At 40.4% G+C, this 118,454-nt stretch overlaps 2 protein-coding genes and 1 non-coding gene across 4 annotated transcripts; 2 read left to right on the forward strand and 1 right to left on the reverse strand.

Moving 5' to 3' along the window:
• Positions 1-26,962: 26,962 nt before the first annotated feature.
• LOC124622449 lies at positions 26,963-61,809 on the reverse strand. 2 transcript variants are annotated; one of them, XM_047148151.1, is made up of 6 exons: positions 61,698-61,806; positions 35,703-35,810; positions 28,050-28,183; positions 27,725-27,970; positions 27,416-27,641; positions 26,963-27,308 (listed from the first exon to the last, which is right to left on the reverse strand). In XM_047148151.1, the coding sequence occupies exons 3-6, from the start codon at positions 28,118-28,120 to the stop codon at positions 27,174-27,176; spliced, it is 678 nt and encodes a 225-aa protein (XP_047004107.1). In that variant the 5' UTR covers positions 28,121-28,183; positions 35,703-35,810; positions 61,698-61,806; the 3' UTR covers positions 26,963-27,173. The 2 variants fall into 2 exon arrangements, with proteins under 2 accessions (XP_047004107.1, XP_047004106.1); XM_047148150.1 differs by lacking the exon at positions 35,703-35,810 and having other exon boundaries at positions 61,698-61,809.
• A 355-nt stretch (positions 61,810-62,164) lies between these two features.
• On the forward strand, positions 62,165-96,487 carry LOC124622451 (proteasome maturation protein). Its single transcript, XM_047148152.1, has 4 exons — positions 62,165-62,325; positions 62,498-62,595; positions 95,984-96,044; positions 96,137-96,487. Exons 1-4 carry the CDS (start codon positions 62,323-62,325, stop codon positions 96,395-96,397), a joined length of 423 nt encoding a protein of 140 aa, XP_047004108.1. The 5' UTR covers positions 62,165-62,322; the 3' UTR covers positions 96,398-96,487.
• Trnal-caa lies at positions 71,285-71,359 on the forward strand. Its single transcript has one exon. It is a non-coding gene; the product is annotated as a tRNA-Leu (tRNA).
• Positions 96,488-118,454: the final 21,967 nt, after the last annotated feature.

Here is a 118,454-nt window from a genome sequence, read left to right on the forward strand (position 1 = left end):
ACCTTGGCAGCTCCACTATTTTACTCTGTAGGGTTGAAAATACTGGTGATACTACAAAAGAATCTAAGATAGTGTACCTCCTATACAAGTGATGTAGCTCACGAAAAACTTTGCATAATCATTCCAAAACACTGCTTACCTGTCTCTAAATTGCATTACAAAGTTGACTAATGAAACTGAAAAAACAGAGCCTCATGTTTTGACCAGTGTAGTCAAGACACTGGACTAGTTTTTTGGGAGGAGTGGAATTTAATCCCTGTCCAGCTATATTTATTTAGGTTCTGCTTACACAACTTGAGATCAGAAGTTCCCTAAACTATTTCCTTCACCATTTTTCTCTATTTGTAGCTTCTAGTCCATCTCTAATGACTTTGACACTGGTCAGATGCTGGATTTTAACCTGCATTCCTTCGCAATTATTACACTTTTTAAACTCTTTTATGCACTATCCATGCCAACATTGTTGACGGGATATTAAACGCTAGCCTTCCTTTATAAACATTAATACGCCATAAACACTGTATGTCCTGAGATGTCGAGTGTTCTGGTGGATATCAGCCTCATTCATCCACAATATTTTAACAATGTGATTTCTTGTCTCGATCAGGTGCTACCTGATACTGCTGGTTGAATGGAACGGGTCCAATATTTATGCCCACTGCCTCCCCCTTCACGGTCCGTTTTGGGTGTTCTGCTGCGGTCCGTTCTCACTACAAGTGTCCTGAGACGTTTTGAAGGCAACAGGCATGATTGACAAGGTCATCAAACAACTATGATCTAGAGCAACAATTTCAACTACACTCTGGGTACTGCCAAAAGTACACAAAGATGTTGTGCCACTAAGTCCGAATGTCAGCAGTGTTGGCACATCAGTGTACCCAGTAGCTGAGTATTTGAAGAAACTGCTGTGTCCATATGTGGTGAAGTGTATTCACCACATCCACAACTTGGAGGACTTCTTGCAACGTACCAAGCAACTATGTATCATGGAATCTGATATAATAGTCAATTTTTATGTGGTCCTCGTGTTTACCAAGGTACCACTGACAAATTCCTGCAACTGATTGCAGAGAAATTTGATGATCCTCTGCTGGACCTTCTCTGATGTCAACATATTTCCTGTACAGGGGCCAATATTATGAGCAGACAGAAGGAGTGGCCATGGGCAGTGCTGTCTCCAGTGACTGCTAATTTCTTCATGGAGAACTTTGAAGAGGATACATTAGGGATGGCTAGATACAAAACCACATGCTTCTTCAGGTATGTGTGGTGATATCTTTGTGATCTGTACTCATGGTAGGGAGAGGCTCTTGAGTTTCTGGAACATCTAAACTCATCACCCAAATACAAGGATCACTATCGAACTGGAGAAGAATGGTTAGCTGCCATTTCTGGGTGTAATTGTCAGAAGGAGAGCAGATGAGTCATTTTGCCACAGTGCATGTCAAACAACCAACACACAGTGATTCACACCTACAAGCTAGCAGCTGTCATCACTCAATGGGTACACACCTTGTCAGATGAAGATAGTTTGACATCAGAAACGAGCATCTACACTTTGTCTTCTGCAAAAATGGATTCACAGTGAGGAGATTCAGATGGCCTTTCAACCAGCCGCTCTGCCACATGATAGAGAAGGAAAGCACAATGAAGCAAAGACTGCACCTTACCTGCCCTATTCGGGATATATTTCTGCCAGGATCAACAGGATTCTCATGAAGCTTAACATCATGTTTGTGTTCTGTGTGCCTACCAAAATAAGAGGACTACTGGGAAAAGTGAAAGATGATCTGGGACTACAAAACCAGGAATTTATAATATACCTTGCCAATATGGCATGACGTGGCTGAACTACTAGCACATTGGACATCAGATGCCAAGAACATTGGAGGCAAACCCGGCTGGGACAGGCAACTACGTAAATCAGCCATCACTATCTGAAACTTAATCATTCCATGAACTTTGAAAAAATGACATTTCTGGTAGATACCCCCAGATACTGGGACAGTGTTATAAGAGAGTTAATAGAGATAAAGGAGGCAGAAAACATCACGATTCTTCACACTGGGTATCAACTCAGCAAAGTCTGGGATCTGGCACCGCAGTTGCAAACGATGCAATGGTGGTAGCAGCAGAACTCAACAAAAAGAAGAACTGAGAATGTGGACAACAAACCCAAGACACAGCACCAGGTGCACTGTATCAAGAACAGAACCCCAAACTGCTGTCAGATGCACTGGACCAAAAATGGAACACCAGCTCATGGCCAGGTGCACAGGACACTTCTAGTGGGAACAGACCACAGACAGAACACCCAGAACTGACCATGGAGGGAGCAGGCAGTAAGCATAAATATTGGACCCGTTCTACTTGACAAGCAGTCTCAGGTAGCACCTGACGAAGACGACAAGTCATATTGTTGAAATACTGTGCCTGAATGAAGCTGATATTCGGCAGAACACCAAACTCCTCAAGTGGGAAAGCCTGAGGAATTCATTAAACATCAAGTTGAGGTTATCAAAATATACAGAAAATTTTCAGACGTTGTTCAAGGATGTTTTCTGAGAATCTTGGTATAAGGTACCATCGATTTCTTGTGGCACATTACAGAGTTAGAAAGTAATTCAGTTTATTACTCCAATTCCTTTGTTTATAGGAAAATTGCTTCAAAACAGTGAAGAAGGCTGTAATATGCCATCACCTAATTAAACAATACAAAAACAGAGCAACTTAACAGCTGGGCTAGTTGGGAGTTACACAGTTTGGTGGTTCAGGGCAGGTGAGGTATGCTGTGGACTGCCTCCTCTGGTGTGCACTGACTGAGGTGAGACACACAGCCACAGGCAAGGCATACGGCCAGCACATTGTGTCGTCTGTGCAGCCCAAGATAGCTATATCAGCTTCGGAAGTGGACGACCAGGGCACAGATGACCACACTGTAGATTGCACACATAGATTGCAGCCACAAGCAGCAGGGTCTGCTCTCAGGAGCAGGAGGTGGGCAGCTGAGGCTGTATGCCTCCATGATGACAGTAGAGCAGTTGCACGTTCCCAGATGGGAACCAGACACCCTCAGGATAGAAGGTGGCAGCAGGTGTAGTAGGGCCCTTTAGTGACCCAATGGTTGCAGATGCCTAAGTTCCTCTCATTGGACTCACCATAGATGGCAGTGCTGTGACTGATAGCGTTGAAATCTCCCACAGGAACTTGCTGTTCCATAGAAGCAGGTGGTAGGCCGACATAGGTGCCTCCTCCAGGCTGGTTGGCTGCGGACTAGAATACTTCTGCTGGAAATGAGCAGTATTTATATGGGCCTGTCCCACGTTTGTTACATTATTGTAAGGCAGCAATGGCATCACTTGGGCCACTTTTCCCATCTGGTCAGCTTTCCTGAACGCCCTGTGATGTCCCAACTTTACACTTCAGGCTAGTTTATTTTGCAGCATCAGTGTAGGGAGTAGTTACTCTTGCATCTGACGTATGCTTTCTCACTTAAACATGAGTGGGCAGCATAATAACAGACCCTTTTTCCCTCTATCATTGTGCTGGTGCATTGGAATCTCAGACCGCTCAGCTCATTGTGCTGTGTAGCCATTGGCTCGGCGGTGCGGCCATAATATCAGTGCTACCAGCAGGTTCACCATGTTGAAGCTCCACCCAGCTTTCGTGGCTTGACCTGTTTCTTGCGCTTCTTACACTGGCGGGGAAGGTGTATGATTTTTTACTTGGGAGCACCAATGCATTATTTCACAGTGTGATGCTCCTGTCTTGAAAAAATCTGTCTTGTATTTTGTTCGAGTTATCTCCAGAGAAGTCTGAGCATAACTACATAACTCAACTATTATATACAACGTTCTTGGTTTCTTTCTTACTGCAACTCAACTTGACCCATATGGTTCACCAGTTATGCTCTTAAATCCTAAAAAAATTATTCCTCCATTTTGCCTACTGAAGTTGTATTCCTACAGAAACATATTTCTTCTAAGTCATCGCTTACAAACTAGTAGAATAATTTTTCCCCATTGTAATGAATAAACATTCCAAAATTTACAATTTCACTCATTTCTTACTTATCAGGTTGTTTATTATATTAATTCTCACTTAACTAATCCTTATTGCTATTTATTATCCAGTCAACTGGTACCTGATGTACCAGTACTTCTTTGGGAGGTCTGAGCTTCCATTTAAGATAGAAGTAGGTTGTACAAAACACAGTCAGAAACAACGGAGCATTAAAAACTGACATAGTTATAGCATAGTGGTATTGCTTATCATAATTGCGCCATATATGCTGGAACATTTTCAGTGGCTATCCATCCCTTTTGTAATGCTATCAGTTGGGGTGAGTTTGTCATTCAGAAAGGTTCGATTCTGGGTAGGCAACAGTCTAGCAGCTTCTTCAGATAGTACAACAAAGGCCGGCCAGTGTGGCCGTGCGATTCTAGGCACTTCAGTCTGGAACCGTGTGACCACTACGGTTGCAGGTTTGAATCCTGCCTCGGGCATGGATGTGTGTGATGTCCTTAGGTTAGTTAGGTTTAAGTAGTTCTAAGTTTGATGACCACAGATGTTAAGTCGCATAGTGCTCAGAGCCATTTTTTTTTAGTACAACAAAGGCTGCATTCAGGTTCATCGTTGCTGTTCCAATGACATTGGCAGAAATATGAAATGTTGCTCCCACTATGTCACCTGTTGTATTGTGGATTAGCATCCTGCTAATCTGTAACTCCAACTCTATCATTCCTCCAGCCTTCCTTGCTCATAGCAGTTCACTATTATCACTTGTGGAGAAAATACAGAGTAAACCCACTGCATGTCTACCTTTAGACAATATGGCTGTGGTATCTGTATGCCTCTCTCACATGCAGCTGCTCCTGAATTTCCTAAGAAAAATTGTACTTCACATGCCTGCACACTAGTTTGAACCATCCTAGTCAGACACATTTGCCACAAGTGCAATTCCTCCACTGGCATCAATACATAGGTTTCCTACTATTCTGAGACTAGAAGCACTTCTTTTGTCCTTACATCTGCAAATTTAACCATGGCTTTCTATTCCTCTGAGTGGGAATGAATTGTGAAGCATTGGCACTGTGCATCCCTGCTTGTCACTGGGTATTGCACTGACACATGAAGTTGTGCTCTGTATGTGTGAACCCCACTGTTGACATGTGGTATAACAATGGTAAACTTCAGTCCATTGGCCCCGTTATGTGCTGCAACTCTAACATCAATTCCTGCTGTACCTGTAGTCCACCTAAAAACTGTTGTGGCCGTAATAACATAGGACTCAATTTTTTACAAACTGTGTGAGGAACCGCTTCCTGCAACATTGCCAGTAGTACCCTTGCATAACTCAAACTCTCCACCAGTGATCACTCAAGTTGTCCACTTGTGATCATAGTAACCTTGCCACAGGCATTCTCTCCTTCAACAGATTCAGTTGTGTTTGCACTTCATCGAGGTATTTATTAATTGTTCCAACAGCTGTCCTCACATAGCTTGTCAGCTTCATGGTCAGTTATCGCACCATCTTGGTGTTATTTAGCACCTCAGATCCTAAGTCCATTGCCTGACATTCTTTCAGTCTCTTGTACAACAGACCCCTCTGTTTCTGTTAACATTCCTCCTCCTTCTTCCTGAAGCAATTCCACAAATGTTTCCTGCAACTTTCTTATTTCATTTCTCTCTTCCCATGTGTTATATATCAACAGTGATGTCCACAGCTGACTTGCTAGTATGAAGTCTGCTACATTAGCAAATAACGCTCCTGCTTCAAGTTGTTGGTTCTGTAATGTTTCCACTACTCCTCCCCTGGAAAGCTGTAGAATCATCACAATTTTCACACTCATTCTGGACGTTCTTGGTGGTACTGCCACCTAGGAGAAAGGAATTCACATAATTCTCCCTTCCCCTTAAAACAGAAATGTGCTTACATGTACATTGGCCCCACTACCCTATACTATAAAGCAAAACCCCCAAGAGACAGCACCCTAACATCAAATAAAATCATAACATAAGCCCAATATTTTACAACATGTACAAACCTATTTCATCGATTATTTATAAAATAAATTATACCCCACACATCACAATGTTATTCATTGATGTGATCTAAGTGCACAAGGCTTTCCGTGTACACTGTGCTCGTCCTTCCTTACTTCTTTCCTGGTTTTAATGCCCTCTGTTGGAAATGATGCTGGCTCTTGTGGTAGAGCATCCACAGCTGCCTTAAACAGCTTAACGTATCTGATATGTAAAATGGAAGTCTTTATTGCAAACTGCAACTCAACACTGAGTGTAGAATGTAGTTTATTTGTCTCATAACGTAGTTACAAATCGAAGGTTTTTGTACTGGAGACACATCAAATCACTTTAAAAAAATTAGGTTACAATAATTAATGTATTTAAGCAGGCATTTCTGAATTTTTAGACATGGAACATTTAACAAGAATATATATAAGACTTATCGTTATTTTGCAGCTTGCAATACAATTTATACACTATATTAACAATTTATTATACAGTACCTAATCTTTATTGTTTCTTTTCTTTTCAAATTGCCAAACTGCCCTGCATGAATTCTTCAATTGAATAATATCACTTTTCCACTAGTGTATTAAATAACAATCTTTTTAGTGGGTCAAACTTCATATTTAACAGATTTGTGTTATAGCAATTTTCTGTTTTTCCCAAGTGTAGGCTTAATCACCTCAAAAGGAGAAGTCCTCTTTCTACTGCATGTTACTTTGTATAATGAAACATCAACACCACTGTGTACTTTAGAACTGAACACTGACACTACAGATGAAAGGTAAACACCTCGAAAATTGTGATGGCTGTTTATAAAATAACTCAGCCTCTTATCAACCATACACTTGGCACATTCTGCTCTTCCATTTGACTGATGACTGGAAGGGCTAGTCCTGATCTTCTGAATGCATTGTAAATGCCATTACTTCTTAATCAGACCAGACATAAAATTAGTAACCTGATCTGTAATTATGATCTCAGGACTCCCAAAGTTCAGTAACCAGTTGTTCACCATGGTCTGTGCTACCACACTTGCTTGTTGATCAGGTGTTTGCAATGATTGTGACATTACGTGAGAAACAGTCTATAATGGTTACCATATGAGGATTACACACCAGTGTTCAGCTGAATGGTGCTAGGATGTCCATTACCACCATTTCAAATTGTTTAAATGCCTCTGGTAACCTTCGTAATGATGCTTATTGTTCACTGAGGTTGCCACATGGTGCCTGTGGTACACAATTTCTGACACTATTCAAACTTTGCATTTCCTTGTCCTCCCCCAGAATTTCTTGGCTATGCGATGATCAGTTGTTCTTGACACCTCATGGCTTGCTGATCTAGAGTCATGTGCTTGCCATAACAGTTCATCTTCTAAAGTCACAGGTACTGCCACTTGTGGTCCAGACTACTTCACCCTACGCAACAGGCCCTTATGCATTGTATACTGCAGCTGTGTCCTAAATACTTTGCACTCAGTATCAGCAGTCGGGCATCTTGCCAATCAGCAAAGCTCCTAACCTATACTCACATGACCAAAACCTTCCTACTCAAGTCGTCAGCATTTTACATGACCTCATAGTCAAATTCACTCAATTTCAGACCCCAACATGTTAACCAACTTGAGGATTCCTTCAGTCCTAAAAGCCACTTCAACACAACATGGTCTGTCTTGTTATTACTTTATATTTTTTCCTATACAAATAATGATGGAAATGTGTGATTCCACAAATAATAGCCAACATTTCTGCATCTATGGTTCGACTTTATTCAACAGTCTTGATGCATATCCCATCAGGTATTCCTTGCCTCCTACACCCTGACCGAGAAAACATCCAATCACCCCATTTCTCAAGTCACAGAGGATTGTACATTGCATCTAGCATTCTTAGCCATGGCAACAGTAACTTCATCAACAATTTGTGGTGCAACTGGCCATTGGCCTCTCCCAGAAGCAATTCCCAAATCACCAGTTAATGCAAACTTCTGAATCATGTTCCTCAACACTTGTGTAGAAATAGGACCTCTCCTATTCCTCTGATGCATTGATAATCACAAAAAGCAGCAGCACCATTGCTGTTGTTTTGATAAAACAGCTTTACGAGTCAAGTGCTGCTCACCTTGTCCAAACCCATGATGAGTGACTGCAACTATAATGCACACTGATATTTGTGTTTCAACCCAAAGTTGGCGTACCAGTACCGGCGCTTAGTGCCAAATCTCTACTAACAACATAAATCCTGCAGTGCACAGTCTGAACATCATTTGCTTCAAGTTGGGTGCCCAGACAATAAAAAGTTTTCGGTCTACACTGCCTCAAGTAGCAAAAGATTAATTATAAACTCCCTAAACAATTACATCATCGAGATAAAGCATACACTGTCTTGATTTTAATCCCATAAGCACGCTATCCAGTAGCCTCCGAAAGGTAACTGGTGCATATTTAAGGCCAAATGGCAATTGACGATATTGACAGTGATCCCACGCGCCAGTAAATGTGATCTTTGGCCAGTCTTCTGAAAATGCTTCCAACTGATGATAACCACTTCTTAAATCCATTGTAGAAAAGTATTTACACTGAGTCAAGTTGTCAGAGTCTCTGTTATATCTGGTATACAATATACATTAGTAACAACAGTTCGTGCATTTAGATATCCGTAGTTGCAGCAAAACCTATACTTTCTTGACCATCCAATGACGTTTTGGGAACAATTACAAATGGCAGCACCCCATGGCCTATCACTGTGCTCAGTAATGCTATCAACCAACAACTGTTCATTAAATTCTCCCATTGTAGGCTGCATGTGCCTCAAGATTCTGTGCACAGGGGCACTATTACCTGTTGGTATCTTATGCTGAGTTACTGGTGTTGCCGACCCAATGAACAAATTGTATTAATAAAGCTACCACAACTGACTCATTTCCATTTTTCAGATGCTTCATCTTCTCACATTATGCATGTGAATTGACAGTATACTCGTGTCAGACGTCTTCACTCAACCTATCCACATAGTCAAAGTCCAGGATGTCTAAGTTTGCAATTGATAAACCTTTTGACAGGTTCACCTAGTCAGAGCCTGAATTAGCCACACTTAACAGAACCATACAATCACCACCTATTTCCTTCATGTGCATCATTTATTCATCTCTTCATTGCATTCAAACAGATCTACAACATACTTTTCATTCAGCAGGTACTACTCACACTTACCCAGACTATCTTTCCTGTAACTCCTGGCACTGTCTCCTTTGAATTGAGCTGTAGTGCAAGTGTCTGCATTTTATTTGGTACCATCTTCATGAATGGTGAGCCTTGCAACGATGTAACACTTGCAGTGGTCATTCCCAGTTGGAATAATGTCCCACTGAGTTCGATTGTATACTGCGGAAGATCAATTTCTGTGTGATGCGTATCCAGAAAATCTAGTCCCAGGGTTGCACAACACCTCTCACCAATATGTGGCAATACCTTCATATATTCCTGGAAGTTCCTTGCTCAGCAACATTGACTCCAATGATGCCACATCACTGTCCTACTCCATATAATCTGTACCTTAGCAGCTTTGGTCTAATCACAGCTAGGAGGTCTAGACTAGCTACCAGCACTTGACCTGTGTCTCCACCAAAAACCTATGTTCCATTCCGTTTATTATGCCCAGCAAGCAACACTCCATCCCTGCAGGCACTTTTACAGTACTGCTTTTTATCGGGGATGCTGACCGGAAAATGAGGAATTCCCCTTGACGTTTAAGAAGTGCCTCACATGATGTTGTCTAGTCTGCCTCTTATCCTAGGTTGGAATAACAGCAATATAAGGAAAAGGATAGCCTGCAGCTCAGTCAGAGCTGCCAGTCGCCTGTGGGTGAGCTGTGTCTGCTTGTGTGAATGAATGTGTGTGCATTTTCTTTTCCGAAGAATGCTTTGGCCAAAAGCTAAATGTGTAAAAGCCTATTTGTTGTTCCGGTCTGCAACTCAATCTTTACAGTGAGTTGGAATCTATCCTTTTCCTCATACTGCAGCCTCTTACTCTGGCAGTCTTGAACCCAGTGTCCCACAACCCTGCATTTATAACACTTAGGTTCACAGCAATGGTCCATACAACCTTTTACCTCTGAGGCAATCACACTATGCTTATCTTGTCCTCGGGTCACAATGTCTCCCTCCTCCAGTTGTGTAGCAAATGTAAAAGAACTGATTAAATTCTTTGGTTTTTCATTCTTACTCTCTTTGACATGTCTCCTGAAAGTTCTCTTAAAAACACATCTAGAGCACTGATCTACGCTTCTTGTCAAATAATTCTATCCACTGCCATGTTTCATGTAAGCTCTCAGATGTGAGCATTGATTTTCTTAATTCTGCCCACAATTGCCACTTCTGACTTGCTTTGTTTCTGAAACAAACCATTAAGCTATCCTCTGAAAAAGCTTGTGCTATTTGGCTTGTGGTAATGTTGAAAGAGCCTCATCTTAACTGCTCAAGTGTCTGCACTTTATTTAGTCCTTCATGGTACATGACGTACATTTTCGCATCACCAACCAAATGTTACTTAGCCTTGTCCAAGTATGTCTCCTCTGATATATACACAATCTAGCTGCAGCTTCCAGGTCATCAATTAACATTGACACATCCTCAGTTGACATACCCCACAAAGGAGCCACTTGATCAGCTGCTACAAGAGCCACAGAAGGGATACTTGCACTAACCAAAGCTTTTGCTTTCACTCCTTCCACTTCTATAAGCCCATTCACAGTCTTTAAAATGTCTACCTCTTCTTGCAGTGCTTCATTTCTTGCCTTTACCTGAGCAAACTGCCTCATCAAAATTTTAATCGATTCCTACATCATCGTCCCACGTGTTTACAGCATCTGTGCAACCTCTAACACACAATACAAATGAAAACATCAACTATAGCACACAGACGTAAATACAAGAACAAACTATGCTAATCCTAACAATGGATTGTAACTCCATGTGATTCAGAGCACTGATGTGCTTTACGGCCAACCTTCTGCAAATGCTAAATATAGCCGACACTGGTTTCTCACACAATGCAACTCGTGCACAGCTAAATTACAGTATGGGCATCTCACCAATCACAAATACCACTCCCTAAAATTACGCCTGAATTGAGAGAGATCTGCAGGTTCTTGCCACTTCACAAGAGTTACTCTCAGGCTGTGATGGATGTCCTGCTTACTGCTCATGGTCGAAATATAGAAAATAAAAACACGAAAACAAGAGAGTCACTCACCAATCTAGAGTGCACAATTGCAAGCTACACTCGAAGTTGTGATGCTGCAACTAGCTACACTCCTGACGCCAGATATAACGACCGATGTAACGTTGGATGATGGTTGATGGTTGATGCCTTGGACCACCTACTCAGGATGTGAGTGAATAGCCACTTGATGAGTGGGTGCCTGTGTGACACCTGGTAGCCATTAGTAAAACATGATTAAAGAATCAAACATTTATTCTTCAGCAGTACACAAATGATGCAACAATGTTCTTCTAGGCAGACAGCACTGGTGGGTACCAGCAGCAGGCTTTATGCGCTGACCGAGGTGAGGCTTCCATCCACAGGTGGTAGCATCAGCTCCAGTGACAGCACGAGGCCACCACCCCTGCAAAGCTGGCAAGAGGTGCTGTAAGTGCTGCCCAAGGCAGTTATCAGCTTCGGAAGTGGATGACCGGATTGCACATAACCACACTTCAGACTACCCACAAGGAAGGTACCCAATGGCAGCAGAGATTGCCCTCTGTAGCGGGAGATGGGCAGTTGAGACTGCGAAACCCCACAATGACAGCAGAGCAGTTGCTGAATTCCCAGATGGGAACCAGAGACCTTCACAGTGGAAGGGAGCAGCAGTCATAGAGAGCCTCAAGAGGCTCACCAGTTGAACACATGTGAATCGTTCTCTTCAGAGTCAGCACAGATGGTGGAACTGCGTCTGACAATGTCGAAGTCATCGGGTTGTCACTTGCTGCTCCATAGAAGCTTGTAGACAGATGTGCTGGACTGTTGTTCAAATCACTCGCAAATATTTTGTAAAATTTTGGACTTCAGATACTTATTTTAAAGGTTATTGATGTTAATATTTGCTGTAAAAGTAATTTATTAGTGGATTTTCATTCTTATCAGTCTTTCTTTTTGTGTTATTGATTTGAGTGGTCTGTTGTTTATGAGTAAGCTTATGTCATTCATCAAAGTCTCAGCAATCTGATTAAATTTTGCAGTTGCAGCTGTAGCAGTTTAAAGTTAAGTATTTGCAAAGTTGTTTCTGCACTGTATTCAAATATTAAATTTAGTAGTTGTCAATCGTTCATCCAAATATTAGCAGTGTGTTTACATTTTGCAGCATGCAGTTGCAACTCTAGCAGTTTTTAAGCTAAGTAGTGACAAAGTTCTTTGTGCACTGTTATTCGGTTATTAAATTTAGTAGTTTTCAATGGTGTCCTGTGCTGTTACTGGTGAAATAACAGGTTAATAAACTTTCCCTCACTGTGTTTTAGGAAGTTGTTTGTGCATTGTATTCATTTATTAAATTTAGTATGGTAGTTTTCAGCTGGCGTTTCTTACTGTTTTTAGAGAAATATTTCAGTAAAACCTTCATTCACTGTGTTAAATTTTGTTGAGTGTTCCAGTGGACACTTGAATTTTTGGTTTTAGATAAGAAATTGTATGAATCTCTTGTCATATTAGTATTAGTTGTGTTTAGTAGAGAGTGAAAATTGAGATCACTATTGTTAGCTCTTTAAATCATTCTACTGTAGTAACTGAACTTGGGTAATGTAGATGTTTAGTTTTTTCAGTAATTGTTAACATTTTACCATGAGTGAGAAGTGTGGGGTTTGTCATAGGTTTGTGAGTAGTGGGTTATAGTGTGAGATTTGTTCGAAGTATTTTCATTGTAGGGAATGTGGTGGGGAAGTCAGTGGAAACACAGAATTTGTAGCAGAAATAAGTTGATAGAGGAACAGGAGTGTAAGATCTGTGCCCTTCAGGTGCAGTTACAAAATGCAGAGGAGGAACTAGACAGCATGAGGAGTGAGGATGCTGGGGAATGGGAACTGGCAGTTGGTAAAAAGGCAGCTAGGAGGAGGAGGTATTCAGACAGTCATAATTTGCATATCACCAACAGATCTGACCAACTGTCTAAGTTTAGTTGAGAGAATCCTCTTGTAGCTGTAAGTGTAGGAAACATGCAGCATACCTCAGCAGTTAGGGAGCCTAAGTCAGTTGCAAATTGTAATAGAAAGAAGAGTTTTCTGCTGCTAGGTGTTTAGCATGGCAGAGGTGTAGGCTGGTAGTCGCAGGAAGTGTTGGGGAGTGAGTATCAGATCACCAGCATTGTGAAGCCCAGTGCAGGGTTGGCTCATGTGACTGTTAAAATAGAGTAGTTTAGGAATTTTACGAAACAGGGTCAGGCAGTGAGTGTTGGTGGAGCTATAGGGACAGGGGGTATGATGTAGGTTGTGACCTGGAAAAGATAGCTACTCAAACTGGTGGCACAAATGTGCACTTTGTGCAACAGTTTCAGTGTCATGGTTGGCCTCATCTCAGTGCTGCTGTTAGACATGTTAACATGGGGCTTGAGAAGGCACTGATGGTGGAGGGCATGGCTCACATTACAGCGGTGCCAGTTGAGTCTATCAATAGATCAGGTTTAACTTGGGTGACCTGCACCTCAGTAAGGTGTGGGAATGGGAGGTTGGCAAAGCTCATAGGTGACAGTGTAGTGGCCAGTGGTGGGATCACTAATGGGAAAATTCCTGTAGTAGTTGGCGTTTGAACTGCACCTTTTTTAAATTGAAGTCAGCTGTTAGGTAACCCTGCTTAAAGGAAGTCAGTCTAACAAAGGTACCACCTTCAAAGGAGGTCAGATATCCAAGTAGTGCAGGAATTAGCATATTCCATCAACGTATAAGCGGTATTAGAGAGAAAGTTAGTGAACCACTTATAGATGTTGACTCTGACATTATGGTGTATCGGAGCATCATTTACATAACTTGACAGTTCAAAGGCTTCCTTTACCAGGATACAGTTTTAAGTAGTTCTTTGCAGAATGGGAGAGTGGCCATGTACATAAAAAATATTCCATTTGAGTCCACGGACGTATCAAAGCACTGCACTGAACAGGTATTTGAATGTTGTTCAGGGACAGTTGAATTTAGTGAAACTAAACTTCTAAATGTGGTTTTTTGTAGGGCCCCTAATTCTGACTTCAGCGCATTTCTGCTCCAGCTAGAGAGGGTTCTTGGTTCACTTTGTAGGAAGTACCAAAAATTTGTTGTACATGATGACTTCACTATTAATTTCGTATGTGATCATGAAGAAAAAGTATGTTGGAAGATCTCCTAAACTCATATGATGTGATGCAGACTGTACTTTTTCCAATCAGGGTGCAGGGGAACAGTAGCACAGCCACAGACAATATTTTTATTCATTCTTTATTACTAGATGGGGATTCTGTTAGTAAAAGGGTGAATGGCCTTCCAGACCATCATGCACAATTTAACACTAAAAGGTTTTTGTTATCAAACAAATATAATATATAATTATAAACTATGTAGAAAAGCTAATCCAATGGCAATAGAGTGTTTTTTTAAATCTCATTAAGGAACAAGACTGGCATGATGTCTACAGTGCCGGTAACATAGATGACAAGTATAATCCTTTTGTCGCATTTCTCATGCTCTTTTGAAAGCTGCTTTCCATTAGAACATTCTAAACTGGGTACTAGCAGTAAAAGGCAACTTGGGTGGCTGAATAGTGGGATAAGGATATCATATAGAACAAAGTGGGAATTATATCAAAGTTTTAGAAGTAGTCACAATTGAGGTACAGTACCCCAGTACTGTAAGATGCTTAAAAATGTTATTAGGGAACCAAAGAGTATGTGGTATGCAAATAGAATTGCTAATTCAGAGGATAAACTTAAAACCACATGGTCAGTCGTGAAGGAAGTGTCTGGTCAGCAAGAACAAGTTCGACAATATAAAGTCAATACGTAGTAAAATTGTTTCTGCTATTGATAAAACACTCTTTGAAAATGCCTTTCCGAGACTGGTATCCGAAATACTCCTCTGTGATACTGACAAGGGGGAGATTGTGTCAGTAATTAAACCACTGAAGATTACAGACTCTCATGGACATGATGGAGTAGCTAGCAGAATAATAAAGTACTGTGCTGCATATGTTAGCCCTGTAATTAGCCATATTTTTAATTTGTTCTTTAGGAATGGTCAGTTACCTGAATGATTAAAGTACTCCGTAATAAAGCCGCTTCATAAAAAGGGAGAAAAGGATAATGTAGACAATTTTAGACCTGCTTCTATGCCACGAGTGTTTGCTTAAATTATTGAAAGGGCTGCGAATGTAAGGATAATTTCACTTCATATAATTTGCGATCAAATGTACAGTTTGATTTTAAAAGTGGTTTAACAACTAAAAATGCTATAGTCTCTCTTTTACTACAAGGTACTGGATAGATTAAACAAAAGGTTTCAAATGTCACACATCTTTTTTTATTTAACTAAGGTGTTTGATTGTGTTGATCACAAAATATTGGTCCAGTAGTTGGACCATTAAGGAATACAGGCAGTAGCTCACAATTGGTTCACCTCTTTACTCTAATAACAAACAGCGAAATGTCACTGTCCACAGTGCTGAGGATGGCTATGATGTGTGGTCCATGTGGGGCTTGGTTAAATAGCGGGTTCCCCATGGATCAGTGCTGGGGCCACTCCTGTTCTTTATTTATATAAATGATACGCCCTCTAGTATTACAAGTGATTCTCATATATTTCTGTTTGCTGATGACACTAGCTTGGTAGTAACAGATGTTGGGTGCAATGTTGACACAGATTCAAATAGTGCAGTTCAAGACATACATTCACGGCTGTAGAAAATAAACTAAGGCTAAATCACAGTAAGACTCAGCTTTTACAGTTTCTAACACACAATTCAACAAAAACTGATTTTTTAATTTCACAGCATATGCATACGACTAGTGAAACTGAACAGTTCAGATTTCTAGGTGTATAGATAGACAGTAAATTGTCATAGAAAGCCCATGTTCAGGATCCCATTCAAAGACTTAATGCTGCCATTTTTACTATTAGAATGGCATATGAAATAAGTGATAGTTCAACATGAAAAGTAGTTTACTTATGCTTATCTTCATTCGCTTATGACATATGCAATTATATTTTGGGGTAACTCTTTCCATTCTCAAAGGATATTTTTGGCTCAGAAACAGGCAGACCGAACAATAAGTGGTGTAAGTTGGCAAACCTCTTGTCATTCATTAGTGTGCGTATTATTCTTTACTGTCATTACTTACTAACAATATCAGCTTATTCCTAAGAATGAGCAGCTTTCACTCAGTTAATACAAGGCATAAATCCAATCTGCATTTGGATCACACTTCTTGACTCTTGTGCAGAAAGGTGTGTAGTACACTGTTGCATATATTTTCAATAAGCTATCACAAGAATTAAAAAATCTTAGCAGTAATTCATGCACTTTAATACCTAAGTTCCTCATGGGTCACTCCTATTCTGTCGAAGAGTTCACTGAAAAACTGAACTGATTCCTGCGTTATATTGTTGACTGCATTTACATAGACTTACTGTTTGTCATGCTACAGTGAGGCAGCACTGACATTGTTTGGGCTGCTTTTCCCGTCTAGTCAGCTTTCCTGAATGTCCTAATTTTTCAAATCACACTGGTGTATTTTGCAGCACCAGTGTAGCGAATAGCTACTCTTGCATTTGACTTATGCATTCTTTCTTAATAATGCATGGTCACCATAACAGTGGAACCTCTCTCCCTATTATGTCGTTTTGCTGCATTGGCGTCTTGGGCCACCCAACTCTTGCAGTGTACAGCAATAGGCTCTGTAGTGCAGCTGCAATACTAGCATATTCTCCATGTTGAAACTCAACCCGACTGTTACGGCTACACCCACTTTCTTCTGCTTTTTGCATTGGCTGGGAAGGTGTGTGAAATTTTATTCAGGGGCACCAATGTATTATATTGCTATGCGACACAACTATCAGTTGAAAAATTAATGTGATGTGGTTGCTGTTGTCACAGAAGTAGTTCAGCACAGTACTGTTGTGCCGCTACTGTCTTGTATTCTTCATCAGTAAATCTATCCATATTGTTGTTAAAAAAAAAAAAAAAAAAAAAAAAACCACACACAGTACAAACTTGAGGGCAAAGAGTGAAATTGGCATTAGTGCTGTCAACACCAAGTTCTGTAATTTAATGGAACAAGTATGTTTCCAAACAAAATACAGAGCACATGCTATTGACATTAGCACTGTTGTGCTGGTATTTTCAGTGCAATACAGATACAAAAATAAATGGCAGTAAGAAATCAAACAAAATGCAAATATTTTGTAATAAGTCACCAAACACTATATGAGGGGGGACCCAAAAATAGCCGGAATTTCTTTCTAGGAAGCATACACTTTATTGTTTCCAAATACAACCTTAATCTCCTTCGGAGTACTCTCCATTAGCATTAATACACTTGTCCAAACGTTCATTCCAGTGTTCGAAGCACCTTTTAAATTTGTCCCCATTGATACCTGCTAGCACTTTCATGACATTGCGTTTTACGTCTTCCACATCCGCAAAATGCTTCCCTCTCAAGTCTCTTTTCATCCTCGGGAATAGGAAGAAGTCTGAGGTTGCTAAATCCTGCGAATAGCGCACGTGGGTCAAGGTATTCGTCTTCATTGAGGCCAAAAACTGGCGAACGGTGAGAGCCGTGTGCGCGGGAGCGTTGTCGTGATGCAGGAACCACATGCCAGAATCCCACAAAGCCGGATGTTTTCGCTACAAGCTTCTGCGAAGCCGTTTCATAACCTCCAAATAGAATTGTTGGTTTACTGTCTGGTTTTCAGGGACAAATTCAGAGTGTATGATCCCTTTGATGTCAAAAAAACAGATCAACATCGTTTTCACATTTGATTTCACTTGTCAATCTTTTTTTGGTCGAGGTGAGCCAGGTGACTTCCATTGCAATGACTGTTGTTTACTTTCTGGATCGTACCCATAGCACCATGACTCTTAATGATTTTGTTGGAGAAATGTGGATCATCTTTGAACGCGTCCTTCATTTCGAGACAGGCTTGAATGCGATGATCCCTTTGATCTCCGGTAAGAAGTTTCGGCACGAATTTTGCTGCCATTCTTCGCAGCCCCAAATCGATGGTCAAGATGCACTGAATTGAGCTCCAGACAACCCGGACAAGTTCTTGAGTTGGTCGATTGTCCTGCGTCAATCTTCACTGATGAGATCAAGGATTTTGTTGATGTTGTCTTCACTTTGAGCAGTTGAAGGTTGGCTGGAATGGGGCTGATCTTCAATCACCTTTTCTCCCTTTTTAAACTGAGAAAACCATTTGTACACTTGTTTTTTACTAAGAGCATGGTCTTTGTAGGCTGTCTAAATCATTGCAACAGCTTCTGCTGCGTTCTTGCCGAGCAAGAAACAAAACTTCAGTGCCGCACGTTGTTCGTAAGAACTAGCCATTTCCTTGTGTCACGTCTGCATTGTACGCACACTGAAAGAACTGCCAAAGAAACCACACTTCTCACTGTTGGGTGGCGCCGCGCTGCAGAATGTCCCAGCAGAGCTCCTACTACAACCCTCTGGCGGCGCACCCTGCTGCTACAAGTACATGATGTGCAGCATTACGATTCCGGTTACTTTTGGGTTCCCCCTCATACGTCCCTTGTACCAAAATACTCAAAATATCCCTGAACAACATACGAAATTTTATCGATGCAGCTCTTGCTCACCCAGTATAGTGTGCTTCATTGGTGTCTATAGCAAAACCTATTCTATATTTGTTACAAATTATTGCACCACATGAGTATGACAGATGGCACCTAACTATGACAATCACTGTATTACATTAAAGATTCTCTTTGACATAAGACAAAAATGTACAAGAAAATTACAAATCTACACTCAAATGTATGAACACAAAATAAAATTCATCCGAGGAAAGTGTAAAAACACAAGGATACAGATCTGACACCTCACGTCTCAGGCTGCCCCTCCTTTCTGACCCTTCCCTCTTTCCTCCCTTGGTTAGGAACCACCAGTCCTGAGGTGCAGTTCTTTATATTTTCAAAGAATCTGTCACCCATCTCTTTGTAATTTTACAATATATGTTTACATAATGTCCCACCACTCTTCAGTTTAATTATAAACCATAGCATTACTGCCCTCCAGTTCTGTGCCTGTTTTAAAAAAATAGCTCAAAGGCTTTGTAGGGGAAGGATTTTACCCACCATATTTCATACTGGTTGCAAACTGTTTTTTGTTGTTATATGCAGTTCATTGGTGCAGTTGAAGTGAAGACTGTTAAAAATTAATGTTCCTTGACTTACAATGAGAATATATTTCTAATCCTTGAAACATGTACTTGGTATAAAGTTTTTAGCAATGGCTGAGAGCTCAGGACACCTTGTTTTAAATAGTGTGGTATTTGCTTCAGCTCATGTTAACATCTGTGATGCTGTTGTAGGTTGTCGTACCAATTCTGTGGAATGGTGTAGGTATCTGACGACACGGTTCATCTACTCACACTAAAGCATGTGTCTTGTCACACCATTTTAAATAACTTAACATTGACAAACATTCTTATTGTAACCTAGGTCTGTTGGTGACTAAGGTTTTAATCGCTGTTTTTGTATGCTAAATTTTTGCATACGTTAATTTACTTATTACAAAAATGTCTTACTGGGGGGAAGCATGTATGGTCTTCCCTATGGTAATCTCTGATATTCATACAGCACTCTGTATTTTTTGTGCACTATCAGAGGGTTTGATTATGAGAGCAGGGGTTCCCTAATCCTATTTGTGCCTAGTGCAACACAATATCGCCATGTACTATTATTTGACATTTATTGTATCATCAAGTCATGGCAGATTAAGAGTAATGTTTGACTAAATTTCAGGACAGTGAAGCAAGGACTTTTAGAAGATGATATATGCTGATGAAAAATTCAGGTTCCTAGCCGAGTAGCTCTGGTAAGACACGACATCCTCAATGAGTGTCGTACATGTCATCTTCTGGCGGTGTTTCTCATCATCAGTAGTGTACACTGGGAAACTCTGCATTCACGCATACTTATTACGTGTTTTTTGATGTTTTTTAAAGGCTGGCAGTAAACTGAGACAGAAAGTTCTAAGTAGGTAAAAACATGTAATCTGTACAAGACACATTCAGCAGGTTTTAGTCTTCTCAGTACATAATTTTAAATGAGTAAATTCAGTAAAAACTAGTGATACACACAGGTTGGTAAAATTTGTGTAGAGTAACTAGCTTTTGATTTGAAGGATTTGAAGATGCAACTTTGAAATTTTAATATGTTTTAAAGACAAGAACTTAACAATGCAGTGCAGCTGTTGACTATTGTGACTTAAATATTTTAGTATCAATCTACATCTGAAGTGATCTCTCAAGAGCATGCAGGGATTCACATCATGTCTTTAAAAAAATCATTAGGTTTACCTTTTTCAGTACTTTGATACTTTTTACTGGGCTATACTCACAAGGGAACCTCCCCATCGCACCGCCCTCAGATATAGTTATAAGTTGGCACAGAGGATAGGCCTTGAAAAACTGAACACAGATCAATCGAAAAAACAGGAAGAAGTTGTGTGGAACTATGAAAAAAATTAGTAAAATGTGGCTCAAATTCAAAGATATAGTAGCAACAGCCATTGAAAGATTCATACCTCATAAATTGGTAAGAGATAGAACTGATCCCCCGTGGTACACAAAACAGGTTCAAACGCTGTTGCAGAGGCAACGGAAAAAGCATGCGAAGTTCAGAAGAACGCAAAATCCCGAAGATTGGCTAAAATTTACAGACGCGCGAAATTTGGCGCGGACTTCAATGCGAGATGCCTTTAATAGGTTCCACAACGAAACATTGTCTCGAAATTTGGTAGAAAATCCGAAGAAATTCTGGTCATATGTAAAGTACACAAGCGGCAAGACGCATTCAATACCTTTGCTGCGCAGTGCCAATGGTACTGTTACCGACGACTGTGCCGCTAAAGTGGAGTTATTGAACGCAGTTTTCCGAAATTCCTTCACCAGGGAAGACGAATGGAATATTCCAGAATTTGAAACACCAACAGCTCCTAGCATGAGTTTCTTAGAAGTAGATACCTTAGGGGTTGCGAAGCAACTCAAATCGCTTGATACGGGCAAGTCTTCAGGTCCAGATTGTAGACCGATTAGGTTCCTTTCAGATTACGCTGATACAATAGCTCCCTTCTTAGCAATCATATACAACCGCTCGCTCACCGATAGATCTGTACCTACAGATTGGAAAATTGCACAGGTCGCACCAGTGTTTAAGAAGGGTATTAGGAGTAATCCATCGAACTACAGACCTATATCATTGACGTCGGTTTGCAGTAGGGTTTTGGAGCATATACTGTGTTCAAACATTATGAATCACCTCGAAGGGAACGATCTATTGATACGTAACGAGCATGGTTTCAGAAAACATCATTCTTGTGCAACGCAGCTAGCTCTTTATTCGCACGAAGTAGTGGCCGCTATTGACAGGGGATCTCAAGTTGATTCTGTATTTCTAGATTTCCGGAAAGCTTTTGACACTGTTCCTCACAAGCAACTTCTAATCAAGCTGTGGGCCTACGGGGTATCGTCTCAGTTGTGCGACTGGATTCGTGATTTACTGTCAGGAAGGTCGCAGTTCGTAGTAATAAACGGCAAGTCATCGAGTAAAACTGAAGTGATATCAGGTGTTCCCCAGGGAAGTGCCCTGGGACCTCTGCTGTTCCTGATCTATATAAATGACCTGGTTGAGAATCTGAGCAGTTCTCTTAGGTTGTTCGCAGATGATGCTGTAATTTACCGTCTAGTAAGGTCATCCGAAGACCAGTATCAATTGCAAAGCGATTTAGAAAAGATTGCTGTATGGTGTGGCAGGTGACAGTTGACGCTAAATAACGAAAAGTGTGAGGTGATCCACATGAGTTCCAAAAGAAATCTGTTGGAATTCGATTACTCGATAAATAGTACAATTCTCAAGGCTGTCAATTCAACTAAGTACCTGGGTGTTAAAATTATGAACAACTTCAGTTGGAAAGACCACATAAATAATATTGTGGGGAAGGCAAGCCAAAGGTTGCGTTTCATTGGCAGGACACTTAGAAGATGCAACAAGTCCACTAAAGAGACAGCTTACACTACACTCGTTCGTCCTCTGTTAGAATATTGCTGCGCGGTGTGGGATCCTTACCAGGTGGGACTGACGGAGGACATCGAAAGGGTGCAAAAAAGGGCAGCTCGTTTTGTATTATCACGTAATAGGGGAGAGAGTGTGGCAGATATGATACGCGAGTTGGGATGGAAATCATTAAAGCAAAGACATTTTTCTTCGTGGCGAGATCTATTTACGAAATTTCAGTCACCAACTTTCTCTTCCGAATGCGAAAATATTTTGTTGAGCCCAACCTACATAGGTAGGAATGATCATCAAAATAAAATAAGAGAAATCAGAGCTCGAACAGAAAGGTTTAGGTGTTCGTTTTTCCCGCGCGCTGTTCGGGAGTGGAATGGTACAGAGATAGTATGATTGTGGTTCGATAAACCCTCTGCCAAGCACTTAAATGTGAATTGCAGAGTAGTCATGTAGATGTAGATGAAACGGAGTAGTCCATGCGAAGATATGCAACATCAAGGACAATGGGAGTCAAGGAGAGCCGTGGTCCCGTGGTTAGCGAGGGAAGCTACGGAACGATAGGTCCTAGGTTCAAGTCTTCCCTCGAGTGAAGAGTTTAATTTTTTATTTTCAGTTTATGCGACAAACTCTTATGTTTTCATCACTTTTTTGGGAGTGATTATCACATCCACAAGAAAACCTAAATCGGGCAAGGTAGAAGAATCTTTTCACCCTTTCGCTAAGTGTACAAGTTAGGTGGGCTGACAACATATTCCTGTCATGTGACGCACATGCCGTCACCAGTGTCGTATAGAATATATCAGACGTGTTTTCCTGTGGAGGAATCGGTTGACCTATGACCTTGCGATCAAAAGTTTTCGGTTCCCATTGGAGAGGCACGTCCTTTCGTCTACTAATCGCACGGTTTTGCGGTGCGGTCGCAAAACGCAGACACTAAACTTATTACAGTGAACAGAGACGTCAATAAACGAACGGACAGAACATAACTTTGCGAAAATAAAGAAAGTAAAATTTTCAGTCGTGGGAAGACTTGAACCAAGGACCTCTCCTTCCGCAGCTACTCACACTAACCACAGGACCACGGCGCTCCTGAGCTCACATGCTCCTTGATGTTGCCTATGTTGCGCATGGACTACTCAGTTTGTAAATTTTACTAATTTTTTTTCATAGTTCCACACAACTTCTTCCTGTTTTCTTGATTGATCTGTGTTCAATTTTTCAAGGCCTATCCACTGTGCCAACTTATAACTAAATCTGAGGGGGGTGTGATGGGGAGGTTCCCTTGTCAGGAAAAAATCCTTTTTCAGTAAAAAATCATCCATCACTGGAAAGCCCCAATTTGGAATGCAAGGATGAGTTATAATAATCAGAAAGGGTACAATCAGTAGGGGCACTGCAGTCACAAGCTGTGCAGAGCTCGGTGATCTAAATGCTATTCTCATTGGTGCAAGAAATCTGCCACTGTGGAGCACCAAACAAGGAAATGTCTCTCCATCACTCTACCTTGGATGTGTTATACTTAGATGAATTTTCAGATTAATCTGTGTAGAATTTTGACATTAGAGCATTTAATACAGTATGGCATGTGGAGTATTCTGCATGGGATGAAATGAATTACACTATGGTAGTTGATTGATGATCTCCACTTAGGATGAGTAACTTCATTGATGGAAACTACCAGGAAACTTTCTCTTGTTACATAAAAAGTAATGTTTGAGAAATCTGAAAGGCTATTGGCACATAATAACATTTCTATTATTCCAATTTTAAAACAATCAGAGAGTGCAGAGGACTTGGTCATATTAAATGTGGAATAACTCCAGTATTTTACAGGCTTCATTTATAACTGTGTGTGCTGCCACTTTAGAATGGGAAGCAAAGGTAACGTCATAGCTGGATACTTAGAAATCTATGATCATCATTATGCAAGAGAAGAAATGAACCAAAAACAATTTCATAAACCAAAAGTACACTTAGTATACCACAAAATACGTAATTATTAAAGTGAGTTGTGCTAGGTTCTTACACTATTGGCCAAAAAATTACAAATGAAGATTACTTCATGATGCTTGTGTTTCCAGCAAATAAAGACACGAATGGTGCACAATGGTATGGAAATGGTAGAACTACCTTGTAGAAAATAAAATAATTTCTTTGTGTATGAAGTAACGATTTTTCCTTGTTACACTGCCTGCAGCAGAAATGTTCAACTAATAATATTTTGTAACAATCTGTTCAAGAACTTATTGGAGCTACAGTGTGCAATTAATTACATTGCTAACACAAGAAATTCCATATTTGTATACACAAACAGTAGTCATATGGTAATCTTAGCATAACTAAGATCAATAATATTGTTACTGATTTACTGACGCTGCAGTTTATAGACAAATAATGATCTGCTGCAGAATAATGTCTTGCCAAACTACTTTGTGACCTTTCTGAGTGTTTCTGCAAAAAGTATAAATAAATTTACAAAAATAATCAATTTTTGACAATGTAATGTAAGTTGATAGACAAAAAATCTAGTCACCAAGTGGCAGCAGAAAAACACATATTGTATACAAGGTACTAAAGTTTGCAAGCTTTCGCAGCCTGTGGCTCCTCCTTCTAGCAAAAAAGTTGAGGGGGAAGGAAGAGCGGTTAAGGAAAAGGACTGGCGAGCTTTAGAAAAACAGTTAGAGTTCAGGAAAGTCACCCACAACTCCAGTTTACCAGACAGGATGAGAAGGAAAGACTTTCTTGTCTTTTTCAAGCTATAACTGTTTTCCTAAATCTCATCAGCCCTTTTCCTTCACCCTTCTTTCTTCCCCCTCAACTCTTCCGCCGTAAGAAGGAGCCACCGGCTCTGAAAGCTTGCAAACTTTAATACTTTTTATATGTGTGTTCTCCTGCCGCCACTAGGTGAGTAGATTTTTTATCTATCCACTTACATTATTACTAATTTTGTAACTCATATATATTTCTGTCCCCCCCCCCTTTTTTTTTTGCTGCAACTGTATAACTTGTACAGAAGAACATCTTCCAGCTTCCTTCGGGACACAAAAAGTTATTACAGTTCCCTTCCAAGAAGTAATTCTAGTGGAGGAAATCAGTATCTACTGCCACATCGGTAGTTATAGCATCTTCTTAAATTAAATGTTTTGGGAAGGAGGAATACTCAGCAATTGTCAGTCAGCTCTGTATCTGCAAGACTGTAAGCTACTTACAATTCAAATTTAAGATATATTTATTATAACACATTTTTGAATGGTAAAAGGAGCTGATTAATTAGATTTTTTTTTGCAGATATTCATAAAGCCTCTACTTGAGGAATTTTTACTATTCACCTCAAGACCTAGGGGACTAGAGAAGTGGTGAAAAGAATGACTTCTTTACTCAAAACATTAATAGAGAGGAAAAGAATGCATGAATTAATAGTAGCTAGTTAAACAGGATGCACAGCACACTTAGGGAGAAATGAGAACGACTGACCACTAAGGTCTGTAATGCGTTTGTATCTCACATTTTGACACATGTGAGCAAACATTCAATAATGAGCATTTCAACCAGAAAGTTTAGCAGATACCTGTATTATTGTTTTCAAATGATGGTGTGTGTAAATAGACAAGAATTCCACATTATATTTACAAAAAGGATTACTAGTGACATTCTGCCAACTAACTTTGCCTGAACATCAGGAAAATAGAGTATATTCTATTTTGTATTTCATCCTCAAGAAACACAATATCTCAAAAGAAATTACCATATGTACAAATTAATTTGCAAGGTGAATGTAAAATGATTCATTCCACATCATTATCACGTATTGTGCAAAATGCTCTATTGAACATGAAACTGATGAATAAACTAGCTCTAAATTTATGAATTTGCAAAAAATATATTCAATATTAGAGTAAATACTGCTGTTCCTTCATAAAGCATAGTTATTCTGTACCTTGACCAAAATAACAAAGCAATTGACAGTCGAGCACGAGAGTGGGTGGTGGTGACGACTGACATTTGTCTGGGCACACATAATGGCTGTAGCTGCAAACAGCTGGGCATTCCCACTTTGGATGCATTCATACCCTGCCCATTAACATGCAGTTTTGGATTTGCTTGGTATAGTGGTAATAATCTGATCACTTTTCTGCATACTTTAGCAAATAGTTTAAGACATTCTGTCAAGTAAAATAAATATGCCACACACAGAAACAATGCAAACAATAAAAATGTATAACTGTTACATTACCAGCTGCGAGTGTTGCCTGTAACTGGCACCTGCAGCAGCAAAGTGGTATTGCAACAGCAGACACAACAGGAGGCCTGACCACGCTGATTCTCTGAATGGCTCTTGCCCTGGCAGCTACCCTCTAAACAGCTAGCTGTCAATCTCTCTGTCATTCTGACCCAGATATACTAAGATACAAAATCTGGTAGACCTCCTTTAGTTTATAAATTACAGCAACTAGCATTCTTGAAATATATAGTCGTTACTGAAGTTCATCGGTAAGCGCATAAAACGGAAACTATCATTTTTCCAATATCCATCCGGCGACTACACACATCGGCTGTTCTCTTCCTACGTATTACTGAGGGCATGGTTTAGTATACATTGAAGATGAATCTGTTTTACTTAAAAGGGAGAGGATAGTGGGTACACATGAGTGGCATTAAATAATTGAAACAACATAATTTGATGTGCTGTGCATTTTCTTCCTCTGGATTTGAGATCAATGGAAATGAAAACAATATACTGCTGTGTGTTGTAATGAAATTATCTGCAATTATGTCTGTATTACGGTAAGCCAGTAATAAATAATGTCTTATCTTACAACACAAATAATAATTTAAAGACATAAGCAGTCTTATGTTCTCAATGGGCATACTTTTTAAAAATGTTTCACACAATATGTGAGAATAAATGTTTTTTCATTTTCCAAAACGCTATCACTGCCACTGCTGTGGCAGGCACCAAAAGCCCCACGACTTTCCAGGAGAAATATTTCGCCCTCCGACTGTCGGACTGCTTTCTCATCTGGTAAAAAGAAATTGTACAGAGTATGAAAATTGAACCTGTCAAAACCATATACACAAATTTTCATAATAATAATAATAAAACATATTTAATGATAGTCTTTTGACCTGAGACAATTCTCCAGGCAGTTTTTGAAGCTGGTTATGGAGACAATATGCTTGCTCCATCGCCAATTGCAATACCACAAGCAAGACGGCTTTAGAGGAGTACTGTTCATCCACAAAAGCGTCGTCATAATTTTGGGCGACTGCCTTTAACAGGGTGTCCAGTACCAAATCCAGCTCTTCTAAATGTGTTGCAGTCAAAGATACAATTTGCTGCCCTTCTTGTACACTAAAAAACAACAGCATACTTGATAAAGTATAATAAATAAATAAAGAACAATTTATTCCACTGAGAAACAATCTTTTACTCACCTAATTGCGGAATTGGATTTCATATGTGCCTTATTTTCCTGAGGCTGTTGTTTTGACGAGAGATTTTGCATGTCTTCAATTAGCTTACGTCTTCGTTCCTCATCCTCAATTCCAATAATTTTTAAGTCAGTGTCTTTTAATGCTAGAAATGTCTCTATGTCGATATTGCGTTGTTTTACAAGTCTGATTTCATCCACAGTGAGTCCTAGGCCACAGAGAAGTACTGCAAATTCTCTGAATCCATCCCTAGAACGACACACCATTAGCAATATCGTCAATTATCCTGCTTATAAAAAAAGTAATACTGAAAGAGCAAATTACATACTCCATTCCACCAGAAGACTCGGGGGATATATCTGTCAAAATATCATCAAAATTGTAGGTCTTCTGGTGCATCTCACTTTCCCCCGGTACAGTGACATTATCTTCTCCTTCTGTCACTTTAATGATGGCATTATTCTACAAAAATGAAAACAACAGGGATTAGCAATGAATATAGCAGGAATAAATATGGTTACTCATATTAGTTCCAGTGATAGAGCCTAATATTTAAACACCACTGTATTTTATATGCTACGTTAGTAAATATTAGCACATTTGCTCTATGATGAATCTGATGTTCAAGATCACACTGTCCGCAACAAAATAAAAATGCTGTATCATATACTTCTCTTTTGATTACATGTAAACAAGCAAAAGCCCCCATTACAAAACTTTAAAAAATTATTAGTTTTCCCAAAAACTACAAGACAACATTTTTCTCTCAGGATATATCAATTTTCAGACACATTCAGTGGGCCATTCTACTTGATGTCTTACATATGTATCAGAAACACTATCAATATCAGAATTAAATTTTATCCACATGCAGTTCATAGCCACATAACATAAGACAATTAAAATATTCGCATTTATACAAAACACAAACACACTTAAAACTTCACAGTTTCGAGAGATAAGTATGTCAGCTCATGCTTATAATACTACGTTGCAATGTCCTCTATCCAACCATCACCATTATCCTCTTAAATACAGCGTTAGGCATCTGCCATGATAATTTCATTTGTGATCACAGCAATATTAAAAATGGAGACTGTTTATTTTCCACCATTTGTTTTCAATAAAACATCCTTCATCAGAAGAAGATATGAAGTTCAGATACAGTAGCTAGTTGTTAAAAAAGCTGCTTCTGTGTTAACGTATAGCTTCACTCAGTCTCAAGACTTGTGCAAGTTGTCTACTTACAACACCCAAGCAATATATGACAATAGTGCAGCACAGGTTTTCTTCTTTCAGATGGTTTCTAATAAACTATGAGATTTCTAAATTGGAAAGTGTTAAGGAAGCTGAGCAATAATGTGCTAGACAGGATATATTGAACCTGCTGACATGAGCTGCTCACTTTGACCTCACAATGTCATTAACAAGGTGAATATAAAACTTTCATAAAAGCCCAAAATGCATGTAATACACACACAATTAAAAAAAAAAGTAGCTGCACGCCAACCTGTTGCTGCTTGGCAAGTATACTTTCTTATCCATCCAATTATATTATTGCATGGCAAGTATATTTTCTTATCCAACCAATTATATTATATTTTCAAAAAATTATTAGTTCTTTTGATAAATCTTAACGATGTAGAACGAGTCATTTTAAATTCACAATACACACTAGTATGTAAATATGGCTACATGCTGACCATTTTTTATTTTTTTTAAATATACATGTTTGAGTTAGTAATTCCTACCCATCACCTTTGCACATTTAAATAATATAAATTCTTCTACGAAACAGGAGTTGCCAATGATAAACTTTTTCAGGTTGTTTCTAAATTTTACTTTGCTGCCTGTCAGACATTTTATATCACTGGGTAAGTGATCACAAATTTAGGTTGTGCATTGTGACCCCTTTTTATGCTAAAGGTGACCTGAATGTGGAATAATGAATGTCATTTTTTCTTCTCATATTGAAATTATGTACATCATTGTTCCTTTTGAACTGTAGTGGAGTACTTACAATATGCTTCATGGGGGATAAATATACTGTGAGACAATAGTCAGAATGCCCAACTCCTTATATAGATGTCTACAAGAAGATCAAGGGTGAGCATCACATATTATTCTTACAGCACATTTTGAGCTATAGAGACTTTCTTTCTTAAAGATGAATTACCCCCAGAACATTATATCATATGGTATTATAGAATGAAAAAATGCAGAACATGTCACCTTACTCATTTCTCTCCCCCTAAGATTTGCAATAACTAAGTGCAAATGCGGACAAACTGTATTTCCTCACCATATGTTACACTTATCATCGGTGCAATACCTCTATGTATGCAGAACTGAATATGCTGTGTCTTTTTGAAATTGAGAGTGAGATCATTCAGAGAAAATCAGTCAATGATACTTTGAAGAAGACTGTTTATCATTTCTTCTGGAGTTGTATGTACGCTCAGACTGATTATAATGATAGTGTTATCTGTAAAAAGAGCTACTTCTGCTTTTTCTATCTTGCACAGAAGATTGTTTACATACATGGGGAACAAAAGTAGACGTACGATTGAGACTTGAGAAACGCAGACACGATTTCTACCCAGTCCGTAGAATCTGCCCTGACTACATTGGTTGAATTGCAGAGTACAATTTTCTGCAGTCCTATGGTTGGACATGATATTATCAACAGATTGGCTATACCATCAACCAAGGATGTAGCTGGAATTTTGTCAAAAAGGGGGGGGGGGGGGTCTAATCTGCTAAAGCGGACTAAAGAGGTCATTCAGGTTTTTCATTTATTTTGAAGATTTCCATGAAGAATGCAAAACCATTGAATTTGACAATTATCTTGGAGTTTATGACAAGCGTAGATATTCTCATTATTTAGGAGTGCTGTATTTTGACAAACTACTAAGAAGCAGTCATGCTCCAGTCTTCCTTTGCCCTCCATGGTCATTTTACACTCTTCTCCTTTCAGCTTGGATTTACACCGAGGAAATGATCAGAAACGGACAAGTGCTAATTATTAGCAACAGGGCTTTAGAAATAGAGATCTCTGTTTGACAGAGAAGCTAGAACAATTTCAGGTGGCAAAAACGCAAATGAGTATGCATCTGTCCCTTCTTGCAGTGTAAGAAAGATCATTTTCTGCATTAAAAAAATGTCCAGGCAGACAAATGTATGAGCCTAAATGAGGAATATTTGGATTACTGTTTATTTATCATATGGCTTTTAGTGCTGGGAGTCTCCAAAAAGATGCTCAGCTTGCCTTTGATGCAGCTCTTTTCATTTAAGTAGGGGAGCCACCTCTTTAAGAGAACTGGAATCTGTCATGAAAGAAAGGTATTTGGAAGGAAATGACTGTGGAATATAGTAAGGGACCAACCCCAGCATTTGCCTAAATTGAAAATGGGAAACCAGAGAAAACAATTTTCAAGATGACTGGTGGATGGATTTAAACCACCTCGTCTCTTGAATCTCGAGATTGCTATCTCAGTGTCTCAACACACAGAGCTACCACAAGTTGATGAAGAATTTTGGGCAGGGGGGGGGGGGGGAGGGGGGAACTAATACTGGTTGTTATATATTGTTTTAAAATAAAATAAAATGCATTGCAACAAAAGATTGATTTTTGACACTGCATGTTTTATCTTCAATAATGTTTGTTTAGTCATTTGGTAGTGCATGAATGCATGCATATTTTAAGATTTAATTGTGCACAGACTTACTTGTTATTATAATATTACAAGAGCATAAATAGATTTTAGATAAAAGGGGAGGGAGGGATGCAGAGCGCAGTTGGCTCAGATGAATTCAAGCAGCCCACTGAACAAAATCTTTTAGAAATGAACGAACTACAGAATGTGCTGTCATCACATACCCCTCCATTCTCCACAAACTGCTCCCCACCGTTCAGTTTCGAAACTGATTTTCATAACTGAGTACCACCCACATGATCAGACTGGTCGATATTTTGTCATTTAGGCTACTAATCATAGAAAATTCAGCAAATTTTTTAAAGAAATGCAACCATCGCTGTTTGGGTGATATTTTTGTTCATCAACGCAATTTTTGGATGACAGACAAATTAAAGTGTTTATGCACTGCTTTTAACTTGATGTTATTTGTCATTATATTTACTGCTCCGCTGTCTTGTGTAGTACTGAAATATTGCAACACCAAAGTTCTACCAGCATCCAAATAACAACTCAAGTGCTAACATTAAACAGTTATAGACAGGTAATTAAACTATTATAGTAGTGCATACTTATTTTTAACTTTTCATAAAGCTAGCGGAAGAAACAATTTTTTTTCTTGTTACAAACTTATCCATAATTAGAAACTATCGCAACACCACACAGAGAAAAAAATGATAAACGGTAGCACTTACATTAAATTCAACTGCAAATAAGAACTGAACTGGTTATCGAAACAATTAAGCTCAAGCAAGGCCAATAATTGCTCTTGGCTAAATAGGGATGGGCGATAGCCAATAGTGTTATAGATATATAGATAGCTTAAATCTATCATTCACCTTGCTGTCTAATGAAAGTGCATATTCCTTGTATGATTGAAAATCAAAATATCTTTCATACAATGTAAGCTTTCATGGCTGATACTGACGCTACTTATACTTCCATTTTTTTGAATTTCACTACATGGCAACTAGGTCGTGTGTAATTTCATTTAGGTGATGGGGGGCTCCAGACCCCTGGAACTCCCCTTTGACTATGTCCCTGCATGAACTGCACAAAACCTTTATTTATCAGGGAGAATACTGTGATTCATAAAGTCAAATACCTTAGACAGTTCAGTTCATAGAAAATAGCAACCAACACTATTTTGTTATTTACTGCTTGTAAAATTTGCTGAGGGAACGTGTAAATGGCATTCTAAGTTGAGCAACTCATTTGTGATCCAATCTGTGATTTACTGAAGATATTATTGTTGGTCAGGTGGAATACTATTCTACAATACATCACCATCTCAAAATTTTTTGAAGATAATGGGTGAAACATGTTCGTAATTTTTGACATCTCCTTATCACATTTCTTATAGAAGGGTTTAACAACAGCAAATTTCAATATCTCTAGAAAAATACCTTGAGTTAGTGATGCATTATATATTTCAGATAATATAGGGCTTATTATATCAGAACAAATCTGTAGTATTCTGTTGGAAACGCCATAAAATCCAGATAAGTTTTTAATTTTGAGAGAATTTTGTTGTTATTGTTGATGATGTCGCCGTCATGGTTTCGAGTCCGAAGACTGGTTTGCTGCAGCTCTCATGCAACTCTATCCTGTGCAAGCCTCTTCAACACTGAGTAACTACTGCAACCTACAACCTTCTGAATCTGCTTTGCTGTATTCATCTCTTGCTCTCCCTCTATGGTTTTTACTCCCACACTTACCTCCAGTACTAAATTGGTGATCCCTGGATGTCTCAGAATATGTCCTACCAACCAACCCTCCTCCTAGACAGGTTGTGCCACAAATTTCTTTGCTCCTCCATTATATTCAGTACCTCCTCATTAGTCATGTGATCCACCCAAATAATCTTCAGCATTCTTCTGTAGAACCACATTTCAAAAGCTTCTATTCTCTTCTTGTCTAAACTTTGTCAATAACTTTCAGAAAATACTTCCTAACATTTAAATCTATACTTGATGTTACCAAATTTCTCTTATGGGGAAACACTTTTCTTGCCATTGCCAGTCTATATTTTATATCCTTTAAGAGTATAAATCTCTTAAATTCAGAAGGAGATGTTGGGGATACTTTAATATGGCTGTATTTTATGAGAGTTGCTTTTTCAACATACTGCAGTGATTTTTATCCTCAACTGTTTGTTGCTTTATTTTCGACTGCATTTAAGAAGTGATTACTAAACATATCTGCTACTCTTCCATTTAATTCAACAGTGATGTTATCCTGTTCTGTGACCTGTTGCCCTTTCTCATTTCACTACATTCCATATAGCCTTATTGTCGGTTTTATTGATTTCTAAAATAATGTGCATGACCCCAGATATTTTTAATAACTTTGCTTAGCAATGAGCAACTACCACTGGATCTTTGTTCTTGCCAGCAGATACATTTCCCCTTCCTTTCACTTGATACTTTAATCCTCATAGTGATGTATGATTTTTACATTGCTGTTCAAAGTCCTTTCTGATTAGCTTACAAGGAAAACTATTTTCTGTTACGTACAATGCTCATAGCTTTTCACCCTTATTAATTTGTGCACAATGTTTTAGCAGTAATCTCTCTCTTGCATGTTACCCTGTCTTCCACCTTTAAGCTCTCAGGTTTTCAAAGGTTGTCTGGTGCAGTCCCCAACAATCAGGTTTTCCTTCTCATCCTGTCCAGTAAGTCTCCTCTGACCCATGATTCTGGGTGACTTTTCCAAAATCTACCCCTTTTCCTAAATCTCTCCAGTCCTTTTTCTTCACCCCTCTTCTTTTCCCTTCTGCCTGAAGGAGGCCACTGGCTCTGAAAGCTTGCGTAAATATAACCTTCTCTTATGTGCTTGTTCTGCCGTTGCTTGGTGAGTAGATTGTTTTATCTATCCAATTACACTACATTGTCAAAACTATTTTCAAATAATGATATGAATTTATCATGAAATAGATTAAATTTTATGTTACTATTTGAACCATCATAAATTTCATCTAAGGTTATCTCTTGTAAACGGTTTTTAGAAACATTCTACATTTACATCTGTACTCTGTGAACCACTGTGAAATACATGGCAGAGTGTACGCCCCACTGTACTAGTTATTAGGGCTTTTCCCCATTCCATTCAAGTACGGAGCACAGGAAAAAATGATTGTTTAAATGTGTCGGTGCATGCTGTAATTAATCTTTATCCTAACAATCCCTATGGGAGCTATATGTAGGGGGCTGTAAAATATTCTTATAGTTATCATTTAAAGCGTTGTTGAAACTTTGTTAGAAGACTTTCTTGAGATAGGTGTGCTGTTCAGTTCTTTCAACATCTCAGTGAGACCCTCCCATGTGTCAAACAAACTTGTGACCATTCGTGCTGTCCTTCTCTGGATACACTCAATATTGCACACACTTAGCAGTATTCTAGGATGGGTCACACGAATGAATTGTAAGCAATCTCCTTTGCAGACTGATTGATTTCCCCAGTAGTCTACAAATAAACCAAATGGTGCTATAGTTCGTGCAGGATAAGGTGCCCGATGCACAGTGACCAATTTTCACTCGAAGTGCTAGGCGAGTTTATTCATTTGTTCAGATGGGGAGTGTTTGCCACCTTTTGGCCGGTTGGCGATAACAGAATCGAGGCGCACACCCTGCAATCTTTCTCAAATGATTTTGCAGACACTATTTGGTAAAAAAATAAGATTTTTGTGTTACTTACAGCTTTATGTGTAAGGTTCATGATGATGTGCCCATCATTTCGTTAGTGGTCATATTTATTGTGATGTTTACATGGGAGTAACATACTGTGCAAAAATCAAAAAAGCTTGCAATGAAAAATGGGGATCCGATAAGTGCAAATTACGTGATATGTTGCTGCGTATAAAATTTACTAACATAATGAATTTTTCTTTAGATTTGGGTGGAGATCTCCATGTGTTACCAATCTCAAGAAAACTGATCTGAAGTGGCACATTTATTTTCTATCTCTCAGTGGCGGTGATGAATCCAGAATGAAATACGCACATTACTCATATTTCAGAAACGGTTTGAGATATCGAAATGAAATTTTGACAATTGATAGCACACAAAAAAGAGAGTATATTACTACATGGTTCTTATGCAAAACTTCATTATCTAACATGTTAATCCGCTAACTACAGACTTATCTGATGAAAGAATGTAATTTTTAGTGGCCATCAATAGCTGGTGAAATGAGAAATGTTATGGGTTTTGGAACAACATAAGAGAAGACAATATACATTTATTTTGTACCGAGGATGTGCTTTTTTAATAAGCTAATGATCTTACTTTTCCTCAGTTCCTCAATAAACTTAATAAACCACTGTTTCAGAATTCTCTAACAATTGCATCTGCACAATAGGTTGGGGAGGTGCCACTGTTATACTCCACTGCGTTCTGTGAAAAGAAGCAAACTATTAACATGGCAACCAGAGAAATGTGCTGGTTTTACTCAAAATTCACCACTCGTGACACTTCTTTGAATGTTACAAATGGTTAACAGCCAAGTGAAAATAAAACGCTGCATTTTCTGCAGAATTCTTCTTAGATATTAATCAAAGTAGAGGTGACAGATTTTTTTGAATGGCCACCATGCAAGTGTTAATATCTACAAAAAATGTGAGTGTAGGCTTCAGTTTAGAGCAGCATTTCCCCTAAAGCACAAGTCCCAGCCCCACCACTACTGTTCTCCCTACGCGTGCCCTGCCAACTGTTCATCTACCGGCCACGGCATTTTGTGGGGACTATACATGTTTTACCCATGACTGAGCCTATGGTATTGTTCCACTTCATTACCCTACTAAGTGTTACACCCAAGTATTTGTGTGAGTCTACAGATTCCAACTGTGACTCACTAATAACATTCATAGGATACTTTTTTTTTCATTGTGTGAAGTGCACAATTTTACATTTTTGTGCATTTAAAGCACGCTGCCAGTCATTGCAGGATTTGAGATCTTATCAAGGTCTGACTGAATTTTGTACAGCTTCTTTCAGACTGTACTTCATTGTAGATAACTGCATCATCTGTGAAAATCTACTATTAATATTGTCCACAAGATCGCTGGTATATATAGCATGAATAGTAAGGGAAGCAACACACTTCACTGGCGTACACTCGAAGTACTTTTACAGCTTACTAATTGGTACACTGCGTATAGCAGAACTGCTGGAGCACAGTGAGGTACTGGATGCAGCATGTAGTTCATTAAAACAAAGTATTGTACGTGTACAGGAAGGAGATGGAGTCAAGGTAATATCTGTGAATGTAGATAATTTTGGCACTGAGGAGCTTAAGTTGGTGAAGGAAACATTAGAGGCAACATTAGAAGTTACAGACGAGGAAGATGGCTGCATGGAAAGTATAGGCTGTAAAAGAGCACAGGATGCCACTAAGACTGCATTGTGGGAGAAGTTAAGCATGAGGGGAGCAGGGAGGGCACAGATGGAAGACCTGTTGCTAGAATTTCAAGACTTGATCTCCTCACAAGAACCACTGCCTGCAATGCAACACAGGATTCCTATGGGGAATGAAGTGCTGGTGTACCAGAGGCTGTACAGAATACCACAATCTCTGCAGCCGATTTTGGAGTAGTTTACCAATCAACAGTTGGCCTGCAGCAAAATAGAAGAGAGTAGTAGCCCTTGATGATGCAAGAACTGTAATTGTATTGAATATGTTACAGATGGTTTGGAGGAAATATCGATTCTGCCGTAACTACCGCCATTTGAAGAGTTAGACAACAACAGATGCTTACCCCGTTCCAAATATCATGGGAACCATTGATAATATTGGGCAGTGCTGGTATTCCTCAAAGATGAAACTGAGGAGTTGGTAATGTCAATTAGAAGTGGTTCCAGAGGATAGAGAGAAGACGGCGTTTTCAGCACTATGGAGATATTACCAGTATAGATGGATACTGCTTGGTTTAAGGAATGCACCCGCAGGATTCCAGCATTTGATGACCAGAGTGTTGAAAGAATTGAAGCATCATCAACGTTCAGTGTATCTAGATGCCTTCATCATTTTTTTCAAGAAATATGCGGCAACATAGACAATGACAAAGGGATGTATTCTAGAGGTTACGGGCAGCTCACTTACTACTGAGTACTAAAGACTGTCACTCTGCAATGGAAGAAGTAAATTACTTATGTCATCTGATTAGTAATGATAGTGTGACGACTAACCGAAGATTGATACAAGTGGAGTCAGATTTTCCAGTACCAGGAACAAGCAAGAGTTAAAGCCTTTCCTGGGCTTTGCAAATTATTATAGAAAATTCGTGAGGGTGTTTGCAAATCATCCTATTGCTTTGGTGTTGAGATAACTGAATGGAGCCAGGAGAAATGATTCTACCACGACAGAGAGATGCTTAGTGTGGTGTACAAATTAACATGCTTCCAGTGTTACCTGTAGGGGAGGAAGTTTGAAGTAGTGACTGAATATGCTACTTTGAAGCAGTTATTATGTTTGAACTACCCATCCAGTAGACTGGCCAGATGGGTCTTGAAACTCAATGAATTTGAGTAAGAACTACTTCACAAATCAGTGAGGAAACATGGAAATGCAGACACACTAACCAGGAAGGTAGCAGTGATACAAGCACTTGATGAAGATGTTGCTGAGTGGCAAGTAGTACAGAGCACTGACAGAGAATGTAAGCATTACAGAAAGCAGTAGGAGCTCAGTGTGTGACACATTGTTTTTTAGGGAGACAAGATGAGGACCACGAGTGGTTGTACTACTGAAGTTAAGGAAAGAGGTGCTGAGAGAGAAATGCACGATCATGTTTTATCTGGCCACGAAGGGTGCAGGGCGACAAATTCAGAGGGTGGGGGAGAAGTAGTGGCAGAGAAGAAGAAAAAATGATCAATACATCAGGAATTGTGTACAGTGTGCACAGCATGCAGGTTTGAGTCAGAAACAAGTATTATAACAGAGATTGCCAGAAGTGACGGAACCGTTTTGTTTTACTGGGGTGGATGTGTTATGGCCATTCAACCGAAACCCAGCAGGGAATTGTTTTGTGGCTATATTGGACCATTTTTCACATTACACTGTGATGGTGCCGATGCCAGATCAGCAGTATGGATGGTGAAGTTTCAGGTGCCAGAGACAATAATTATGGACCAGGAGACAAACTTCATGTCAGAGCTGATGAAGGAACAGTGTTGGTTGCTGAAAGTGAAAAAATTAAGAAATAGTCCACTTCATCTCAATCAAACGGAAAGAGGGAGCAGGTTCATCAGATGATTGGGAGGGTACTTAGTTATTATGTGAATTCCCACCACAGGGATGGTGGTCATGTTTTTATCTTTTGAGGTGAGTGCATATAATTCAAAGATACACTGAGTTGTCGGCATTTGAGGTGGTGTATGATAAGAAGATGCTGTCACCACTTAATATGATTAAGCAGAAAGGGAGCAGGAACAGAGGGTCAGTCCAAGAGCTTGTGAGAATGGCACGAGATGTTTGAAAGAAGGTCCAGAAAGCAAACCCCAAGGCACTGGAAAGGCAAGAGGCAGCAGTGAAGTGTACAGGAATTTTACCTCAATACAAGATAGGGCAACAGGTAGTAACATTGAGTCTGTGTACTCTAAAAAGGAATACAAAGAAGATCACGATGCAGCACCAGGACTTGTAACAAGTGGTTGAAACCACATCACCTGTGAATGTGAAGATACAGTTGCCAACGAGATTAACGATTGTACACGCTAAACATTTATGACCCTGCAAGAGCACATCAGAACCAATACCAGGGGGAATATTAGTTGAACCAAGGAAGAAAGGAAAAAGTAAGAAGCTGAGGAACATGCAGCAGAATATACTGTGTATTAAAGTAATTTTGGGTAGGATTGTGTGTGCGTCTGTAGGGTAAGGATTACCTTTAGTTATTTGGTAAGAGGTGCTGTTTGGTGTCAGCAAATTTCTGGGGGGAGGAGGGGAGGGGGGGGGGGGAGGGAAGGTGATATTAACCCCTGACCTCAGGCTGCCATTCACAGGTGGCGAGGAAAGAAGAATGCTAGTTTTAGCAGACCTGTACCTCTTTGCCTGAGGCTTCAAGATCATCGCCTGGATGGAGTTTTGTTATCCAGGCAGCAGGATGTGGTATTATCTAGTCACAAATAATCATTAAGTTTCGTATTCAGTACTGCAGAACAAGACAAGGAGACTAAAAAGGTATTTTCATGTTTGCAACAATTAGCAAGTATTATTTTATTCAGCAACTGCAGCACCTATTTTTCAGAAAAAAAATATATATTTGCAACTGATAACTGAATTTTATTCTGAAAAATTAGGAAGTAGAAACAGAGTACTAACGCAGGTCTTGGAAGAACACAAGAAGTAGCTCGTGGCGCATATGCACTGTAGTGCTGCTACCTAGTGTTTGAGTAAAAATTATGTCTTTAGCAAAAGTGATAAGAGGTAGTGTGAAAGCCACCAAGAGGTGCCGGATTAATGGCCACGAGGCAGCAGCCACCAGAGTGGCGACATGGGGGTCCAGTAACAGGCACACAAGTGAATTGTGAAGCCAGGATAGCTGAGTGCAGCCGTAAACTGTACCACACAGTGACAATTGTGTAGCCACCAGGGCAATGACGCCAAACCAGGGCTGGTCTCTTGTTATGGGTGGTACGACTAAGTGACATGTTTAGTGAAATATTCATGGCAGAATCATGTAAACGAATCTGGATTTTGAGGCAGAGGATCACATGTCATCACCAGAAACTAGCAACGCGACCACAATGATATCGACATGCCAGACAGTGAGGCAACTGGGCACCGCCCACAATAGCTGTGGGTTTGGGACTGGGCTGCACTTGGCGTCAGGACTAAGTCCATCATGGGACTTGGCACCACAGCACCACCAACCTGCCGTCCGAGCCTGTTGCCGCATCAGACACAGAGTTCCTAGACGGACTTGGCTCCACAGCCCCAGCCGTCATCCTATTTCTTTCAGAGAGCAACGAGATGCACCCCGCACACAACCTCCTTTATGAGGCATCGTGGTGACACAAGCAAAGAGACAGGTTGTGCAAACTCCACGACCCTGAGGGAAATAGCGTGCCACTGACACCAATGGCCATGGGACTCTAAAGGTTGCTGGCCTTCCACATTGCTGTCAACAGTGTTTCCAATGGAGCTTTGGCCCCACCACTCACCCCGCAGCCTTCAGAGTGGTGCCAGGTGTGCTGACATTGCCATAATCACCAGTGGAGGGTGTGCCCTCCTCACAGTGTGATGCCTGTGGAGTGAGTCAGACATTTTTTGTTCTTGTGTGGTGGTAGTTATGGGATCGAACTTGAGGGGGTGTGGTTATACAAAGGTAGCTTTATGAAAATGGAGAAACCAGTGGACATATAACAGTTTAAGGGGAATTCTAGGAATGAGTGGTTAGTAACTGTGTGTTCAGGCAGTGCAATTTGCTTGGGCATTCTGTCTCTTGTGCTAAGTCTGTAGAGCTGTTACGTGTAATCGTTTTGGTGACATGGCCAGGCAATGTAGAGTGTCCAGGTGGCTCAAGATTAGGCATAGAAAGTGGGTTGGTAGAGTGTTCTGTGACTACCAATTCTTTCTGGGTTATTAGTGGATTAACTATGTAGGAAAAGACAGATTGCTACTTACCGCAAAGAAGGCATGTTAAGTAGTAGACAGGCACAATTAAAATACACTTACATATGCTATCAGCCGGAGCCTTCATCAGTAAGTATGTAAGTGTCTTTAATTGTGCCTGTCTGAAACTTAAAGTGTCTTCTTTGTGATAAGCAGCAATCTGTCTTTTCCTACACTATCAATAATCCTACCTGGAGTTTCCATTGTTTTATTAGAAGATTATTTTTTGTGATGTTCTGAGGTATTATTTTTTAATCATAAAGATGAGTAAGGAGGATGTAGTGGCAAAATCAGAACACAAGGTGTCATCAATGAGGAGGCTATACAGTCGTCTGTGAATCAGATGGCTCAATTAAGGGCAGATTAAGTGGTCGCAGACAATAAACTGGCAGAGAAAGATCACGAAATAGAGATGTTCAGGTCACAGGCTCCAGTAGTGGATCCGGCAGTTGTTAATCTTGTTTCTCCCTTCTTTGGTGGGACATCTCAAGGCAAGTTGGCATTTGTGGAGGATCTTAAGTCATTGGATAACATAGGGAATTAATCTGACAGACAGTTGTTACACGTACTAAAGTTACATTTAATAGGGGAAATGGTGTTGCTTGTTCATTACACAGAGGCGCTACACAGTGCACAAACTTTTGACCAACTCAGGCAGGGACCATAGCAAAGGTATAGGAAGCAGAGCAGTGCACGGTTTTTTCATGAGCAGTTGAGTACAGTTTCCATGAGGCATAACAAAGTGGCCGAGGAGTTTGCAGATAGGATTAGGAAACAAAATGTGCATACTTATGAGTTAACACAGAGTGAGAGGGTGAACAAAATATTGTTGCAAGAAGCCAATTCTCGTTTCCACGGAAGTAAGAGATTGGAGGACCATGCATGCATTGAATATACGATATTTAATTGTGGCCTTGTGGGGCACTTGCGAAAATAATGCTACCAGCCAAAGAGGGATAAGATAGATGGCAAGGATTCCAGGTGGTTTAATTGAAACAATAGTAGGAATGATACAGACCAGTGGTAGTGATACAGGGAGAATGGAAGAGCTTGTCTGGGTGGTAAGAAGTGCCCATTAATCTCAAGAGGGAACCCCACAGCCATCGAAAGGAGTTCCCAGTAAAGACTAATGCAGAGGTGGAATGTACCATAAGGGGTGTGATAGATGGTAGGGAACATAAAGTTTCATTGGACACTCAGGTGCATGTGTCAGTGGCCTCAAAAGAGTTAGTAGACAAGAGAAGGTGGAATCCACAACATTTCAAATTGCGTGAGGTAGGGGATAGTGATATGCACCCATTGGGGTCAGTAGTGATGAAATTTTCATTGGAGGCAACCAAGTTTAGGCAATGTGGGGAGGCGGTGTCTCATGTAATCTAGGACTACAGTAAGACTTTTGCATCATGCCATAATTGTCCTTCGACGACAACATACACTGGAACTTAGTGGCAAGATATTCCGGCTTGGGAAAACTGTTGGCAGTGTTCACCTGCTGCGGGGCATGTCTAGTATATGAGACAACCTAGTTAAACTGCAAGTAATGACATTAAAGCCTGATTCACATGATTGTGTGTTGGGAGGCACATGACAGACAATATGGGTAAATGTGGAGCCTGACTTCCAGTTGATATATGTAGGAGAACACTGGAAGGTAATGAGGTAGTGAATATAGTGTGTTGTTTGGTGAAATGTAGCATTGTAGTTGTACAACAGGGGAACTGAGCCAAAGTAGTACCCATCAATGTGGATAATTTTGGCACCAAGGAAGTTAAGTTGCCAAAGGGAATGTCATTAGCTACACTACAGACTCCAGATGAGGAGGATTGCCACAGATATGGTGTAGGCTATGAAAGGGCACAGGATGCTACCAGAAAAGCATTTTGTAAGAAATTGAAGTATTTAAAGTGGACAGACTGGACACAGATGGAGGGGCTATGGCTAGAATTTTGGGATTATTGTTTTCTGCAAGGGCTGCTGCCTGCTACGAAAATAGCACAACACAGTATTCCGATAGAGAGCGAAGCACTGGTGTATAGAAAGCCATACGGGAATACACGATCTCTGCAGCCAGTTGGTTGATGAGGTATTGGAAGAGAGCAGTAGTGCCGGAAGGGGAGTGGGGATGGTGATCACCCCCAACAAGTCTACGGATGCTTTAAAGAAGTATTGCTGTTATTGTGATTACTGTCACTTGAATAGTAAGACTGCAATGGATGTGTACTCAATTCTGAACATCTCAGAGACAATAAATAGTATTGGACAAAGCCAGTACTTATCAGCAATGGACTTGAGGAGTGGGTACCATCAGTTGGAAATGGCTCTGGAAGACAGCCGAAAACAATGTTTTCTGCACCCTCAGGACACTACCAACATCGAATGATGCCTTCTGGGTTGAAGACTGCTCTGACGACATTCCGACAGGTGCCACATGAAGTGCTGAGAAGATTGAAACTGCATCAGTGTTTAGTGTATATTGATGACGTAATTGTCTTTTCAAGGGATATGCAAGATCACATACATCATCTGAGGGTGGTGTCCAAGCGATTATGAGCAGCCTGTTTGACACTCGGCACAGAAAACTGTCACTTTGTAGTGAAGAAAGATAACTATTTGGGCCATATCATTAGTAAAGATGATGTGACCCCAGCTTAGTAAAAGCAGTGCAAGATTTTCCAGTACCAGGAATAATAAAAGCACTGCAGTTCTTTCTACGTCTCGCAAATTGTTATAATGAAGATCATGTAGTTTGCGCATATTGCAAAGCCACTTACCCAATTGCTGAAAATGGGTGTTTAGTTGGTATGGTCAGAGGAATGTCAGGGAGTATTTGCTGAATTAAAAAAGGTGTTAATGTTGAGCCCAGTGTTGGTGTTTCCAGACTTTCAAAAGGAGTTCATATTATTGTGTGATGTGCCAAATCACACTCTTGGGTGTGTTTTAAGTAAGGAAGTGGGGGATTAGGAGCATCCTATAGCCTTTGCTCCAAGACAGTTGAATTCATCAGAAAGGAATTGCTTAAAAATTGAGAGAGAGAGATGGTTAGCATAGTAACATACTTCTGGCGTATGGAGGAACATACTTGTGGTGTTACTAGCATGGTAGAAAATTCAAGGTAGTGACTGACCACACTGTTTTGAAGTAGTTACTAGCTTCGAAGGATCCACACAGTAGATTGACGAGGTAGATGTTGAATCTCACTGAACTGTAGTACAAAGTAATCCACAAACCTGTGAAGAAACATGGAAATGCATACGGATTGAACACCAAGACAGCAGTAGTACAAGCACTAGGTCAGGACTGTGGAGAATGGCAACCAGGACAGAGCGCCGACGAGGACTCTACACAGTATGGCAAGCAACAGCAGTTTAGTATGTGTATGCAGAGAAACAAAATTAGGACACAAGTGGTGGTGCCAGCCAAGCTGGAGCTACAAGTATTATGTGAAATGCATGACAGCATTTATAGGGCCATGGGGTATGAAGGGTGACAAATCAGAGAGTGGCAGGAAAGTACTGGTGGAAGGGAAAGAAGAATGATGTTGATCAGTATGTCAGAAATTGTGTGTACTGTGCACAATGGGCGGATTTAAATCTGAAGCAGGTACTGCTGCAGAGACTGCCAGAAGCAACAGAACTGTTCAATTTCATTGGGGTGGACAGTTGGGCCCAATCAATCAAACACCAGCAGGTAATCATTTTGTGCTGACCATAATAAATAATTTTTTCATCACATATTGCCATTATTCCATCCTGGATCTCCTACTGCTTAATTTTTCTTGTTACATGATGGCAGATAAGCAGGCAATCATAGATGCACAGGTGTTGGTTAATAGGTGGCTATTGAAGTTCAAGGTGCCAGAGACAATAATTATAGACCAAGGGATGAACTTGATGTTAGATCTGATGAAAGCATTGTGTTGGTTACTAAAAGTAAAAAAGCTGAGAACCAGTCCACTTTATCCACAAGCTAATGGAGTGATGCAACAAGTTCATCGGACTATTGGGAATATGCTTAGTTATTATGTGAATCCTAACCATTCAGATTGGGACACACATCTATCCTTCACAGCGAGTACATATAGCTCCAAAGTACACACTAGTACAGGGTTGTCACCATTCAAGGTGCTGTACAGAGAAAAAGGTGCCCTTAGAATAGCGTAGACCAGTGGGTGATTTTGTCTAGCCCTTAAGCTCTGAAGGGAAAGATAAGAAGTTTTTAAGAATGTACCAGGGCCCGTACCACGTAACTGAAATTATATCGCTGTTAAATGTGAAGCTGCAGCTGCTGACAAGGACAATGACAGTGCATGCTGGACATCTATGACCATTCGAGGGTGCAGCACACAACTCTTCAGGGTTTGCGAGAACCCAATCCAAGTTCCCGTAGACTGGACACCCCGAGTGAGGGGTCAGAGATTGATAGAGTAATTTATGTAGTAATTATGAGTAACTGCCTTAGTATTATGTATTTGTTTTACAGATTAAAAGATAGATAGCATTACAATAGAGAACTGGGCCAGAACAAGACTCGAGGGACCGGGTCTCCTCTGTGGATGGGTGCATTGTAGTACCGCTACTATTCTCTGAGTAAAAATTATAAGTCTTAGTAAAAGTAATGAGAAGTAATGTGGAACCCGCTGTGGAATGTTGCATTAATGCTGCGAGCTGGCAGCCACAAGTATGGTGACATGCGGGTCACAGTAACATACACTGGAGTGGATTGTGAGGCCAGGATAACCAAGCACAGCAGTAAACTGCAGTGCATAGCAGTAACCGTGTATGTCATCAAACCAGAGCAGGTCTCTTGTTATGGGGGACATGAAGAGGTGCTGGGCTTTAGTGAAACAAATGCATGGCAGAGGCAGATAAATAAGTCTGGATGTTGAGGCAGAGGCTGAAACCTTGACACCGGGAACCAGCAGCATGACAGTACTGTTGCAAAGCCAAACAGTGAAGTGACTGGACACTGCCAGCAGCAGCCAAGGGTTCGAGACTGCGCTGCACCTGCCACCAGTACTGAGTCTGTCATGGGACTTGCTGCCACAGTCCCACTGACCTGCTGTTCTGAGCTTGCTGCCACTTCTGACACTGAAATCCTAATGAGACATAGCACCACAGTGCCAGCTGACTCCCGTTGGAGGCCAAAAAGTTACAAACTGCACACAGCGTCCTTATACGCCGTTGTGTTGGTGCAAGCAGAGTAAGCAGCCGTGTGGACTCCACAACACCAAGGGAAGTAGTGCGCTGCTGATGACAATGAGTAGATCACTGAGCCACGAAAAGTAAAAATGAGGATTGATACAAGCTGGAGGTGAGATACACAAAAACAGTATCTGGGACAGTGGATGCAAACAACGTGAATAAACTGAATACGACAGAAGAAGACACAATGGAATTGGTGGAAAGGAATAGGGCGATTGTAGAGTGGCATTCCATGAGAACTCCAAGATCAGAGAATGGTGTGTCGAACAAAACATGCATGCTTCAACAGATAACTAGAGAACTAATGGATTATGCCGCAGCATTATTCAGCAGTCTAAACCAGGATCTAGAGGCAATTCAGGCACAGATGCAAGTATTAGATGCAAGACTATAGAAATCACTGGGTTTAGTCATCTTCAACTTTTGTGGTCCTGTCCTCCTCAGTTGCGCGTAATACTACGGTACATTGATAATTTTCACTTATGGACCATCTGACAGCAACTGAATAAAACACAATTTTAGTGCCATACGCGTTTAGCCTTTATTTTCTGCAAGGCATCATCAGTGGCAGGTTGCGTAGACAGTTTCTTACATATTACGCTCCTGTTGCATTTTTGGCGTTGTTCTTCTTCCTATGAGCGCCAATTTGCTGTTTTTTCCACATTCCACAGCACTATGTACTGAACGCTTGTTTTAATGCAATGTTTTGGTTTCTGTTGCCGACTGTCCAAATTATAAGATCAGACTCAATGGCAAATGTAGTGCCTGATGAACGGCTTCCTGCAAGCTCGTCAACTCCACTCTTGTGTCCCAGACACTAAACCCAGTCGGCAACAGAAACCACAACATTGCATTAAAACAAGCGTTCAGTGCATAGTGCTGTGGAATGTGGAGAAAACAGCAAATTGGCGCTCATAGGAAGAAGAACAACACCAAAAATGCAACAGGAGCGTAATATGTAAGAAACTGTCTACGCAACCTGCCACTGATGATGCCTTGCAGAAAATAAAGGCTAAACGCGTATGGCACTAAAATTGTGTTTTATTCAGTTGCTGTCAGATGGTCCATAAGTGAAAATTATCAATATACTGGGTTTAGTGTCTGGGACACAAGAGTGGAGTTGACGAGCTTGCAGGAAGCTGTTCATCAGGCACTACATTTGCCATTGAGTCTGATCTTATTGTCATTCAAGCAATATCTGAAGGGGCTGATGAAGGTGTGGAGAGAATTACTGCGAGAGCTATGGTTACATCTACATCTATACTCCACGAGCCACCTTGCGGTGTGTGGCGGAGGGTACTTATTGTACCACTATCTGATCCCCCCTTCCCTGTTCCATTCACGAATTGTGCGTGGGAAGAACGACTGCTTGTAAGTCTCCGTATTTGCTCTAATTTCTCGGATCTTTTCGTTGTGATCATTACGCGAGATATATGTGGGCGGTAGTAATATGTTGCCCATCTCTTCCCGGAATGTGCTCTCTCGTAATTTCGATAATAAACCTCTCCGTATTGCGTAACGCCTTTCTTGAAGTGTCCGCCACTGGAGCTTGTTCAGCATCTCCGTAACGCTCTCGCGCTGACTAAATGTCCCCATGACGAATCGCGCTGCTTTTCGCTGGATCATGTCTATCTCTTCTATTAATCCAACCTGGTAAGGGTCCCATACTGATGAGCAATACTCAAGAATCGGACGAACAAGCGTTTTGTAAGCTACTTCTTTCGTCGATGAGTCACATTTTCTTAGAATTCTTCCTATGAATCTCAACCTGGCGCCTGCTTTTCCCACTATTTGTTTTATGTGATCATTCCACTTCAGATCGCTCCGGATAGTAACTCCTAAGTATTTTACGGTCGTTACCGCTTCCAATGATTTACCACCTATGGCATAATCGTACTGGAATGGATTTCTGCCCCTATGTATGCGCATTATATTACATTTATCTACGTTTAGGGAAAGCTGCCAGCTGTCGCACCATGCATTAATCCTCTGCAGGTCCTCCTGGAGTACGTACGAGTCTTCTGATGTTGCTACTTTCTTGTAGACAACCGTGTCATCTGCAAATAGCCTCACGGAGCTACCGATGTTGTCAACTAAGTCATTTATGTATATTGTAAACAATAAAGGTCCTATCACGCTTCCCTGCGGTACTCCCGAAATTACCTCTACATCTGCAGATTTTGAACCGTTAAGAATGACATGTTGTGTTCTTTCTTCTAGGAAATCCTGAATCCAATCACAAACCTGGTCCGATATTCCGTAAGCTCGTATTTTTTTCACTAAACGTAAGTGCAGAACCGTATCAAATGCCTTCCTGAAGTCCAGGAATACGGCATCAATCTGCTCGCCAGTGTCTACGGCACTGTGAATTTTTTAATGGCAGAGCCCTGTAGCCACAACCTATCTTTCTACTAACATGGAGCAGTTGTAGATGTAAAAACAGATAGCACACAGCTGTATGTGTAAGTGAAGGTATTGGTGGCAGACAAGCATGTGATGTTTAAATTTTACACGGTGCACACCTGTCCAGTAAAGCTAGAACCGGTGGGGATGTTCATGCAAATAAAAGAGGATGACGTGTTACTCCGAATGGAAGTTGGTGAGCAGAATGTGATAATAACTCAACGTGAGCTACAGCAGTGCCAAAATGGGACGGTCATCCATAGCCCTACATGCAAGGTCCAAATGCGAGGAAGCACGTGCATCATGCAACTGTCCAGAGGCAAGGCAGAGGGTCCCATACCAAAAGGAAGTGATGGAACCAAAGCTGTACTTCCATTGTCCATTGAGTGGGTCTAGAATGACATAATAATGGTTACGAGTTGCTATGAGCAATGGAGGCTCATGGGAGCAAGACACAATTGGAAGCAGTGGGTTATTTGGCGGGACAAAGATTTTATTCAGACGAGGAGGTGATTGCAGCAATTAATAGCTGTTTTGCAGACTTGGATAATTCCTATTATTCAGAAGGGATCAACAAATTAGAACAGCGTTGGGCGAAGTGTATAAGTCTAGGAGGAGATGATGTCAAAAAATAAAAAAAGGTTTACCCCAAACACGTAAGCAGTTTTTATTTTTGCACGGACTTTTCAAACGCCCCTCGTAGCAGCCTCTAATGCACACCCGAGCCTTTTAAAGAGAGCCTACATTTCCCATCCTTATGGCACAAGTGGAGGAAGTTCCAGTCTAACTTGTCACTGAACCTTTGAAGTCTCTGGTTCATGCTTTCCACTCAAATTCAGAATCAGTGGTCCATTATCAGTTTTGAGAACAGTGGTGAAAATTGTGAGATTCACTGGAACTCCATGGGCAAGGCTGGTCTTCTCAACCTTCTCTGCCAGTCACTGGAATGAGCCAAATCTGACCTCAGAAGATGGCATGCATTTGTTCCAACATGTACCACAATCTGCAGTTGGTTGCGCCCTGTTCCCTCAATGACTGCCAGAATACCATTTAACATTCAGAAAGAATGTCCCCAGGCATACACACTGAGTGAGCCTGGTGTTCCTTACCATCCTTTGCTGTCATTTCCCTACATTGTACCATTGTTCGCTGTACATTTGAACTGTCGACTATTAATAGATCTCAACTCTTTTGCAAATTGTCTTTTCTTGACACAGTATGTTTCCCAACAGGTGAAGTGAGTCCGACTGGATCAGTTTCTGTTTCAGTGGAAGACAGTGCCTTGAACTTGGGAGAATGAGTGCAACACCCCTAGCAGAGGACAGTACTTCAAGCACTTTCAGTATCTCTGGTACACAACTCTCGGGAGCTCTCCCATCACGCATCCATTCACAGCAGCTTCCAATCTCCTGCACTAATGATGTATTTGATTATTATATTGTAGTAATTAACTGAAGTGTTGCACATTTAGAAATTTTCTGTTTTACTAAGGCATCCAGGTAAGATCTGTGGCAGAAGTGATCAGTAGTGCTGCTGCACTTGCATATCGTGTTATGTAAATCCCATCATGAAGGAGAGACTTCAAGGAGGTGGAACAAGCCAAGTTAATAAATTGATATGTAGATAAAGCAAGTGCAGGCTACTTCTATAAAGTGTACTAATAATCAATTCCAGCTTGTGCTAATATTGATAATTAAGGGAGTAAATTCTGGATTCCTTTCCACCCCTAATTAGCTAGGAAGGTTAGAGAAATTAAAAAGAGAAATGGGTAAGTTAAAGTTAGAATTAGTGAAGAACAGGACTTCCAGTCAGTTGAGTGAAGTATAAGAACTCAGTTTCAAAAAGGGATAATGCAGGAGTAGGTCTGATAATGAATAAGCAAAGAGGAATGTGGGAGGAGGAGGAGGAGGAGGAGGAGGAGGAGGAGGAGGTCATTAGAGACGGAGCACAAGCTCGGATTAGGGAAGGATGGAGAAGGAAATCAGCCATGCCCTTTCAAAGGAAACATCCCAGCATCTGCCTGAACACAGGTTTGAGCTGAATTCTGCCAAATGCAAGTCCAGTGTGCTAGGAATGTGCATAAGCTACCATAAACAGCATAGCAAACACTTTGTGAAAGATAATATAGTCACAAAACAAACACCCACCACAGCAATGCCAAGTAGCTCAACAGATAATGAAGAGACTGAAAGAAAGCACAATAAGATAAAAGATGTTATTCAGATTTTTAAGGGAGATGACAATTTAATTGTGATCAGAAACTATTGCCAATTTAATTGTGATAAGAAACTAGAATTCAATGGCAGAAAAAGGACAAGAAGAAACAATAATAGGAAAGTAAGGACTGGGGGAAAGGAATGAAAGAGGAAGACATCTGGTTGAATTTTGCACAGAGCACAATTTAATCACTGCTAATGTTAGGTTCAAAAATTGTGAAAGAAGACTGTACATGTGGAAGGGACCTAGACACACTAAAATGCTTCAGGCTGATGATGTAATGAACGGTAAGACAGAAAATTTGAAACAAGATTTTAAACTGTAATGCATTTCCAGAACCAGATGTTGACTCTGACCATAATTTGTTTGTTATAAAGCAAAGAATAAAATACAATAGCAGAAAGGTAGTACATTAAGGAGCAGGGGCCTGGATAAACTGTATGAACTAGATGTTGTTGAGTTTCAAAGGGAACATTAAACAACAATTGACTGAAATAGGGGAAAGGAATACAGTAGAAGACAAATAAGTACCTCTGAAAGATGAAACCAGAGTATCAGATAGGCAAAAAGAGAAGGCCTAGTAGAAATCTTTGGATAACATGAGATGTTTAAACTAATTAGTGGGGGAAAAATCAGCAGTGAAGCATGTAAAAAGAGAATACAGCTGTCTAAAAAAATGATATTAATGGAACTTGTAAAATGTCAAGCAGGAATGGTTGGAGGACAAATGCAAGTTTGCAGAAGCACACATGACAATGGGAAAGGTGGAGGAGTGTATAGAAAAATTACAGAGACTTTTAGGAAAAAGACAAAAGGCTGTATGAATATTAAAGGTTCAAATGGTGAGCCAATACTTAGCAAATAAGGAAAGGCTGAAAGTGGAATAAGTCTACAGAAGGATTATAAAAAAGCAAACAAACTTGAAAAGAATGTTATAGACAAGGAAGGAGACACAGGCAAAGATGCGATGGGAGATACGATACAGCAAGAAGAATTCCAAAGAGCACTGTAAGACTTAAACTGAAACAATGCACTTTTTCCTGAGTGTGGCATTGCATCTTTTACATGGGGAATAATGGTTTTATGATAATAATGTACTGCAGCTGTTGAGTGAATGAGACAGTCACTTATTGTGCACATTGTCTGTACAGTTGATGACCCTGACCCTGATTTCGGTGATAAACTACAAAAGGACGCACTGTGGTCCCGGATTGCTGCCAATGAAATCCTTGTCCTGCATCTTTTGCAATAAACGAGTAATTCCCAGAAAAATTACCCCAATCACAATACACTCTGTTGGGCCAAGTGTTTCTTTCAGTGAAGCTAGATAATGTGATTGCTGTTTTGTTATAAAATGATGACTTTTCAGCAATTCCAGTTTGTTGCAAAAACTGTGTATGAAACCATCAACTGTTTCCACCACTGATATCAATGTACACCAATCTGTTAGTTTCCACTGCCATATACTGGACATCTTCAGTCAAACACAGTGCTTCTGATTCTGCAATAAGAGATGAAATACAATGTACTCCAGGGCACTTATGACACTTATAAAACATACAGTCCTAGCTTTCTGTAGAGCACACAATATTTTCAAGTAAGTCTGTAGTAGTCTTATTAAGCTTGGCGACACCTAACATTAGCTCCAAATTCTGGTGATGAATACAAACACACACAGCATGGGTTCCATGAGCACCCACGAGTACACACCATTTGCGACGCAACTGTGCAAATTTTGAGAAACCAGTTTTATAAGTGGGGAAACGTCTCTTTGAAAGCTGCATACAGCTTCTTCAAATTCACTAAAACAAGACATTTCAGCTTGTGTTCTTTAACACCACATTCCGATCGGACAGATACAAAATCTTTCATCCCTGGACACAAATGACTGTACTCATCATCTTCATAAAATGTACAAACAGCACGTTGTACATTATCACATAAAGACTCACGTCCACACTGTGTCACATCAGGCAAGGTTCCTTGCTTTTCCTTCAGTGCCCTGGCCTTCCGAACCAAATATTCTGACACCCCAAATTTCCTAGTACAATATGCAGTTGCCCACTTCGAAGGAAGGAGACTGATAATCTTGATTTTTATTTCATAGGTAACCATTTTATATTTTTGTTTTAGCTGTTCAATAAGACCAGCAAAGCCTGTCTCGAGGGAAGTTGAAGGGATATGATCCTCATCATAAGATATTGTAACTTTGAGACTGTTTTCAAAGTGCTTATGAACAGCAGAACAGATTTTCTTGTACTTCTTTTTGCCATATGAGACTCTTTTACTACTACTCAGATGCCGTTTCTTAAGTGGTGACACAACGAGAGGACTACAGGCCGTATTCACTGCAGCTACAAATTCTTCAATAGGTTGAAAACTGTCACTTGTATTTATTGAACATTCATTCTCTTGGTTGCCTCTTATAATGGTGTTAATCATCCAATAACACTTTGAGCACAGAGATTTGCCAGGTGTAAAATTAACATTACCAGAAATCTGCCTACACAGTTCTGTGGAAAAAACTCTCAGAAACTTTTTTACCACAGTCTTGTGACGAGAGAAAAGGTCACAACATACATGACCAAAAATGTGTGTTTATTTATTTATATTTTATTTATTTATTTATCTCTTGTTCTGGTGATCCTTGTTGTGACACTATCACAGGATATGGAATCTGTCAATTTTACATGCTTTTGGCCAGAATTTAAGGTAATATATAAAACAAAACAAAAACAGTAACTTAGGTCCCACTACAAAAAATACATTTTAGAGATAGATAGAGATTACAAAACAAAAAACAGTACACAGTAACTTGGGCCCCATTACAAAAAATACATTTTAGAGATAGATAAAGATTGCAAAATAATAAGTGTTACAGAGAAATAAATATTGCAAAATATATGTTTACAATAAAAATATTTGGTATTACAAACACAAATTTGGTAATACATTTGCAATTTACAATACAAGAAATGTTAAACACTGTAGTACAGGAACTCTTCTATTGTATAAACTGATCCTTGCAATAGGAACTGCCTTAAGGTTTTTTTAAACAAGAGATCATCATCTACCAAACACTTAATTCTTGAAGGGAGGGCATTAAAAATCTTACAGCCACTGAAATGGACTCCTTTCTGCACCATACTTAGATTTGGCTCTTCATAGTGGATATCATGTTTCCTTCTAGTATTGTGACTGATATGCACTAGTCAGCTTAAAGATGGATTTTTCTTTCCTTATGAAGCACATCAATGAGAATATATATTGAGCAGTAGATGTAAGTATTTCAAGCTTCTTAAAAAGATTCCTGCATGTGGCTCTAGGATGGACTTCACACATGATCCTTATGTCTTTTTTTTGTACACACAGTACTTTTTTAGCCAGTGGCTGATTTCCCCAAAATATAATTCCAAATGCCATAATTGCATGAAAGTAACCATAATACGCTGACTTCATGGTTTCCCTATTTCTATAAGAAGAAACAATGCGCAATGCGTATGTTGCTGAACTTAGTCTTTTGGATAGATCCACGATGTGGTTTGACCAATTCAGTTTGCTATCAATATGCAAGCCTAGGTATTTTGAGGAATCTACCCTGGTTATTGTCTGATCACCTATTTTTATTACTATTTCCGGGTCGACAGAAGCGTCCGATCCAACGCGTCGGCTTTGACCAGTGACGTAAGGGAGTTGTCGTGTGTGACGTCATGACGGCGCGGAGTTTGGTTTGAGTGTGGCTGTCTCCAGTTCCGTTTTATCTTATTTTATTTACTTTTCTGATCTGTTCATTCTATCTCGTGAGATTTTTTTTTTTATTTTTTTATTTAAAAACACTTATTACTTATTTTAATTATCTGTTTCCTCGAATTTCTGTTTTAGTTTATTATATTTATCTTTCTGATCTGTTCGTTCTATCCCGTCAGATTTTTTTTTTTAAAAAAAGACAAAAAACACTAATCAGCTACTGAAGCATCTTTATCTTCTATGGGTTGCAGGGGTTACGACCCCTGGGGAGGTGGGTGGGTATTCATGCATGGCTGTCTTCACTTACACGTTGTAGCCACGCAAGGCGTCTAAATTTGTTTATATTTAGTTTGCCCCCCACCCAAAACACCCCATTTCCCGCGCTTGTCCCGTTAGTGTCATTAGGCTTCTTGTGGAAAGTGTGTGTGTTTGTTTTTGTTTCCGCCATATTTGTGACGTCATGGGTCAAAGCAGACGGGTGGGATCGGACGCTTCCGTATTTCCCTATTTCCTCATCTTTGGATGTTTTGTGGAACTGAATGTAGTTTGTTTTACAGTAATTTAAAGAAAGACCATTAATGTTGAACCAGTTCACTGTTTCATTTAAAACCTTATTTGATGTTACCTCAAGTTTATCTACTGAATTATCAATAAGTAGTGTAGTGTCATCAGTGAAAATGGTGAATCTACAATATTCCGTAGAGAAAGGGAGATCATTTATAAATATAATAAAAAGTAGGGGACCCAGAACTGAGCACTGCGGCACTCCACATGTGATGGTACCCCATCTTGACTATCTACTACAACTTTTTGTTTCCTGTTTGACAGATACGAGTCACGCCATTTCCCTGCTGCACCACTTATACCGAGATGTGCAGCTTTTTGTAAAAGAATTTGGTGATTTACACAGTCAAATGCTTTTGTTAGGTCACAAAATATGCCAATCACTTTCAGTTTTTTGTTGACAGATTCCAAGAGTTTGCCAGTAAATGCAGATATTGCATCTTCTGTTGACAAACCTTTCTGAAATCCAAACTGACTTTTGCTGAAGCTATTGTGTTCACTGAGATGCTTAACAATCCTGGCATGCATTAGTTTCTCTAAAATCTTTGAAAAGCTTGTCAGTAGTGATATTGGCCTATAGTTAGCAGTATCCGTCTTATCCCCCTTCTTATACAGCGGTTTTACAACTGCATACTTAAGCCTCTCAGGAACTATTCCTTGCTTAAGTGACGCATCAAAAATGTGGCAAAGGACTTAACTTACATGGCTGGAGCGTTATTTTAATAATTTGTTGGAAATGTTGTCAATTCCAGCAGAGTTTTTACTTTTCAGGAATTTAATAACTCTTTCAATTTCTTGAATAGTGACTGTTTTTACCTTAATGTGTTATACTGAACCAGGTACTCTAGCTTTCAAAAGATTGATGGCTTGCTTCATGGACCCTTGTAAACCTATTTTTTCTGTTACTGTTAAAAAATTGTTGTTGAATGTGTCTGCAACTGTTTTTGGATCGCTAACAAGATTACCCTCACTTTTGATTTGGATATTTTCACTACAAGCTGCATTTTTCCCCGTTTCCTTCTTTACAAATTTCCAGATAGTTTTTACTTTATTGCTCGAGTTGTCAATTTCTGCCTTCAAGCACATGTTCTTTGCTGCCTGAATGGTCTTATTCAGAACTTTGTTGTAGATTTTATAGAGTGTAATCCTACCGTTATCATTTGAACTACTGGCTGCAGCATATAGTTCTCTGTAAAATTGTCCAGGTATACTTTCTCATGATAGTGACACAAAGTTTCCTTATCATCAATTTGTAATCCTGTACGAACAGCAGAAGGTGTTTTGTCTCATCACTATAATCACACATCTGTTTGAGTCCTGATTGTCTACAGTAAGAGTTTATGACACTCCTGTTCTAATGCTGTACCAAGAAAACATTTCTCTCTGCCATCCATACACTGACCATGCACTTCACGACTCACTTCCATATTGAATTGTAGTGTATGCACACTCCTAATAAGATGATTCAATACTGTGCACCATGACAGCTCAGCTGTGATTCGATGATGGTGGTGGACCCATTAGGATTCCTGGGCTGGCAGAACTGTATTACATGTGGTATGTTAAGTTGCTGTCTGTATATAAAAACAATAAATTATTATTACATGTAAAGGGCTTTCCACAAGTGATAGATGGGATATTTGGAGTTAAGGAAATGAATATAAAATGTTTAATTTAAATCCTTGATATCTTTAGCTGGAACTCAAATATTTATTATTTGATAGGCAAGATTAATGGGCAATTTCGGTAATTCACCATTATTTTTGTCTGCAGTTTTGACTAATAATTCTGGATTAACACCATAAAAATAAAACAGAGTGAAAATTTAAAAATTTAATGTTGAAATCAGCTTAATGCGCTTTGGACACTTCAGAAAACATCTCTGAAAGATAGCAGTGTCATAGTTTGATGCTTTAGGGGATAGGTTTTAACTTAATTATCTCATATAAATCGTCCCATCCATCATGAGTAGCATGTGCTATCCATCTCCGTGTTTATGTAGGAAAAATCAATTTGAATGAAAATATAACTAACAGAATTCAGTAGATCTTGAGCAAGACTCAATGAAATTAAAGTCTTTCTTTACTATCAAAAACCAATGCATGACTTTAGTGCCAGATGGGAGAGCTTTCATTGTAAAAAAGAAATCATTGCAAAAGAACTTGGTGGTGCCAACTACACTTACGCTCATAAATTAAGGATAATGCTGATACGTGGTGAAACAACACTCTGGTGGGCGGTTTGCGGCTTTAAATCACCTTGGAGTATGACCATGCGGTGTATTTGACCTGCGGTCGTCGCATGGTGGCGCTGGCAGCAGTCCACATATGCAGAGGTGTGTTGGTGCATGTCAGAGTACGGTGCAGCAAGTAAGTGTGCAGACGTTTTCAGAGATGCTAATGGTGACTGTGTGTTGAAAATGGCTCAAAGAACACATATTGATGACGTTATGAGGGGTAGAATACTAGGGCGACTGGAGGCTGGTCAAACACAGCAGGTCATAGCACGGGCCCTCCGCATGCCACAAAGTGTGATCTCAAGATTATGGCAATGATTCCAGCAGACAGGAAACGTGTTCAGGCACTACAGAACGGGACATCCACAGAGTACAACACCACAAAAAGACCAATATCTCACCATCAGTGCCCGCAGAAGTTGACGGAGTACTGCAGGTAGCCTTGCTTGGGACCTTACCGCAGCCACTGGAACAGTTGTCTCCAGACACACAGTCTACAGACGACTGAACAGACATGGTTTATTCACTGGGAGACCTGGAAGGTGTATTCCACTGACCCCTGATCACAGGAGAGCCCGTAAAGCCTGGCGTAAGAACACTGTACATTGTCATTGGAACAGTGGTCCCAGGTTATGTTCACGGATGAGTTCAAGTATAGTCTGAACAGTGATTCTCGCTGGGTTTTCATCTGGCGTGAATCAGGAACCAGATACCAACACCTTAATGTCCTTGAAAGGGACCTGTACAGAGGTTGCGGTTTGAGTGTGTGGGGTAGGATTATGATTAGTGCACGTACACCCCTGCATGTCTTTGACAGAGGAACTGTAACGGTTCAGGTGTATTGGGATGTCATTTTCCACCAGTATGTCCACCTTTTCAGGGGTGCAGTGGGTCCCACCTTATTCCTGATGGATGATAATGCATGGCTCCACCGAGCTGCCATCGTGGAGGAGTACCTTAAAACAGAAGATATCAGGCGAATGGAATGGCCTGCCTGTTCTCCGGACCTAAACCCCATCGAGCACGTCTGGAATGCTCTCAGTCGACATAATTGCTGCAGGTCTTCAAACCCATATGACACTTCAGGAGCTCCAACAGGCACTGGTGCAAGAATGGGAGGCTATACCCAAGCAGCTGCTCAACCACCTGATCCAGAGTATGCCAACCCATTGTGCAGCCTGTGTACATGTGCATGAGGATCGTATTCCATACTGATGTCAGGGTACATGCACAGGAAACAGCGGCATTTTGTACCACTTGTTTCGGAACGGTTTTCTCAACTTATCACCAATACTGTGGACTTGCAGATCTGTGTCGTGTGTGCTCCCTATGTGCCTTTGCTATTAGCGTCAGTTTTGCGTAGTGCCACGTTGTGTGGCACCAGATTTTGCAATTATCCTTAATTTGTTAGCATGAGTGTAATTTCCAGACTTTCTGGCTATGCTACTGAAAACGAGTTTAATAATGAACTGTTTGTCAATAATGGTGGGCAATCATTGCAACAATGAACTGTTTGTCAATAATGGTGTGAAATCATTGCACACATGACAACCTGATGTTTACCACTACCACTAATTTCTCTCTGGTGATAAACGAAAGGGGGAAATGTTGCTATTCTCTACATGTAATTTCAGTGCCTTGGGATTCCATTGAAACTATTCACTGTCATGACCTTCACATTTTTCACTTCCATCCTAGGTCATTCACTCATAGAAGGCCTGGTATAATACGTTCATCAGTATTAGAACATTCTTAAATGACTTACAATAAATGGGAGAAACACAAAGATATTTTGGCTGTAATTAGACTTAGATACAAGCTACATAATGAACCAATTTGCAGCACACTTTGACCTTGCACACATTGCATTTGGGGAGGTCCCTAATAATGATTTTTGACAATTTCAGGATTTTCCAAATCCAAAAACTCAATGTGTGCATGCAACTAACACAACTAAATTTGTTGCATGAATTCAGCCTTATCACCTCTCTATATACACCAAATATTGTTTCAGTACAATTATTCACACGAGATAAAAAATATTGGAAACGTCCAAAAATGTGATAACTTGTGTAGCTGTTTGCCTATGTCTTACTTCTGAACCATGAATCATTGCAACACATCCTTGCTTTCTCCTACAAGGGAGAGGTGTTACCTTTCAAATGAGACCCACCTTTTGTTTTTATCTGATTTAGTACAGGAGCTAGGAGGTCACGCATGGTGGCATGTTTTTTGAAGAAAAAAAAATTGTAACTCTGGGAGGGCCTAGCTCAGCCCCCCCAGGCTGAGATATGAACTTACTTTAGTGCTGTTATTAACTGTACCAAATTTCACTAAAATCTGTAACCATGATGGAACCCTCATCTGATGATTTCCAATGGAATTGCCCCAGTACACTTATTTGGGGTATCAAGGGAAATTTGTTATTGTGTTAATCTTTTCTAGATAGGGAGGACGTAGCAAGTTATCTTCAATGGAGATTCTTTGACAGAAGTTTAAATAACTTCATGTATGCCCAAGGGACGTATGTTGGTACCCTTGCTGTTCACGTTTCACATTAATGATTTTGTGGACAATATTAACAGTAACCTCAGACTTTTACAGATGATGCAGTTATCTCTAATGAAGTATTGTCTGAAAGAAGCTACTTAATTATTCAGACGGATCCTGATAAGATTTCAAAGTGGTGCAAAGATTGGCAACTTGCTTTAAATGTTCAGAAATATAAAACTGTGTAAATCACAAAACAAAAAACGTAGTACCCTACAATATCAATGAGACACAGTTGGAATCAGCCAACTCATACAAACATCTGGGTGTAATACTTTGTTGGGATATGAAATGTAATGGTCACATAAGTTCAGTCGTGGGTAAAGCAGGTGGTAGACTTTGGTTTGTTGAACGAGTTCTGGGGAAATGCACTCAGTCTACAAAGCAGATTTCTTACAAATCACTCATGCGACCCATCCTAGAACATTGCTTAAGTGTGTGGGACCTGACCAAATAGGATTAACAGAGGATATTGGACGCATACAGAGAGGACAAGCATGAATGGTAACAGATTTATTCGATCAGTGGGAGAGTGTCACAGAGATGCTGAATTTGCAGACCTCTGAAGAAGGCGTAAAGTACCCAAGAATGCCAACTAACAAAGTTTCAAGAAACGGCTTTACACGATGACCATAGGAATACACTACAATCCTCTAGCGCTGCCACAGGGATCTTGAGAACACGATTATATTAATTAGAGTATCCATGGAAGTATTTAAACAATCATCCATGCCACACTCCATTTGTGAATAGAATGGTGGGAAAACCCTAATAACTTGTAGTGGGATGTATCTCCTGCCATGCACTTCACAATGGTTTGTGGAGTTTAGATGTTGAGCTGTTAAATCTACAACCAGAGTGCTTCCACAGGCACAGTGGTACAGCTATGTTTTATGCAGACTATGTATCCCTATCTAATATTCAGAATTAGAGTTCATAAATGCTGCTGCAAAGACTGTAACAGGTTGTCAACAGACGTCACGCAGGAAACCCCTTCAATAAGAAAAAATGAGTAACTTATTACCATCTTTCATAATTTATCTGATTCCTGAACTCCGGGATATATACTCAACTGAAACACGAAACTCACATTAGACAAACTATAACTTGCAATTATAGGCATCTGATAATGTAAAGTCTTAGATGTAAACCTGTTTTTGTGAATCACATAAAAAACAGAAGATGACTGCTGAAAGAAGAGCAGCGAGTTTTTTAAAAAGTACATAAGCATATATAAAGTAATCAAGAAATAATTCCTATGGTTATCTATGCGATTTCATTGGCACTAGCTGTAATTGGTTGTTCGTACACGTTGCAGAAGTATTTTATATGATTTGTGGAACACGACAAGTGAAACAATGTATGTAAGCAATTTCTGTTATCATTTAAAGCACCTCGGCCTCTACGTACCACCTACTGTGTTATATAAACATTATGCATTGGATTTTTTGGTCCAGGAAATTTTACTGGAATAGTTGCAGCATACTCGACAAAAATCAATTGTTTTTGATCTTATTGTATACGACGACGAGAAAACTCAATAAAGAGGGGGTGGGGGGAGGTCATGCCACACAATAGGCAACTCCTAGCGAGAAAAGCCAGCAATTGTCTTCACCATATCCCCATATGCTTTGCCCGTTTATTTTTCATTAAAATGACAAGGATCACTCCTTAAACTCCCTACCGTCTACAGTTAAATTGTTTAAAAAAATCTGTGGTTAAATACAATTGCTATATGAAGCAATACATACTGACGAATCACTCTCCTGTACATAAGCTTGTTGAATTTCCCCCTTCCCGTTCGCCATTCCACAGCATGATTTGGAACAACACACACGCGGGAAAATTGATAACACAAATCGCTGGAAAGATAGATCAACAACAGAACGAATTGCTGACTAATGGGAAAAAAATCTGAATTTGCGTCAATAAATCAATCTCATAACTAAATGAGCCATAAATTCTAATTTATGTTATAATAAAGATCTCTGTATTCATCTGCAGTATATGAACGGAAAATTCATGTACAGATTATTTTATAAAGCTGTGCAAACTCGAATGGGTTATAGTTTATATTATTCATATAACTCGAAATTGGCTAATATTCATATATTTTTCAGGCATGTGGCGAGTTCAAGGAAATTTGAGAAGTTTCGAACGTCCATGAACTTTTTAGATCACTAATAATCTTTGGGTAAAATTGCTGACAAACCACATCGTGATCTTTGGCGCGTCAAGACGAAAGAGGGTAGCAGGGTACTGTTGTAAATAATTTGTAAACAGTGGGATATAGTGGAAGTGCTCTTGGAAACTAGGAAATAAACTCCGGTCTATAAGTTTGTGTGAAGTACAGCCTGTGAATAAGCTAGTATCAGAATGGTAATTTTCTTGTCACGCCACATTATGTCAAATCATTTGTAATGTGAATAGTTTTGACATGACAGAGCAATTTTGAATTTGCAACATGGGTGTCTTGAACGTTTAAATGCTCTTTAATTTCATAAATCGTTGATGATACTCATCGTTTTATTTATTTGTTTTCGTGTTGCAGAGTTTTGGCTTGCCATCTGTGAAACCTAAGCCTTCTGCAGCAGGGAAGTTCGAAATCCAGGAAGGCCATTATGGAGTTCCGGATCCAATGGTCTACGGGTGAGAAGATATGAAAAATTATTACTAATTCTACCACTGATCATTAGCTTACGTGATCAAATTTATATTAACATTATAACTGGAGTATAACGTATATTTATTCTTTTTTTTTAGTATAGGCCGCCAAACTGATGGCTTTTGCACACGTCATACATAGGTTGTTTAGATTAGTATAGATAACACTTACATACAATACTGGTGCTTACATTCATCTTAATCGTCTAATTATGTTACAAAAGAGGTCAAATAAATTAGAATTCACTGAGTCAATATAAACATTTATTTATTAAGAAGCCTTTTAACTCCCTGTGGAACAGTTTTCAAAGCATGTGGCAGCTTGTTGAACCATATATGCCCATTAATATAAAGATTGTTGTCTGTTGTTTTTAATTTTGCCCTCGTCTGAAGTAGTTACTCTTACTTCTAGTATTGTAATTATGTGTATCACTGCACTTATTATTTACTTTGTTTTTACTATTAAGAAAAAATATAAGTTTATACACATACAAGGGATATGCTGTTAAAAATTTGTCCTGGACAAAGGTTTCTTGACAGGACTCTCTGGACTTCAGTCCATACATTAACCTAATGGGTCTTTTCTGTAATATTGCTATAACATGCAGGTGCAGGTCTGCCATGCAACCCTACGGTTCGATATCATAATTAAGAAATGGATAAATTGTTCCATAGTAAACCATTTTTTATGTTTGACTTTGGACTATGTATGCCAGTTGACTTACCACATACAAGCTACTGCTTACTTTCACACATACAGAAGTAGGGTCAATTCTATTGTCTGATTCCACTTGTCGGCTTTGAGCAATGACGTCATACCTAAGTCAGATAGGCTACATAGAGGCAATCATTGAAAGCAACTGATCATGTTTGCAAACAAGAATGTAGCATACGATAAAATTAGAATCACAGTTCACGTGATTAATATTTAGTCACAAATTATATTGACAAGAATTAAAAGTAATGAAAATAAATAAGAACAGAAAAAGAGAAGTATACATGTCTGAATTCATTATTATCGTAATTTATGCAAGTAAGAAAAGCACAGAGAACCCTTAAATCCATTGCAGTATAGTGCAAGATGAAGTCATAATACTGTGAACTAACATAAACTTGTAATAATTATTATTAAATCTAATAGGACTAGTACAAAACTATCGAAAATTCACAAAAAGTTGGGCCTCACAAATACTGGAATCGGTAACTGGAACTGCCCTATACAGGTTAATTCGAGTTATAGATTACAACCATTCCACAGTTCATTATATAGACCGTTTTAACAACAAGTGTGTGCACTAAAGTGTTACAGGATTTCTACATATCGTTGGTGAAGAAACAATACTGCATAAGTAACAAAATAAGAATTTTACACGAGAGACAAAAAACTGTTTAAAGTGCCTAATACATTTCACAGCAGCACTAAATTTGCATCGTAGCAGTACAAGGAAAGATTGGATCAAATAAAAATGTGAAACAAAAAAAATGCTTTATTCAGCTTAATTACGGCACATACGCGGAATTGTCTGGGTATTTATGCCATGATCTGCTACTTATGCTGTATTTGTTTGTCAGTCTCCCGGCACGACTTGACACATTTACATTGGTATTTGGTGAAGGGAAAGCTAGGAAGAACATGTTTTGGAGCATTAATCATTTTTATTGAAAGATTTCATAGAAACATTTTAAATAAATATACTGTTTACATATTTGCGATAATGTCTGCACATTTCTTCAAGAAAAATCCTAAACGTCACTCAAAGCAGCAACAGAGAATCACACTGCACTGATACTCGTCACACAGTTACCTCCGCGATAATTTTCATTCATAAGGAATGTTGTCATAATAACTATGACAATCTTTAGGAAGAACAGATTTAAGTTGTTGTAAATGATCCCATTTGGATTTCTTGATTTTTCCGTCTTTCGTTGTATAGTTTCGGGAAGCAAACATCTCCAAGAATTTTCCTCGGATGCCTCGGTAATTCTTACCACACCTCGTTGAAAGAGCACTTGTAGTAAATAATACCATGTGGGCGGTACCGTTGTGCCCTCAGATTGGTAACTGTAGGCTCATTTTTTACAGCTCTTCCAGGCCTAATTGAGTTGTACAGCCACAAACGTTTCTCTGCATATTTCATGAAAAAGGAATAATCTAGGTAATGGACTTCGCATGGATGTGGCTTTTTTCTCAATTCTTTAGATATCGTAGCGTATTGGCTAGGAAGTGTAACTTCACGTCCTTTAAGCTTGCACTCAATGGAGCTGTGAACTGAGTCAGATTCCATCTGAGTATGGTCTTTCTCCAAAAACTTGTGTGTGATCAATACTCCAGTATCAATTGCTAATCTTAAAAGAGCATTTGATAATATCACATTTCTATTCTGATATGTGCAGCCATCAAAATACAGAATGACTTGAATGGGGTTTTCCTTAATTATTCTGGATAGGGTGTCCACGACGCATGAAGCAAAACATGATGCAACCAAATCACCGTGCGTTTCATTGAACCAGTAACATACTGCATCATGACTTTCTAAATTATACATTGTAAAGTTATGAACAGCCAACTTTGTTTTATAATAAACTGCACTTGCACTTAAAAATGGAGCTACTTTCACGGCCTGTGAGTCCATGGTGTGCACTGAGCAGAGCTTCTGCTGGGCTTCTTTCTTGTCAGCATCTTTTTGCATCCTTGCCTGCTCTTTCCATTCTGTGTGTTGCTTCCACACGTCTTCACTACAACACAAGTCGCACTGGCCTTTCTTGGGGCAAAATAAGCTAATATTACCATTTTCTAAAATCAAGTTAAAGGTAGCCTGACTTAATGGTGAAACCTTCTCTGCATGACTTTTTCCACGTAGTCCATACACCTGTTGTTTGGATTGTAGAATAGGCTCAAGGTACAACTTTGAGGAGGATTTCCTGCGGTAATGCGATGGAAGTTTCAGAAGAGAGTCCAGGAATTCTTTTATGAAGGTTTTCTAATCTTTCTTCTTCATCTGTTTGATTCGAGGTCATGACAATTCTGTATCAGGACTAATCCCATGTGTGGAATTACCCAGCCAATATCGGACTGTCCATTCTTTAATCCCGAGTATTGAGAAACATCTTTTTGCATACTTTGTTTCTCCAGCTCATTTTTCAAACGATAAACGAGCGTCCCTTTTCTCATGGATTTGCCAGTGTACTTCCCTGGACGTTTGGTTTAAATTATGTCCACAAGGTTAATAATGTAAACCTTTATCTGATCCCATGACATCGTTTCCCAAAATGTGTTAAATACTGCCTGCCTATCATCAGCAGAAAACTGATGACACCTCCATTGAACGTATTTCTGGCACGTCTTCAAAGTACATGTTGGACCTACTTTTCGTGCCCCTCTTGGAGTATCATGAGTGATTTTACCAATTCGACTTCTTTTGTATCCAATATACGCCTGCCCATGCATTCTCAGAATTTTATTGGCATTTTTCTTCTGATCTGCAGGATGTGGTCTAGACTTCCTTTTCCTGTCACTGCTTACGTCACCATAAAATTCTTGGCCTTCACTGTCAGCATTATTATTGCTTCCGTGATCTTCTGACAATTTATCCAGAGTGTTTGGCAAACAATGAGCACCATCGCATAGCAATGAGTGTGAGGTACTGCCGTCTTTAATGGAAACAGTGACTGTGGTTTCATTTTGAGCATTGGTGGATACAGCCACTGAAGTTTCTAGATGGAAAAATATTTATATATTAATTAAGCAGACAAAGATGAAGCTCAAATTCATGTATTTGTGAGAAATGACGGCATCAGTGATACTATTAACAATAATCCCAAGAAAATTTGCCTGCGTCATTAGATGTTTCAGGAACAGTAACCGAGAACCCCATATACGAAATTAATTCTTCTTCGGTAAATGTAACTTCTGTGTTACGACTTTTCTCACCTGTTGTTTGTTCTGCATTTACGGGAGATCCTACAAGAAAGTGGACAGTCTAGAAATCTTTGGCAGAAATGAATAAAGCACAGAACGAGTGATGTGGGTTCGCTCTGATTTATATCACAATAAGACACTTGCTGTGCTACTAACATTCAAAGGTGAATAATAAAACAATTTTCTTACCGTTATCAGTCACTCTCGGGAACGATTCTCCTCTTTCATAAGCTGATTTCAGCTGAGAAACAATTTCTTCTTTGGTAAAAAAATCATCTATGTCGCTGTCCATTATGAAAAATGAAGCTACAAGCATGGAACCACTTTTGAGCACTGTTAAATACGTAATAAGGCAGTAACAATGTGCTGTGGCTGCACGCACTTTTGTATTTACACGATATTGTTTACAGTATCCATAAATTGTAGATACGCGGTATTTAATTCTCTACAGTTCCGTGGTATTGCCATCTATTTATTTGCTGTGTCACATACGCGGTATTGTTTTACATAATTTTTTTCATGGTAAATAATTAAAAATTCGTCATTATGGCATTAAGAGCGGATGTGCGTATGGTCAACGACATCTTCTGACTGAAAAACGAAAAATCAGCAAATTGTCAGTTACGTGGTATTGTTTCTTCATCGACGGTATGGTATTACTCGCATCACCGGTGTGAAAAAGAGAAAAATTTGGAGGCTGTACCTACAATACTTGTTACTTTCTCATGGTAGTTCTGAGATGAATAAGAAATAGACTATAGAAATCTGTCCAAAATTATGAACCATCAAATATTTGGAATTGTTAATTAGACTTGACCACCTACATAGATCAGTTTGAGTTACTGATTCCAGCCATTTGATCATTCATCACACAGCTCTCGTACAAGATAAGTAATTTAAGTAGTAACAAACTGTTTATAACACTTGAAACTAATTTATTACGTTAATTATAGTGCTCTTCAAGCGTACCATTAAAGGTTTTTGTCTTACTCGCATATTTTCACAGTAGTCACGTAAAGTTCGTTTTGTTTACATATTGCGGCCAGGCCGAACATTTGACCTTTCAGATTAAACTTCATATCGCAATTTTAAGTGCATTTACTGATAGTTTAGTGTGCTAAATACGTTTGCTGCCCCTATATATCTGTAGAGTATCGTTATCTCTTAAGTAATTTCCAGTAAAAAACTTCTGAACCACTGTTTACATAGTCGCGAGTAGGCCTAATTTTTCGTACACGTATTTTCATTGTTTTCCAGTAACTTAATTGTCTTTCTATCACTAAAATTGATTTGTACCATGAGTTTAAAGTTCGTGACGTGCCGTAGAATCGTTAGCTCCGGGGTCTGGTGTGATGGATGCAGTACTTTTTTCATTGGGGCGATTGTGGTGGCGTGGGAATTGGGATAATGAATGAGATTCATCAGTGGTTCTGTAAGCTATGCAGTAGAGATAGAAAGATTGTGGAACAGGAGGGGAAAATTGCTGCCCTTCAGGCTGAGTTAGATGAGGCTGGGCGAGAGCTGGGCAGGTTAAGGGGGGAGAAGGGTAAACAGGGGTGGGAAGTGGCAACAGGCGTAAGGAACAGGCTAAGAAATTCTTCTGACAGCTTTGTTATTAATGTACAAATAGGTTTGACCTGTCGCCTCAGTCAGAAACTGATGAGCCTCTCTCAGAAGTAGATGTAGACAGGGCTCAACAAGCTTTCAGCAGCAAATTGAATAAGAATGTAGGGAAGTCTGCAAAGAGAAAGAAAGTCTTGTTGCTGGGTAGTTCACGTGCTAGGGGTGTGGGCCAACTTCTGCAGGATGAATTAGGGTCAGAATACCAGGTCACAAGTTTTTTCAAACCTAGTGCTGGACAGGGGCAGGTTACAGAGGATTTAGGTTCACTATGTAGAGGCTTTACTAAGGAAGATACCGCGGTTATTGTGGGTGGGCCAGGCAACAGTATTGACAGAGATCCGGGGCACAGCATAGTGTGTGGCCTGGCAAAGATTGCATCAACATTGAGTCATACCAGTGTTGGGTTTGTGTCGGTTCTGGAGTGCCACGACCGACCTCATTTGAGCTCTTCTGTCAGGAGAGTTAATTTGGAGTTGGAACAGCTACTTGGATCTGGTGCGGGGTCACACATTGGTGTGGTTCCTGTTGATTCACTCTGTAGGTGGGACTATACTAGACATGGCCTACACCTCAACAAGAAAGGGAAGGGTAAACTGGCTGGGCTGATAGCAGGAAATTTAAATGGGGGAGGAACTACATCTCATGGTGGAAACTCTTTTTTAGTGTAAGGTCAGTGTCCAGTGGGAAACTCAGCCAGGCAAGTACTAAAGATGTTAAAGAAGTTCAAGAAACAAAAGTAAAGTGAAAAATAATATCAGTATATTTCATCAAAATATTGGGGGATTGAAGAATAAAATTGATGAGCTTCTGCTTTGTTTAGAAGAAATAGCAACTGAGAATGTAATAGATGTACTATGCCTGTCTGAGCATCACATTGTCACTGCTATGCAAAAGGTTAGCATCAATAGGTACAAATTAGCTGCACATGTAAGTAGAGATAATATGATGAGAGGAGGAGTTGCCATATATGTCAAAAGCTTCCACAGTGTAAAAAATTTAGAAACTAAAAAAAATTGTGTAGAGCAACATATGGAAGCATGTGCCACTGAACTTAAAGTAAATGATGGCACTTTCATAATTGTAACAGTGTATAGGTCCCCCTCAGGGAATTTCCAGCTATTTCTAGAAAACTTGGATGCTTTGTTGTGCTATCTGTCAGACAGGGGGAAGCAAATTATCATTTGTGGGGATTTCATTGTTGATTCCCTGAAAAAGTGTAATAGGAAGAATGACCTTGTAGTATTACTCAGTTCTTTCAATTTGAGCTCCATCATTGATTTTCCTACTCGGATAACAAAGAACAGCAGTACATTGATAGATAACTTTTTTATAGACCAAGATAAGTTTAACCAGATCATGGTGCACAGCTAGTTACAGAACATGACATAGCTCCATGCAGTATACCAAATCAGACTTTCAAAGCAGTGTGTTCAACTAACAATATAAATATTGCAAACTTTAGGGAAAGCCTACAGCAGCTAGACTGGGATGAAGTGTATAAGGAACCCGATACGAACTTGAAATATAACTTATTTCATGATACATTTTTAAGGGTATTTGAAAATTGTTTTTCCAAGAAAGTAGTTAAACATAATTCCAAGAAAACATATAAAAAAACCTTGGCTAACTAAAGGAATAAGAATATCTTGCAACTGTAAAAGAGAACTGTATCTAACAGCAAGAGGGAGTACTGACCCCGAAATTGTTCAATATTATAAAAACTATTGTGCAGTACTAAGAAAAGTTATTAAAAAGTCCGGAAGAATGTGTATCATGTCTGAGATCAGTAACTCTGATAATAAAATTGAAGCAATTTGGAATATTATTGAAAGGGAAACAGGGCAATCAAGAGCACAGGAAGACTTTAGTGCCATCAAACTGAATTACAAGTGTACTAGCAAACAATCAGAAATTGAAAATATTTTCAATAATCATTTTTTAAATGTTGTGGGGAAAATAGGATCTAGATCTTCACTAGAAGAGGGAAGGCTACTAATAGAAGAGGCCATACCTGTGCAGTTTGAAACAACTGTAATTCCACCAACCTCTCCCTCTGAAATCAGTAAAATAATAAACTCAATGAAAAGTAAAAGCTCTTACAGAATTGATGGCATTTCCAACAAGGTACTTAAAGCTTGTTCGCCACAGATAAGTAGGATTCTCAGCCACGTATGTAATAGCTCTTAGAGCAGGGTGTTTTTCCCGATAGACTGAAATATGCCATTGTAAAACCATTGCATAAAAAGGGGGATACGTCGGATGTCAACAACTACCGCCCAATCTCTCTTCTGACAGCTCTTTCAAACATTTTTGAGAAATTAATGTATTCAAGAGTAGCCTCCCATATTTGTAAAAATAAAGTACTAACAAAATATCAGTTTGGTTTTCAGAAAGGCTTTTCAACAGAAAATGCTATATACACTTTCACTGATCAAATATTAAATGCTCCGAATAACCGGACATCACCCATTGGTATTTTTTGTGATCTCTCAAAGGCCTTTGATTGTGTAAATCATGGAATTCTTTTAGATAAGCTAAATCATTATGCCAGAATGAGATTTTCACTCTGCAGCGGAGTGTGCGCTGATATGAAACTTCCTGGCAGATTAAAACTGTGTGCCCGACCGAGACTCGAACTCGGGACCTTTGCCTTTCGCGGGCAAGTGCTCTACCAACTGAGCTACCGAAGCACGACTCACACCCGGTACTCACAGCTTTACTTCTGCCAGTACCTCGTCTCCTACCTTCCAAACTTTACAGAAGCTCTCCTGCGAAACTTGCAGAACTAGCACTCCTGAAAGAAAGGATATTGCGGAGACATGGCTTAGCCACAGCCTGGGGGATGTTTCCAGAATGAGATTTTCACTCTGCAGCAAAGGTCCCGAGTTCGAGTCTCGGTCGGGCACACAGTTTCAATCTGCCAGGAAGTTTCATATCGGTGCACACTCCGCTGCAGAGTGAAAATCTCATTCTGGAAACATCCCCCAGGCTGTGGCTAAGCCATGTCTCCGCAATATCCTTTCTTTCAGGAGTGCTAGTTCTGCAAGTTTCGCAGGAGAGCTTCTGTAAAGTTTGGAAGGTAGGAGACGAGGTACTGGCAGAAGTAAAGCTGTGAGTACCGGGCGTGAGTCGTGCTTCGGTAGCTCAGTTGGTAGAGCACTTGCCCGCAAAAGGCAAAGGTCCCGAGTTCGAGTCTCGGTCGGGCACACAGTTTTAATCTGCCAGGAAGTTTCATATCAGCGCACACTCCGCTGCAGAGTGAAAATCTCATTCTGGAAACATCCCCCAGGCTGTGGCTAAGCCATGTCTCCGCAATATCCTTTCTTTCAGGAGTGCTAGTTCTGCAAGTTTCGCAGGAGAGCTTCTGTAAAGTTTGGAAGGTAGGAGACGAGGTACTGGCAGAAGTAAAGCTGTGAGTACCGGGCGTGAGTCGTGCTTCGGTAGCTCAGTTGGTAGAGCACTTGCCCGCGAAAGGCAAAGGTCCCGAGTTCGAGTCTCGGTCGGGCACACAGTTTTTATCTGCCAGGAAGTTTCATATCAGCGCACACTCCGCTGCAGAGTGAAAATCTCATTCTGGAAACATCCCCCAGGCTGTGGCTAAGCCATGTCTCCGCAATATCCTTTCTTTCAGGAGTGCTAGTTCTGCAAGTTTCGCAGGAGAGCTTCTGTAAAGTTTGGAAGGTAGGAGACGAGGTACTGGCAGAAGTAAAGCTGTGAGTACCGGGCGTGAGTCGTGCTTCGGTAGCTCAGTTGGTAGAGCACTTGCCCGCGAAAGGCAAAGGTCCCGAGTTCGAGTCTCGGTCGGGCACACAGTTTTTATCTGCCAGGAAGTTTCATATCAGCGCACACTCCGCTGCAGAGTGAAAATCTCATTCTGGAAACATCCCCCAGGCTGTGGCTAAGCCATGTCTCCGCAATATCCTTTCTTTCAGGAGTGCTAGTTCTGCAAGTTTCGCAGGAGAGCTTCTGTAAAGTTTGGAAGGTAGGAGACGAGGTACTGGCAGAAGTAAAGCTGTGAGTACCGGGCGTGAGTCGTGCTTCGGTAGCTCAGTTGGTAGAGCACTTGCCCGCGAAAGGCAAAGGTCCCTAAATCATTATGGTTTGAGTGGGGCAGTGCACAAATGGTTTAATTCATACTTAACTGGAAGAATGCAGAAAGTTGAAATAAGTGGTTCATGTAATGTTAAAACAACAGCTGATTCCTCAAACTGGGGGCTATCAAGTACGGGATCCCACAGGTTTGAGTCTTAGGTCCTTTACTGTTCTTGATAAACATTAATGACTTACCATTCCACATTGATGAAGATGCAAAGTTATTTCTTTTTGCTGATAATACAAGTATAGTAATAACATCCAAAAACCAAAACTAAGTGATGTAGTTGTAAATGATGTTTTTCCCAAAATTATTAAGTGGTTCTCAGCAAATGGACTCTCTTTAAATTTTGATAAAACACAGTATATACAGTTCTGTACAGTAAATGGCACAACTCAAGTAATAAATATAGAATTTGAACAGAAGTCTGTAGCTAAGGTAGAATTTTCAAAATTTTTAGGTGTGTCCATTGATAAGAGGTTAAACTGGAAGCAACACATTGATGGTCTGCTGAAATGTCTGAGTTCAGCTATGTATGCTATTAGGGTTATTGCAAATTTTGGTGATAAGAATCTCAGTAAATTAATTTACAATGCCTACTTTCATTCACTGCTTTCGTATGGCATCATATTCTGGGGTAATTCATCGTTGAGTAGAGAAGTGTTCATTGCTCAAAAACGTGTAATCAGAATAATTGCTGGAGCCCACCCACAGTCATCCTGCAGACAACTATTTAAGGATCTAGGGATCCTCACAGTAACCTCACAGTATATATATTCACTTATGAAATTTGTTGTTAATAATCCAACCCAGTTCAATGCATAGCTGTAACACCAGGAGAAAGGATGATCTTCACTATGCAGGGTTAAATCTGACTTTGGCACAGAAAGGGGTAAATTATGCTGCCACAAAAGTCTTTGGTCACCTACCAAACAGCATCAAAAGCCTGACAGATAGCCAACTAACATTTAAAAATAAATTAAAAGAATTTCTAGATGACAACTCCTTCTACTCATTGGCTGAATTTTTAGATATAAATTAAGGGGGGGAAAAAACTTAAACATTAGTGTCATGCAATTTTTTGTGTAATGTAATATCTTGTACAAACATCTTTTATTAACCTGACACATTCCACATCATTACGAAGTGTCGTATTCATGATCTATGGAACAAGTATTAATCTAATCTAATCTAATCATTATAATAGAGGGAAACATTCCACGTAGGAAAAATATATCTAAAAACAAAGATGATGTGACTTACCAAATGAAAGTGCTGGCAGGTCGACAGACACACAAACATACACACAAAATTCAAGCTTTCGCAACAAACTGTTGCCTCATCAGGAAAGAGGGAAGGAGAGGGAAAGACGAAAGGATGTGGGTTTTAAGGGAGAGGGTAAGGAGTCATTCCAATCCTGGGAGCGGAAAGACTTACCTTAGGGGGAAAAAGGACGGGTATACACTCGCGCACACACACACATATCCATCCACACATATACAGACACAAGCAGACATATTTAAAGACCAATATTATTAAATATGTCTGCTTGTGTCTGTATATGTGTGGATGGATATGTGTGTGTGTGTGCGCGCGAGTGTATACCCGTCCTTTTTTCCCGCTAAGGTAAGTCTTTCCGCTCCCGGAATTGGAATGACTCCTTACCCTCTCCCTTAAAACCCACATCCTTTCGTCTTTCCCTCTCCTTCCCTCTTTCCTGATGAGGCAACAGTTTGTTGCGAAAGCTTGAATTTTGTGTGTATGTTTGTGTTTGTTTGTGTGTCTGTCGACCTGCCACCACTTTCATTTGGTGAGTCACATCATCTTTGTTTTTAGATGTACTAATCTAATCATTAATTAGATAATTTTTTCAGCAGGCTAATATTGAAATTGGTAACTAGAATTGACCTATATAGGTCAGTTGTATTTAGCGCTTCCAATTTTTGTTATAGTTCACTCCAGTTTTAGAGAGCAATTACAAATGTAGAAATGCATAAAACACCTGCAAAAATATTTTACATATGAATCATGGAGAGCTTGGTAACTAAACTTACCTATGTGTGTTAATTCTAGTTAGTGATTCCAATATTCCTTATTTTTTTTAGATGTTTGTTAGTTGTATAGGCTTACTGGCTTTTCTTTTAGAATTCTGTGTATCGGTTTCTCCACATTTCATGCTACTGTTTCTTTGCATTTCAGTTTCTCCCTGCCCGAAACCCCCAACTTTCCTGCACTTCTCCAGTTACATTCAATAATTAATAGTAAAATTAACACTATTTTCTAACATTATGACTTCACTAAGCACTTTGCTGTAATGCAGTTTAAAGGTTCTCTGTGCCTTTCTACTCTTATAAATTACAAAAATACTTCTTATCAGATATTAAAATTTGTTTTTAATTTTTGTTATTGATTATTTTCATTATGTTCAGTTCGTTTAGATACAATTCATGACTAAGTAATGACTGAGTGAAATATGATGGTAATTTTATAGTATGTTACATTCATTTGTTTACGGGTATGATACATTGCCTTCATAGATTGCCTGTACGTAGCATCTTTGCTTTAGGTGTGACGTCATTGCTCATAGCTGATGAGTAGAATTGGACACTAGGATTTATCCCAGAAGTATTTGGTTTACCCAACAGATTTTTGTTCATGTGGACACCAAGAAATTTAATGTTGTCTATCCCTGCTGATCTAATGTCACAAATATTGTTTATTTCAGGCTCATAAATGTTAGTAGCTGGGATGTACTGATGTTGGTGTTTAGACCCTGGTGTAGAAAATACGTGGTTACTTTCATCACACCCTTAGCTGCAGCTGAGTGTAAAGTCTCGAAGTAGTTTTCATAAAATAAGTGGGCAGTGTCATCAACATAGGTCACTAGATGTAAGTGGAAGGGTTATGTCATGTCATTGACATAAGCCAAGAAGAGAAAGGGACCAAGCATTGATCCCTACAGTATCTCTAGAAGGCTTTAAATTCTGTTACCATAAATTATCTATTTTACATGAAAGTTTAGCACAATGTTTGTGATTTGTCAAGTATGTGATCAGTAATTTGACAGATGATTTCTTGATGTTGTAAGCCTTCAATTTATTAATGGGCAGCCTATGGTTGACTGAGCCAAAGGCTTTGAAAAGATCTGGGAATATGCCTGCTATCTTCATACCTTGCTCTAGGAGGCTGTACACTTTATGGAGAAATTCATCGACTCCAGTAGTTGTGCACCGATCTTTCCTAAAGCCATACTGTGTTTCTGTTAACGATTTGTTATGTGTAAAGTAAGCCGATAGCTGGGAAACGATAACCATTTCAAAAACCTTACTAAAGGTTGGGATCAGTGATTTTGGGCAGTAGTTTGAAACCTCTTTTGTATTCCCCTTCTTATGCGCTGTTTAACAATGCTTATTTTTTAGACTAGTAGGGTAAGTGCTTTCTTTAATACTAAAGTTTATAAGGTACATTAGTGGTGTAAATATTTTTATGTATGTTTTAACTAAAAGACTTATACCATCCCATCCAGTTAAGTATTTGTTTTTTAATGTTAGGATTATCGTGTTCATATGATTTTCTTTAGTCTCACCAAATTCAAAACTCACTACTTGAAGGGTATGATATGGTATCTCTCAGTACACTTCTAAGGTGTGTGTTGGATTTCCCGTTAGTGATATGAAATGTTGGGTCAACGGAAGCGTCCAATTCAACCCGTCTGCTTTGACCCATGACGTAAGGGTGTTGTGGTGTGACGTCATTACAACACGGAGTTTGAGTTGGTTATGTTTGTAGATGTCGACTTGTTGTGTTTGATTGGCGTCCTCTGTGTGTGTGTGTGTGTGTGTGTGTGTGTGTGTGTGTGTGTGTGTGTGTGTGTGTGTGATGGCCGGCCGAACTTTGTTGGTGGTAAGTAATTTCCCCCCCCTCCGGTCTGTTTTTCTCGAGTTGTAATTTATTGTGTGTTGAATGTGTTTTAATTTACATAGGGATGTTTGAGTTTTTAATTTTTGAGGTGTTGTGGTTTTGGTTTTCGTAGTTGTAAGTGTTGGTTTTTTCGTACCAGTAGTTATAGTTGACCTATACTTGACCTATACAGGTCAAGGGAAATGCCCAATTCCAATTTTCATATTTTTATGTGTAGGTATAGGCGTTTTGGTAAGTTACCATCAGCTGTGTCAAGGGAAATGTCTGATTCCAATTTCTATAGTTTTTACTGTAGGCATTGGTGTTTCGGTATCGTTGGCTGCCATGTCAAGGGATTCCTGTAGATTTTGAAATTTTTTATTTTTTAATAATTTTTTTAATTTTCAATTTTATTTATTTTTTTGCCATCTTGCGTATTTAAGGATTGTGATGTGTGTGTTTTTTTTCTGTTATATTTAGCTTTTCTCCTCACTAAAACCCCCAATTTCCTGCGGTTGTCCCATTAGTTTGATTGTATTTTTGGAGGGAGATGTTACTGTCTTATTTATACGTATTTTAGTATTTGTTGCTATGTGTATGTAGAGATATCATAGGCACCATATTGGAGACACTTAGAATAGCCATTTCCGCCAAGTTGATGATGTCATAGGTCAAAGCAGAGGGGTGGAATCGTACACTTCCATATTCCCGAAATGATTATTAAAAAGGTTACATAATGCTTTTGGTTCTTTTATTATATTACCATCCTGTAAACATAAGGGTTTGCTGTCCCTAGTTGTGGAGATTTTTCCATACGTAATTGATCAGTTTCCAGGAGGCTTTGCTTACATTTGTAAACTGTGAGATTTCATTACAGTGGACCTGTTTTCTAAAGTTTGAAAATTCTGCTGTAAAGGTTTTCTTAGCTGCGTTAAATCTTTGTGTGAAAATGTGCAATCTTGTTGATTTGTACAAGACATCTATGTCATGAATATTTTACATGAGTTTAAAAAGGCTGGCTGGAAGTCTGAGTTTATTTTTTCCACTCTGATTGTGTCTTAGCCCTGTCTACACTTCTTTAATGGGACAACAGGAATCAGTGTTTCAATAGGATGTTACAAACATGGTTGGACATGTAAATGTTTATAAACTTCATGCTTGTTGACTCAGTGGAAAGGTACTATTTTGTCATTTTAATAGTGGAATGCTACTGCAGTGCAAAAATTGTAGTTAGAATTCGGTCATTGTACAAAATAATAGGGTAAAATATAGCATGCATTAACATGTCACCTGTAGTTAAGCCATGAGGTCCCATTGGCCATAATGTGCATTACTCTCATTTTGTAGAACAGAAGAGACACCTTAAGTTTTCGTGTCAGTTTCTCATACTCTTCGCCCAGCATCATATGACACTTCTTATTTTCATAAGAATATCATTGTGCAATGAGATTGGTAACATACGTTTTATGCTTTCTACTGCCCGCATCCAAAGAACTTTGATGAAATATTTGTTCACACACACACACACACAAACACAAACACAAACACAATCAGTAGGACTGTTTATATATTCCCTTGCCAAATAATTAAAAACTGTCAGATACTCCCCTGTCCATTGTTTATAATGTTTCAGAAACCAGGTTTTTTCCTTGGAATTCAAAACTTCTGAGTTGTACATTTTTGTATGGAAAGATAATGTCATTTTTGGTAGCTACTTTTAAAAGAAAACATAATTCTAAGTAATTTTAGATGCATCTTGTGTGCATTATTGGGGCATAAAAATTTATTTGGATATCCGTAGTTATCTTTTGTGGTTTGGTCCTTGTTTGTAAAATGAAATTTTTTAAATTGCTGGGATGTGAAAAAGTAATTTGTTGTTTTTATGTGGTTTTCTGGGAGCTTTTTAAAATTACATTGTTTCCTGTTGAGCAACTTTAATAGAACTCAACAAGTTAATTGCATTTGCGTACTAACTTCAGTTCCACCATTAGCATTTCAGGAGAGGAGATGCACCCATTCATATGTCTACATTCCAGAGAAGTGTGTAAAATTTCCAATTTCTTTCCAACTGCTGCTTTTGACATTCTAAAAACAGCATTCCTTGAGTTGTCTTGTCAGTTTCTCATACACTTCACGGCAATTACCAAATTTAAATCAGTCTTCCAATACAGGACTCGTTCAACATCTGACAATGCCCCCCCCAGAGGGCTCACGGTTCATTCATGAGTTTGTGTGTGGTGAACATGGGGCCTTGAGTTATTGCAGCCCATTCTTCCTTCCCTGGCTTCATTTCCTTCACCCTGCCCTCCCTCCCTGTCTTCGCTTCCTCCCTGTCCTTGCTCCCTCCCTGTTGCTCTCTCCTTCCTCTCTCTCGGTGTTCTGATTTATATCAATCTGGTTATCCATATCCACCTGGTTCGCTGTATTGCTTGCAATTTTGTTACTTCTGCCCATTCTTTCATCCTGTTTGCAGTTAGGTTTGACCTCCATTCATATTTTTGTTTGTTTGTTTGTAGTGTGAACCATTTGGGGAAGAACTCCCTCCCTAGCATCTACGGTATGGATTCCTCTCCCTCCTTCCTTCCTCTCTCCCTTCCCCTGTAGCCCCCTTCCATCCTTGTAAGTTACCAGCAAGTGCAGCCAGTCCATGTGGTGGGGCTGTTGTGTACCCATCTGGCTGAGCCCCCAGACAACACAGGGATCACACTACTGACACTGAACTGATCCCTCCTTATGTATGCCAAGGAGCGGTTGCTTGTCTTCTCAGAGCACCGGTATTCCCGGCAACAGCTGACATGCCAGGTGGCCCTTGCTGTGGCTGGGTGGCATCCTTGGGGAGAGCCCCTGATCGGAGTGGGTGCTATCAGGATGGATGCTTGGCGCATGAAGCTTATCAAACTGCAAAAATCTGGCCATTCTCAAGTGGCCATGTCTTTGAATGGTGAAGGATCATTGAATAGTGCTTCATATGACCCAGCAGCCTTCCCTCCCCTGGTTACACCATGGGAGGAAGGCCAGGCTCACTATCTTAGGATGAAACACTTTCCCCACTGCCTTACCTGTAATACGACAGATGGGGACACATTCATGCCACAAAGCCATTTTTTTGTGGAGAATATTGAGGAGAAGTTTGGTGAAGTGAAGTGTAGTCTCGTAGTAAGATGCATTGGGCCCCCTGTTGATCAAAGCTTGTTCTGCCACCCCATCTGCAGTTCTTTGTGCTTGTCATCATCTTGGAAATGTCCCAGTGTCTATTACCCCTCACCAGTCTCTCAATATGGTCCAGGGAGTGATTTTTCATAGGGACCTCATCCTGCAGAATGACGAGGAACTCTGGGCTTACCTGGAGTGACACGGCGTTAATTTTGTTCGACGTGTACAGAAGGGTCACAAAGGCAATTGCATAGATACTGGCACATTCATTCTGGCTTTTGAGGGGTATACCCTCCCAGAGAAGGTCAAGGTTATGTGCTACAGATGTGATGTGAAGCCGTACATCCCACCACCCATGAGATGCTTTCAGTGCTTGCGTTTTGGGCATATGTCTTCCCACTGAATGACAGACGCTCTGTGTGGTGACTGGACACCCGCTCCACGAGGGATGCCCCTGTATTCTGCCACCTGTATGTGTCAATTGTCATGACCGCCACTCCCATCGCTCACCTGCTTACAAGAGAGGAAAGAAGATCCAAGAGTACATGTCCCTGGATTGCTTGTCTTATGCTGAGGCTCACCAAAAGTATGAGAGACTCCATCCAATGTCACTATTTTCAAGTTTTGCATCTGTTACATCCTTTCCTCCTCTTACCTCTTCTGTACCCCAGCCCTGTCCCCCTCACCGCTCCCCCTCCCCTGCAGATCCCACGACATGCCTTCCGGGAGCCACTCCCTCTCCCCAGTTGAAGAAGTGCCCCCGTTCTTTGGCACCTGCTGGTGGTTGATCTCCCCGGTGCCCCCAGAGGTGGCATCTCCCCTCTCGCAACCTGAGTCTGACATCTTATTTGTGGATATCACCCCATCCTTGTCGGTGATGATCACTGACTGAGTGACATGACCTCCTCTCAGCTTCTTTATGTCTAAACCGGTCCCTTGCCACATGATCATCCAGTGGAATGGCAACGGATACTATCACCACCTACTGGAAATATGTTGTTTTGTCTCCTCCTATTCTGTGTTCTGTTTTGCTCTTGGAGAAATGGACCTCCACAATGACAACTCTCCAACATTTTATGGTTATCAGGCATTCTGTTGGAACCATGCCAGCCCCAGGGTAGCATCTGGTAAGGTCTGCACTTTGGTTTGATCCGATGTTATTAGTGACTGGAGCCCCCTAGTTACCAACTGGGAAGCAATAGTGCCTAGAGTGCAAAAGCTCTGGCAATCACCATTTGGAATGTCTACCTCCCTCCAGGTAGGTCACTTCCTTATGTTGAACAGTCTACCTTAATCCAGCAACTCCCACCCCCATTTCTCATCCTTGGGGACTTCAGTGCCTACCACCCACTGTGGGGGAGTGCCACTTCAATGGGTAGGGGTCTCCTAACTGACCAACTTACTAAAGACCTCGATTTGTCTCTCCTCAGTAGAGATGGGGGATCCGCTCCTGAACTAATTCATAGAGTTGAATCTTTCAAAGGAGTGAACGATCAGTGATTCAGAAAAAAAGAACGGTAGCTCCAAACGTTTCCCACAGCACAGAGAGAGAGAGAGAGAGAGAGAGAGAGAGAGAGAGAGAGAGAGTCGGAGCAGACCAGTGGGGCCTCTGCTGGTCAGAGCACACTGCACGCCACACAACACAGCCAGCACCAGCCTCTACCCTGCTTCTGCCTTGGCTGCCTGCATTGTGCAGTGCCCCATTGGATTTTGTGTTTCACACATGCCGTGCCGTCTCTGTGCTTCCTCTGTCGCGTGCAGTGTCTGTCGCACCTGAACTCTGTCAGCGATCGTTTCAGTCGCACGTCCTGCCCTCTGGGCAGTTGATGCGAGCAACAGGACAGAGAGCCTCCTAGCGGAGAACATAAGAACTACTTGCAACAACCTGCTCGCAAGAGAACGGACGATTTGTCTCCGAGCGGGTGAGTGGTGGCCGTTCGCCGCTCCCCCCACCCTCGGAACTCGCCCGCTCAACGCTCACCCCACCGTCTCGACTCTAGCCAGAGCGTCGAGCAAAGCGACTCAGGAGTCACTCTGGTCTCTGCGGTCTCAGCTCATGCAGTAATACAGCTCGCGGCTCGACCTGCTTGACTCAGCGCCTCTGCATCGGAGTTAGTCTCTACTGGATATCGTTCTTCGTAGTAATACCGTTATGTATATTACATAATTATGTTATGTATACATCATTTGTTTTTATTTTATTTTTATTTGTTTAAACTGATCGGATTAGATTCCTGATGGCTCCTCTTACTATAGGATTTTTTATTATGGTCACTCGAATTTACACTTTAATTACGAGCGAACCGATAAATGTATAGCAAAAGTGATACACCAATTTTTCCTTGTTTTATTCTGCGGAAGGCTATATGCAGCACATTGGTCTTACAGTCAAATTTATATATTTTTTTCTTATTGTAGTACGGATTTTGCGATTTTAGGCGTCTTTGGAAGGAAATGTTCACTTTAAAAATATATGGCTTGCGATGTATTTGTATGAGATTAATGAAATTTTAATACATTATAGCCAAATATATTGTTAATGTAAATCTCAAGTTACAACATTTTCCGATCACCCAAAAAACCACGATAGTGCAAAATAAATCAATAATCAAAAACTTTGTCATATCGTGGAAATTTCAATAAACAATACAAAATCCTTACTCATTATCTGTGTTACTTCAAAATAGGATCAAATAATATCAAAATACAGGTATAGTACTGGAATAAACCAAGTTTAAAGGGCAATGTGCCTTCCATTTATTTTCTGTTGTGAATGAGTGGTGAGTCATGAAAAAGAGCTAATTCATTTCAGGGAGTGAACAGTTCTGATCCGATCCCTGAAAAGAACAGTTTTGCCCATCTCTACTCCTCAGTAGTAGTTCCCGTACCCACTCCAGTGCCGCTCAATGCACCTTTACTGCTATCGATCTTTGGATCACCTCCCCTGCTCTCCTGGCTCCCCTTCATTGGTCATCCGATGATGACCTTTGTGACAGTGACCACTTTCTGGTAATTTTATTGTTCCCCTGCTGCCGACAGGCAGACAGCCCCCCACATTGAGCATTCCACAGGGCCAATTGGCCATTATACAGGGTGATTCAAAAAGAATACCACAACTTTAAAAATGTGTATTTAATGAAAGAAACATAATATAACCTTCTGTTATACATCATTACAAAGAGTATTTAAAAAGGTTTTTTTTTCACTCAAAAACAAGTTCAGAGATGTTCAATATGGCCCCCTCCAGACACTCGAGCAATATCAACCCGATACTCCAACTCGTTCCACACTCTCTGTAGCATATCAGGCGTAACAGTTTGGATAGCTGCTGTTATTTCTCGTTATTTCAAATCATCAATGGTGGCTGGGAGAGGTGGCCGAAACACCATATCCTTAATATACCCCCATAAGAAAAAATCGCAGGGGGTAAGATCAGGGCTTCTTGGAGGCCAGTGATGAAGTGCTCTGTCACGGGCTGCCTGGCGGCCGATCCATCGCCTCGGGTAGTTGACGTTCAGGTTTCATAACTAACCTTTTTCGTAGGACTCTCCATACAGTTGATTGTGGAATTTGCAGCTCTCTGCTAGTTCTGCGAGTCAATTTTCCTGGGCTGCGAACAAATGCTTGCTGGATGCGTGCTACATTTTCATCACTCGTTCTCGGCCGTCCAGAACTTTTCCCTTTGCACAAACACCCATTCTCTGTAAACTGTTTATACCAACGTTTAATACTCCACCTATCAGGAGGTTTAACACCATACTTCGTTCGAAATGCACGCTGAACAACTGTCGTCGATTCACTTCTGCCGTACTCAATAACACAAAAAGCTTTTTGTTGAGCGGTCGCCATCTTAGCATCAACTGACGCTGACGCCTAGTCAACAGCGCCTCAAGCAAACAAATGTACAACTAAATGAAAATTTATAGCTCCCTTAATTCGCCAACAAATAGTGCTTAGCTCTGCCTTTCGTCGTTGCAGAGTTTTAAATTCCTAAAGTTGTGGTATTCTTTTTGAATCACCCTGTAAACGTCTGCTGTGCACTTCAACTCCTCAATCTCGAATTCGATTGATGCGGTTGTGCAAAGTGTTTCTGCCACTATTCTTCATGCTGCTGGCGCTGCTGTTCCCCTTTCCACAGGTCCCCCTTGTTGTCGATCGGTACCGTGGTGGATTGCTGACGGGCGCTGCAGTGATTTAAACGCCATCCTTCAGAGACCAACCTCCTTGCCTTTAATCATACTTTATTAAGAATAGTAAGTAGGAATGCTGGAGATGCTAAGTTTTCTCTCAGGGAACGTATGCCTCTTCATCACAGGTTTGGTCCAAGCTCTGTAGCCTTCTGGGCTGCCAGCAACATGCAACTGTCCAGGGTCTTAACCTCCAAAGTACTCTGTGCACTGATCTGATGGTCCTCCCAGAACACCTCGCAACACACTTTGTGAAGGCATCAGTGTCCACTTCCTATCCTTCTATGCCGAGTTGAAGAGCCCACCCTCTGTTTCACACCTTGCACCACATGGAACCCTGTAATGAACTCTTCACTGAGTGGAAATTCTTGCAGGCTCTTACGTCTTCACGAGACATATACCTAGGCCCGGATTCCATCCACAACCAGATGATCCAACACCTCGACATTCCCCAGAGGCAGTATCTCCTCAGGGTATTCAACCGCATTTGGCTCAAGAGTGCGTTTCTGTCACAATGTTGAGACAGTATAGCTATCCCCATCCTGGAGCCCGGGAAGAACCCAACATCTTGCGATAGCTACTGCCCGACTAGCCTGATGAATGTACTTTGTAAACTGTTCAAGAGGATGCGTAGCTTCAGATCATGTTGGGTACTCGGATCTCCAAGTGTTCCGGGCAGAACGCCCCCTGCGGTTTCGGGGGTCAGAATAGGCCCGAGGTATTCCTGCCTGTCATAAGAGGTGACCAAAAGGCTACAAATACTCAGTTGGTGTCAGCAGGTGACCCTGAGGTGCCCTGCCTCCTTGCATGCTTCACACCTTCCCAGCCTCACAATAACGTCATCCTCCTGTGGAATTTCTGCAGTTTTTTCCACCACCTGGCTGAGCTACAGCAACTGTTAAGCTTTACACCTGCTTTCTGCATTGCCCTTCAGGAAACCTGCTTCCCGGAAATGCGGACCCCTGCCCTCTGCAGCTATAGGGATATATTACAAGAACCGTAGTGACTATAATAGTGTGTCAGGTGGAGTTCGTGTCTATGTCCTGAACACAGTATGCATTGAACCTGTGCCCCTTCAAACCCCTCTTGAAGCTTGGCTGTGGCTGTCTGCAATGTATATCTTCCTCCAAATGGTCTGGTACCCCTAAACACATTGGTTGCATTGATTTATCAACTCCCTAAACCTTTCCTACTTTTGGGAGATTTTAACACTCATAACTGCTTGTGAGGTGGCACCGTGCTTACTGGCCGAGGCAGAGATGTCGAAACCTTACTTTCTCAGTTCAAGCTCTGCCTGTTAAATACAGGTGCCCCCATACATTTCACTGTGGCACATGGCACATACTCGGCCATTGATCTCTCAGTTTGCAGTCCTGGTCTTCTCCCATCTATCCATTGGAGAGCACATGTTGACCTGTGTGGTAGTGACCACCTCCCCATCTTCCTGTCACTGCCTCGGCGTCAGGCCCACGGATGCCTGCCCAGATGGGATTTAAGCAAGGCAGAATGGGACGCTTTCACCTCTGCTGTCACCGTTGAAGCTCCCCCACATGGTAACATCGATGTGGTGGTTGAGCAGGTAACTACAATGATCGTTTCTGCGGCAGAAAATGTGATCCCTCGTTCTTTAGGGTGCCCCCGGCGGAAGACAGTCCCTTTTTTTTGCCGGAAGTCGCTGAGACAATTACGGAGTGTTGGTGAGCTCTACAGCGGCATAAGAGGCAACCTTCCCTGGAGCACCTCATAGCCTTTAAGCGGCTTCGTGCCATCGTTCGCCAGATTATTAAAAGATGGAAACAGGAATGTTTGGAGAGATACGCCTCGACCATTGGGTGCCATATGTCACCTTCCCAAGTCTGGGCAGAGATCAAACAAGTTTTTGGTACCAGATCCCAACAGGTGTTCCCTGTGTTAACATAAATGGCGTGTTATGTACCACCGCAAATGCGATTGCTGAGCACTATGCTCGCGCCTCTGCATTGGAGAATTACCTCCCAGCCTTTCGCACTCTCAAACAGCAAATGGAAGGGAAAGTCCTCTTGTTCACTACACGCCACAGTGAACCCCATAACGCCCTATTTACAGAGTGGGAGCTCCTCAGTGCCCGTGTACATTGCCCTGACACAGCTCCTAGGCCAGATCGGATCCACAGTCAGATGATTAAACATCTCTTGTCTGACTACAAGCGACATCTCCTCGAGATCTTCAGCTGTATCTGGTGCGATGGCATCTTTCCATCGCACTGTGGGAGAACACCATCATACCAGTGCTCAAACCTGGCAAAAACCTGCTTGATGTGGATAGCTGTCGGCCCATCAGCCTCACCAACATTCTTTGCAAGCTGCTGGACTGTATGGTGTGTTGGCTGTTGCGTTGGGTCCTGGAATTACGTGGCCTACTGGCCCTGTGCCAGGGCAGTTTCCGCCTGGGTTGCTCTGCCACTGATAATCATGTGTCCCTGGAGTCTACCATCCGAACGGCCTTTTCCAGATGCCAACACCTTGTTTGCCATCTTTTTTGATTTACGAAAAGCGTATGACACCATCAGGCGACATCATATCCTTGTCACATTATACGAGAGGTCTCGGAGGCCTGCTGCCGATTTTTATCCAGAATTTCCTGTCACTTCGTACTCTCCATGTCCAAGTTGGTCCCTCCCATAGTTCCCCCCCCCCCCCCCCCCCCCCCCCCCTCCCATATCCAGGAGAATGAGTTCCCACAGGGCTCTGTATTGAGTGTATCTCTATTTTTAGTGGCTATTAACGGTCTAGCAGCAGCTGTAGGGCCGTCCGTCTCACCCTCTCTGTATGCAGGCGACTTCTGAATTTCATACTGCTCCACCAGTACTGGTGTTGCTGAGCAGCGCCTACAGGGAGCCATCCACAAGGTGCAGTGATGGGCTGTAGCCCACGGCTTCCAGTTTTTAGCCACAGAGTCATGTGTTATGAAGCTCTGTTGGCGTCATACTGTTCATCCGGAACCAGAACTTTACCTTACTGACAATCCCCTCACTGTAGTGGAGACATATCAATTTTTTGGATTGGTTTTCGATGCCCGGTTGACTTTGCTTCCTCATCTTCGTCAGCTTAAGCTTTGCTGCCTGACAGCACCAACTGAGGTGCAGATCGTACTACGCTGCTGCAGCTCTACAGAGCCCTTGTTCAATCCTGTCTTGACTATGGGAGTCTGGTTTATGGTTCAGCAGCACCTTCAGTGTTGCGTTAACTCAACCAGTGCACCACTGTGGCGTTCGACTAGTGATGGGAGCTTTTAGGATGAGTCCGGTGACCAGCGTCCTGGCGGAGGCTGGAGTCCCTCCATTGCAGGTCAGGGGTGCGCAACTGCTCGCCAGTTATGTCACACACATTCGTAATTCTCCTGCGCATCCAAATTACCGTCTTGTTTTCCCACCCACGGCGATTCATCTCCCGATTGGCAGCCCAGGTCAGTTCGTGTCCGATCCCTTGTATTTTAACTGGAATCCTTGCCTTTACCACCTATACTCGTGGTCCATTCACGTACACTTCCATGGTGTACACCTAGGCCACGGCTTCGCCTGGACCTTCCACATGGCCCAAAGGATTCAGTTCACCCCGCGGCTCTCCACTATCACTTCCTCTAGATTCTTGACATGTACTGAGGCCACAAAGAAGTTTACACCGATGGCTGGATGGCTGATGGTCACGTCGGCTTCACGTATGTCCATGGAGGACATATTGAACAGCATTCCTTGCCCAATGGCTGCAGTGTTTTCACTGCAGAGCTGGTGGCTATATCTCGTGCTATAGAGCACATCCTTTCATGCCCTGGGGAGTCGTTTCTTCAAGCTATCGACCAGTACTACCCTCGTCATCCTTTGGTAGTGACCATCCAGGAGTCCATCTATGCCCTAGAATGGTCCGGTCGTTCAGTGGTGTTTGTGTGGACCCCAGGACACTTAGGAATCCCAGGCATGAACGTGCTGACAGGCTGGCTAAACAGACTACATGGAAACCGCTTATTTAGAGTGGCATTCCAATAACTGACCTGCATTCATTTGTACACCGCTAGGTTTTTTGGCTTTGGAGACAGAATGGCATCGTCTCATTATGAACAACAAGCTGTGTGCCATTGAGGAGACTATGAATGTGTAGCAGTCCTCCATGTTGGCCTCTCGCATGGACTCTGTGATTCTCTGCTGGCTCCACATTGGCCACGCTTGGGCGACCCGCGGCTACCTCCTGCACCGTGAAGACCTGCCTCAGTGTCGATGCGGCGCCCGGTTGTCAGTGGCCCATTTTCTCGTGTGCTGTCCCACTTTAACTGCCGTGCGACGAAATCTTGGTTACCGGACTCATTGCCGCTAATTTTATCTGACACCACCACCTTGGCTGATTTAATTTTACACTTTATTCATGAGGGTGGGTTTTATCGTTTGATCTAAGTTTTAGCGCATGTCCTTTGTCGCTCTGCGTCCTCCACACTAGTGCTTTTAGCGTGGAGGTTTTAATGTGTTGCAGAGTGGCTGACTTCTCTTTTTTATTCTCATGGTCAGCCAGCCATGGTAATCTGTTTTGTTGTTTTAATCTCTTCTATCTGTTTCTTGTGTTTCTGTAGTTTTCTTGTCCCCTTTTGTCCATTTAAGTGTTTGTTGCCCTTCCGTCATTCTTGTGGTTTTTACTTTCTCTCCATTTTGTGTTGTAAGTCTCGCTTGTTTTATTCTCGCCCTTGTGACATTGTTTTATTCAGAACAAGGGACTGATGACGTGGCAGTTTGGTCCCTTCCTCACCAACCAACCAATCCGGGCAGAACGATCTCCAACTGACCATTTATTCAGATTGGAGACAGCCATCTGACAGGCTTTTACTAACTGCCAGCATGTTGTCGCAGTCTTCTTTGACCTACATAAGGCATATGACATGGCTTGGCGCCATCATATTTTAGTTACCCTCCATGACAGGGGCTTCTGTGACCCCCTTCTGATTTTTATTTGTGAGTTTTTATCTCACCGGCTCTTCCAGTTTCAAGTTGGCACTTCACTCAGCGCCCCTCAGATTCAGGAGAATGATATCGCATAGGGTTCTGTGCTAAGTGTCACACTCTTCCTCATAGCCATCAGTGGGCTTGTTTGTAACCTCTGTTGGGCCTGTGATTACCCTGATGATGTACGTCGACGATTTGGTGCAGCTCCCACGCAGTAGCATCTGCTGAGTGCCAGCTCCAAGGCACCATCTGACAGGCGTCTGCTTGGGCCACCTCCCATGACTTCCAGTTTTCTCCCTCCAAAATGCAGGTTATGTATTTTTGTCATGAACCACAGTGCGCCCCTGTCCGGAACTTTATTTAGATGACCTGTTCCTCAATGTAGTAGCATAGTCCCATTTTTTTCGGATTAATTTTTGATAAAAAGCTGACATGGCTTCCCCATATTCACCACCTAAAGACTACATGCACGTGGAAGGTTAATGCGCTCTGCCTCCTGGCCCTCACATCTTGGGGTCCAGACAGTACCTCTTTTTTCCATGTTTAGTATGCTCTGGTCTTGTCGAGACTAGATTATGGTAGTCAGGTTTATGGCTCAGCAGCTCCTTCCACTTTGCAACTATTTCACCCTGTTCACCATTGTGGGGTGCATCTGGCTATTGCACTATTCCCTGTGACAGTTTCCTCACAGAAGCGGGGATTCTTCCTCTATGAATACGATGGAGCAATCGCCATTTGCCAGTTCCCTGACCATCCCGTGTATCCTCTTTGCAAACGAGGGATATCACCCTCCTGACGACTGCCCATGGGTGGGATTGCGAGTTGGTGTGCGTCTCACTTCCCCGTCAGGATTTTCATCTCCACTCACTGGAATCCACCCCATGTATTTCCTCCCATTACCCTCCTGTGGTGGTGCCTAGACCACGGATTAGGACTGACCTATTCCAGAATACTAAGGTCCCTCACCCCTATGATTTTCCAGCATCTTCTACATGCCAACCTTGCAGAGTTCCAGGGTGCCACCATCTTCTACATTGATGGTTCTAATACAATTGATAAGGTAGGATACGCTTTGACATCTCCTGGTTTAGAACACCATTTATTGCCATGATCATGTAGTGTGTTCACAGCAGCACTTCTAACCGTTCGCGGAGTCCTCCATTTTGTTTCTAAGGCCTCCCTCCATAGTGTTTTAATTTGTATACATTCAATGAGCAGCCAGAAGGCTATCGACTGATGTTACTCTCATCACCCTTTGGTCTTTGCTATCCACCCATCTCTCTGCCCTTGGCCACCTGCTCAGCTGTCTTTCTATGGGTCCTAAATCATGTGGTCATCCCAGGGAACTGGCTAGAGTACGTCAATGAAATGTTTGTTGTGTGGGGCTGTGCTAGGAAACATTTTGGCGATTTCATAAGACATCTGAACAGTATTCAAAGCAACATTAAATTTACTGTGGAGGTAGAAAAGGACCAAAAGCTACACTTTCTAAATGTGCTGATTACAAGGAATGGTGAGAATCTAAACTACAGAGTGTATTGGTAAGCGGCATACACCTACCAATACCTGGCCAACTTTCAAATCATCTCTTGAGCCAGAAAAAAGGAATCATTAATACACCTGTAGCAGGTGCAAGATGAATTGGTAGCTGACCCACAATACTAGGATCATCGAACACTAATCGTACTGCAGGCTGAGACAGGTCGAGAATCAGTTGTGGTGGAGCATTTGCTCTGCAAGACCAATACCATAATAAAATTCACTGCCATGCACATCCTGGTGGGGAAGGCCTGCCAGACTTATTTGTTCAGGAAAGTCATTGAAATCAATGAGCATGATAAGTCTTAATAAGAATGAATAAAGCCTCAAGGTGAACAGGGCCTAGAGTCACACACCTCAATGAATAGGTGGCAAGTAATGATGAAGCAGTTTTTGTTTTTGCACTCTGTGTAGCAGATAATAATGTACTCTGAAATTATTTAAATAAAAACCACACATTATCATTAATGTTTCTGGAAAGTGACGTCTCAGAATACAACCTCACTGACGCGACTGGCAAAAAATCTTTTTGCAGTTTACATGAATCTGTAATTAACAGCTATTGTGTAGTTAACATTTAGGCACCTGATGGTGGCCCTATGCTTCCAAAATGTGTTGTACCAATAAGTTTAGGAAAATGAATGTAACTAAAGCCGAGAAAATGTTATTTACTGGAAATGATATACAGTTGGCTCTCACTATCATCTCTGCTCATGCAACTACAAAACAGTAATCAAATAAAACATCAAAATGAATGGCTACAACAAGATATGTTCAGTTTGCTTAGCATGAATGTGAGGAGATAATGGGACATGTCGTGTGGCTAGGGCCTCCCATCTGGTAGACCTGTTGCAACTTCGGTGACTTGCATGTTGATGGGGATGAGATGATTTCTCTTGTACCACAACTGCAGAAAAGTGAGAAGAATGGCTGCCAGTTATACATGGAGTCCATCAGAGAGAACAAGGTTGTTCGCAGATGATGCTGTAATTTACCGTCTAGTAAGGTCATCCGAAGACCAGTATCAGTTGCAGAGTGATTTAGAAAAGATTGCTATGTGATGTGGCAGGTGGCAGTTGACGCTAAATAACGAAAAGTGTGAGGTGATCCACATGAGTTCCAAAAGAAATCCGTTGGAATTTGATTACTTGATAAATAATACAATTCTCAAGGCTGTCAATTCAACTAAGTACCTGGGTGTTAAAATTACGAACAACTTCAGTTGGAAAGACCACATAGATAATATTGTGGGGAAGGCGAGCCAAAGGTTGCGTTTCATTGGCAGGACACTCAGAAGATGCAACAAGTCCATTAAAGAGACAGCTTACACTACACTCGTTCGTCCTCTGTTAGAATATTGCTGCGCGGTGTGGGATCCTTACCAGTTGGGATTGACGGAGGACATCGAAAGGGTACAAAAAAGGGCAGCTCGTTTTGTATTATCACGTAATAGGGGAGAGAGTGTGGCAGATATGATACGCGAGTTGGGATGGAAGTCATTGAAGCAAAGACGTTTTTCCTCATGGCGAGATCTATTTACGAAATTTCAGTCATCAACTTTCTCTTCCGAATGCGAAAATATTTTGTTGAGCCCAACCTACATAGGTAGGAATGATCATCAAAATAAAATTAGAGAAATCAGAGTTCGAACAGAAAGGTTTAGGTGTTCGTTTTTCCCGCGCACTGTTCGGGAGTGGAATGGTAGAGAGATAGTATGATTGTGGTTCGATGAACCCTCTGCCAAGCACTTAAATGTGAATTGCAGAGTAGTCACGTAGATGTAGATACGTGATGGACACTGAAGAAGTTGGTTAGAAAATCTATGCAGCTTATATCTGCCACTATATTTCAAAACAGACTCATCCAAAAAGAACTTATTGAATAAGTTGTTTCATACTTGGTGCCACAGCCATAAATATATTTAAGGACAATTCCATTTTTCACCTTGGCTGTCACACAATTGTTGTAATAAATATCACTATCAGCTGATTTTGGTGCTATGCCATTTTCACATTGACTGTCACATCAACCCATATAGTGCAATGTTCTGTGTGATACGAGTATTATGTTTACATACATATGCCACTGCAGCAGTAATGTTATTCTAAATTGTATATAAATGATGTCTGCTGTTTCAGACATGTGAAATTAAGACGCAACAAATATGTAATAGAGGTGAGGACAGTCAATGATCTCTTCAGGGCAGGCGCACACTAGGCCTAAACTCTTCTGGGAATCAGTGAAATGCCACGAATAACGAGAATAATGGTCAAGGTACACTCACAGTAGTGTGTGGATAAGTTGAGAATTTGGGTCTGACGAGGCATTCCTTACAGCTGTGTCTGGCTGGCTTAGTGATCAGTGCATCTGCCTAATAAGGAGCAGCCCCAGGTTCGAATCTTAGTCCAGCACCTATTTTTTACTTTCCCTATTGATTTAAATCAGTGCCTGCTCACAGCCAGTGTCTGTAATTTCTTTATGTCTTTACTTTAAATTATTTTTCATTTAATTTATTTTCAACAAGCTCCATCACAATATCTGTAACACTACAACCAAAATGTTGGTGAGGGAATTACCTAAAGTCTGATACCTGCCATCAGCTTTGACCTGTGATGATATGAAGATGACAGGCACCACCGTTTCACCCTTGTGCAATATGGCAACTATATCACACATTCAAGACAGTGAGAAAGGAAAACAATCCCACTATACAAAATAAATTGAGGAAGAACATGAAACCAACAAGACAACTGCAGTAATTAGGGGGTTTGGGGAAGGACAAACAAAATGATGGGTTTGGGGAAGGAGGACAAACAAAATGACATTCCTAATACAAAATATATACCCAAACAAAGACCTGCACTAAATCAAACAAGCCTACATTAAACACTAAATCCATAAAATTAGCATTGACAATTTCAGTTAACCTAAATAGATAAACTTAACTATATGATATCAACACACAAATTAAGCTGCAAAACACTGTTAGGCTCTACCAAAAAATCCACTCGAACCTTGCAGCTCATACAGTGTTGTATACGACAAAAACTGTAAATCACTTGAAAAACTGGTATAGAAAACTCCACCACTTGGCCTATATAGCAAGAATGAAATTAAACACCTCCCTGATCTACTATCAAAGAGCTAACTTGAGTGAAATATCTAGAAGCAACTCCATGGTACACATCACTCTGAATCATCATTAACTGCAACTAGTAACAAATGCTAAAAATCCAATAAAACAATCTCCATTAACATCAGTTTCTGTATACAAGAAAAATAAATATGCTCAAGTGACGTCATGGTCACCATAGCAATGTTTTGACCAGGGAAATCTGCCATGTGACATCACATATCCAAGCAGGCATATGGTGCCACAATCTTCGGTATTCTTATTTGTCCATGACAGGTGGCCTTGTCCATGGACACAGCACATGCGTACAAATATTTCATCAGAGTTCTGGATGTATGCAGTAGAAAGAATCAAATGTACATTACCAATCTCATTACACAATGATATTCTTATGAAACAGTGTCAGATGATTGATTGATTGATTGAGAGGGTTTATGGGACCAAACAGTGATGTCATCAGTCCCGCAGTTCTGAAGTTACTCACAGAAGAAAGAGGGTCCATTAAAAGTGGAGGGCTCCAGTCAGTGGAGTCAAATCATAAAATAATGAAGTTAAAACACACACAGTAGAAAGCTTAAAAGGTGAAACCAAGTCTAAAAACTGGAAAAAAGGGGCGGTCTTTCTATGGGGGAGTGGTCATGATCATGGGACCCCCTACTGAGAATACATGGAGAGGTCCCATCCACAACCACCCTGCCCCTGCTCCAGGAGTAAAGCAAAATCTTATATCTGGAAATGAAAACCACTTTCACGGAGGAAACTGAGGACCAGTTCAGCCATCCGTAAAGCGTCTACTAATATTAAAATTATGGAACCAGGAAGACTATACTTAGCACAAAGGGCCAAAAGATGGGGGACAGCTACCGAGCGAGGTGGCGCAGTGGTTAGACACTGGACTCGCATTCGGGAGTATGACGGTTCAATCCCGCGTCCGGCCATCCTGATTTAGGTTTTCCGTGATTTCCCTAAATTACTCCAGGCAAATGCCGGGATGGTTCCTCTGAAAGGGCACGGCCGACTTCCTTCCCCATCCTTCCCTAATCCGACGAGACCGATGACCTCGCTGTCTGGTCTCCTTCCCCAAACAACCCAACCCAGCCCATGGGGGACAGTTCACCAGTATGTGGGATACTGTCAGTCTGGCTCCACAACCACATTATGGGGGTGGTTAATAATGCAGGAGGAAGCAATGGGTGAGCCTGGTATGAGCAATGTGTAGACGGCATAAAACAGTGGACTCCTTCCGAGAGGAGTGGAAGGAAGAGCACCAAACTGCAGTAGACGCCTTGATTGTGCACAGTTTATTACGATGAGCAGTAACACACCAGATGTCATTCCACTTTTGGACAAAGAGAGATTTGACGTAGATCCGCAGCTGGAATCGTGAAAGGGAATGGGGTGTAAGTATACAGGCTGATCATAATTAAAGTACCAGTTTAAAAATGCTCAGAATGACATGAAATTTCAGTGGAATATTATCAAATTATGGGGAAGCGTTATGGAAAAAAATTTTACCACTAGGTAGTGCTTTAAGAGTCATGGCGGAAATAGGTTTGACTATAAATAACAGAGGAATAGCAATATGATGGTTATGGTGAGAGTTGCACATTAAATCAGCCATACTGTGTCACGTGCATCACAGCACAAGTTTGGCATTCAGCAGTTGGGGCACTGTTAATTATGTAAGCCCATCCACCATGGCAGGGCCACATCACATTGGATGGGAAACATTGGTTTTGAATTTCCTGAGGCCAAAAACTGCATAAAAAGAAACTGAAATCCATTTTTGATCATTGTGAAACTGGCGAGATGATGTGCTGTCCACTGTTGTATGCCACAAGTTGAAATTTAGAAACAGTATATTCCACAGCAGATCGGAGTGCCTCTGGGCTCATGTTCAGAATGTGTTATGCAGTGTGTGCCTTTAATTCAGCTACATTTGTAATTGGAGCACTGAACACAGCATCTTTCAGATAACTGCAGAGCTTGGAGTCACATGGGTTGAGATCAGGTGATCTAGATGGCCAGACTGAAGGAAAATTATGGCTGATAATTCTAGCTCTTGCAAAATGCCGCTGCAGTAGATGCTTCACTGGCCTTACTGTCACATCAGTAAGAAGCAGTTCCAGAACATCGGTAATTATGGGTGGATAGCAGTGCAGTGTGTGTCATAGAGATTTACACGCTGTGTTCACAGACATATCCCAAGTTTGGGCAAATCCCTACGCAGTGCATGTGTGCACATCACCACTCAAGTGCTCCTGTAGTGTTGTGGCCACATCATTTACTGATGTCGGATCAGTTGTTTTCGTTCCCTTGTCACATTGCATTTCAAAAGAACCTGTCTTTTTGAATTTCGTAACCATTTTCTGCAGACCTTTGGTAGACATTGGGCCAGTGCCGTTTTGCATGCCATTGAATGTCTGGAACTTATACAGAGCTATTGGCACACAATCACCATTCTTGTAAAAGAGCTTTACCAGCCGTGTGTGATCCCACATGAGAAAGTCATGCCAAGAGTCTTTGATACAAACTGAGGAACAACTGTGGATCCTGCAACTTTTATTTTGCATATTCTGCCTCTTACAGTGCCATTTAATGGTAACTTCTTTTTTCTCTCTGTATAATGTTTCCCACTTATTTTGTTCAAATTTGACAAGCTGTCTGCTGTGTCCTTTTATTATGTTTCCTGTCTTGGTTCATTTTTAATACCTCCATTAAGTTATTTCTGTTACATCTCTTCTTTTCTGTGGAATATGAGTATGGTGAAATATTATTCTCACAGGGTTAAAGATAATTCCTCTGTTTAGAATAAACAGCTTTAGAGATGATGAATCATAACTTTAATACTTGTCTTTTTCAGACTTGCTGCAACAAAAGAAAAATTAGTTCCTTCACATCCTTTGGAAGAATCTGAAAGTAATGTAAGTGAAAAGAAAAAAAATTACTTTCATTGAAATGCAGTGAATTGTAAAATTTTTCAAATTTAGTTATATTTTTTGTTCTCCAACTGCAGTATGCTGCCAACGAGCTCCGCATGTCGATGCAGATGATGCAGAACTTGCAAGGCCTGCAGGGGCCGCTGAAGTTTGCGATGGAGCTGCGTGCTGCACGAAGGGTGGGTCACTTGCCCTTTCTGCCCAGCTCAAATCTCATGTACGACACCCTGACGGGGCGTGACGACCGCATAGGTTTCGAAGACATACTGAACATCGAAGAGTTCCGTGAGGAGATGGCACAACCTCACCTTCTTTTGGAGAAGCTTTGGGACAAATAGTAATTGTAATGCTGTGTGTTCCCATTTTCCTGTATTTTTGGATCATAACTTGTAATTTAGACATTATAATAAAATGTTTTAAAAATCCAATGGTTGTATGCTTTTTGTTGGACATTATAGTTAATGGCATTGTTTTAAAGCTACATAACATTTAGAGCGAATGTGTAAACTTCACTGACTGGAGATCAGTTTTGACAGAAAATCCAGTTCATGAATTTGCTATGTTGTATAACACTGAACTTCACTCAATTTAACAAGGTTCACTGTTAATTGAAATTAGCACAAGGCTGTGCTTGGCAACACAGCTAAATCAGCTATCAACATGAATATTGGACTTTGACCACAGATATTTATTGCACGTTGTAGATACACAGTATTTATTATTAGTGTTTCCATGTTGTGAAGATGGAGGAAAATAAGTTGAAGAAACTTATCAAATTTCAAGATATTTTTTACAGAGCCAAAAGAAACAGAGTCAGATGTATGTATAGTAAATGAAATAAGCAATCTACTTCTCAGGACTTAAGCCACTGGAACACAGTATGCTGCTCACCACAGTGGCACAGGATATTATGAAAACAGCAAGTGGCATATTCTGGCTGTGTGTTTTCTAAACAGTGTTGTCAGAGTTCCCAATGTGACCAACACCATAGAGAATAAGTCATCTGGAAGCTACCCACTCACAGCCCCACACTCATAGCCACCTGTTGTTTGCCACAAACAATTTGACTTTGAACACAAACTGTTGCTGACTGTGGTGTAGCAATGTAGCAATGAATTGGGCTTTCAGCTGTTTGCTGAGCATGATGCAAAAATGCATTGTAGACTATTGGTCATGGTTGTGGGTGGTTTTCTATGAGGACAAAAGTTTCAGTAGCTTACAAGTTTTAAAGCCACTGTTATTCAATGCTAAAAAGCTGTTGCCAGAGCAGGTGGCTTAAGTAGAGCGGTAAACAACTGAGTGGTTGATTTGGGCTCCAGTGTGATTTACTAGGCATGGCCATTTTGGAGGTGTTACCTTTCCTCTGGCCTTTAAACTGACTTACCCACACAGAAATATCGGTACCTACAGTTTAACGTGGACTGTGAACTATGATGTAACTTGGAGTTTTTCAGCTTAACCAACATTTGCTGTAGGTGAAAAGTGATAATTGAGACAAATCCTGGCTGACCTACTAGTGAATCCTAAAGCTTAATGTACAATTATTGACCCACTAAATTAATTATTGGCCAGTAAAGGTAACTACTGGTTGACCTTCATGTGTTTGCTATTCAATACGTATGCAGTTGTTGTAACATTTTAAACTCATATAGGTCTGCAGTAGCTAAATTTTAATTGTGTAATTTTGTTATTCAAGCCCAGAATGTGTTTTTGTCGAAATGTGCAGTCACTATTTTTGCTGTCGAACTCAATAAATGTACTGTTTGTTGCAAATAGTTCAAATTTTTCCTTTCGTACTCTGTTGCTAAGTGTGTATGAAATGCCCTTAAACTTTTTCTTGTTAATTAAACATCATCCTCAAAAATGCCTATGGGTGCTGTTATTATTTGCACTCATTACGTACATTGCTAGTGTTTTCCTTAATGTAACCATACAGATGAAACAGCAGAGTAGGAGTGTTAACGATAACTTCTTTTGGGTAATCAGTCTTATTATCACTTTGATACGGCGCTCCACAATTTCCTCGCCTAGGTCTTTCTCATCATCCTTGAGTTGCTTTTACACCTAATGTCACCAATTATTTGATTTATATATTCTAGTCTCTCTCTCTTCCTGTACCTTCCTTCTCTTCCTGTAACACCCCCCTCCAATGGCTTCCTAATACCACTGAAGCTATTCCCTGATTGGACATTTACCATCATCCTTACCCTCTTTCTAGTCAGTGTTTTCCACACACATTTTTGTTGCCAATTCTGCAGAGTACTTCCTGATTTCTTATCTTATTGACCCATTCAGATTTCATCCATCTCTTAACACATCTCATTCACTTAGATTCTCTTCTTGCATTTCCCCCTCAGTTCTAGATTCGCATTCATACAATACTGTGCTCCAGAGCTACATTTTCAGAAATTTCTTTCTCATTTTAAGGCCTATGTTTGATACTAATTGACTGAATTTGCTTGTACTAGTGTACTTCTTTTATCCCTTTCACTTAGTCTGTGATGAATTATTTTTCATTAGACATAGCAGAAATCCTTCTCGTCATCTACTACATGGTCATGAATTTTGATGTTAAGATTATCTCAGTTAGCATTTTGTAGTCATTAAGCTGTTTTTTTTTGGTAATTTTTTTTAAAATATGTTTCTGTGTTCAGAACATTTCTGTTTTAAGTATTTGGAGTACTGTATACCATTTGAAAACCAGTGCAGATTGAAATGAATTTAAAACTATGGCTATCATTAAGAGTTTTGGTTTGTGCCTAATGTTTGTTGATTGCGAACAACTGATCATCATACTGTCACTGATTAAATAGTAATGAAAATCTTCTACTACAACTGCTGTTACCATTATATGCAGAACAAACCTAGCAGCAGAGGAAACACAGAATAACGTCATTGTTTATGTTGGTAAGTATGATTTTAATATTGTTTCTCTTAAATAAAGTTTTCACCTTAGATTCATTATTTAAGCTGTGTAAAATTAACAGAATATATAATGCGCAAGTGTAATTGGAAAAGGAAGACATGGAGCAGGAGGGAAGGTTGATTACCCACCCTTCCTCCTGCTCCATGTCTTTTCTTTTCTACACTCATCCACCACAAATCCTCACTCCAGCCAACCTGTAGAACTCCATTCCTGTGTGTGCCTGTCTAAGGCTTAACTCTCCCACTATTCGGTGAGATATTTCCTTTATTACTAGTAATACATCAAATGAAAGAGCAACTCATATGTTTTACAAGTGTTCGATGTGAGTGCCATTCGTCACACATCGAACCGATAAGCGAGTTCTTCCTAAACTTTGGTCAGTGTGTCTGGAATAATTGTTGCAACAATGCTGTTTCTTCAAAAGTTGAGTAAATCAGCTGGGAGCAGAAGCACATACAAATGATCCTTAACGAACCCCCGAAGGTAGAAATCGCAAGGTGTCAGATCGTGTGTGAATGTGGATGTCGGAGAACAAGGTCTGTCATCTGGCCACTTGCGGCCAATCCAGCTCTCAGGTACAATGTTGTTTGCCCCTTTGCATACTAACAAGGGAACCTCCCCATCGCACCCCCCTCAGATTTAGTTATAAGTTGGCACAGTGGATAGGCCTTGAAAAACTGAACACAGATCAATCGAGAAAACAGGAAGAAGTTGTGTGGAACTATGAAAAAAAATCAGCAAAATATACAAACTGAGCAGTCCATGTGCAAGATAGGCAACTTGAAGGACAGTATGAGCTCATGAGCACCGTGGTCCCGTGGTTAGCGTGAGCAGCTGCGGAACGAGTGGTTCTTGGTTCAAGTCTTCCCTCGAGTGAAAAGTTTAATTTTTTATTTTCAGACAATTATTATCTGTCCGTCCGATGCGAGGTAACTGCGCCGTAGTATAGGGACGCTACACCTAAACAAACATGGAAACACACGACCCTCAGTCGACTACAGCGCATGGAAGAGAGAGTATTCTTGCTAACGAGGCTCTCTGGCTGGCAGTTGACTGTTCGCTACTTTGGAGGAGAGTGCATTAAATACGTGAGATGTATTCCGTGGGCAATATAAGTCCAGTAAATATAGCTCGCGACTTCAATAACAAGGTCAATTATTATCTTCCGAACTGCAAGTTTGCGGTGCGGTCGCAAAACACAGACACTAAAGTTATTACAGTGGATAGAGACGTCAATGAACGAACGGACAGATCATAACTTTGCGAAAATAAAGAATGTAAACTTTTCACTCAAGGGAAGACTTGAACGAAGGACCTTTCGTTCCGCAGCTGCTCACGCTAACCACGGGACCACGGCACTCATGAGCTCACATTATCCTTGAAGTTGCCTATCTTGCGCATGGACTACTAAGTTTGTATCTTTTACTTATTTTTTTTCATAGTTCCACACAACTTCTTCCTGTTTTCTCGACTGATCTGTGTTCAGTTTTTCAAGGCCTATCCACTGTGCCAACTTGTAACTAAATCTGAGGGGGTGCGATGGGGAGGTTCCCTTGTAAGTTATGCCGGTGAAGTGGCATTATTTTGTCAAATAAAGTTATGTGACTCAGCTTCTTCCAGTTGTGAAAAGTGCCACAGTTCTAGTGCATCAAGATAAGAAATGCCAGTTACAGGTGCCTCATCCACAAAGAAAGGCCCATCAACATTTTGTTGGGATATTGCACAAAAACATCGAATTTAAGAGAGTAATGTGCACATTGTGTGTGTTCACATTTCCATTTGCAGTTTCATTTGGAATGATTTAGCAGTTTTAGGACAGTACTAAATCTACACCCATACTCTGCAAACCAGCTTGAGGTGCATGGCAGAGGGTATGCCCCATTGCACCAGTTATTAGAGTTTCTTCCTATTCCATTCACATATGGAGTGCAGGAAGAATGATTGAATGCCTCTGTGCATGCAGTAGTTAATGCTAATCTTATCCTCATGATCCCTGAGTGAGTGATATGTAGGAAGTTGTTGTACATCCCTAGAGTAATAATTTAAAGCCGTGATTTGCAAGCAATCTCTTTTGTGGACTGATTGCACTTCCCCAGTATTCTAACTACCAATTAACCCAAATCTGCCACCGCCTGCTTTACCCATTACTGAGCTTGTGTGATCATTCCATTTCATATCCCTACAAAGTGTTACACCCAGGTATTTGTATGAGTGGCCAATTCCAACAGTACTCATTGACATTATAATCATAGGATACTACATTTTTTCATTTTGTGAAGTACTAAATTTTACATTTCTCAATATTTAGAGGAAGTTGTCAGTCTGCACCATGGCTGAAATCCTATCAAGATCTGACTGAATATTTATGCAGCTTCTCTCGGGTAGTGCTTCACTATAGATAACTGCGTATCTGCAGGAAGCCTGATTTTACTATTAATATTGTCTGCAAGATCATTAACACACAACATGACTCATGCGCTGCTTATTTAATATTTTACAGTGATCTACTGGAGTATTGAATTAGGTATTATTTTTGTTTACATAGATTCGCAATATAAAAATTTGTTTAGAGGAGTGTAAACAATAGAAATTCCAAGTTGGAATAACAACAGTACAAGGAAGAGATAGATTGTTACTCGCGCCCATGCGCACACACACACACACACACACACACACACACACACACAGATATATATTCATTCACACAAGCAGGCACACCTCATGCACACATGACCATCACCTGCCATTCCGGCACAAAGTGCTGGTGATGGTGGTCATATGCGTGAGGTGCCTGCTTTTGTGTGTGTGTGTGTGTGTGTGTGTGTGTGTGTGTTTTTCCAATAGGAAACTTACAAGAACATCTTTTTTCGACATAGTCTTCTTGCATTTCAACACACTGTGTCCATTGTTGTAAAAGTTTCCTGATGTCCTCATAAAAGAAGGTTCTCGGTTGAGCTGCAAGCCAGGAATGCACCGCTTCTTTCACTTCTTCATCCAAGGCAAATCAATGACCCCTTAATGTCTGTTTAAGTGGACCAAACAAGTGATAGTCAGAAGGAGCAAGATCGGGACTATATGGAGGAAGATCCAGAGTTTCTGAAGCGTTTCAGTAGTGTGGGCACCAGTATGTGGACGGGCATTGTCGTGCAACAACACAACAACTTTTGACAGCAATCCTTGGCGTTTGCTTTGAATTGCAGGCTTTAGTCTGGCAGTTAGCATCTCACTATAATGTACCCTTTATTGTTGTGCCCCTTTCCCCATAATGTTGCAGTACTGGACCTTGTGCATCCCAAAAAACTGTAAGCGCGTTGCACTTGTGCGACCATTTCAAAATGTTTCAATCCATTCATAGACACTCCGTTGTGGCAAAACACTGTTCCTGTACTGTACCGAAAGTCTTCAATGAATTTCGGGCTCTGATACACCTTCCGAGCACAAAAAATGGATCACTGAATGTTGCTCTTCTTTGGTGCAAATAGACAGCAGAGCAGCTATGATTAACAGCACGGCAGCAATAACGAAACTAACCTAGCAGCTTGAAAATTGCAAAGATATAACAACAAATAAACAAAGCATGCGTCATCAACGTAAAATGACAGTACTACCAAAATAAACAAAAATATAACTAAACTGTGGATAATAATTGACTTACCCTCGTATATCCCATCTGCATTTAATAGCATCTCAACTTTGGCCATCATCAGTTACTTTGCTGCCCAAATAGCAAAACTCGCGATCTTTTTTGTCCCATTTCCTAATCTAATTTTATCAACATCACCTGCCTTAATTTGACTGTATTCTCCATTATCTTTCTTTAAGTCTTGATTGATGTTCATCTTGCAATCACTTTTCAAGACCTGCTCTTCCATGTTCTTTGCTGCCTTGCCAGAATTATGCCATCGACAAAACTCAGATTTTATTTTCTCTCCTTGAACTTTAATTCTGTTTCCAAGTTTCTCCATAGAATGTGTCAAAGGCTTTAGGACGAAGACTACGCAATACTTCATAACAAGTAACTAGTTTGTTTGAGCGTGGCGTCACAACTGTTTACGTTTCTAACTGGTCATGGAAAAAAATATTGGGAATGGTAGTTTGAGAAGCGTTACTTTCAAAGTAATTTTCTTTTACACCAGATGAATTTCGGGCCAGAAGACCAGACATTTATGTTACTATTTAAAATTTTACACACGCATCTGATATATCTTAAAGAATAACACACGCAAATAGACCAATATTATATGTAAAAGCTTAGCTTTTCTTGTACCTGTACTATACCTATATTAATTTAAACTATTAACTTTCCCTATTTGTGTGTTCACACTACTTAAGTGATGCTGTTGGCCGACTACATCATGTGTCCCATGCTCTGAATATCTGCTGTCATTGGCAGCCGAGATTATGTGACCTGAACCATGATTGACTGACAAAAGCATATTACAATCTTGATTTCAAAACTTCAGAGACAATGTGTTATGTTTGGTGGAATTTGTATTTATGCATCTGTAAAACAAAAATACACAGCGTACAAGTTGCTGCTCATCAAAGATCTTTCCAAAACGTGTGCTGTTTTGGTTTTTTTTTTTTTTTTTTTTTTTTTTTTTTTTTTTTTTTTTTTTTTTTTTTCCTGCTGAGGAAAATGTTTCCACCTGGAGACAAGTGTATTTTTAACTGGAAAATCGAGGAATGTTTTTCCTTGTCCGTGTATACACCCTGTATATAGAACTTAATAGTCTGTGTACTGTATTTAGATCAGTTTAAGATATAGTTGAAAAATTCATATAACCTATGTTTCTACTACATTGTGGTGGTAAATTTGAATAAAGTGAAATACATTTTGTAATAAATATTTACTTACCATCGTACATTTGCCTAAAAATATCAGTATGGGTGAACTGCTTTGAACTCACTTCATAGCAATTCCACTTGATACAGTTAGTGATATTACTATACCAACACCAGATTATAAGTGATTGTCGCATGGCATTCAATTGTTAGCCGTGTGTCTCTTTGCCACCCTTCTAAAAACATAGCAAAAGCAATCAGATTTGTGCTTATCTACCATGCTCCTTCACCACTCATAGTCATACCAACACAGTTCACGTAAACTTGGAATATTGTTGCTTTAGTGAATAATATTGATATTCTGGCACATTAGTAAATCCTGCAAACCATCAATTCTAACTGCACAAGAGCTATTACTATGTGTAATAAGTTAAGCTTGGAGATATTCATTCAACAGCATTCTTTTGTGTCAACTAGGACACAAAAAATTGAAATTGCTTTTCAAAAAAATAGTGACAGGGCCACATCCACCCTGTCCCCCACACTCCCCCCTCCCCGCCGATGACAACCTTGACCTTGTTCACACCTATCAGCACTGCGTTCTTTGGAGTTAGAATTATAACATTGTTCTTGAAATCTGAAGGTATTTGCCCTGTTTCATATACTTTGTGCACCAGGTGGAATAGTTTTGTCATGGTTAGCATTCCCAATTATATCAGTAATTCGTAGGGAACATCTACTTAGAGAGCTTGTTTGCATTTGTCTTTCAGCGCGCCGTCAGATTCTTCGCTCGGTATCATTTCGCCCATCTCATCCTCACCTACATTCTCCTTTCTTTCTGTAACAGTGGCCTAACTTTTGTTTCTCTTTCATAGACCGTCTATATATTCCGTACACCTTTCAGATTTCCCATCTTTGCTTAGTGCTGGCTTGCCTTCTGAGCTCTTGATATTCACACAGCTTGTGAGTTAACGAGCATTTTGTTCTCACTTAAGTATATAGCCAAAGAGTCAGCCCTCAGGAACTGTGAAACGAACTCTGTCGTCCAGGACCGTGTGCCACAAAGAGCGCAGATTTGCCACAAGATGGGGAAATTCACAGGCATCTGTTGTGCTGAATGAGGCCTAAGTGCTGTAGTGTGCGAGTGAGACGGACAAGAACTTACGTCATAGGGAAACCCCGTAGAAGCTTTTTATGGCGAGGGAGACGTAACAGTGTTAAATAGGGTGGACCTAAGATCAGCCATAAAGGGAAGCATTTATGAAAACTATTTAATTCTGTAGTAATTCAGGGAATGAAGCCACAGTAATTTTACTCTACCATCCTCCATAAATTTTCATGGTGATCCCAATAAAACTTGAATACTGATCATATCTATAATAGTTTAGGATTTACTGTTAAAGTGAAACTAACAAGTTATGTAACAAAGACCTGAATGCTAAAATCTGAATGCATTGGTCAATCTTAATGATCAATATTTCATATAGAAGTGCATAATTAAAATGGCAAATGTTGTAAATATCAACTCTGTAACTTTATTTGTTTAAAATATGTAGTAATTGTAAATTATCAGTATTTTCAGTTGACCATCAGATCATCATTTCCTCCACACAAAACACATTGAATGATAAGTCATTAGGTAATAGAATATTTGTTGTAAAGCTTAGTGCATAATAGTTACTGTTGTTCTTTATTTATTTATCAGAAAGCACATTGTGCAAGGCTACTGGCCATGGTATTCAAAGCTAAGAAGGAAATTGTATTGGTTTTATTGTAAAAGAATTTAATGTATATTATGTAATGGATATTATTGTTACTTTATTTAGAACGTGGAAGTGGTCAAGCTTTGATTATTTAAATACGTTACAATGTAAAATAATGTAGAATAAGCTGTAGCCAATCAGATTGACAGCTTCAGGAAATGGAACTGACCTAGTCAGTTGAGTAATGATGTTTGGCTTGCAGGGGATGTGGCCGGAAACAGGCAGTGGGAGAGTTCTGGTCTAGACACCAAAGGGAACAGTGTTGATGGAGACGCAAAAGCGGATGTTTGGTCTCTAGGTAGCTAGGAATTGAAGCGATGTAGAAAATTTCACATTGTGTGGTATCGTGGGACTTAGTCTCTGAGCGATGAGCAGCTGTGTGCCTGATGTGAACTCAAACTTGTCATGTAAATATCGAGGTCGAGTATTGGACTTGTGTTTCGTGACATAGCTCCATTCAGCAATACTAAACAGTCCTCCAAAGTAGTACGTTCAGTCAACGATTTAACAATTGCAAATTTCAGGGAAAGCCTACAGCAGTTAGACTGGGATGAGGTGTACCGTGAACCTGATGCCAATTTAAAATATAATTTATTTCATGACATTTTTGTAAATGCATTTGAAAACTGCTTCCCCAAGAAAATAGTTAAATATACTCGTAAGAAACCTTGTAACAAACCATGGCTTACTAAGGGTATAAAAATATCTTGTAACCGGAAAAGGGAAATGTATCTGACAGCAAGAAAGAGTAGTGACCCAGAAACTATCAAAAATTATAAAAACTACTGTGTTATATTAAGAAAAGTTATTAAAAAATCCAGGAGTATGTGTATCATGTCTGAAATCAGCAACTCTGATAATAAAATTAAAACAATTTGGAATATTATTAAAAGAGAAACAGGTCAACCAAGAGCAGAGGAAGACAGTATTACCATCAAATTGAATGAAAACTTTACGAACAAAAAGTGAGAAGTTGAAAATATTTTTAATAATCATTTTCTAAATGTTGTGGATATAGTAGGATCCAGGTGTTCATTAGAAGATGCTAGGCTGTTAATGGAAGAGGCCATACCTATGCAATTTGATACAATTGAAATCTCACCCACTTCTCCCTCTGAAATTAGGAAAATAATAAACTTGCTTAAAAGCAAAAACTCACATGGAATTGATGGCATTTCTAGCAAAATACTAAAAGCTTGTTCTAAACAGATAAGTAAGGTTCTCAGCCACCTGTGTAATAGCTCTCTGGAACAGGGCATTTTCCCTGATAGACTGAAATATGCTATTGTTATACCTTTGCATAAAAAGGGGGATAGATCTGATGTCAACAATTACCGTCCAATCTCCCTTCTAACAGCTTTATCCAAAATTTTTGAGAAAGTAATGTATTCAAGAGTAGCTTCACATATCTGTAAAAATGAAGTACTAACAAAATGTCAGTTTGGTTTCCAGAAAGGTTTTTCAACAGAAAATGCCATATATGCTTTCACCAGTCAAATTTTGAATGATCTGAATAACCGAACACCACCCATTGGGATTTTTTGTGATCTCTCAAAGGCTTTTGATTGTGTAAATCATGAAATTCTGCTAGACAAGCTCAAGTATTGTGGCATGAGTGGGACAGTGCACAAATGGTTTAATTTGTACCTAACTGGAAGAGTGCAGAAAGTTGAAATAAGTAGTTCTTGTAACATGAAAAGATCAGCACATTCCTCAAACTGGGGAACTATCAAGAATGGGGTTCCACAAGGGTCAGTCTTGGGTCCTTTGTTGTTCTTATTATATATTAATGACTTGCCATTCTATATTCATGAAGAGGCAAAGTTAGTTCTCTTCGCTGATGATACAAGTATAGTAATCACACCTGAGAAACAAGAATTAACTGATGAAATTGTCAATACTGTCTTTCAGAAAATTACTAAGTGGTTCCTTGTAAACGGACTCTCACTGAATTTTGATAAGACACAGTACATACAGTTCCGTACAGTGAATGGTATGACGCCATTAATAAATATAGACCTTAATCAGAAGCATATAGCTAAGGTAGAATATTCCAAATTTTTAGGTATGTCCATTGATGAGAGATTAAATTGGAAGAAACACATTGATGATCTGCTGAAACGTTTGAGTTCATCTACTTATGCAATAAGGGTCATTGCAAATTTTGGTGATAAACGTCTTAGTAAATTAGCTTACTACGCCTATTTTCACTCATTGCTTTCATATGGCATCATATTTTGGGGTAATTCATCACTGAGGAATAAAGTATTTATTGCACAAAAGCGTGTAATCAGAATAATAGCTGGAGTCCACCCAAGATCATCCTGCAGACATTTATTTAAGGATCTAGGGATATTCACAGTAGCTTCTCAGTATACATACTCTCTTATGAAATTTGTTATTAACAACCAAACCCAATTCAAAAGTAATAGCAGTGTGCATAACTACAATACTAGGAGAAAGGACGATCTTCACCATTCAAGATTAAATCTAACTTTGGCACAGAAAGGGGTGAATTATACTGGCACTAAAGTCTTTGGTCACTTACCAAATAGTATCAAAAGTCTGACAGATAACCAACAAGTATTTAAGAAGAAATTAAAAGAATTTCTGAATGACAACTCCTTCTACTCCATAGAGGAATTTTTAGATATAAATTAAGAAAAAAAAGAAAAAAAAACAAAAATATTAAAAAAATGAAAATAAAGAAAATAAAAATAAAGAAAAACAAAAAAACACAAAAAAATAAAGTTGTTATATTAACTTAAGTATGTTTTTAAATTAACCTAATTATGTCATGTATTGGAAAATTCGACTCGTTCCACATCATTACGAAATATCGTATTCATGATCCATGGAACTAGTATTAATCTAATCTAATCTGTGAGTGATCGAACTCTGTCAAATGGATATGCGCTCGTGTGTAACAGTAATTCTAAATACGACAACTTTTCGTGTTTGCTTTCTGAACAAACATTCTAACCAAATCGCAACTGTGTGGCCTACATCATTTATGGGTCCTTAATTTAGTTCCAGATTTTTTTTTTTTTTTTTACGGTCATATTGACCAACTAGGATCACGTTAACAACTTCAGTTCCTCCTCTTCCTTTGTTGTTGTTTCCTATTTTTCCAGTATTCCTTCATTTTCTCCCCATGAAGTCTCTTCCTTTCTTCTGTCCATGTTATTCCCGATTTTTTATTTCTTCTGCTTTGAAAGCCTTCCAAATTTAGTATTTTGTTTTTAAAACGGTTTCTTTCTGCTATTTCTGATTCTTTGATGTTGTTTCTTTCAAGATCTTTTCTTACTTCTGTAATCCATGCTATTGTCGATTTCTTCTTCCAGAAATATAGGAGTATTTGTTTTGTTAGTCTATTTCCATCCATTCGGTAGAGATGTCCAAAAAAAAGTAATCTCTGTTTGGCTATTACTTCAGATATTTTCTCTATATTTTTGTAGATCTCCTCATTACTTCTTATTTTCCAACCATCTGCAGTTTTGATTGCACCCATTATTTTTCTAATAATCCTTCTTTCCAGTACCTCTAGTTTGTCCATCTTATAGTTCATCGTTAGGCATTCAGATCCATATAAACATTCTGGTCATACCACTGTGGTGTAGTGTTTCAGTTTTGTTTTTTCTAGATATACATTTCTTGTTGTAAATATTTTTGGTCAAACGATATGCTCTTTCCATTTTGTTAATTCTTACATCTATTGCAGATTTTTCTAATCCATTCTGTTGTATAGTTTCTCCAAGATATTTAAATTTATTTACTCACTCTATTTTACCTATTTGTGTTTCTATGTATTTTGGTGCATTTTTTATATTTGTCATGAATTTTGTTTTTTCAGCTGAAATTTTGAGACCAGTTCTGTTTGCTAATTTTTCCAGAATGTTTATTTGAGTAACTGCTTCTGTCAGGTTTTCTGAAAGTATTGCAAAATCATCTGCAAAAGCCAAACAGTTTACGTTAATTCCATTTGTTTTCCTTCCCAGAGTTATTGGTTCAATTTTGTGATTTTTTAGCTCCGAATTCCAGATCCTTACAATTTTTTCTAGAACAGTTAAACAGTAAAGGTGATAAACCGTCATCTTGTCTAACACCAGTTTTTATTTCAAAAGGCTGAGATACTTCTCCCATAAATTTGATTTTAGATACTGTACCTGTTAGTGTTTCACTAATTATGTTTGCTTGTTTTGATTTAACAGCAAATTCTCTAACGACCTTATCTATACGTTTCTCTGTCTATACAGTCAAATGCTTTCTTGAAATCTATAAATGACACTAGTATTGGTTTGCTGGTTAACATTCTATGGTGAATTATTGACTTTAAGTTAAAAAATATGTTCTGCACAGGATCTTCCCTATCGAAAACCACCCTGATATTCTCCTATTTGTTTGTCTAAAATATCTACCACTCTGTTGAGGAGAATTTTTGATAATATTTTGTATGCCACTGGCAGAAGTGACACTCCTCTGTAATTACTGACATTTTGTTTGTCTCCCTTTTTATGTAGCGGTGGATTATTGCTGTTTCCCATTCAACTGGAATCTTTTCAGTTTTCCAAATGTTCTCAAAAAGCAGCTGTAGATCCTTTATGATTTTTGATTCTGACCACTTCAATAATTCTCCTGTAATGGAGTCTTCACCACTTGCTTTATTGTTTTTGAGTGTTTTGATGGCTTCATGAATTTCTAGCTCTGTTGGCGGGAAATCTCCCTCTAGATTTTGAGGTGTCACTGGAAATTCTAATTCATCTGTTGGAACAGGACAGTTTAACAACTTTTCAAAAAAAGTTCCAGATATTATTATTACAGTTATTGTATGTTATATTAACTTTGCATTTTGCCATCAGCCAGACAATTAACCAAAGGGTCACAAGTGCCTAATTTACAGCATGTAATGTGACACGTGCAGTTCAACTCCTAGACGAGTTTGAGCCAAGACATATCAACAAAGAGGAACCGCATGTCAGCCCGAATATCTATGGGATGTTAGCTCACATGCTCCTGCTCTTTTCTCCACAGATCTCTTTAATTTCCCTGGAGATGGCAACTATCTTTCCCCCATGTTTCTACAGTTTTGCATTCCCCCTCTAGCTATTCCATTCCTGCTTAGCCATATTGAATTTCCTGTAAATCTCATTTTTTAGGCACTTGTATTCGATTTCACCTTTTTCCTGTGCTACATTTTTATATTTTCTCCTTTAGTCACTTAAATTTAGTATTTCATGTGTTATCTGAGGATTTTTACCAGGGCTTGTTTTTTTGTCTATGTGGTCCTCTGGTGCATTCAAATTTAGTATTTCATGTGTTATCTGAGGATTTTTACTGGGGCTTGTTTTTTTGCCTATGTGGTCCTCTGGTGCATTCACTACTTGTTCATCTTATGTTGTATTCCTTACCCCTGTTTCAGTTCCACGTTGCACAATGCGCCTTTTGAAATGCTCAACGACTTCAGGTTTGCTCAGTTTATCCAGGTCCTATTTCTCTAAATCCCTACCTTTTTGCAGATTCTTCAGTTCATAACCAGTAAATTATGATCAGACTCTACATCTGCCTCTGGTAATGTCTTACAGTTTAAAATCTGATTTCGAGATCTGTCTTAACATAATATAATCAGTCTGAAATCTACTAGTTTCTTCAGGTCCTTTCCATGTATTATACAACCGTCTCTCTCATTATTCTTAAACTAAGTGCTAGCAATGATTAAAATATGCTCTGTGCAAAGTTCTACCAAGTGCCCACCTCATTCATTCCTTTCCCCCAGTCCATGTTTCCCTTCAAGTTTTCCTTCTCTTCCTTTTCCTACTACTACAGAATTGCAATCACCTATCACAATTAAATTTAGTCCCTTAATCTGTGGGTGTAGTTGGCATGTCAAGTTGTACTGCTATGGTGGGTGTCGACTACATGTCTATCTTGGCTGTGCTAATGAGTTTACTTTGGTATTCATAGTAGCTTGTGAGCATTCCTATTTTCTTATTCATTATTAAGTGTACTCCTGCATTACCTCATTTGATTTTGTGTTTTTAATGCTGTACTAACCTGATAAGAAATCTCCTTCCTGCCACTGCACTTTACTCATTCCCACTGTATCTAATTTCAATCTATCAATACCATATAGCGGAGATGCTGAGTCGCGATAGGCGTAACAAAAAGTTCACACAGTTGTAGCTTTCAGCCATAAAGGCCTTTGTCAGCAGTAGACACACACACACACACACACACACACACACACACACACACACACACACACAAACATGTGCGCACGCACGCAAATGCAACTTGCACACACGTCTGCAGTGTCTCAGAGAGCTGAAGCCACACTGCGAGCAGCAGCATCAGTGCATGATGGGAGTGGCGAGTGGGTGGGGTAAGGAGGAGGCTGGGGTGGGGAGGGGGAGGGATAGTATGGTGGGAGTAGTGGACAGTGAAATGTTGCAGTTTATACGGAGGCCAGGAGAGAAGATGTGGAGGGGGGAGGGGGTAACTAGCAGAAAGGAGAGAATAAAAAGAAATTAAAAGACTGGGTGTGGCAGTGAAATGACGGCTGTTTAGTGCTGGAATGGGAACAGGGAGGGGGCTGGATGGGTGAAAACAGTGACTAACGAAGGTTGAGGCCAGGAGGGTTACGGGAACGTAGGATGTATTGCAGGGAAAGTTCCCACCTGCGCAATTCAGAAAAGCTAGTATTGGTGGGAAGGATCCATATGGCACAGTCATTGAGATGAGGGATATCATGTTTGGCAGCATGATCCGCAACAGGGTGGTCCACTTGTTTTTTGGCCACGGTTTGTCGGTGACCATTCATATGGACAGACAGCTTGTTGGTTGTCATGCCTGCATAGAATGCAGCACAGTGGTTGCAGCTTAGCTTGTAAATCACGTGACTGGTTTTGCAGTTATCCCTGCCTTTGATTGTATAGGTGATGTTAGTGACCTGACTGGAGTAGGTGGTGGAAGGAGGATGTATGGGACAGGTCTTGCATCTAGGTCTATTGCAGGGGTATGAGCCATGAAATGAGGGGTTGGGAGCAGGGGTTGTGTAAGGATGGACAAGTATATTGTGTAGGTTCAGTGGACGGTGGAATACCATGGTAGGAGGGGTGGGAAGGATAGTGGGCAGGACATTTCTCATTTCAGGGCACGACGAGAGGTAATCGAAACCCTGGTGGAGAATGTAATTCAGTTGCTCCAGTCCCAGATGGTACTGATCTATGAGGGGAATGCTCCCCTGTGGCCGGACTTTTTCGCCACCAACCCGACCAATCAGACTCAACCAAAGACCAATATTGAATCTTGCCTAACTCAGTTCACTCCTCTATCCAACCGTGATCCACCCCCATTGCCTCCAAACCACCCCCTGTTAACTTTCCAGAATTTCTTAACCTCGAACCTTGCCTCACCATCATTCCTCAAATCCCTCAATATGAAAACTAACCTTACATCCACAGAAAGAACCGCAGTACACCATCTAAAAACTGATCCCAACATTATAATCCTACCTGCAGACAAAGGCTCCATCACTGTTGTTTTGAACAGCAAGGATTTTGTAGCAGAAGGTCTACATCATCTGTCAGATACTTCCACCTACAAGCCATGCCACAGTGATCCCATTCCAGTAATCCAGCAGGATCTCCAGTCACTACTCAACTCAAATCCTTAGGCCCATCCCAGAACCTCTCCCCAGAGTCCATCTCTCTACTTACCCCTACCGCTCCCCGCACTCTCACCTTCTACATGCTTCCTAAAGTCCATAAACCCAACCACCCAGGATGCTGCATTGTGGCCGGTTACTGTGCCCCCACTGAGAGAATCTCTGCTCTCATAGACCAACACCTTCAACGTATTACCCAGAACCTATCCTCCTATATAAAAGATACCAACCATTTCCTCGACCGACTCTCCACAGTTCCTGTCCCTTTACCACATGATTCCCTGCTCATCACTGTTGATGCCACCTCCCTGTGCACTAACATTCCTAATGCCCATGGCCTTACTGCTATCGAACACTGCCTTTCCAGACACCCTATGGATTCCAAACCAACAACCTCCTTCCTAGTCTCCATGACCAACTATATCCTCACCCACAATTACTTCTCCTTTGAAGGCATTACCTACAAACAAATTCGTAGTATGGCTATGGGCACCCCCATAGCACCATCCTATGCTAACCTATTCATGGGCCATCTAGAGGAATCCTTCCCAAATACCCAGAATCCTAAACCCCTCACCTGGTTCAGATTCATTGATGACATCTTTGTTATCTGGGTTGAAGGTGAGGACACCTTATTCACATTCCTCCAGAACCTCAACAACTTCTCCCCCATTTGCTTCACCTGGTCCTATTCAACCCAACAAGCCACCTTCCTAGATGTTGACCTCCACCTCAGATGGCTACATCAGTGCCTTCATCCGTATGAAACCTACTAACCACCAGCAATATCTCCACTTTGACAACTGCCACCCATTCCATACCAAGAAGTCCCTTCCGTACAGCCTAGCCACCCATGGTTGTCGCATCTGCAGTGATGAGCAGTCCCTCTCAAAATACAGCGAGAGCTTCACTGAAGCCTTCACTGACCGTAATTATCCTCCCATCCTTGTTCAAAAACAAATCTCCCGTGCCTTATCTTTCCAGTCTCCCACCACCTTCCAAAGTCCCACAGTCCAGCCACAGAGGAGCGTTCCGCTCGTAACTCAGTACCAACTGGGACTGGAGCAATTGAATTACATTCTCCACCAGGGTTTCGATTACCTCTCGTCGTGCCCTAAAATGAGAAATGCCCTGCCCACTATCCTTCCCACCCCTCCTACCGTGGTATTCTGCCGTCCACTGAACCTATACAATATACATGTCCATCCTAACACAACCCCTGCTCCCAACCCCTCATTTCATGTCTCATACCCCTGCAATAGTCCTAGATGCAAGACCTGTCCCATACATCCTCCTACTACCACCTACTCCTGTCAGGTCACTAACATCACCTATACAATCAAAGGCAGGACTACCTGTGAAAAACCAGTCACGTGATTTACAAGCTAAGCTGCAATCACTGTGCTGCATTCTATTGCATGACAACCAACAAGCTGTCTGTCCGTATGAATGGCCACCGACAAACTGTGGCCAAAAAACAGGTGGACCACCCTTTTGGGGAACACGCTGCCAAACATGATATTCCTCATCTCAATGACTGCTTCACAGCCTGTGCCATATGGATCCTTCCCACCAACACCAGCTTTTCTGAATTGCGCAGGTGGGAACTTTCCCTGCAATACATCCTACGTTCCCATAATTCTCCTGGTCTCAACTTTCGCTAGTCACTGTCTTCACCCATCCAGCCCCCTCCCTGTTCCCATTCCAGCACTACACAGCCGTCATTTCACCGCCACACCCAGTCTTTTAATTTCTTTTTATTTCTCTCCTTTCTGCTACTTACCCCTCCCCCCTCCGTACAATACCAATGCAGGCATGTCGGCTGATGTTACAAGGCCAGATCAGTCAATCGTCCATATTATTGCCTGCGCAACTGCTGATATGGTTGCTGTCCCTCTTCATGAATATTGGGCTAGTCTGGTCTCTCCACAGATATCCGTCCATTATGGTTGCACATACAGTACGGCTATCTGTATTGTTGATGCAGGCAAGCCACCCTATCTCCCCAAGGTCCATGGTTTATGTTTTACTATCAACAGCAAAAACCATCAGTTAGTAAATGTATTGGAAAATGAGTGTAACATGTCAAAGATCCTAAGACACCTCCTAAAGATGATTAGTTATCTTCTGAATAAACAATTTATTTACAGGGTATCCATAATGAAAGTTCCAATTTCAAAATGCTGTAGAAACGCTCAGGATGATACCAAATTTCAATGGCATGTTCCTGACACACAGGAAAATGTCATGGAACAAAAATAAATTAACAAAAATTTTGTGAATACATGGCACTTTAAGCAACTTAACGTAAATGTGGTCAGTTACAAATGACAGATGAATCGCAGTACGATGCCTACAGTTCGAGTTGCACATTACACCATCTGTACACTTCAGTGTGCATGAATGCACAAGTTTGGCAGGCAACAGTTGTGGCACTGTCAGTTAGGCAAGTCCACCCACCATGGCAAGGTTGTACCACATTTGTTGGAAAAAATAGGTTTTTAATTGTCATGAGGCCAAAAACCGCATAAGAAGCAAAATGTCATCGGTTTTTGATTGTCCTTCGGCAAAAGCCATGTAAAAGCAAAACATCATCAGTTTCTAATGGTCGTGAGACAGGTGCAAGACATGTTCAGTATGCTGTCTACAACTGTATGTCACAAGTTGAAATTGAGAAACAGCACGTTCCACAACAGATCAGACTGTCCTAGAGATGACACTCAGAATGTGTTACACATTGCATGCCTTCAATTCAGCTATGCTTGTAATGTGTGCACAGAACACAGCATCTTTCAGATAATCCCAAAGACATAAGTCACATGGATTAAAATCGGGTTATCTGAACAGCCAGACTGTAGGCAAATGATGGCTGATAATTCTAAAATTTTGAAAATGCCTCTGCAGCAGCCACTTAACTTGCTGTGCAATGTGCAGAGGACCAAAATCTTGCATAAGAATGATTGTACCAATACATACACATTGTTGAAGGGTTGGAATGACGTTGGTGCGTAAAAGTCTCCCATAGCATTTACCCGTGACTGCACAAGTAACAGGACCCGCAGGACTCATCTCTTAAAAAATACAGCCCTATGTTAAGCGATGCCCTCAACCTGCACTACACAGTCACCTTTGCAGAATGAAGTAATTGTTGATGTGATTGAATTTTCTGTTGCACATGTTCTGCAATTCTGCTTATTGACATGTCCTTGTACTTACATGCAGCCAAGAAATTCCAAAGTGAATGCTTGTCATGCTGGCCGGTTGGCAGGAAGCAGCTTCTGAAGGAAGACATTTTGTATGGTTGTTTCGTAGGATCTTATGCACCACGTTCACAGGCATGTCCAGTTAGGGCAATTCCCCGTGCACTGCTTGTTTGCACACCACTGCTCGACCCCTCCGTCAATGCTGTGGCCACATCTTTGACAGACAGTGGATCAACTGCATTCCTCCATTTGCCGTGTTGCACTTCAAAAGAACCTGTCTTTTCGAATTTCATAATGATTTTCTCCAGACCCTTAACAGATATTAGACTAATGTTCAGAACTTCTGTAGGACTACTGATGAACAGTCACTGTTATTGTACAAGAGCTTTACCAGCTGTGCATTATCCTTCGTGGAGGCAGTCATGTTGGGTGTCATGGATGCAACCTGAAGAGCAGTCGTGTGCTGCGTGGCTGTTGCTGTGCATATTCTGACACTTACAGTGCCATCAATTTGTCAAATTTTTGTTAATTATTTTTTTATTCCAATATGTTTCCCTTTGCATCAATAATATGTTGTTCAAATTTCTGTCATTCTGAACCATGGTTCTCTTTCTATGGCATTTTGAAACAGGAACTTTAATTGTGGACACGATATAGTTTAGGTACACTGCCCCAGAAGATGAATCCAGAAAACTATGGGGAGTGGAAATATGCAAAAGAAGCCAACTTTCTTATACTTCTGAACACAAAACATGCTGAACCGAGCATTCTGATTAATTTATCTATGCGTTGACTTGTAATCCAGTTACCGAGGGGAGTGGCACAGTGGTTAGCACACTGGACATGCATTTTGGAGGATGATGCTTCGAACCCGTCTCTGGCCATCCTGATTTAGGTTTTCCATGATTTCCCTAAATCGTTTCAGGCAAATGTGGGGATGGTTCCTTTGAAAGGGCATGGCCAATTTCCTTCCCAAATTCGAGCATGTGCTCTGTCTCTAATGACCTCATTGTCAACGGAACATTAAACACTAATCTCCTCCTCCCCTCCTCCTTGTAACCCGGTTGACCCCAAGGACTTTTTCACATGGTGTTTCTTTTACATGAGGTTAATACTTAAACTATGAGCCACTTCTATCTGAAATATTACTGGTTTCTGAAATAGTATATATTCAGACTATGAGCACTGTTACTCTTGAACTCTGAAGTTCTGCCTCTTTAAATACTGTTTAGACAAACCATATATTTTTTTCTGTGCTTGGACTTCTTCACTGTTGCAATTGTCCTTTGCTGGAATCTGGAGGCTTTTATCTGTCTCCACTTTTCTACCAAATAATAGTCAAATCTTCATCTGAAATACAGTTATAGTGCTTCTACTGTTACAAAATGTCATAACTGTATAGAGTATGTATCTTTCTGATACGAGAATAAGAAAAAGTTACAATATGCCAACACTTCATAACATTGTTGTGTTCATACATGCGGTATGATATTAAATGCATTCTGTATGACATTAAGGACTGCTAATGAAAACTTTGTCTTCTGTGATGTCAGCACCATTGTCAACGTGCCTCCTTCATTTGATGGTATGGTGTGCCCTGCTTCTCTGTACCGGGGTGTCATAGTGAGGAATAACTACCAAGCCAGCAGGTACCGCAATGTGTAGCAAAACTGCCACCGTCATCCCGCCTTGAAGACACTGGCATCCATCCATATCAATGTACATGTGCAGTCAGTAACAAACTTCCAAGCAGCTTTCTATTCTAAACTAATTAGGTAATAAAATACTTATACTGTGGTGATCATCATTCGCCAGCTAGGTAGACATTGGATAAAATGTTGCTGTACTGAAAGTGATGTGTTAAGCCATATATTGTATGAACTGTAGTGAATTTGAGTTTGGATAATTGATTAGTGTTGTTACATCATCAGCAAACATTACAGTTTCTGCTACATTTTTAAGCATGGACAACAGGGTGGCAAGTGGTTTTTACATATAACATATATGTTACATATAACATTAGTGGTAATTAATTTTCAAGCCACGAAGAAGCTG

The sequence above is a fragment of the Schistocerca americana genome, chromosome 7 (genome assembly GCF_021461395.2).
Source record: "Schistocerca americana isolate TAMUIC-IGC-003095 chromosome 7, iqSchAmer2.1, whole genome shotgun sequence".
Taxonomy (NCBI): domain Eukaryota; kingdom Metazoa; phylum Arthropoda; class Insecta; order Orthoptera; family Acrididae; genus Schistocerca; species Schistocerca americana.

Excerpts from the sequence above, each read along its gene's own strand:
- LOC124622449 (XM_047148150.1), bottom strand. The coding sequence starts at position 61,754 with ATGGCGAACGGGAAGGGGGAAATTCAACAAGCTTATGTACAGGAGAGT. Across the intron at positions 28,184-61,697 it reads TACAGGAGAGTGATTCGTCA|AATAATGCCATCATTAAAGT; the intron begins GTATGTATTGCT and ends TCATTTTTGTAG. Across the intron at positions 27,971-28,049 it reads GAGTCTTCTGGTGGAATGGA|GGATGGATTCAGAGAATTTG; the intron begins GTATGTAATTTG and ends GTGTCGTTCTAG.
- LOC124622451 (XM_047148152.1), top strand. Across the intron at positions 62,596-95,983 it reads CCGGATCCAATGGTCTACGG|ACTTGCTGCAACAAAAGAAA; the intron begins GTGAGAAGATAT and ends TGTCTTTTTCAG. Across the intron at positions 96,045-96,136 it reads TGGAAGAATCTGAAAGTAAT|TATGCTGCCAACGAGCTCCG; the intron begins GTAAGTGAAAAG and ends CTCCAACTGCAG.